The sequence below is a fragment of the Esox lucius genome, chromosome 13 (assembly GCF_011004845.1).
Source record: "Esox lucius isolate fEsoLuc1 chromosome 13, fEsoLuc1.pri, whole genome shotgun sequence".
Taxonomy (NCBI): domain Eukaryota; kingdom Metazoa; phylum Chordata; class Actinopteri; order Esociformes; family Esocidae; genus Esox; species Esox lucius.
The window spans coordinates 36,464,172-36,594,834 of NC_047581.1; the positions used below are offsets into that span (position 1 = coordinate 36,464,172).

The following is a 130,663-nucleotide window of genomic DNA, read 5'->3' on the forward strand; positions in this document are numbered from 1 at the left end:
TGTAATTTTGATCATATGTACTCTTCACCTGTGAGTGACGGAATCTAAAACAAAAATCCAGAAAATCACATTGTATGATTTTTAAGTAATTAATTTGCATTTTGTTGCATGATACATATCAGAAAAGCAGAACATAATATTTGGTACAGAAACCTCTGTTTGCAATTACAGAGATCATACGTTTCCTGTAGTTCTTGACCAGGTTTGCACACACTGCAGCAGGGATTTTGGCCCACTCCTCCATACAGACCTTCTCCAGATCCTTCAGGTTTAGGGGCTGTCGCTGGGCAATACGGACTTTCAACTCCCTCCAAAGATTTTCTATTGGGTTCAGGTCTGGAGACTGGCTAGGCCACTCCAGGACCTTGAGATGCTTCTTACGGAGCCACTCCTTAGTTGCCCTGGCTGTGTGTTTCTGGTCATTGTCATGCTGGAAGACCCAGCCACGACCCATCTTCAATGCTCTTACTGAGGGAAGGAGGTTGTTGGCCAAGATCCATCCTCCCCTCAATACGGTGCCGTCGTCCTGTCCCCTTTGCAGAAAAGCATCCCCAAAGAATGATGTTTCCACCTCCATGCTTCACGGATGGGATGGTGTTCTTGGGGTTGTACTCATCCTTCTTCTTCCTCCAAACACGGCGAGTGGAGTTTAGACCAAAAGCTCTATTTTTGTCTCATCAGACTACATGACCTTCTCCCATTCCTCCTCTGGATCATCCAGGTAGTCACTGGCAAACTTCAGACGGGCCTGGACATGCGCTGGCTTGAGCAGGTGGACCTTGCGTGCGCTGCAGGATTTTAATCCATGACGGCGTAATGTGTTACTAATGGTTTTCTTTGAGACTGTGGTCCCAGCTCTCTTCAGGTCATTGACCAGGTCCTGCCATGTAGTTCTGGGCTGATCCCTCACCTTCCTCATGATCATTGATGCCCCACAAGGTGAGATCTTGCATGGAGCCCCAGACCGAGGGAGATTGACCATCATCTTGAACTTCTTCCATTTTCTAATAATTGGGCCAACAGTTGTTGCCTTCTCACCAAGCTGCTTGCCTATTGTCCTGTAGCCCATCCCAGCCTTGTGCAGGTCTTGGTCATTGTGGAAAGGTTGGAGTCTGTTTGATTGAGTGTGTGGACAGGTGTCTTTTATAAAAGTAACAAGTTCATACAGGGGCAGTTAATACAGGTAATGAGTGGAGAACAGGAAGGCTTCTTAAAGAAAAACTAACAGGTCAGTGAGAGCCGGAATTCTTACTGGTTGGTAGGTGATCAAATACTTATGTCATGCAATGAAATGCAAATTAATTATTTAAAAATCATACAATGTGATTTTCTGGATTTTTGTTTTAGATTCCGTCTCTCATAGTTGAATTGTACCTATGATAAAAATTACAGACTTCTACATGCTTTGTAAGTAGGAAAACCTGCAAAATCAGCAGTGTATCAAAAACTTGTTCTCCCCACTGTATAACATAGTTCTTCATGAAACCAGTTGTTATTTTGACTGACAAAATAAATTATTGATATATTTCACCTCTCCACCTTTATAATAAAAATACCATAATGTCAGGCACTATGCCCATGAAAATGTAATCATGGGAATTGCCTTGCTCCACAAACAAGTCAGAAAGCACTCAATGGTTGGCATTCCCTCACATGTGGAAAACGGCACTCAGTTTAGCCATTTTGTCACATGTTGCTTTCTATTATGAGTTTGCTGTATTGGCTTTCATTCAGTGTAGGATTCGGTGACGTGACCTTAAGTATAAAGTGCAAGCTCTGGTGTGTGAAGAGTTTGAATATATAACCAATGTAAGTGTTTTGAAACATAGAATGTGAATGTCAATACACATGAAGTTCATCACCATCAGAACCCACTGTCTTTTGCAGACTTATTATGTTAATAATTTCCAGTGACACATTTTATCAATGTATAATCAATTATTGTATCCCATTGTATCCCACTTTGAATAAATACATTTTTATTTTGTTGCATTTATAAACTATTCATTCATTCATTCATTCATATGGATTTGTCATAATGCTAATAATGTTTTATTACTATTTCAATATATTTTTTAAATATTACAACAGGTAATACCACATTTAAAATTGTTATCTTATTTCTCAGTGTCCTGGGTAACATCTGCTTCTCTAAAGGTCTGGAACACCAGGTGTGGGCCATCAGCCCCACCCTCCTGAGCTCACCTGGAGAGGTGTGAAACTCTGGAGTGTAACTAAATGCATGATATTGTGGACATTTATCTCTACTGTTTGGATTTCCCCTGTTCCCCATAATGGTAGAAAAGGCTGTTATTCTGATTCTCAGAAACGCCCCGTCCATTCAATAATTTTGCATCGATCAAGTGGGACAGTTCCTGTCCTTTGTGTTCATTGTGTTTGCCAAGGTAAAGTAATGTTAATGACTATTTGGGGGAGTATTTTAGACATGTCTGATTTTAGGATAAATTGCCATGTCTCCAAAAAGTTATTTGAGTTTGTCCTCCCAACACATCGTGTTGTAGTCATTTTTAGAAGTTTGTCATTGTTAAAGAGACCTCCTGACATGTTGTATTGTAGTCATATTCAGGAGTTTATCTTTAACAGAAGTTCCTAGCACACCTCCGTGCTAAAGTGTCTTAATAATTATGGTATAATTTGTAGACTGTTAGGCTAATAAGGGAGACGTTGGATGGTGCTGGTATGTAACTATGTTTTGTATTGTAACTTTATTACTTGATTAGTATAAATTGTGTTACTTTGGAATATAGATTACTACGGCATTCCTCATTCATCTCCATACTCAACTCATAGGGCTGCTGGTAATTACACACACATTAGTAAGTCTAAGCGACCAGACTTGGAGTCCCTGAGTCCAGAAATTCTCGAAGCAGTTTGGTTAGGCCCAGGAACCTATGACATTCTAGTTATCCCTGAGCCGTTGGGCATATTAACTTTCTGTTAGACCCAGGAACACAGGCCATTTTACTATATGGTTTGTGTTAAACGACCTACAGCTTATGGGCACTTATGATAACTGATATAGGCACATACACATATGAACATCGAAGTCACCAGACTGATCGTCTCTGAGTTCCAGGTTGTTACATGATCCCCTGTTTTCTGCACTTGACTGATCAGGAGCATTGAGGATAACGTAGGCCGTGAAACATTCTTTTAAATGTTTGGTTTGGTTTGAAAGTTTAGCTACCTTTTCTAAGAATTTCCAGCATATCATGATCATTTTTGATTGCGTATGTATACACACAATATGGAGTCAGATTATTTAAACATTTATATTTTTATTTATCACTAAGGTTACGTTTCCTTGCACTCATTTCCCTAGCCGACCCCCGGTGACCTTCTAGTGGTAACCCTTTTAAAACTTTTTATTTGATCATTTTTCGTAATGGGCCCAGTTTCCCTAAAGCATTTTATGGTTTTAAGTTGATCGCTGGGACCGAGTGAAATCAATATGGTTAATCAAGACAAAATGTTGGAGCAAGGAACATAAAACGAGACGAACACAATATGGAAACTCCAGAAGAAAGGATCTTGTCTGGTACAAGACACATTTCAACACTGAACTAGTTAACATTCAAAACACTGTTGTAGTCTTATAAGATCTTAAAGAAAACAAGACCTGAAAAATAAGGGATTTTATACAGTACTATACATGATTCGAAACACCATAATTGTGTTTTCAACCTTTTCCAGTAGTTCTCCGTGTTTCTAACAAGGTGTTACACAGCTTTTGATTAAGGGGTGTTAGAACAAACCATGTCATGTTTGGAAATACCTCAGACTGACTTGATGTGTTTCAATACTTTAACAATGTTAAGGTTTTATCTTCTTTACGTTAGTGGCAGCTTAGTTTGCACTAGTTTTAGTGTTTCAAAGCACTTCATTTCAACAGTGTGTTGGAGCTTTGACAAATTATGGGCTTTGGTATTATTTTGTGTCTATTTGTCTGATTCTGCTCCTGAAAGCATGACCCTTTTCTGACAGCCCCCCTGAGCATTGGGAGAGGTATAGGCAGCCTGGGAATCCATTAAGGTAGCGTCTATGTTTTTTTTCAATTACAAAACCTTTCACATTATTGTGAGCTGCTGTTTAGACAGTTGGGATATTCTCTGATTCTCTCTCGCTTGGAGTCACCAGGTAGAAAAGCCAGAAATCAGACCCTCCTACTGCATGTCCAATCAGTCAAGATTACACTGGCTGCATCCACTCGTCTTTCCAAGGCTCCGTCCACTTCATTTGATCGCTATCTGAGAGCTCCACCCAGGCGCCTTCAACCAACAAACAGGATGTTTGTCCCTATCAGTTTTTGACAAGGATTACAAGTGCTAACATGTTTATTAACATATGTATATTTGGGAAAAAATAAGATTAGCTTACTCCAAGATTGTTCTTCGGTCACGTGATGTAAATGACACTGTGGAGATCTTTTGCAGGTGTATGTAATATCTGTGCTTTTGGAACACTGACACTCATTGGCACCAGTCTACTAAGACAAGTAGCCAAATGTAATACATTTTATCAATGTTCTGCCTCTCCAAATACACTTCAAACAGGTCCAATGGATCTGTCAGGCCTTGTTTGCTCTTTGTTTTATTATAAATGTTTGTACCATTTGGGTCAATGTTGAAAGGCCCTCTGAGGTTATGATTAGTTTCATTCATCGTTATGCATTTTATACATTCCTTATTGCATAATGAGGCTTTGGGGATGCATTCAAAAGTAATGGCTTCCCACCTGACTGAGCATCGACAGTCTTGAGCCTTCCTCATTTTCATGTATCAACACACTGAGTGCAGTAGGTACATGTTTGTGTTTATGGGCCCCCTGCAAACAAATGTAAACAATATCAAGACACCAAAGCAATCAAAAGAAAATCGAAAGCACAACGATTCTACTATTAATCCTCTCTCAATATTCACTGTCTCTGAGGTGGCCCTTTCAGCAAGCTTTCTAGTCTTGAACTTCTTCATCTAATTTTCACACTTCCTTTGCTTGTAAGACCTTTTTCTTAATTTCCATCTGCCAAAGATGAATCACGTGTTAACCCCATCTGTATGTAAATAAGAAACAAATACTCATCTTCCTTCCAGTAGCTTGAATGCATCACCAAGGGACTGCTACAGTATGTCTCAGAAACAAACACAGTGCTTATTTCACAAACCTGTCAATTTAAATATTTACAATAGCTCCGGGGCCCCTGAATGACGCAACAACTGCAGCCAGGTGTTCGAATCCTGGTCAAGGCAGGATGATAACGCCCAGGGATCCTACGAATGGTGGCTAGAATTGGCTCAGTGCTGCCCGGCATGGACAGGTGAGTGTCGAACAGGGCAGCGTTGTGTCATGGCACTTCAGCCACTCCTGGTAAATCGGATGCCTGTGATCTGGGTGGGGATTGTTTGTCAGGCACTGCGTTCTCCTAAGCACGAGTGTACTGACAGAACACTTGTGCACACAGCCTGATACAAAGCAGAACGGTTTGGTGAGATGTTCTTTGAAGGAAAGGTTCTGTGACGCCTCTGCTCATGTTGTAGATTTCTTGCGATGAGGCAAGGCCATAATCAAATTTGGCATCACGAACTCTGTAGGAGAGAAAAACAAGGACAAAAAGAGGAAAATATATATATTTGGCGGCACATGGTGGACCAAGAGCATATTAGGCAGGTGGTCAAAAACATAATGACCACCTGCCTAATATGCTGTTGATCCAACAGGTGCCACCAAATCTGCACCCACTGCGGCATGGACTTTTTGGAGGCCAGGGCAGCACCTTGAACTCTTCATAATGTTCCTCAAACAATTCACGAACAATGTGTGCAGTGTGGAAGGGCATTATCCTGCTGAAAGAGGCCATTGCCATCAGGGAATGCCATTGTCATGAAGAGGTGTACCTGGTCGGCAACAATGTTTAGTTATGTGGCACGTATCAAATTGAAGTCCACATGAATGCCTGGACCCAGGGATTCCCAGCAGATGCCCGCATGCTCATTGTAGGTGGTTTCGACCATGGTCAGGAGTCATCATGGGCCCTCGGACAGATCTGCTGCTACACAGCCCCACACACAGCAGGGTGTGATCCTAGGGGTGGAGCCGAACCCAAATACGGTGTTCGGAAAGGCACAAATAACGTGGTTTTTACAAATACTTATTTCAAACAAATACTTTAAAAAATATTTGTATTCGGGAACAAGAAAACCGTTATATCAAAAAGCTGCGTTTTCTCATGAGACCGCAGTACATGCCCGGATGAGTGAGTGAGTGACGTTCAGTCGGGGGAGGGGAAAATAATAAAAGCGGTAACTGACACAGGCTGCTCCACACATCTCCATTCTCCACACAGCAACAGATAGCGCTCGGCTGAGCGAAAAAACTTAACTGCGTCACAATTTTGTTTAATAGATTTTTGAACCTTAACTGGGATCCAAAGGCAATTTATAACTTTCAGGAAGCGGAGTTTGATCGGGATATTATTTCATTACGCTGCAATCGGGTGAACACGCCTATTTAGAATTTTACTCGAATACAAATACTTTTTCCCCCTTAACAAATACAAATAGAGATTTTAAACTTCATTAAAATTGACTGTGACTTGTGCCCCAGTAGACCTTCTGTCGGTTCCGACCAAACGGGATAGCCTTTATTGCCCTTGAACATTGATAAGCCTTGGCCGCCCAACAAAATGTTGCTGATTTATGGGTTGTCCCTCCAAGGACCACTGTTGGTGGGTACTCACCACTGCTGACCGGGAGCACCCCACAAGCCTTGTCGTTTCAGAGATGGTCTGACTCAGTCATTTGGCCATAACAATCTGGCCAATCAGGTCTTTACTCCTGCCCATTTCTCCTGCATCCAACATGTTGACTATGAGGACTGATTGTTCACTTACCATCTAATCTACCCAGACCTGAACGTGTGCCCTTGTTAGGAGATGATCAATGTTATTCGATTCACCTGTGAGTGGTCATTGCTCAGCATTTGCCATGGTCATCCCCTCTAGGCTGGTCAACAAACTCCATGACCTGGGTATCAGCCCCTCTTTCTCCAACTGGACTCTGGACTTCCTAACCAGCAAATCCCAGTCTGTCAGGTTAGACAACTTCACCTCCTCCACCCTGATCCTGAACACTGGTGTTCCACAAGGCTGTGTGCTGAGCCCCCTCCACCCTGATCCTGAACACTGGTGTTCCACAAGGCTGTGTGCTGAGCCCCCTCCACCCTGATCCTGAACACTGGTGTTCCACAAGGCTGTGTGTTGAGCCCTCCTGTACTTCCTCTGCACCAACGACTGCGTTCCTGTCCCCAGTTCCAACTCCATCGTCAAGTTTGCAGACGACACCAAGTGGTAGGCCTGATTAGTGACAATGACGAGTCAGACTACAGGGAGGAGGTCAAGTGCCTGGCGGCATGGTGTGCTGACAACAACCTGGCCCTCAACGCAAAGAAAACCAAGGAGCTCATTGTGGATTACAGGAAGTCTAAAGGCTGCAGTCACGCCCCGTTTTCATCGATGGCACTGAGGTGGAATGTGTGTCCAGCTTCAAATTCCTGGGTGTCCACATCTCCAAGGACCTCTCCTAGACCCTCAACACCTTAGTCATGGACAAAAAGGTGCAGCAGCGCCTGTACTTCATGAGGAGGCTGAAGAAAGCCTGTCTGTCCTCCAAGACCGTTGTGAACTTTTACCGCTGCACAACTGAGAGCATACTGACTAACTGCGCCACAATGTGGTTTAGCAGTTGCTCTGTAGCCGATCGGAAGGCCCTGCAACAGATGGTGAAAACCGCCCAACACATCCCTGGTGCCCAGCTTCCTGCCATCATAGACCTCCAGCGCAAGTGGTGTCTGCACAGGGCGGGCGGGATCTCAGGCACCCTTCGCATCCAGGCCACAAACTGTTTGTCCTCTTATCATCAGGTAGGCACTACAGGTCTCTTCATTCCTGCACCAGCAGGCTCAGTAACATTTTCTTTCCATTTACTGTAACCCTGCTTAACTCTGTGACCCAAAGAACTCTGTGAACTCTTTGATCCATCACTAAACCCACCCCCCCTCGCCTCTCAGGGACCTTGTTGCACTACTCCCTTTGTACTACTCTAACTCTGCCTGGCAAAGTCTGATAATGGAGGTTTTCAGTTGTTACAGATAAGTGTCTACCTTGGTAACCTCACTTTTGCTATCCCTGCATTTTAGTTGCACGTGCACCTTGCACATTCAATTTGCCTCTTGGCACATTTAGAACTACCATTGTGCTTGCATTTATACAGTTGTTACATACTTATGTCTACCTTGGGGACCACATTGCTGCTATCACTGCATCCCGGTTTCACGTGCTAACTTACTCATTCAATTTGCCTTGATTGCACATCTAGAATGTCTTTTAGAATTGCCATTTGTACCCGAACAACTATTATCCCATGTGTAACATACACTATAATTAATACTTGTCAATGTTCTGCTCTCCTCTATTTGCCTTAATTGCACATTTGCCATTTGTACTGCATTTGCTTTCATTGCACATCTATACATTCCTCTTGTAATATACATATACTTATTACTTGTATATTTTCTGCCCTCTTCTATTTGCACTTCTGGTTAGATGCTAACTGAATTTTGTTGTTTTGTACTGTTCAATGACAATAAAGTTGAATCTAATCTAATGTTTTAGCTCATCAGTGTATATATCCATTAAATAATTAAGGTGTAATGGATATTAAAGGGCCTAATTTACCATATAATTTGTGTGGTATGAGTTCAGAAAATAATGTAAAGCTGAGATTTTAGTTGCCATTCAAATGGAAATAAAACATAACGTCACAAATTAAATTAAATATTAAAGGAAAAATGTATAGGTTCCTCCCTCTATTGTCTACAAGGGGAATAGCCTATCCTGTCTCTGATAAGCAAATATTAGTTTTTCGTCTAGCTAGGATCCGAAGGTCAGGAAGAGCTTCATACGTTTAGCTTAGGAGATAACAAGATCACAGCAAACTACTTTGGCATTTTAGTTAACCTTGTACAATGTATAGTTCAGAAATTAAAATTTTATAGCCAGAGAGAGACATATTGTAGGTTGCTTACTATTAGTATTAAGTAGCTAGCTTGCTACTAATTGGGAGCTCACCTGGAGGAAGGTTATGTCAAAGAACTTGATTCAGGTCCACATCAGCCAGTGTATTCCATTGCTTGAAAGTGACACATGTATTTGAGTGGAATCCAGTACTTTATTCAAATTCCTTTGAGACTGGCCATGCAAAAAGACATATGAAAATAAACAAGACGAAATTCTCAGGATGACCATCTGTAGCACCTACTCCATTTCTCCACGCCAGGAGTGTCAAACCGGTTCCACAGAGGGACGAGTGTCTGCAGGTTTTTGGTTTTTCTTTGAAATTGTTTCCCAGTTCACACCTGAACAACCAGGTGAGGATAGAACCTAAACAATTAGTGCCCTAATTAATCAGTCAAGTGCAAGGTGAGAACGAAAACCTGCAGACAGCTCTACGTGGCTGGTCTACTAACCACCGGTAAAGTAAACTGACCATACCTGGCAACAGTCCACACCTGGCAACCATCATGAGGCACACCTGGATCCCATCACTCCCCTAATCAGGTCCCATTAATCTACCCGTCTGTTTTCCTAGTTCTCTAGGCTGTATTGTTTGTAGTTTCCCATGCCCACTGGTTCCTGACCACACACTATTGACTGTTTCTGTTTCGTATTGTCATTGAACATGGGTTTCGCACCAGCTTCCTGACTCCAGCATCTCCGCTGCTCTCTGTTACAGAGTGAGAACATCTACAATAACAAACTGTTTCTGAGATATTCCATTTATAATAACAGCTTTTTTTAATACCCATTAACCAGTATAACCTATTAAAACTAGCATGTGTTTGTATGGCGGAAATCCTACAAATAGCACCTTTAAGTGGACTGCAAGAGAATGCATCTCCTGGATTGCCTTTGGTTATACTGTAGTCACCTGTTAGCCTTGTTTGTTATGATGAAAGATGTAGGTGGTTCAAACTAATTATTTCCAATCCAAAAGTGCTGAACATTGTTCCCATTCCACATATAGCAGTGTACACTGCACATATTAGGTAACTATTGAGACCAACATTATGCATGGGCTATACACCTTGCAACATTATTCAAAATGAGAAATGCTCCTATAAAATGCTAGCCTCGCAAAGCTCCCACAAGCTTAAAGGAATGCAGTGGCAGGCCTAGTTATCGACAAAAATGCTGAGAGGAACATGTTTCATCCCGGAAAGTGTTCAACTTCAGGCCCTTCTTGATCATGCACACCAATAGTAATGTAGCGTAGTAGTACAGTACCTTTGCAGTGGCTTTGGAATGCACAGTATTCAGACCCCTTCACTTTCTCCAAAGGATGTTGTGTTATAGACTTAAAATATATATTTAAGCAAGTAAAAGTTTTTATATCAATCTCGCACAATACCCCATAACGGTGAAGCAAATATGTCAATGTTCATATGTATTCAGAACTTCTGACATGACGCTCCAAATTAAGTTTAGTTACATCTTGTGTCCTTTTAACATCCTGGAGATGTCTGCACAATGTGATTGGAATTCATTTATGGTTATTTGAGATGACTTGTGGACATTCTAAGAGGATGCTTCTCATTGGCCAGGTCTGGAAGACTGGTCAGGATTGAGGAAAGAATGAAGTGTGCAAACATTTTTGAGTTCCTTGCAGAAAAACAGATTCATAGCACAAAAATCCATACCACAGAAGCTCAAAGCCAAGACCGCTGGAGTGGTTTTAGGACAAGTGTGTGAATATCATTGTGTGGCCCGGACCTGAATCATATTCAAAATCTGTGGGGAGAGCTGAAGATCAATTCACTATTGCTCCTCATCTAGTCTAACATAGCTTGAGAGGATGTTCAATGAAGAATGGGAGAAATTCCCCAAATCCAGCTGTGCAAAGCAATTAAAAGCGCACCTAAGAAAACCTGATGCTGTGATTTCTGCCAAAGGCACTTCTGCAACATATTGAATAAAGGGCCTAAACACACACTGGCTTAAATCAGTATGCAGTATGTGCTTGTGCTTAAATCAGTATGCAGTATGTGCTTGTGCTTAAATTAGGATACAGTATGTTTTTCTACACTTTTCTTTCTGTGTTTATTAGATGGTGGTGCGTGGTGATGGATTCATGGGAAATGAATGCGTAACTGCCTTTTTCTTCTCAGTGTCTTTTGAGTGTCTTATTAAAACCCCAGACAGAAGCCTGGGCTGGGGGGGGGGGGTGGTCATGAGTCTTGGGTCATTCTAATTTATCAAATTATCCCACTGATTGTTGAGACGGACGCTATTTCATTATTAGTGTGCTGGCTAAACGCACTGCAGCTGTCAATGCAAATCCTTGACATTATGCTTCTGAAATAATTGCCTATTTACGGAGCCACTGAGGTGTTTCAGCACTACCATAAAATGTGTTCCAGTGAGGCTGTATCGGTTCAGTCAGAGCCCCAGTGTGCTTTCCAGCGTTCCCCTTGCCTATCAACCTGCGATGGAGTGTGTACTGTATATTAACAAATCCACATACCCATTCTACACTATTCAGTGTTGTCTGTTATCACTCAGGGTGTCATTTTAACATGGCATGTTTTAATGCCTAGTTTGCATATTTCCCAGGTTGCTTTTAATTTTATACCAGTTACCACACATGACTGTCTTTGTTGGTGACGGAGACAGTGGTTTCACATTAAAAGGCCAATGGCTTTAAATGCTGTCATTAAAATTAAACTATATGTAAGTACATTGCACATCATCAGTCTTGTTTGAATCAACGGCTTAATCTACCTTAATACAGAGGTATATATAGGAGTTCATGGTTATGACAATGATATGCTCAAAACTGGTGCGGCAAAAGCCTTACAAGTCAATAAGTACGAGTATACAGTATCTTATTAATAGATTGAGAATCACACCTCAAGAGGTTTTGGGCTAGTACAGCTATTTTAGAATGCTGTGTAAAGGTATACAGCTATCTAGAGATATTTGTAATAATGTGTCCTTGTCTTCTACTGTCCCAGAGTAATATTGACACAATAGATGGAGTATAAGGGCTAACTTTTGTTTTCACACGTTTTTAACGGCAATATCAAACAAAACCAAGAAGCATGCACCTCACATTTGGGCCAGTAACAGGAGAATGGTCCCCTGAGCCAAGGTGAAAATCTTTTGTACAATCTAATTTTTATCATATCTCACAAACCCCTTAAAAGTACCTTATTGCTATTATAAGATTGTTATACCAATGTAATTAGAACAGGAAAAACTTTTTGTCACATCCTTGATATAGGCCTACCATGGCTTTCAGCCAATCAGCATTCAGGGATCACCGGGTACAAGGTACTTTTGCCTAAACCCAATATTGAAATCTTTGCCTAACCCAATATAGGTGAATTGTATAATAATTCACCGATGAAACAGTCAATTGGAAAAAAAGGATCGCAGAGAAAATGTTCCAAACAGACTGAACTTATGATGAAGCACTCAAAAAAATGCATACATTTTTGTAGGTTTACACAAAGCACACACGCACGCACGCGCGTACACACACACACACACACACAAAGAAACAAGCACACACACGGCTGCGCGCCCGCGTATTTCACAGAAGAGATCGATTACTAGGCACACGCGCAGAGGCTTCGATTTCACGTCGAGCCGCTCGTGCCCAGTGCTGCTTCTGAAACACTGCGCGTTGAATCCTATCAGAGAGCGGCTCCATGCTTATTATGGTCAACCGGGGAGCTCTCTCACTTTCTACCTTGAACGTATCCCACGCTTAGAAGCTATACTGGAGTGCACTGTTCATAACGCGGTGGACGTGTAATTTTGAGTCTGCGGACGAAGGAAATAGGCCTAGAAGCAGGTTTTCCTTTAGGTTCTGGATAACGACGGATGAAGTTTCGTTTCTTTCGGAATCGAAGATCTGCTACGCGTCGAGAGCACACTGTTAAAGTGCAAGTGCATTTTGTACAAGGTATTCTTTGCAAGGGGTCCCACAAGTATGTATGATTTAAACATGTTTGTAGTGCTAGATTCCCATCTTCTCCTGTAGAATTCTAGAGATCTGTGCGGTGATTGAAGTAGTTTTTTGTGTGGAAACCTTTTTCCCCCTTATTGGAATATTTCAAACAACACAGATCCTGCGGTTGACACTCTTCCGTTACCAATTATGTCACATCTCGGATATTAAGATTTTCAGAGAATGGTAAATGATCGATGGACAATCATGAACAGTGTTTCAGAACTCGAAGATGGACAACAGCATAAATCTCAGGTAGGCATTGCACAGACTCATTCATTGCTCTGCACTGCTCAAAAACAAAACTTAAATCAGGTGTAAGACTGCAGGTAGCATAGTATTTAATATACTAGCATGCCTATGACAGTATAGAGGGTGGCTTGCAATAATGCAGAACTGTTTCAAAGAGAGACCTAATTAATATTTAAAAAAAAACTAAATGTGCCTTTTAAAGAAAGCCACATAGCTTGCCTTTTACTGTAAATATTAATTGTTCTCACTTTAAATTATGTAGAATCTAATAATAATAATAAATCCCAATATTCTATCCTTTTCTGTTACATCTAGTATATGGCAGATTTCTATTGTTCATAGGCTATCAATAAAATGTAATGGAATCACTTTCATGGTGATTTCTAATTTAAAAAATCCTAATGATCATAGGGAAATTGAAGTAAAACACACATGTACCAATGAGAAGCAGAGGATGCCATTTGATGTGATTCATATCTCACTAATTAGCTCTACTAAAGTGTCTGCAAACTAGTGAGGCACTTCTATGCTTGTTACTGTCTCAGTGAAGGGTTTGGCATTGTGAAATGTCACGCATAGAAGTCTATGGCTAGAATAATGTTCTGTAAGTGTAGTTTAGTGTTCTGAGTGTCTGGTGTATTCTGGAAGTGGCAGTGTTTTAGCCCTGGCTTAATGTAACTGATGATGGATTTTCATCTGTTAGTTCAGGTGAAACATATAAACTGTGTCTGCTCACAGGCGAAACGGGATCAGAACGTTAGCAGCTGCTTGTCACAGGTGGACACCCACCATGTATTTTTTTTCTCTCCTCAGGAGTGTGAAGTTGACTAAGTGCATGAATGCCTACACACACACACACACACACACACACAGCTGTCTTCATGTAAGCCCAATGAGGGTGCAACATTCCCAGATAAGCATGGAATAATCGCTTCATTGCTTCCATATGGACCATCCTGGAATATGTTGTTGTATCAATGCTTTTTAATGACTGTCTTTGCTTCATTGAATATTCCAACAGACCAAACCACAACCTTCCCTCATGCAACACAATACAAATGTGATTTATGAATGACCCTTTCATAGAAACTAGTTAGAGATTTATCAGTGCTTTTGGGAACAATTCGTGGGGCGAATCCACGGTAACAGAATTACACTTTGACTCATTTTTTACCTCCTTAAAATTATTCCAAACAAAAATCTGTGTAGAGGGACTAATATTTCCATAAAAATATAATTACAAAACAAATTAGATTGAGAAACTGTCCATATGAAAACATTGGTAATGGATTACCGAAAAAATATTCAGGTTTTCATGCAGTTTTTTTCTCCAACCTCTTTTTTCTATTCAAAGTTGACTGCAGTTAGAATGGGTTGTCTTCTATGATAGAACCATTTAGTTTGGTTTCCGGGTTTCAAGTGTCATTGTCACTTGTCTACACAGCAAATTACGCAACACAAATCCTACCTGCGGGTTCTTGCCAGACAGTGCTTAGAAATATCGATGAAGGTGATATATTTTAAAATGAATAATAATACGCAAACCAACAGAAGTATCAGCGCTAATATTGTGGAGTATTTATACATGTCTGTTGGAATGGCAGAGTGCCTCTCAGTGTGTTTCCATACAGTCCCTATCTGACCGATGGTAAACAAATGTGGAGTGTGTGGCTAGTATGAGAAGGGTCCTTGGTAGTGACTTTGGTCAGGCATCGTTTCGGGCAGATGTCCTGGGTGGGTGATGGGTAAGACCACAGCCCCAGCGATGCCTTGTACTGTCGTGTCTTCACCACCTGCTGGAGGGCCTTGTGGTCAGGTGTGGAGCAGTTCCCATACCTGGCCGTGATGCGGCCAAACAGGACGCTCTTGATGGTGCAGCGATAGGATTTGGAGGGGACCCAGGGTGGCGAGCCAAATTTCTTTACTTGCTATAGGGAGTCCTGTCACTGTTGTGTCCTCCTGACAACATTAGACTACATTATGTGAAGTGGATTCACTCCTCGTAATGGAATTACATCACAGGTCCCTGATTGATATTACACAGAAATGCATACTTATAGATGTACACTCACCTAAAGCATTATTAGGAACACCATACTAATACTGTGTTTGACCCCCTTTCGCCTTCAGAACTGCCTTCATTCTACGTGGCATTGATTCAACAAGGTGCTGAAAGCATTCTTTAGAAATGTTGGCCCATATTGATAGGATAGCATCTTGCAGTTGATGGAGATTTGTGGGATGCACATCCAGGGCACGAAGCTCCCGTTCCACCACATCCCAAAGATGCTCTATTGGTTTGAGATCTGGTGACTGTGGGGGCCATTTCAGTACAGTGACCTCATTGTCATGTTCAAGAAATCAATTTGAAATGATTCGAGCTTTGTGACATGGTGCATTATCCTGCTGGAAGTAGCCATCAGAGGATGGGTACATGGTGGTCATAAAGGGTTGGACATGGTCAGAAACAATGCTCAGGTAGGCCGTGGCATTTAAACGATGCCCAATTGGCACCAAGGGGCCTAAAGTGTGCCAAGAAAACATCCCCCACACCATTACACCACCACCACCACCAGCCTGCACAGTGGTAACAAGGCATGATGGATCCATGTTCTCATTCTGTTTACGCCAAATTCTGACTCTACCATCTGAATGTCTCAACAGAAATCGAGACTCATCAGACCAGGCAATATTCTTCCAGGCTTCAACTGTCCAATTTTGGTGAGCTCGTGCAAATTGTAGCCTCTTTTTCCTATTTGTAGTGGGGATGAGTGGTACCCAGTGGGGTCTTCTGCTGTTGTAGCCCATCCGCCTCAAAGTTGTGCGTGTTGTGACTTCACAAATGCTTTGCTGCATACCTCGGTTGTAACGAGTGGTTATTTCAGTCAGTTGCTCTTCTATCAGCTTGAATCAGTCGGCCCATTCTCCTCTGACCTCTAGCATCAACAAGGCATTTTCGCCCACAGGACTGCCGCATACTGGATGTTTTTCCCTTTTCACACCATTCTTTGTAAACCCTAGAAATGGTTGTGCGTGAAAATCCCAGTGACTGAGCAGATTGTGAAATACTCAGACCGGCCCGTCTGGCACCAACAACAATGCCACGCTCAAAATAGCTTAAATCACCTTTCTTTCCCATTCTGACATTCAGTTTGGAGTTCAGGAGATTGTCTTGACCAGTCCCACACCCCTAAATGCATTGAAGCAACTGCCATGTGATTGGTTGATTAGATAAGTGCACTAATGAGAAATTGAACAGGTGTTCCTAATAATCCTTTAGGTGAATGTAAAGGTAATTTTCCTCATAGTTCATAGGTTTGGACATCACAGCACACCAATGTAAAGTACAATAGGGTATAGTTCAGGCTTGCTTTCAAGATCAATTTTGTCAGGTGGTCGGTTCTCTGTGGCTAAGGATTCTGGTTAGAATAAATAATGTTAGTAAATAGATTAAAAATGCTTGATCAATGTATCTATGCCATTCAGTTCAACAATATATAAACCCTAAATTTCAATTCAAGCCAACACAAGTTTTTCTCAGTCTGTGCTACCATTTCTGTATTGCCCCTATAGTATGCTTGATTGCTACGTAGAACTGATATCCATGCAGAGTGCTTGTAGAAAAATCTGGAAAATCTCTGGCTTTGGCTGAGGTAAAGCAGATGAGTTTCATAGACATTCTGTTTCGTAGACTGGTGTCGGCCTTCATGGCTGTTTGGCCTGTCTTCATTAGGATCCCTTTCTTGAAATGCTGCAGTAGTATTGTTACCAGCATGTTATTAACTCTTTCAAGTTTTTGTCATAGTTGTGTGCACAGGAAACATGAGGCAAACCACACAATACTTACAGGTCCCTGCTTGGCAACGCTAGAAAAAGCCTAAATATTTGATTACAGAAAGAACAGGTGTGAGTGCATTTCTATCTTTCCATAGGGGTGAGTGGGTGCATGAGTGTCAAGCTGATCATAGTCAGTGTAGATAATCATGTCAAGTGTTCAACGGTCTGAAGGCCTGCAAACAGATCACAGTCTCCAAGCCTGTTGGTATGAGACCCTATGTGTCGTCCCGGGCTGAGCAACAGTAGGCCGATGAACGTCACAGGGCTGGAGGGGCTGAGTCCTTGGAAATGGTTTAGGCTTTTTCTCAGTTGGTTCGTAGTGGATAGGTCCTCATCAAGACCTTCATGTCTCCCCCCCGAGTTAATCAGGCAATGAATCAGAAAACATATTGACCATGCATTTCAGGCATGCTGAGTTGACAAGGAGGTTAGGAAAGCTTTTGGATTTATGGTCGTGGGTAGTTCCACCTGCACTCTGTACATTAAACTGAATCAATAGCAATCAATGGTCAGATTTGACACTCTTAGATGGAAGATGTCTGCTTCGCAATGCTAGGTAAGCCAGATTTTTACTGAAAAACTTGCCTGCCTTCATTTATATACATTTTGTTAGGTTTGTTCTAGTTATTTTCTGGAAGGTGAACAGTGAACTTGGTAACCAGCAGAAAATGTCAATTCGCACAACTGTACCTTTCTAACAAGAATGGGAAACACATTGTCATTTTCATTAATGCAATATACAGTGAATAGATCAATTTAGGATTTACAGAGGATATTAGGGTTAAGTTCTTTTATCAAGGGCACAACAACAGACTTCTAAACACTAGGCCTTCTAAACACAAGGCCTTCTAAACACAAGGCCTTCTTAACACTAGGCCTTCTTAACACTAGGCCTTCTTAACACTAGGCCTGTATTTTTTTGCATCCCCTTGTCAGTGCCTCATGGGCTTGTTGGCATCTGACTGATTCCTCACCCTAATCCCAGCCAAACTCTGTATTTGATTACACAGACTGCCGACCAGGGAGTACACTCACACCCACATTTTCTTGCTCTCTCTCTCTCTCTCCCACTCTCTCTCTCTTTCTCTCTCTCCCACTCTCTCTCTCTCTCTCTCTCTCACTGGCGCATGTTCAGAGTTGGGTGTGCTAGGGTACTGTGGGTGGTGTGGTGCACAGTGAGGTGGTGAGTCGGAAAAGGCTTTGGTGCTGTTTAAGTGGGTGGCATCAGGAAAGGTCAACGGTGAGACGAGTGAAGGGTCAATTATGCAGAAACAGACAAGACTAGGACCTCCCGATCTTTCCGGGGGAGGGGGAGCTGAAATGGGGCAGAGACGCCATTAGACCCCAGAGAATCAAGAGAGGAATTGTGAGGTTTTGATGAACAACGTCGTGGCTACGTTTTCCATGGGGTGGGGGTTGTTGACACTGACGTCTTTCCGGGGGAGGACCCTGGCCCTTTCATGCGGGAGGACCCTGGCCCTTTCATGGGGGAGGACCCTGGCCCTTTCATGGGGGAGGACCCTGGCCCTTTCATGGGGGAGGACCCTGGCCCTTTCATGGGGGAGGACCCTGGCCCTTTCATGGGGGAGGACCCTGGCCCTTTCATGGGGGAGGACCCTGGCCCTTTCATGGGGGAGGACCCTGGCCAGTAACACACACTTAGTCGTTCACTAACATGTTAGTTTCGTGTCACTATGTGCAGCTACTTATCTCTCAGGACTGTGCTTCAGTATGCATGTCTAGGGAAAGCAGTACTCCTGCTTAGAATGTCTCCTAAGGGGAGCAGTACTGTATTAAACGCTGTTGTATCATATGTAGCATACATCATGTTTTCAACCGCTTTTTGAATTGTCAGTCAATACTAAGAAAGGCAAAAATTTAGAAAACTGGTAGAATTTAGATATGACCTTACAGCAATGCTTGCCACTGTGGTTCAACTAATAATAATAATAAATACACATCATATCAGCACTATTATTTTTGTAAAATAATTTTCTTGTTGGAGCTGGAATTGTGTTCATGTATACTGGACTCAGTAAGTGTCAGTTCTAAGATAGCTATGTCAGCTTGTTTCTTAATTATTTTGTTAAATTAATGTTTTTACTGTACCACAAGCATAAAATACCATTATAAATTAACAGAACCATCCACTGAAACCATCTCGCTGGTCGGTCTATCAGTTTGCAGTGACTTGTAGTCTCCTCATACTGGCTTTGATGGGCTAATACTATCCTGGTAAGGAAAGAGGAGGAGTCGAGTCATGTTACTGTAAGATTCTACACAGTGCCCCTTTAAAGCATGAGTTTTGGCTGTTATAAACATTACTCAGCGCTTGAGCAGCATTTGATATTGCCCTGTTGTTTTGTCGTTTAGCCAAGAAATCACCTACAAAAAGGCAAATGTCAAAGGTTAAAAATTGAGAAAGAAAAGGCATTCTCAGCCTTTTAAAGTCAAAAGCGCTGATTATTTTTATTTTTGAATTATGAATTAGTATTTGCAATTTAAGATTTAAAATCCTAAATCATTGGGACTGTTGTTGACTGTTTTTGAAAAATCTGATGAAAAACATAATTACACTTTCATATAATAAGACAGCTCAAGGTTAACGAGTAATAACAGTACAGTAGGCCTACATGGAAGTTGGAGCTTTTATTTCCATCTCAAAGGGCTTATTGTTCTGCATCAATAAGACACTCTTTGGCATGTGTGTTTATATGTGTGTGAGTGTGTGTTTCAACTGGGGACTGAAATGTGGAAGCTGACGCTGAGGAAGGCTGCCGACAGAGAAACATGAAGCAGAGATATTTATGTCCCCCCTTCCTTATTTGTCTTAGAATGTTATCTCATAGAGATGGCTCATTAACGCATCCTCTTCTGCCACTGGCCCATACACTGACTGGCCCACAATCTGCCAGCTCACATTTGCTGCACAGTCCGACCCAATAACATTTCCCAGTACCCCCACGTACCTATTGTCAACCTGAACATTACTGCATGGAAATGCTTGTTATGAGTTAAAAGTGTTTAGATAATAAACAGAACATCCGTTTGTATCCAAACGTACAGGATGTCACGTTCACAGAAATTCACCATTCTGTGTTGAGTTCTTGGTAGCCATGTCTCCTGTATAAATTGGGGTGGAACCAGAAGTATGGTTGAGACTGAGAATGATAACTGACTACACGATAATGCGATAATTTCAATACGAGTTGAATTCTTTCCCTTGACTCTTGGCGGGTACGTGATTAACAATAGTGATCACAATACGAAAAGGCTGAATTCTTACAGTTACAGTTTACCATTGAATACTAGATTTAGATGCACGATCAATTGGTCAGGTGTGGATATAGGATCAACCATGCACCATTCGCTATGAAGCTGACATTATTTTTAATTATTTAATTTTGGCATACCCCCTTTTGCCTGCATTATCTCCGTTCCCCAGTTTCTTCATATCCAATTATGGCCTGGTCTCATTAAAAAAGCTCCCAATGGATTCCAGAGAGTTCAAGATTTCAGCAAGCAATCCTTCTCAGCACCCATACCAAGTGATGTTCTTTCCCCATGCTGTTCGTCCAAACAAAACATTTTGTGTCAACTATTAGGGTATCTACCCCCATTGATAACCAGTTAGTATTTTTGCACCACAATGGTTTTATTTAGGTGAACTAGAGTTGATGACAAATTTGGGTCAAAGATACACGGGTGTAAACCTTCCCGAGGTAAAGTGGGACACTATTCCGACAGATTGCGGATTTATTTGTTTTGGAGCCGGAATTAATGGAAATGTTGGAAGTCTGGTTCTCTAAGTCCTTCCAGCTCCATGAACAGAAAAATGTCTCACACAGGCACCAAAACAATTCTACTATCACCAGGAACGTCACTTGTTCCACAAATAGTGCCGTGTTAGTCACCAGGTAAATAATGTTGTGTCGTCCAGGTCTATGGTCTTGCCAATATGTGGTGCATTCATGTGTTGCACCTTGCGGACCAGCAAGAGTTTCTCGTTGTTAGTGGGAATCGAAATCTGTATTTACATATTAGGTTAATTTTATTAGAGTTTTCACAACAATTGATGTAGTCCAAATAGTCTGTAAGCTTTTCAGGCACGCCAAGTGGCTGAGTAGTCCCCGGAGTGTGATGATTCCTAGTGAGGACGCTTTCACACTCCACCTGGCTACTCATCAACTAGCGGCACATTCAAGGCTCAAACCACATTTGGAAGGAAGGGGGGCCCATTAATATCTCTGCTTCATGTTTCCCTGTTGCCAGCCTTGCTCAGCGTCACCTTCACCAGTCCAGTCCCCAGTTAAAAACACACACATGCCAAAGTTTATCATTTTAAAAGTCTAATTGATCATTACATAATTTGAAGTTATGTTGGCACAGCTGAAAACTGTTGCGCTGATTAAAGTAGCAATAAAACTGGCCTTCTTTAGACTAGTTGAGTGTCTGGAGCGTCAGCAATTCTGGGTTTGATTACAGGCTCAAAATGGCCAGGAACAAAGAACTTTCTTCTCAAACCCGTCAGTGTATTCTTGTTCTGAGGAGTGGCTTATTCAAAGGTTATTCCATGCGTGAAATTGTCAAGAAACTGAAGATCTCGTACAATGTTGTGTTCAACCTCCTTCGCAGGACAGCACCAATTGGTTCTAACCAGAATAGAAAGAGGAGTGGGAGGCCCCATTGCACAACTGAGCAAGAGAACAAATTAATTTCATGTATGTTTTCATGGAAAACAAGGACATTTCTAAGTGAACCCAAACTTTAGTACACTAGTTGACCTATAGATTTAGCTGGGATTCTAGATTTTACTCTGTTGGTATGGCCAGTGTCATATACATTTATGAACATTCCTCTTTCCGTGTTCCCTAGCTTATCCATTGTCCTCTGAGTAATGCTGACCTGTAGAAATGCCATGATTCAGTAACTGAAAGGACTGGATTATTGTGATTAGCACCAGTTACCCAATCTGCACGCTTGTCCTTCATTCCAATGATAAAACATTCCCATTTGTTTTCCACTTACTGTAAATTTAACATCTCAGTTTCTGTGAGGGACTGGGTCAAGGCAAGGGATCAGAAGATGTATCTTTTTTGCAAGTGGTTGGGATTCATTTGATCATAAACACCATGGCCTTTAATGTATAGACCTCCACGGAGATGACTGCTTTTCACCACACATTTGAGTGTGGCCCCCGAACTACAATAAAACTATTACATGCTGGAAATATTGTCATAAAAAAATTATTTAAGCAGGACAGGGGAGGCTGTATAACTAGTGCCAAATTCAGTATCACCCAGGGTGGATTTAATTTCTTTAGAGGAGTGCAAAGTGTGGTGTGGGCTGTTTGATGTCAGATTACAGAAGAACAAGGCAGGGTAAGCAACAAACCCTAACCCCTGTAAGAGCCCTATAGCATAGTGAGGATATTATCAGGCCTGTCAAAGTGGTCTCTGGAGCCCGGCTCTAGCCTGCGAGACAATTTGCTGTCTCCCCAATTTGGCTGCCTGTCATTGGGGTCCAATCACAGAGGAACCTGCCCTGCATGGGCTACTGTCACTACAGCTGGAGACCAGGTCCGTGTTCATGGAAAATGGCTTGAGGCTTTAGGCTAAGAGGGACCCAGTAAAAGTAAACACACAAAACACACCTCCATCCAGGCACACTGCAGAGCAGGGACATTTCCATGGAAGAGGACCGTGTGCATTCTATTACTGATGATTGTGCATCGATACTCCATTTGGAGCCTGGAAACCAAGATGTAAGATTGGCACAGTCGTCAACATGGTGCATTATCAGCTCAATCCTCCCGTGTCACAGCCCACAGTTCCACATGTCATTGCCCACATTCATTTATAAAGGTTACTTTATATTTCGCGTGATTAGTCATATGTCTGTGTGTGTGCCTCATTGATTTTTTTATATGAACTGAACTTTTAATATGGCAGCTCTATTCCTTAAGACATTTGTAAAGTTTATATGTTGCTGCTGCATGCCCATTGTTATAAAAGTCCACTCTCTCCTTTGTATTTTGCATTCTCCTTCAATGGTGCATAAAATATCCCCCAAAAAAACACAATCAACTCCAGATGTTTTGACACCCTTCATGAAATTAGGCAAAACTCAAACTGTGAGTGATATTTTGGTCTTTGTATACTTTCATTACAACACAATAACTTCTCAAATACAAAACATTTTATTCAAGTAGTAATTTTTTTTTTTTTTTGCTTAACATAACTTTAAGGAGTATTGGCACCCACACAATCAATATTTTGTGGAGTGGATCAAAGCACCGAGCCCCTTCCTGTATCAAGATTCTTGATAGTCTACGGTTTGCATTTGCGAACTGCCCTCTTCAATTTAGATCACAGGTTTTCAATTGGATTTAGTTGTGGAGACTGAGATGGCCATTGTAAAAGATTGATCTGGTGGTGCCGAAACCATTTCTGTGTTGATTTTAATGTATGTTTGGGTCCATCCATGGTCCATCCATGGCCAGCTCTCAATATCTAGGCAGAGGCAAGCAGGTTTTGGCTGTTACATCCTGGTACTTAGTGGAATTCCCCAAAGCATTTTATTTATTTCTTTATTTAACTTTTATTTCAGCAGGGAGGTCATGTTGAGACCATGCTGAGTCTCATTTGCGGATGAGCCCTGCATTGACACAATTATTAAACAATAGAAAGTATGGGGAGCACCCCCAAAAATAAAAATATGAACGCATAATTCATAAGATAGAAACAACATTTTCTTTGAAATATTCCTCTTTCATCCATTTGAATTGCTCTACAGGCACCAAATCATTCAATTTAAAATGATCTTGGAATTTATTCTAAATGTGAGGTGCAGAAAAACTCAACGCTTGTCTGCCTCACTCTGTGGAGATTGCAGACCATGTTTGATAGTTTGTATTTCAGTGTGTCAGCAGAGAAGTAATGTATGGTGCTAATTTTAATATCTTGAAAAATAAAAATATTAAAATGCATAGAACTACGTGACTTTAAACAGGGCCAGCCTACTTTCTTGTACAGAGAACAATGATGTGTGCTGAAACAATCACCTGTAATAAAGCATAATGCACTATGATAAACTGTATTAAGATGTTTTCAAACCAAGTTAGAAACATTCATATAAATAATATCAACATAATCAATAACCGGCATGAAAGCCAACTGAACAATATTTTACTCTGGGTATCAAATGCTTTTCCCCTTTTGTCACCAAACATGCCAATGGTGTGCATAGCCAAACATTTCAAATTATGTCTCATCTGACCATAACTCACAATTCCAACTGCAGTTCCCATAATGCTTGATAAAGATCGGGCCCTCCAGTTTGGGTTGATCTCAGTAATGGTGCATGCACACTGTCTGCTTACTAGAGCTACAAACCAGACCTTCTCCAGATCCTTCAGGTTTCAGGGCTGTCGCTGGGCAATACAGACTTTCAGCTCCCTCCAAAGATTTTCTATTGGTTTCAGGTCTGGAGACTGGCTAGGCCACTCCAGGACCTTGAGATGCTTCTTACGGAGCCATTCCTTAGTTGCCCTGGCTGTGTGTTTTGGGTCATTGTCATGCTGGAAGACCCAGCCACGACCCATCTTCAATGCTCTTATTGAGGGCAGGAGGCTGTTGGCCAAGATCTTGCGATACATGGCCCCATCCATCCTCCCCTCAATACGGTGCAGTTGTCCTGTCCCCTTTGCAGAAAATTTTTGGCAAAATTCAGACGGGCCTGGACATGCGCTGTCTTGAGCAGGGGGATCTTGTGTTCGCTGCAGGATTTTAATCCATGGCCGCGTAATGTGTTACTAATGGTTTTCTTTGAGACTGTGGTCCTAGCTCTCTTCAGGTCATTGACCAGGTCCTGCCGTGTAGTTCTGGGCTGATCCCTCACCTTCCTCATGATTATTGATGCCCCACGAGGTGAGATCTTGCATGGAGTCCCAGACCGAGGGAGATTGACCGTCACCTTGAACTTCTTCCATTTTCTAATTATTGCGCCAACAGTTGTTGCCTTCTCACCAAGCTGCTTGCTTGTTGTCCTGTAGCCCATCCCAGCCTTGTGCAGGTCTACAATTTTATCCCTGATGTCCTTACACAGCTCTCTGGTCTTGGTCATTGTGGAGAGGTTGGAGTCTGTTTGATTGAGTGTGTGGACAGGTGTCTTTTATAGAGGTAACGAGTTCAAACAGGGGCAGTTAATACAGGTAATGAGTGGAGAACAGGAGGGCTTCTTAAAGAAAAACTAACAGGTCTGTGACAGCCGGAATTCTTTCTTGTTGGTAAGTGATCAAATACTTATTTTACAATAAAATGCAAATTAATTATTTAAAAATCGTACAATGTGATTTTTGAAGCTGTACCTCTGATAAAAATGACAGACCTCTACATGCTTTGTAAGTAGGAAAACCTGCAAAATCGGCAGGGTATCAAATACTTGTTCTCCCCACTATATTTCCAGCTAAAGCCAGCGAATCACGGCGGCAGGGGGCGGAGCTACTCTCTGAGACAAAATCACCCAGCGACAGTTGAGCCTTGAGAAATATTCAACATTATGCTAATTTCCTGCGAGCGGGCAATGACGGAGTTCGGCGACTACCAGTGGCAGGGTAGATGTTCTCTGCATCTTGAAATCCCTTCTCTTTTCTACTCGCTAGCTAAAAACTCACTCTCTAGCTAAAATAAATTGACGAGAGAGAAACTCATAATTGCTGTGTCAGGTTCCTCCATTATTAATGATGCTTCTCTGGCTTCATGCAGAGATATAATTATAAAAAATGGATGCATGGAAGTTTTTGGAGATCGTTGGGATCACGGGTGAGTGATACATGCATAACTTAAAATGAAGTAAATTGCTATTTGAACCTTGACAAATCCTTGACTTGGCATCATCGTAATACATTTTTTGTAGTGGAGTCACACAAATACTAAATACTTATTAATATTTACAGAGACAGATGTTTCCCCTATACTGGTTGACTGGTTCTTGCTGGCATAAATAAGGAAGATACGCCCTGCCACGCTATTTTCGGCTCAGTGAAAGCTCGCCAGAGATTGAGCGATATGCGAGTTGAGCAGTGGACTATGTGCACATAAGATAAGGGCTTTCATGCAACCCTTCCAAAGAACATGTTGCCATTGAGGGTTTCATTTTGAGATTTGGTTACCCTAAGATTTAACTTGACTGTGAAGACACTTCTTTGCTTCCCTCACCATCTCTCTCACCAGGCATGGGGGCAATATGCACCTGCATCCTATTGGCAAATTTGCAACTGTTCCGAACTTCTGATTTTCTTTTTTCTTTTCTATGTGTGGTGGTGTTGTCAACTTTTTATGTATTGTTTATGTCCTGTACCTGGTCAGTGTAGGTCAACAACCATGTCTCCTGTCAGCTCTTTGGTCACATTTATAAACGTGACCATTACTAAAATCTAAAATTAAGACTATGCAAATACATTTACAACGCCTTTTAGTCCCAGAAGCCTTAGTCTTCAGGAATGAAACATTAGCAAACCGCAGATGACATTTTCAAGGCAGTTTATTAGAAACAGAAGCCTTGCCACTCATTGCACACAAATCTATATATTTGATGTAGACTTATGCATATATGCATAATCCATAGAAACATAAAATCATTTTTCTACCATTCTGACATATAGTGCAAATTGAACCTACCCATCCCAGATTGGCATAGAAACGAATGTCCTGTCAAGAGAGAAAATGATGAACACAACATAATTAAACAATAGTCATCCAGAATTTTAGGAAATGTATCGTAAATGAATCATTCTTCAGGTAGAATGGAAGAGGCCAGCCCATTCCTACATGTTGTGATGTGTCTATTTCAGTGAAAAGGCTGCCTAACTAAAATGTGGTCGTTTGTGAGCAGGGTCAGACATATTCTATATAGGATTACACTTCCTTAAACTGATATTAAAACATTTAGAAACACAATTATAATCTTAGAATGCACTTTTATCAAATGAAATGCCGCTAAATGTACTTAAGTGCTTTTAATATAATTCAGTGCATCATGACTAATTGAGTGCATCTATTTAAAACAAATTATAATGGGCCACATTTGTAATAATCACCATCCAATTAATACTTTTTTACTAACTTTCCTGTCTGTTTTATATAGTTTAATCACAAAGTTTCTTGTCCTTGGCTCAGCTCAGTGGGCCTTTATCATTTTATTTTTCTATTTTCTATCTCTTTTAATTTTATTATTTTTTTCTGTCATCTTTTCTGATTTATACAACATAAATCTACTTTTATGGATGGCATATCTCAGTTGACCAGCATCACGTTGTAGTTTTTTATTTATTCATAATTTGGTTTTCTCTGCCTTCTTTCTAACCTTTCAGACATGGCGTCATTCCTGTCTTAACAGAATGGCTCATTAACATTCAAATCCTCATCTTCTTTAAAAAATAGCTTTCAGTTCTCAAATCTCTGATAATGATGTGCTATGCAGGCAAATCAAGCCTTTAATAAAGAATAATGTTTTTGAATCATGTCTATTACTATTTTATATCTCTCCTGTAGTGACAAATTTAGTTAGGGGGCTGGGAGATATTGGCCAAAACTAAATGATTAATGATTTATACCTTGATTTTTCTTGTTTTCCGCTCAACCGGCTAAAAAACTAAATACATATATGTATTTTCTTCATTAGAGTGAATAAAATAAACAATACCACTATCTTTGTGAAATAGGCATGCACACAGGCTACTGTTTTGGAAAGTTTTACCATTGTAGCTGTTATTTATTAATTTATTTGAATCTTAAATGTACAGTACTTACATTTGCTAAAGTATGAAGCATTTGCAATCATACTGATGACTTCATCACGTATAGCAACATAGTTACGGCACTGCTTATTTTGCAAAACGTTTGTGGTTTGGTAACTTAATGCCTGCGGTCAGTTGTATTAATCAGGTTTTTAAACTGACTTTTTCCTTGTACAGAGAGTAAACTAAAATCATTACAATGCCCCGCCCCCACACACCCAAATTGCTGCTCTTTAAACTATAACTGGAGGCTCCCATAGTTCTCTATAAATTCTAACATGGGGGGCCTTTCGGTGGATGTGCTCTCTGCACTTCATTAATGCAGACTGTTCCGCCTGCTCTTTTCCCCTTATCTTTTTTTAAACTAATCTGTCAGCTAAATTGTAGTCAAATTTAACATGGTGACTTTGGCTTTCTTTTTGTCAGTTTATTCCCCCTGTCCCAATTTAGTGATGCGGAATTCTTAATTATGGCTTAGACTTGTCTTGTCAACTCCATAGCTGAATCGATGATGTCCAATGCACATCAAAAGCAAGTGTTCACCAGCACACACCCTGGATGAGGATGCATTCCCTGGGCATCAACCATGGGCCTGACCTAGCACAAGGAGTTGCAAGGTGAGCAATGAAACAATGCAGTCTTCACTAACATCCTGCACTGAACCAGTTGATATCAACCTCTGTCTTTAATTGGAAACATTTACTATGTAATTTGCCTGTTTAGATTGGCGTGCGACTTCCTCTGCTCCTCTCCTGCTCCATTTTAAACTCTGAGGTCACTTGGGCACCGAGGGTTGTATGACGCATATTCAAAGTTGGGTGCGAGTTGGGTGCGAGTTGGGTGCGAGTTGGGTGTGAGTTGAGTGTGCTTCACACTGTAAAATGATTAATTGCATTTAATAAAGCATACGGCTTAAATTACTGGATCAAAAAAAGCATTATTCCAGACATTATCGGAGAGGTAGTGGAAAGGAAAGTGTTGTTCACCAATATTGTTCCTATAAAGGTAGCTTCAAATCAGATATCAGACCTACCCAGGACATGACCACAATAACTCCTCTGCCTCCCAGACGTGTGAGATGGGGGTTGTTAAGAACAGCGTAGATTGCTGAGACAAAATAATCCTTGTGTACACTTGATTAATTAGGTCAGGTGTTAGGTCTCCACTATACACTCATTGTCAGCTTCTCAATTAGACACAGCCTCCCTAGCACTAAATGGATGTGTCTCTTAGTATTTCCAGGGCTCTGAGAGATTTTCCTGAGATTTTCTTGTGTGAGGTTGCTACATCTATGGTGAAAACATACATTGCAGCTCTGTTGGCATTTCGTTTGTGGACAGTTTTGACTCCTTTCTGGGAACAGCCCAGGAATTTCAATTTCAATGAGATGCATTCTAATGACTATGGAGCCAGAATGCTACCCTAAGAAACTGACTCAACCCAAAGAGCAAAGATGCTGTTGGTCCCTAGCCCATTTTAGATAAAGGACACTATTGCTTTATTGGTTACTACAACAATGTCTTAAGTACCACATGCTACAGACTTAGGCATAGAGCTGTAAATTATTATTGGTAGATTAATGTATATTGCTACTAATTGTTTTTATAATAAACAGATAATTATCAAGCTGATCAACTGTCAAAAAAGGTTTTGGGTTCATGTGTGTGAATTTGACTACTACTAAACTGAATATTTTCCAGATTTGGGCTGCTCAGGCAATTACTGGTATTTTTATAATGTCAGAATCTCAGATGAATGAAAGCACCATTGACTCTTATATTAATCTTGATGGTGATGTGTTTTTAGAACTGGCAGACAAGGGACAAGGTTGTGTAGCAACTATCTTTGTCAAAATTAATCTCTTTGTTAATATGTTGAAATCTGTCTCCATTCCCGTACTCTTAGGAGGCTTTTCAGCTCTAACAATGAAAGGAGTCCACCTTCTGCAAACCTTTTGTATTTTCACTAGAAGAGCTAAAGTTAGTGTCATCATTTTCCTTAGAAGTGTTAATAATGGGTGACTTCAACCTGTATTAGTTAACAGGGCCATGAGCAGAATTTTGTATTATAATGTAAAAATAAAATTCCCATAATATATCCTCAGTATTTTCGGTGCCTACCAAACCGTATCTTCCATGTCGAATGTTTATTTGCCCGGGATATTTATCCAAAAGAGTCATCGTGCAGGCATGATTGAATTCGGTCATGTCATTATGTGTCCCTTGATTCGGTCATATTCATGCTAGCTACACAATTTTTATTTTATTGTGTTCAGCAGAATTTTGCACACCAGGCAATATTAGCCATTACGGTAAATGCGTTACCAGAATGCATCATTTGCGGCCTTTTTTGTGGCAGTGGGTTGCCCTAACGAGACAGACATCACAAAGACATCTGAGTAAACAGCCCTTGTCTGTCTGTCTGCGCCACTCTCTAGCAGACTAGACTCTTACCGTCCTGTTGTAATGGCTTGAAATAATTATTATATTATTAAAGATTATAGTCATAATAACCATTAAACCGTGCAGCAAAAAGGGGAACAATTTCTCTTTCAGTTCTTACTCCATCCATTTCTTCCATGGGAATTTTTTAGATTCACTTTAAATAAGGCCTGTATTTCATGAAGGCTTACACCAATGTACCATTATCCCAATAAAGTAAATATCTATAGACCAGAGGTCTCAAACTGGTTCCACGGAGGGCTGAGTTTCTGCAGGTTTTCGCTCTCACCTTGTACTTAACTGACTGATTAGGTCACTCATTGGTTCGTTTCTACCCCCACCTGGTTGTTTAGGTCTGAACTGGGAACCAATTTAAATGAAAACCCAAAAACCTGCAGACACATGGCCCTCCGTGGAACCGGTTTGAGACCTCTGCTATAGGACAAGTTGACTTGTCAATATTGCCCAAAATGCAAGCATATTTGTTTTGTAGAGCTTTTCGGATTAAAATTATCTTGCGCTGGAAATAATGAATAACGATCAGCTCCGGTACTGCACACATTTTTGCTGTGCGCTCTCTCACTCCTTATCCTCTACTAATGACCGCACACACTCGGAAGGTGCTCACACGGCTGGCCTGCATACAGTGTGCTGGATTCATTGTTTGGCTCCAACAACGAGGACAGTGTGCTCTATTTTTCAAGTTGCACATAAATAGCACCAGGAGTTCAACATCTTTAAGAAGTGTTGGAACTCAACAGATTATCTACATACCAAGATAATGCAATTCTTGTGGCTAACAAATTTTTTTTCTTGCTATGGCATCTCTAGTTCCGCAAGCGCCACGGTAGAATGAGCACAGCGGAACTGCTGGGAAGCACAGTCATTCAGAAAGTCAGGATGATTCAAATTATTACATTTTTGCCTATAATCATCCAATACGGATGACGGGACAGTATATCTGTTCATCCGTAGTCTCAGCAGATGCTCCTACAGTGTGGAAAGCTTTTTATGTGCATGGTCACCGTAAGTGGGGATGCTGCTATCTTTGTCAACTATATCACCACATTTCTAAACTGTCTTGTCTAGCGTTTATAGAAGCAGTTGAAAATGTTTAGCTACCGTTCCTTTCTGTCTGAGTGCTGGGTTTTAAATGGACATCAATCAGGGTTTGGGCCACGCCACAGTAATATTACGCCACTATCACTGGTTGTAAATGACAGTGCATTGTCGAGCTGAATTTTGTGTCCATTTGTTTAAACACACCTTTTATGCCCTCTTATCATCATCTGCTTTGCCAGCGTTTCTTTATGCATTTTGCCATTTATTTCAGGAAGCATTGTACCGCACACTGTCTCACGAGGCCATGCCTCCTCGTATAGACTCTTTTAGCTCTTGGGACTTTTGTACTTCAAATGCGATTTGAAGGGAATGACCGTTCCGCTCACTAAGATTTCTATTTGATGTTACATTTCAAGGAACCTCTGACCTCACATGGAAGTGTTGTTTGCTGATTCTTTCTACGTAATATAAGCTTTCATGTTTAAGTAAAAGACTGCTACATGCGCTACATGCTGCTTTATCAATCAATAGTTCCATGTTAAATCCAGTCACACTAGTGATGTTATACCTTTGCAAAATGATGTGTCTTTTCTCAACAGAAATGTATGATTCACCACAAACATGGAATACTGTTTTAATCGCAGATTTTCCGGTTATTTGTATTAAATGTCAGGCAATTTCAGGCAATCGAGTAAGCACCTTTTGGAGCTTTGCCCAAGTAAAGTCTTTGATTGGGTTGACGTGTTGTGAGGCATCATTAATTTCCACTGGATTTCCACCGCTTTAAAAAAAAAATATCAACGTTAGTTCGACATTCCTACAGTTGCATGGCCTGGTTTTGAAGACTATATACTGCCCATTATTCTTCTGCTACTTTGTTAGCAGGAAACTACAGTTTATAGTACATGCTGAACTACAGTTTATAGTCCATGCTGAACTACAGTTTATAGTCCATGCCGAATGCGTATGTATATTTAACTATTTTCGTGAAATCTGTTCCTGTCATTATTGTTGTTAAATTTACCATTGTCTCTAGCCTACTGTACTCGAGTAGTTTGGTGCACATAATTATTGTAACATTCACAAGCTAGAAGCTATGTTTAATTAATTCTGTTCATGCTTTTGCGTTACTATCTGTCTATTTGGGTTGTTCATTTGGAGGGTGAACGCCTTTGCGTGTTGCTATGTGTTACGTGGCTGTCAATTGTTTTTGGTTCTATTCATGTAACCTTTTGTGAGTGTTCAATGTTTGCCCGAAGTGTGCAGTGATAAAGTGTACCTGGAAGGGGTCACATCTATTTAAGAGTCGGTATACAGCTAATTAAATGTGTCTTTGCCAGATTCTGGTGTTATGTTGCTATGAATATTGGCATGTTTTAGGAAGTGTTATTCATTGTATTTATATTCAAGGGCCATTATGTAGAGGTTTTGCATTGTAATATCATAAAATGTCATTCATTTATATTTAGTAATAGTGAAATGATTGTGTTTACAAACATTTATTTACCAGAAATAATTTTCAGTGCATACAAAGCTAATCCTAAAATGCTGAATTTCTAATGGTCATTTCCTCAAACCCCTCTTAAAAATGTCTGTAATCTATGAATCGTTTTAGCAAGCACCATATAACAGCACTTACCATAGCATGAAGTATCATGCAAATTGGAGTGTCCATAATTACATGTGCAAAAAATTATCGTCATAAGCTGCAAAATGATCTCATGCATTGTGCCTTTAAGACAATGTAAGGCACTGCTGTATGTTTTGCTTGAGGACAAATATGCCTGTGTTTTATTATGTTTGTGTGCTTGCTTGTGTTAGCTCATGCAATCTTTGCAACATATTTATTCTTTCAACAAGGCACACTTCCAGAATGTAATTTGTTCGCAGTGTTTTTCCCCTGATTAAATAAAGGTAAATAATTAAAAAAAAAAGAATTGCCCTAAATAATCACTTGCTGTGGCGTTGAGGACAAAGTGTAAATATCAGGAAATCCAATGAACCTCAACATGTAGCGGCCCGGTGGCCTGTGTGTCATACCCTGTTGGCCAGAATATCAGACTAACACACTCACAAGAGGGAGACTTAATCACCCAGCTGCAGAGGAGTAAATGGACTAGTGAGCCCAGAGCACAAGGATTCCCCCGTGGCCACTTCTTTACATGTGCTATTCTAGACCGTTTAAAAAGCCAGCAGAGACCATGTCACAGTGCCATGACACGTTGGGCCTATTTTCCCCCGATAACTTAATTGGGTTTGGGAGTTTGTTCGGGCACTGGTGAAAGTAGTCAACATGAGATAGTAGCGAGCTCTTGGTAGTGAGCTATCAATATACAGTATAACCCAGCTTTGCACTGAAGCTGTGCAGCTTTGTCACTTCAAAGTAAGCCCAGTAGGACATGTGCCTAAAGCCATTTTAAAGATCAAGTGTAAGCCTCAGCATCTGGGTTTACTAATATTACAGACCTATTTGTAGGGATTGGTCTTCTCCAAAAGAATTATATGATACAGTGTGGTGTGAGACCCCCCCCCCTCGATGATTCAGGCTAACTCTCAGCTTTCCCCTGGATTACTGTCCCATAGCTCTTGTGTCAAATGGCCGCGCAAATAGAGTATGGCTTTAATGTATCAATATGCTGCCCACGACAGTGCGATGCATCCATCGGGATCAGGACTGTGTGTCAGGCAATCGCGTCCACGGGCGTCCAAATCAAGTCGGATAAATTAGGCGCTTGGTGTGTGTGTCCATCCTCTATGCAGTGCTCATCCCAGGCCTTGTTTGCATGTACTGTATTGAAATGAAATTGCTGCGGTGTCAGACTCTTTACTCTCAGCCAACGGCAGGGTCAATGTTTTTGATCTGGCGCCAATATGTTAACGTGAGACAGCTATGGCCTCCCTGTATCTAGAGCATGGGTACAATGGAAAGGCCAGCACCACAGCTTGGGTCACGCATGAGGGTCAGACTCATGTAAGCAGCTCGTGATGTCCATTATCCTAGCCGCTCTTAAAGGTACAGAGCTGTTCGCTAACTTTCCCTCTGCTTCCCTTTTCATAATGTGGGCCTTGGTTAAACTGCCACTGCATTAACTATATGGTGCATTAGCTTTAATGGGGTTTTCACAGATGCTCCCTGCTTTACATCTGCTTCCCCCCAAATGCAGCGCTAATCGTCGTGTGGCAAAAGGAGATCCTGAGGACAAGCTTCCTCTGTTTAAGTGAGGGCTATGTCTCAAAACGGCTCAGATCCAAGGTTATCTGCTCAAGAGGATTATTGTGTGTAGTGTTTCAGGCTGAGCCGTGATCTGGGAGCTATGAAACCACCGCCTGACAGTGAACGGCGTAGGTGACACCACGTCCGCCGTTCTGACCCTCAAAAAGGGGGTCCCCTCAGAGTGTACGGCCTGTCACCTCCTGTCAGCCACGACGGTGAGGCGACGGACAACTGCGACAGTATGATCAAGTTTGGCACCAACACGACAGTGGCAGGCGTCCACATCATTGAGAAATCCACACAAACACACGTATATACGCATGTGAAGGTGGCTACTCAGTGCCCGTTCAGGAAGCTAAACAGATGTGGCAGATCCTCAGAAATATATGCAGGTGCACCACTGAAAATATCTTGATTGGCTGCAGCAACGCTTGGTATGGCAACGGCACTGTCCTTGATCAGAAGGAGTGTTTCGAGAAATACATTTGTAGATCAAGCCTCCCTCTGCGATTAGTACACTATCCTTGGCTTAGCTGAGCTCAACGGCAGCTGGACTTGAGAGGGAACTAATGGTAACAACTTGAGACTTGCAGCAGAATGGGTAACACAGCTGCTTCTATAAAACAGACAGAAACTCAATAATATTAGCTAGCTAGCTTTTAGTTTCAGGATTCAGCGTCGTTTATAGCCTAATGTATCTGGTATGCTGGTAGCATCCCGCTCTAAATGAAGAATGACTGAGTAAGCTAGTCAGCTAATAATGTTTAAATTTAACCTAGTTTCCGTGAACATTGTCAATCTTCAAAAATATAATTTGTTGAATCACAAAACTCCCACATATGCAGCCAGTCATTAGCGCCAGGAATTTGTAGAATATACATTGGGCATAACACTAGCTGCACATTAAAGGCAATCTAAAGCTAACTGTCAATTAAAGACATTCTAAGTAATCATGGACAATTGTTTAGATTTTTGTTAGTTATTTAGTTGTATAGCATGTAATGGTAAAACGTAAGTAATGGTGACACTAAGGTAATGGTAATACTTAGGTAATGGTTATACTTAGGTAATGGTAACACTAAGGTAATGGTAACACTTTGGTAATGGTAACACTTTGGTAATGGTAACACTTTGGTAATGGTAACACTTAGGTTAATGGTAACACTTAGGTAACAGTAACACTTAGGTAATGGTTAAACTTTGGAAAACCTTCCTCCATCTGTGGAGAATTCACCGTTAGATAGGGTTGTTTTTCAGGGAGACTGTTATGCAGAATGGCTTTCCAGGAGGCATTGAATATGGTCCAATATCTGTCCTGACGTCACATGAAAAGCTGAGATTTCAAATATTGCTGTCAATCAGTGTTTTCTAACTACATTACTGAGTGTTGCTAAGAATAGTTCAAGGTTGTTAGAATATTAATCAAAAGGATTCAGAGTAAAATCTGCCAAAGGTGGCGTCACAATGTATTTAGGGAAAATTGTCACACAAGGTTTAGAATATTTTTGCAGATGCAAGTGCACTTTTGATAAATGAGGCCCCATAGTCCTGAGGTATTCCTTTTCACTGGCTGTCTGGCCCATGTCTGGCTGCCCCCAGGTGAAACAGGAGATAGAAGGAAAGGAAGGGGAGAGGAGGGAAATGAGTGGGGGAGGGAAGGGGAGGTAGAGGAGAGGGGAGGTAGAGGAGAGGGAGAAGAGCGATGAGGCAGAGGTGGGAGCGGCGGAGAGAGAGAGAGAGAGACGGGGGCGAGTGAAAGGGGCTCATTGTGTTCCACAGTTTCCTGCCGCCGACACAGCCCAGGCCTTAACCCTCAATCAGCTTTCCTCTCGCCGCTGGATGGACAGACAGAAGTCAGTCTCACATATTGTCTGTGCTCAGCCGTGTGCTATTTCAATCCCAAGCCCGGTGGCAAGCAGGCCCGGGGCGGCCGAGATGACACGTGCGCCCACATTGCCGCTGCGCACGCCCCGGCTTCGGCGGCCCTCCCTCGGGAATGCCGGGTAGACTTTGTCTCCCTTTGAGGACGCAACGGAAATATTGACTAGAGATGAGAGGTGTCCGCTTGCCCTTGTTTTCAGACAGCTGTGGAGAAAGTGTGCCCCACTGGGAGACTGATGTGGCACGGCTCCTGTGTGGCTGCTCGGCCAGTGTGTCACGCAGGGTAAGCGCTGAGGGTTTATGGGCACGCTAGAGGCATGAAGCCGGAGTTATCCCTGCTCAGCGCTTCCTCGCCTGGACGTATTAAGAGAGTCGACGGGTCTTTTCTCTCTAATAAAGGCTGATCATTCTTGCAGACAGGCAGCATTGTTGTTTTGGTTGTAACAAATTGTTTGGGGACTCTTTCCTCTTGTGCAGCAGTAGGCTGATGTCCTTTGTGCACATTAATTATCTTAAAAATAAATATGACAATGCCCTCAGAGGACCCTGTGGGGGGTAGGGAGTAGCTCCGTACTCTGTGGACGGGCCAGGCCTCGTTTTAACAGGCTGAATGCTTCACTGCAGCCGTGGCTCTCATTTTAGGACTGGCTGCATTACTCATTTCCGCTGTGATACTGTGAGCCATGGGTATTAGTAGACGCAAGTAAATCAAGCTCTGTTTGTATGTTACTGGTCAGGCTGTGTGTATACTGATGAAAGGACCGCAACACATCAAGATGTTTCTTTTCGAGAATTCTCTGCGTTGTTGGACAGGAAAGTGGAAAGACAGAGGGGGGTTTTTCCTGAAAGAGCAGTAAGCCCAGTTTGAACCCACACTTCAGCAGTACACATGTGCTCCTCGGAAAACGACTTAGACTGCTGGACAGCTCTGGTACGAGGACAGACCAAGAAAAAGATCATTCCCAGATGGTCTGAATTCTCTATGTCATTATGATTCAAAGGCAACGGCTCTAGAAAGCTGTTGGCCATTAGATGGCAATGACCTCAATTTTATCAATGGACTCAATTTTATCAACGGACTCAATGGTTTTCCTAATGTTCCTAATGGAATTATCATCCACAAAACGACTGGGGCTAGTCATGGAAATGTTTAACTCTTGACGAATATAGTTTAACATGTAAAGAAAATGATTTTAAAAAGTTACTGGGCCCAACGTTTATGTACCGTATACAGTATGTATGTAGGTCTGTGTGTGTCTGTGTGTGTGTCTGTGTGTGTGCGTGTCTACAGTATGTGTATCTGCAGGTAAGTGTACATACTAGTACAGGGAAAGGTGGGTATGATTCACAGGGCCCAATGCTTCTGTGATGTCCAAGCACTGGGGTTGCTGTCTGTGTCTCGCTAGAATTTCTCCTGTGGTGTGAAACCAACGTTGAATCCTAAATCACTCCCAATCCCTTCAAGTCAAATAAATGTTTAATGCCAAATGAACACCTAACTACCCCTGGAAAACTTTGTTAGCAACACACATCAGAGGGCACTTCAATGAAGTGTTCAGGGCCAGGGTGCTTGTACGGGATTCTCGTGCGACATCAGCAGGCCCTTTGGTCTAGTGGGGATCCTCCTGACCTAGACTTGTGTTGTCTTCATGACAACACCCATGTTCACTTCCACACTCAGTTTTATTCACTCTGTCATTTTATAACTGTCAAAATAAACCCAAGAATTTAAATACATACATGCTGGGTGTATAAGGGTGGCAGATATCATTTGGCATCGCTGGAGGATTCTCATAAATACCATTTAGTTTAAATTATTGCTTTGTCAAACTGTGATTTATGATGGAAATTGATTAATGTTGATGAACTGAATATTAACAGGTGAATCTACATCCAAAAATATTAATATGTGACAGAAAAATTTGTTTTTGTTTTTAAGGTTTCAATAATGTTGCACTCGGTTAGCTTTGGTCTATAAAAACAACTAATTATATGTTCTGTTCAACCCTCCAACTCAAGAATTACGTTCATATACGACTATAATGTAAAACATCATTACGTTTGATGTCAACATATGAGAAGGGCTGTTGGGCCAATAACAGAAATGTCTTGCCTTTCGATGTTATCGTATTCAAAACCACCAGAGTGAAAGTCTGTTGCATTACCTGCCCCCCTGCAATCCCCCACCACCACGCCCTAGCCAACAGTTACTCTATTTAAGTACAATGCTCAAAATAATTAAGGGAACACTTAATCATCACAGTGTAACACCAAGTCAGTTCAACTTCAGGGATATCAGTCTGTCCAGTTAGGAAGCATAAGCGATTGTGAATCGATGTCACCTGTTTTGGTGCAAATGAAAGTGACAACAGGTGCACTGGAGAGGCAACAGCAAGACAATGGTTTTGCAGGTGGCGGCCACAGACAATTGCTCTCCTCTTATCCTTCCTGACTGATTCTTCTCCAGTTTTGCTAGTGTCTTTGTCACTACTGGTAGCATGAGGCGGTACCTGCAGCCCATTCAGGTTGCACAGGTCGTCCAGCTCCTCCAGGATGACACATCCATATCCACCGTTGCCAGAATGTTTGCTGTGTCTCCCAGTAGCAGGTTCACACTGAACACGTGACAGATGTGAAAGAGGCTGGAGATGTCGTGGTGAACGTTTTGCTGCCTGCAACATCATCCAGCATGACTGGTTTGGCGGTGGGTCAGTGATGGTCTGTGGACTGCTATTAGTCATCAGACCTTACACTAGTGCAGTGGGCCCTGGGTTCCTCCTGGTACCGGACAATGCCCAACCTCATGTGGCCAGAGTGTGTAGGCAGTACCTGGATGACGAAGGCATTGATGCCAATGACTGACCTGAATCCAGTTGAGAACTTTTGGGACGTTCTGTATCGGTGCATCCAATGCCACCGAGTAACGCCACAGACTGTCACTGATGCCCTGATCCAGACCTGGGAGGGGATCCCCCAGGACACCATCCCTTGTCTCATCAGGAACATGCCCAGACATTGTTGGGGAGTGCATACAGGCACGTGGGGGCCACACACACTACTGAGTCACACTATGAGTCGTCGTGGTATAATTCACGCAAGTCGGAAACAGCCTGTGATTTCAATTGTTCACTTAGATTTTCAGTGTGAGTTTGAATCCAGTCCTCAATCGGTTGGTGATTTTGGTGTCCATTGACCGTAGTTATGTCATATTGTTCTCAATGAATTACACAATGTACAGTAATGTACAGATATATTTCCTTCATCGACACCCAATGTGTGATTTAAGTGTTCACTTCGTAACTGCCCCTACCATTCGAGTTCGTTCGCTCTCTAAATGAGAATTTTCTCAATCACATTAAAAAGGTTTGAATGTAGCAAAATTGCCCAATTGCTGAATGGAGCTCCCTTCATAGGAACATGCTACGTGCTTCAAGACAACCGAGTGTGACTCATTTGAGTAATAATCATTTTTAATAGTGTATTTAATTGTGAATAAGATGCCTGTAACCCGCAAATAAGAAAGAGTAAATAGAAACTGTCGTTCTTACATCCCATGATAGGTTTTGCAAGCTGGGTAACTTTATAGACCACATGCATTACAGTGATTGTAACCATGTTCTAGGTGATACGATACGAGCCTGTGAGCCCCATTCAGAAGTACAATACTGAATGTATACATACTGCAGTAGTGCTGTAGCTGTCAATATATGCAGTTTGTAAGAAAAGTGAACGGAAATGTAAGAAAACATGCTCTGGGATTACACAAGGGAGCAGTCTCTCCTATCAACTAGAAACAAATTGAAATGGCATTTGAAAAACTGGAGGAGGGGGAAAAACAAACTCTGAGCGCCTTCCCTTGAAAAATAAGCTACAAAGTAAGGCCTTCAATGTGCCAGGGACAGGGGTCCCTGTGCCATAGTTTCACCCCTCGCATGTCAATCAATTTGTCACTATAGCTAACAGGAAGTGACATGGCCTAGTTCACGCACGCACACACCCAGATACACACACTCACACGCGCACACATTCTAGTTCTCCCAGATTTAAGAGAGCTGTAATGTGGATACGCTAAAGCACCAAACCACATGAGTTGTAAGCCAAGGCCCCGTTTATTTCCTGCTCCACTGTCTCTCTCTGCCCTACAGGGATGCTTGCCTCAGCATCATGATGTAAAAGAGGAGAAACACAAGATAAAGATTCAGAGGAGAGGAGTTGGTTTTCCAAATCCCTCGTCAGCCCAAAGCAATCGGAAGGGAAATAATGCAAAGCATACTGTGGTTCCCACTTATGTGATAATCTATGGCTATGGAGGTCTGTGATATAGATGGCGTAAAGTGGTCAATGCAACTCGATCAAAACAACGGAAATGTCACGGCAATGTCATTCATTCCTGTGGAGGAGAGATTCAGAATCTCATAATTGCCCTCCATTTAAATCATCTATTTAAGCTATTGTTTATTTTTATTTTTTTCATACTGTGCTGGATTAGAAATATTAATATATTTTCGAGGACAATTCTACCAGCTTATACAGGCGGGAGTCAGTATTTACCTGAATTATTTTCTAACCCCAAAAATGACTATTTAAGTAAACAGACAAAAACTGTATCTCTGTTTTAGTAACCATATTGTGCCTGTCAGAACACAAATGTCATGGAGGATTTGACGAATATCGACTTTGTTAGATTGGCCTGTGTTCCATTGATCTTTTCATCTTTATATTTCCCAGGTGTCTTTCATTCTGTGCTCACTGATAAATGCTTCCTACAACTTGCGTATGAAATCAGTTATAAGCAAACTAATTCAAAACAGCACCACATTCACATATAGGTCCGCTTTATATTGTGCGTTATGTAATATGACAGATCTGTAAATGACCTGTAAAAGTTTAAGTTGTGTGAATTGGGTCCTAATATAAGTCTATTCTCTTCGTGTCTCTCTGTTCTCTCTCCAGAGGATGGGTTGTAGCTACTTTCTGTGCACCATCCTGCTTTTTGTGGCTGTACTCCTGGCCGTCACGGCGACTGGTACCATCCTCTTCATGAACCATTACCAAGCCCCGCCCCCCGGAAGTAATGACGGCCCACCCCTCATCACCACCAATCAAGATGAGGGCAACGCCCTGGTGACAGTTGAGAGGGGCGACGGATCGCGTATCAACATCTTCATCGACCCCAACTGCCCGGACTACAACAACAACTTCCTGCGGCTGGAGGGTGTGCAGACGTCGCTGCTCCACTCGCTGACCCACCATGACACGGACCTGAAGTCAGTGAAGGGCCAGGACCGTGCCCTGCTGGTGAAGCTGGCCGAGGAGGTGGCCAAGCTCTCTGCCCACACCGGTCAGCTCAAGTTGGAGTACGAGTCTCTAAGGAGGGGCCAGGGAAACCTGGGACAGGAGCTCAACACCTTGCAGACAGAGCAAGGCCGACTGATCCAGGTGAGAGCCTCTAATTCATAGCCCTGAGGTCCCATCTGCCTAATAGCCCCAAAGCCCAAATTCAAAGGTGACCCAGAGAAGTGGGACTTCAATGGATTCTTTGTTTAGGAGTGTCTTTCAGCCCAAGTGTCATTGACACTCCCATTTCGAAGTGTTTTCTAGCTGAGTTAGTTCTTCAGAGGAGTAATTCAGGCGCTGTGGTCAAGGACATAACTGCATTATTCTCTCCCTGAAATTCAGGCCACCTTCTGGTCAACCTTTTGGTGTCTATGTGTGCATGCTGCAGTGGCTGATGAAACCTGCATTTATTCACAGATTGACATTTATGTTAAGGCTTCTGTCTGACTAGTTACGAAGTCTTTAAGGACCTCTAGGTTTGATTTCTCTGCCTCTTCAGACAGCTTAGCCGATGTTAGGGGCATGCCATTTATCCTCATTAATGTGGTCAACGCTTCGATGTCACACATAAAAATAAACATAGCAACTGTCAGTTAACATCACAGGGAATCCATCCACAGTGCAAAACATGGCACAACATTAGGTAGCCTTTTCCCAAGATCAGAGCTTAACTAGCAAACACTACACATTGCTAGTTTGCAGACAAAGAAATATGCTTCACTCTCATTTAGGGTAGCAAAAACTACTTCCGTGTGTAATCAGGTTCTGTTGATCCTCCGTCCCAAACCACTTGGGTCAATCTGGCAAATCCAATGGCTGTATCTGATGGAAATATCTAAAACTGTCAAGAGATAAAGTGTCGCTGCGCACTCGACTATTTGCTGTAATATTTATTCCGTGTTTGCCCTGACTGTCTACAAACCTAATCCATGTGATTCCCTGGAGTGACAGAGCAACAGGTTTGCCCTTTAAATTCAGAACAAACTTAACCACAAATACAAAGTTGCCAAGCCAATGAAGGATAAAGTCAAGCTGTAACTGTTAACTCATGAGGCAGTATTAAAGTGGGAATCCGCAGTTGAAACAAAGTTGTGCTGCCTGATCCCAGAGAGGTGTGGCTCTCCTTGTGATCCCATCAGTATCGACACATAGCAAATCATTGGATTGTTATAACGCTGCAGCTTGTACAGTCATTGTAATGCTTCAGTATCATCATAACTGAGAAACGTGTCCCTGCTCTTTTGATAATAACAGTTCAGTTATTTTTCCTGTTAGTTCAGGCTCATACATTAGACCAATCCAAAACGTGGTAGGAAAGAGATTGGTTATTTTAAACAGTCTGTGATACCACACTCGCAGTGTGACAGCCAGGGAGTATTATTCTCAAGTATGTGTGTTAACATTTATCCATTGTACACACACACACACAAACACACAAACCTCAATCAATTTGAGTTTCTCGCTGAGACAAAATACACCATTGTAATCCAATTAGTCCTGGTTCAGGGAGTACCGCTGTCTGTTCACGTTTACCCTAATATACTGTATAACCCCAACCCTCTCTTGGGGGAAGATTTGTCAACTACGTGGATGCAGGTGTGGAGGTGTGGTGACGACAAACATTTTAAACTCTGCTTCAATACGAATGTGTTCATTATTGCATTCAGGTGAAATGCTTTCAAAACTCTTCACAACACAAAGCCACACTGCGGATATTTCAAACAGATTCCTCCTTGTTTTTGCCTATTAACCTTCGCTTGGTACAAACTGACCTCCACCTATGAGCAGATAAACTGTATTACAGGAAAATCAGCAGTTCTCATCACAGAGGTAAAACCTGGCTAGAAACCTAGCAACATAAGAGGGTTGTTATGAGATTAGAATGGGAAAATAGTGTAAAATAGCATCTCTTTAATGTGTTAGTTTGGTGACACCTTTGGATAAATACAGTAAAATAATCATGTTTTAATGCTTCGTCTTGGTAGTTCAATTTCAAATAGAGCTCCGAGTAGCTGCAAATGAGGCTTCCTTTCTTGGGTATTGTGTTGCATCTGACTGCTCTGTTCCTGTTCTGGAAGGAAGATATTCCCATTCAAGAGGCCTCAGTCTGAAGCAGGCTTTAATTCTAAAGGTAACATACATACAGTTCATTCACTGTATACCGTGTTAATATATATTTGCAGAAAGCTCAAGGTTATGTAAATGTATCTTCTCATAAAAGTGTGTCATAGTCAACTGATTCTTTTTAAGGGGAAGTGAATAAACCCTGTACATTGTGTTCATAGCGCACAGCATTTTAACAGAAGTAGCTTTCTCATTGGTTGAGTGAGTCTCACACACACAGACCGCATATTTAGTCTTTGTCAGTACAGTACATACTGTATCGATTCAGTAGTGATTTAGAAAGATCTATACCGGGGGGGACAGCACATGCAAAACAGGATATCAGTGGTTCATCACTCAGCTACCAGAAAAGGATTATTCGCGGTGAGTGAGTAAAGGGTTAGTTGCTGCTGCATTGGCGTTTATCCGGCATTTTCAACACTGTTGTTCCCCTTTCTAATCAATAGAGGCGCTTTCATCTGGTACTGAATGGTAATGTTGATATGCTAAGTGTGCGTGTGTCCTCTGACTGTCTTTCAAACCCTGGGATCCTGAATCTGCACAGGAGCTCTGTCATTAAAGGGGTAATCCACCACCAGAAATGAATAATGAATCTCATTTTCTATCAATGGCTAAAATAACTTTGTTTTTGGACATGCAACTTTACTTTCTTAAAAATCATGAAATTGTGTGATAACAAGTAGGAACTTGTCATAGCTGTTCCTGATGTAAGGACAGTTTTTTAAATATATATTTTTTATGACGCTGAGCATTCTTTGGTGCTCCACTGTGGATGTACTCCTTGGTCTAGCTTGTCATGTACCATTGCTGAGTACAACAGTGGTTTCTTTCTTCTCCTTAATGCTACAAACAGTTGGAAAGCCTCGCAATGGAAATGTAATTGGACTGTAAATGGACATCTCTCATGTGCACAAATCAACATGCCAGCTTAATAAGAAACAGCTGTGAAGCCAATTGTCCAAATACATTTGGTACTTTAAAATGGGGGGACTATGTACAAAATGTGCTGTTATTCCTAATAGTTCATCTGACATGGAGGAATATACCCTCAAATTAAAGCTGCACACACACCCACACACACAGGCACGCACACCAACTTGTTTGTATACTGTAGGCTACATACTGTAGGATAATTTACATAGGATAGGAGCAGATGAAGAACTGCTGAATGCAAAGCAACACAACTTTAAGATCATGACAAGAGTAATTACAGTTAAGCCTCAGTTGCACCAGAAAGTTGGATGTTGGGAGGCAGACGATTAACATCTCCCATAGCCCAGTTTTTAAAGGTCTACAACAGAAAACACAATTTGTTTTAGTATTTGTCTTCTCTCATAGCTCAACTTTAATTGCTCATGTAAGTATTGGATTCAACTGCAAAATGGAAAGACATGTCTACTTTACTAACATACCATCATTTAATTGACAACACCTGCATAGTTCATGAGGAGAACGTGAGATGTATGGGCTGTAAAACGTCTTTTCAATATTATTTTTAAACACTTGTGGTACAGTATAAGTGGAAAGTCTGATGGTTGGGTTTCTGACTTCATGTCCTATCATACAGTACCATACCATATCAATCGATCAAGTCCATTTTATAAAGAGGTCTTTATTTTTTTTTTACATCAACAGTTTTCACCAAGTGCTTAGACAGATACCCAGGCAAAAATCCCAAAAAGCAACAGCAGGATGAAGCAAAATGGATAAAATGTCCCCAGAAAGATAGGAAGCTGGAATGAAACAGAGAGGGGGAAAAAGTCTTATGGCTATGCTGGATGGAGATTATAAAAGTACTTGACATTTTTTAAGGCCAAATCGTTCATCAAGATATTCAAACATTCTGATGACCAGCGGGGGAATAAATGCCTACTCCTCAGCAGGAAATGTAAATGTCAGTTGGCTTTTATGAATATTTTCACGGCCAGTTGTTAACACGTTAGGACAAAATGTAATCTACAACAGGCGTGTCGTGGACTGAGACCCCCCAGTGTTGTAAAACTCATTGATCTTCTTTTCGTCTCTCTATCACACATAGTTTATGCTTTGTTGTGAAGCAAAGTGGAGAAAGATAGTGGAGAGGTTTTTGTGGAATTCTAGCTCCTTTTTGCCCCTAACAGTTAAACTCGTCTGTTGATCTTTGTGTAGATGCACATCGCTAAGGTGACACTATTGTCATCTCAGAGAGGGGTTGAGGCTACAGCAGGAGAGTGGCGCTGTTGCTCCTCTTTCTCCTGGCACAGTGAGCACTTAACCACGTACCATGTAACATTTTACCTGCCCAAAATAAATGCATATTTATGGCTGGGAAAATGCTGAAATTGGGTTGAGATTTACCCTTTAAGTAGATCTGTATTAAGTACTTGATTCTCGGTGTTTAGTCCTGAACACCCACTGCTGTCTACTGTCATTTTATTATCAAATAAACCTCATCCGAATGGTTACCATCAAGCAGCAGAGAGCCAAGTGGTAAACATTTCAGACAGGTAATCAAAAGGTTGCTAGATGAAATCACTGAAGCAGCGAAGTTAAAGTGTAAAATGTTCTTCTATCCTTGAGCAAGACAGCCTCGAATTACCCCTCCTGTAAGTTGCTCTGCATAAGCGCGTCTTACTTAGAAGCAAAAAAGCAAGAACAAATTGAAATCGCCACGGGCAATATTATGGATGCCATGTCTACCACCAGTGCTACATCCCATCAGGATGGGGTGATGGTTGTCTCTGTCACAGTGGCATCCGTCCCTTCATTCTGCCCTCTCAGAGTCATGGGAATCAAGACGGATGCTTGGCTCATCTCGACTCGTCTGTCACGCAAGCCGTTAAATGATTACCGTTTGGCACACCTCCCCAGTTCCTCCCCAGTTCCTCCCCAGTTCCTCCCCAGTTCCTCCCCAGTTCCTCCCGTGTCTCCAAGTCGTACGCTCGTTGACAGCTGGACACACACAGTCTTAACTGTTCCTACGTTTAGTGACGGTCTGGTGCTGGAGGGCCATAACACATCAGAGTTTTATCCTCTACTGAACTAAGTTCAGACCTGGAACAACAGGTGAAGGCAAATGACTACCAGGCAGTTTCCTTCCTCAAAGATCAGTGTGGAAGGGTCTTGGTTCAGAGATTAGAGCCTTCTAGGTGCAAGTTAAAATCAGAAACAATTGTCATGCGTGGCATTGCTTTCTGGGGAGCCATTTGATTGTGTTGAAAAGAGTGGCTTGAAGGAGATGAAAAGAAAAATATCTTGATGAGTTTCAATGGAATTATTTCTGGATGTGTTTTCAAAAAGCCTATTCATTTTTGGACTTCTAATGGGGCTGTTTGTGTTTTTTGATTTCCAGCTGCTGTCTGAGAATGAGCTCAACATGGTGAAAGTGGTGAATTCAGTGAACTCCATGCAGAAGGAAACCGGCAGCCTGAAGAGCAAGCTGAAGGCAGACCTCCAGAGAGCACCTGTCCGGAGCCCTCGGCCCAAAGGCTGCTCCAATGGTAGGCCTGCAGGTCGCCATCGGGAGCGACTCCTGGAACGGGAAAAGGGCAGCGAGCACATGGACATTTATTTTCTTTTCAAGTGGGCCATTGGCCAGGATGTATTCTCTGTATTTCTCTCAACTGCACCAGAGGGGAGAATGCAGTTTATATTGGATTAGAGTCTGTTTGCATGTTGTCTTTGTCTCCCTCATGTCCCACACGCAGGCCCTCCAGTAGCCAGTAGGGAGTTTTTACCAGCTGACTGTTGTTCAGAACCTGTTAAAACATAGTTTGTAAGATGTGCAGTAAGAATATCCAATCCAATGGCACCTTCACTAACCATGGGTTCCCTTGCCATTGGGGTAAGCATGGTGGGGGGGGCAAGGGGGCGGGGGGGTCTAGTCTCGATTTTTGGTACAATAACAGAATATTATGGGAATGGTTTTGTTAATATCTAGGGTCCGAAGGTGAATGGGGTGTCTGTCTGATCCTGCTAGGTTCCAGACCTCGAGACTGTAGTGATATCTACGCCAGTGGCCAACGAGAGGATGGGATTTACTCTGTGTTCCCCACACACTTCCCTGCCGGCTTCCAGGTGTTCTGTGACATGACCACAGACGGAGGAGGGTGGACGGTGAGTCTCTGGTGCCTTTGTCCAGCAGGCAGACTCCCAGACCCACAGAGGCGAGCGTGCGTGCTCGCAACAAATCAACATATTTTTTTTCAATCACAGATGTTTCAAGGGTGGCCTTTTCTGAAAGTGTTACTCACTAATTCATCAAACACATGGAAGCTGTAATCGTGGTCCTTGTCACGGTCGTGGGGTGGAAAGGACAGAGGCGCAGACTGAAGGTCACAAGGGTAATCCATGTTTTAATGAAAAGGAAAGAAGGACTCCAACAAAACAAAAAGGCAGCAACCAGTGACGTGGGTATTCCTTACACAGGACAAACAAAACCAAAATGAACCACGCCTTGGGGCCTACAAACTAAACTTAAATAGGGTCCCCAATTGGAGGCAATGACTAACACCTGCCTCCAATTGGGGAAACCAAAAAAAGGAGTAGAGGTGGCTAAAGGCCACCTCCTGTCCTGTCCTGGCTATGCCCCGAGCCCAGCGCAGAGATGGCTAGGGGCACAGCCAGGACGTGACAGTACCCCCCCCCAAAGGTGCGGGCCCCCGACCGCAAGACCGGGACGACCACACCCGGACCGGCGGAGGCTCAGCGCCCGGAGCCGCCGGCACAGGCCGGGGAGGCGGAGCTGCAGGGACAGGCCAGGGAGGCAGAGGGTCAGGAGACGGGAGAGCCGGCGGAGGGACCGGAGCCGGCAGGAGAGCCGGCGGCGGGTCGACAGCCGGCGGAGGAGCAGGAGCCGGGGGAGCCGGCAGAGGGTCGACAGCCGGCGGAGGAGCAGGAGCCGGGGGAGCTGGTGGAGGAATAGGAGACGGGGAAACCGGCGGAGGGTCAGGAGCCGGCGGAAGAGCCGGCGGAGGAGCAGGAGACGGGGGAGCCGGCGGGGGAATAGGAGCCGGCGGAGGAGCAGGAGCCGGGGGAGGCGGCGGAGGGTCCGGTGCCGGCGGAAGAGCCGGCGGAGGAGCAGGAGATGGGGAAACCGGCGGAGGGTCAGGAGCCGGCGGAAGAGCCGGCGGAGGAGTAGGAGCCGGCGGAGGAGCAGGAGCCGGGGAAGCCGGCGGAGGGTCCGGAGCCGGCGGAAGAGCCGGCGGAGGAGTAGGAGCCGGGGGAGCCGGCGGGGGAATAGGAGCCGGTGGAGGAGCAGGAGCCGGGGGAGCCGGCGGAGGGTCCGGAGCCGGCGGGAGAGCCGGCGGAGGAGTAGGAGCCGGGGGAACCGGCGGAGGAATAGGAGACAGGGGAGCCGGTGGAGGAACAGGAGCCGGCGGCAGGTCGGCAGCCGGCAGAGGAGCAGGAGCCGGGGGAGCCGGCGGAGGGTTGACGGCCGGCAGGGGGGCAGGAGCCGGCGGAGGAGCAGGAGACGGGGTAGCCGGCGGGGGAATAGGAGCCGGTGGAGGAGCAGGAGCCGGGGGAGCCGGCGGAGGGTCAGAACCCTGTGGGAGAGCCGGCGAAGGAGCCGGAGACGGGGAAGCCGGCGGAGGGTCAGGGAGAGCCGGCGGAGGGACAGGGAGAGCCGGGACAGGCGAGGGCACCGCTGAGGCCGGGACAGGCGAGGGCGCCGCTGAGGCCGGGACAGGCGAGGGCGCCGCTGAGGCCGGGACAGGCGAGGGCGCCGTGGGACGATGCGGGGGCTCCTGGGCAGGTGAAGGCGCTGCGGGACAGGGCGGCCAGTCAACCGCTGGCTCGGGCGGCGGCGGCCAGTCATCCACGGCCCCGGGCGGCGGCGGCCAGTCATCCGCTGGCTCGGGCGGCGGCGGCCAGTCATCCGCTGGCTCGGGCGGCGGCGGCCAGTCATCCGCGGGCCCGGGCGGCGGCGGCCAGTCATCCGCGGGCCCGGGCGGCGGCGGCCAGTCATCCGCGGGCCCGGGCGGCGGCGGCCAGTCATCCGCGGTCCCGGGCGGCGGCGGCCAGTCATCCGCGGGCCCGGGCGGCGGCGGCCAGTCATCCGCGGGCCCGGGCGGCGGCCAGTCCACGGCGGGTCCTGGCGGCGGCGAAAACAGGGCAGCGGGAGGAGCTGGCGGCTGAGGCCACTGGGCAGCGGGTGGAGCTGGCGGCTGAGGCCACTGGGCAGCGGGTGGAGCTGGCGGCTGAGGCCACTGGGCAGCGGGAGGATCTGGCGGCTGAGGCCACTGGGCAGCGGGAGGAGCTGGCGGCTGAGGCCACTGGGCAGCGGGTGGAGCTGGCGGCTGAGGCCACTGGGCAGCGGGTGGAGCTGGCGGCTGAGGCCACTGGGCAGCGGGAGGAGCTGGCGGCTGAGGCCACTGGGCAGCGGGAGGAGCTGGCGGCTGCGGCCACTGGGCAGCGGGAGGAGCTGGCGGCTGCGGCCACTGGGCAGCGGGAGGAGCTGGCGGCTGCGGCCACTGGGCAGCGGGAGGAGCTGGCGGCTGAGGCCACTGGGCAGCGGGAGGAGCTGGCGGCTGCGGCCACTGGGCAGCGGGAGGAGCTGGCGGCTGCGGCCACTGGGCAGCGGGAGGAGCTGGCGGCTGCGGCCACTGGGCAGTGGGAGGAGCTGGCGGCTGCGGCCACTGGGCAGCGGGGGGCGCTGGCTGCGGCTCCCAGGCAGTGGGGGGCGCTGGCTGCGGCTCCCAGGCAGCGGGGGGCGCTGGCTGCGGCTCCCAGGCAGCGGGGGGCGCTGGCTGCGGCTCCCAGGCAGCGGGGGACGCTGGCTGCGGCTCCCAAGCAGCGGGGGGCGCTGGCTGCGGCTCCCAAGCAGCGGGGGGCGCTGGCTGCGGCTCCCAAGCAGCAGGGGGCGCTGGCTGCGGCTCCCAGGCAGCGGGGAGCGCTGGCTGCGGCTCCCAGGCAGCGGGGGGTGCTGGCGGCGCTGGCTGCGGCTCCCAGGCAGCGGGGGGCGCTGGCAGCGCTTGCTGCGGCTCCCGGGCAGCAGGGGAAGCAGGGCGCCGCGGGGTAGGCCGCGGGGTAGGCCGCGGGGTGGTAGTAGGCTGCGGAGTAGGGAGTGGGACACGCCGACTGGACAGGGGACCACTCGTACCATCCAACCCGTGGCTGGTAGGAGGCACGGGCTGCTGCTTCCTCCTCTGGCCTCCTCTCCTACGGCCCGTCCTCTCCGTCCTCTGCATCTCCTGTAGGAGCTCCTTGACGACCCCCTCCTCCTGCCGGCTGAGGGGCTTGACATCACCCCACTGGTCCACGCCCCATAGCACCCCCCCAAAAAAGTCTTGGGGCGACCTCCGGGTTTGCGCCTCCGGGGGGTCTTCCTCCACTCTCCCATACACATCCTCGTCGTCCGGGGAGAGGGAGTCAGCCCCCCAATCGCCTCTCCAGGCATACTCCCCTCTCAACGGGTGTACCGGAGGGGCGTAGCCGGAATAAGCGCAGAGACGCCGAGCTTCCTCCTCCGGCGTCTCTGGCTTCTCCCACAACCACAGGGAGTTGTCCCTGTGGCCATGGCGGGTCTTCCTCGTGCGTCTGCGGTTCCTTTTTTGGTGGTTCATTCTGTCACGGTCGTGGGGTGGAAAGGACAGAGGCGCAGACTGAAGGTCACAAGGGTAATCCATGTTTTAATGAAAAGGAAAGAAGGACTCCAACAAAACAAAAAGGCAGCAACCAGTGACGTGGGTATTCCTTACACAGGACAAACAAAACCAAAATGAACCACGCCTTGGGGCCTACAAACTAAACTTAAATAGGGTCCCCAATTGGAGGCAATGACTAACACCTGCCTCCAATTGGGGAAACCAAAAAAAGGAGTAGAGGTGGCTAAAGGCCACCTCCTGTCCTGTCCTGGCTATGCCCCGAGCCCAGCGCAGAGATGGCTAGGGGCACAGCCAGGACGTGACAGTCCTCACGTAATCAGTAAAGGGCTAAATAAAAAGTTTAATTTTCAGGGTATTTTGGGCAAATTAATTTATAGGTCTTTTCTCTGGTAGATTAAACTCCATTACTTTATTGCTCAAAAAGCTAATTATTCTGAATTCTGGTTCTGTGTGAAATCACTTTAGTGTCTCTTTCAAGTGTTTTCAGTGAAACACAGTGTGTTTCAAACAAAGCCCTAAACATTTAATGTGTTTAAAAGGTGATGCTCAGCTGTTTTTTTACCAGCATTTCATTTTTTTTTCTGTCCAGAGGTTTAAGATGGCATACAAGATAACTGCTGTTTGAGTTCCCATCAAATCTGAGTTTTTACTGCTTTTATATTTACTAGTACTCTATACCAGCTAACTGCATAAAATGGTACAACATGTTTATGTTAGGTCCCCTACATATTGAATCCTGTCAAACCAATATTAATCTTCTTGCAGGGCTTGATGTGGGTAGGTTTTTATCACTGAAGAATTATTATGTCCTTCATTGGAAGGTATACGACCGAAGCATATTTGCTGTATGGTCACAGCAAATATGAGATTATATTTTACTTGCAAAGAAATGTCATCTGTTTAACACCACCACACTGCCAATGTAGACAGAACAATGTCTTTCTGATAGCCTTGATTTGATAGAAGGATAGGCAGAGTGAGAGAACAATATGGATGCCAGCACATTTAGGATGTGAATCATTGTTGTTGGGGCCATGTTTTTATCTGTTGATCATTAGACCAAATTCCATTACAGAGCATCAGTAGTTTCATATGACAACATCACATCTTGTAAACAAAATCCTTCTTTGGGTTACTTTTTTCATCAGCCACTGGTATTCCACTTTGCCACACAAGGCCTTCGGAAAGTATTCAGACCCTTTTCTTTCTCCAAATGTTGTTATAGAATTCATATGTAAGTCATTAATTATATTTATTTGCTGTTGTTGCCAATTTGTTTAAAACTAAAATATATTATGTACGTATTCAATATTTGCATACATCGATTTGAGCTTTGAGTTTTTTTCCATTCTTACTTGCAAATCCTCTCAAGTTCTATCAAATTGGATGGGAAGCGTCGGTGAACTGTATTTTGTTCTGTTCATCTGAGCTCAATTTGTCAGCCAGTCAGGATTCAGGAAAGGATGAACGGGTTAAAATACAAAGACGTCTTTGAAGAAAATCCAATCTAGATTCATAGGACGTCAGGCCTAGATTCATAGGACGTCAGGCCTAGATTCATAGGACGTCAGGCCTACATTCATAGGACGTCAGGCCTACATTCATAGGACGTCAGGCCTAGATTCATAGGACGTCAGGCCTACATTCATAGGACGTCAGGCCTAGATTCATAGGACGTCAGCCCTACATTCATAGGACGTCAGGCTCATATAAATTTTTCAGCGCAACAGCAACCCAAGGCACACAGCTAATACCACTGCATTGGCTTCTGAACAAGTTCTGTGAATGTCCTGGAGTGGCCCAGTTGAAGTCCTGACTGGAACCCCATTGAACGTCTGTGGGGAGACCTGAGAATTGCAGTTCACTTTCGCTCTCCATCTAATCTGACAGAGCTTGAACATATCTACAAGGAAGTATGGGAGAAACTGCCCAAATCCCAGTGTGTAAAGCTGGTAGAGGAATACCCAAGAAGACACACAGCTGTGATTGCTGCCAAAGGCACTTCGACAAAGTACTCAATTAAGGATCTAAATACAAATGTAAATTAAATATTTCAGTTTACCATTTTCCCGGCACATTTCAAAAAATGACATTTTGCTTTGCCTGTATGGGGCATTGTGTGTAGATTGATGGCATGTTTTATTTACTTAATCAATTATCAGTTAAGTCCTTAACATAAGAAAATGTTAGAAAAGGTGAAGGTGGCTTAAGGCACTTAATGTCGGTAGAGGCCCTATGCGATAATAAAGTTCCATTTATCTCCTGGCCATAGTCGCGCTAAACATCTGCAGACGCTACCAGATTGCCTTTGTTGAGAGGAAGTGTGGTGAAATGGCCTTTTAAATTGAAATCAGTGTGGTATTCGTACATTCAATCGTTAGGGATAGTGATAGTTGAGTGACAGTGCAGCATTGCCTCTGTGACTGGTTGAGGTCTACAGGGTTTTAGAGTCGTCTCCTATTAGCTTAGTGATAAGAGACTTGCTCTGTTTGGGTTAACTGAGGAGCACCAAGAGACACATTCCCAGGCCAAAACATCTGATGAATCATTCATTGACTATCCTTTGTTAGCACCCCATTAAACCAGCAGTGAGCAACCTCTGTTGATAAGTACCAGTGGCATGGATATGCTATTCACACAATTGGGCAATTAACAAGGAGAATATATTTACAATAATTTGCATTTGCTAGCATTATTTTCTCAACGCCTATAGATACCAAAAGATAACAACATTTTACATCTTGATTACAGATCAAACTGCTTCCCACCAATGAGTGTTTGTTTCCAGACCGTGGGTCTTTTCAAGTCATTTCTTTTCAAGAATTTACATTTCATCCATCCTGTCTGTGGTATAATTAAACAAGCAAACAAACACTTTTTTATGCATTTCCTAGGCAAGTGATTCCTGACAGTGAATTAATGATGAGTAGCACTTATAAGTATTAAAGTTTTTCAAAATTAAAGTAGCTCATGCTACTTGGAAGTGTAGCTAATTTGTAGATGAGAAATATAGCCAACAGCTAGCCGGTCCAATTCAGTCCATGTATTCCTACATTACTAAAAACAGACCATCAACGTGTGCACCTCCCAAGTGTTTAATAGAGACACACAGCGCTTAGTGAACCCAGACATTATCATTTAGGAATGATAATGTCTCTAACTCCCTGGTGACATCACCACACTGCAAAGAATGCCTAGTCAATAGGATGTTCAAAAAGTTGAAAAGAAATGATTGAGTCAAGGAAAATATCTGCAGTGAGGAAATGTTGCTTGTAACAATATAGAACATTTAGGAAACAAGGTGCATATATTTATGCTTAATTCAAACATTTCCTGCAGTGCAGTCAGTCGATGAAGTCCCACACTAGCAAATGTTAGCGAACACTAGCCAGCAAAAATGACCATATCACAGGAAATGTGTCTTTCAAAATGACCACAGCGCAGACAAGTAGCACATGTTAGCTACCGCTAATGCTTGTCCGAACAGCCCAGAAATGTACAGTTAATTGGTAGTAAGATTTCATCTTTAGTGTTTTTACAATTGGCAGTCAGACCCAATGTCTTTTTAAGAGTATCAATTCTCCATTTTGTCATGTGCCTCTAAGAGACTTACCACCATCTCAAATGCTGGTGGTGGTATAGTTAACCTACAGGCTTGTTTCATTTCCAAAACTCACGCTACTTCTCAGATCTATCTACAAGATCATTAGCAGATCATAGTCATTTAATATCCTCTTACTGCCTCTCTACACTGATCCTTTCCATTTGTGGAGGATGCCTGCATTCGCTTTGTCCCTATTGGTCCATTGTTAATACAGCCTGAATAAATAACCCAGCATCAATAACCCACATCTATAATCCAACATCTGTAACTCAACATCTGTAACCCAACCTCTGTAACCCAACCCTTTGTAACCCAACCTCTGTAACTCAACCTCTGTAACTCAACATCTGTAACCCAACCTCTGTAACTCAACCTCTGTAACCCAACCTCTGTAACCCAACATCTGTAACCTAACCTTGCACTAAGTATGTTTATAGATAACAACCAATTGACCAAATGCTTTCAACCCAGCAATTCGTTCCACCAAACAATTCCACACACTTTTCTCAGCATGTTGGTTGCCCTTTTTAAATCACTCTATTTATAGAATTGGACATAAACATTTGCCTTTAATCTTTTGAGTATTTCAAATGTATTTGGTGGTAAGAAATTTGGAAAGGGTTGACAATAATGTTCCAGAAAGTTATTTGAAAACACTCTCACATACAGTTTGGTAGTCCATCATTCTTTGTTGTCTTTTTACAACAAACCGTTAAAATTATCTCTCCACCTGACATTCCTTAATTACACAGAATATAAAAGTGTATCTATTTATATACTGTATACTCAAAATGATTTGAACCCAGGTCTGTATAGTTTCCCATATTTCATAGATATTTTCTACCTTCTGAGCACATCTCAGCAGTGGGAGACGGAAGGCAAAGAATGGAGCTTTTATAGGGAATTAATAGTCACAGCAGCCCTATTCATCATCGCTGGCCTCCAGCAGTTTTCTGATGTGGATGCAGACTTCTCTCATCTCTCTCTGCACCGCTGAAGAGCTAGGAGCTCTGCTTTACTGGGATACAGGAGGACTGCTGCTACACACTCAGCCACATACTGTCTTCCCTTTACTCCGTCTCTCTTTCTGTCCTTCTCTGTCCCTGTAAATATTTCATTTGTTTGTCATATACACATTAATTTAATAAGGAGGACACATTTCTGGTACAAGCCTCCTTCAAGTGGTTCCAGCTGTGTCAGGTTTTGAATCCAGATTGACAGTAGCGTCGGCAGCCTTGTGAAATCCAGATTAATGTTATCATAATGGGATGCAGGTAAAGTCATATTCCTGGGGCAGCCGTGATGTTTACGTGGCAAAGTACACAGGACTAGTTTGCAGATGTCGTGTTGACACTTTGCGTCAGTTGTGGGGTTGAAGGACAGGTTTCCTGGCCCAGAGGAAGGTTAGTGGAAGCCCCATGAACATGCCTTCATGAAGATGCTGCCTCAAAATACTGGACATCTAACCTGATTGGGATGGGCTTGTGAACACGGTTTCTCTTTGCCGTTGCATTTTGTATGTTCCATACACACTCACCTAAACGATTATCAGGGACACCTGTTAAATTTTTCATTAATGCAATTATCTAATCAACCAATCACATGGCAGTTGCTTTAATGCATTTAGGGGTGTGGTCCTGGTCAAGACAATCTCCTAAACAGATTGAGAACATGGATCCATCATGCCTTGTTACCACTGTGCAGGCTGGTGGTGGTGGTGTAATGGTGTGGGGGTTGTTTTCTTGGCACACTTTAGGCCCCTTAGTGCCAATTGGGCATCGTTTAAATGCCACGGCCTCCCTGAGCATTGTTTCTGACCATGTCCATCCCTTTATGACCACCATGTACCCATCCTCTGATGGCTACTTCCAGCAGGATAATGCACCATGTCACAAAGCTTGAATCATTTCAAATTGGTTTCTTGAACATGACAATGAGTTCACTGTACTGAAATGGCCCCCACAGTCACCAGATCTCAACCCAATGGAGCATCTTTGGGATGTGGTGGAATGGGAGCTTCGTGCCCTGGATGTGCATCCCACAAATCTCCATCAACTGCAAGATGCTATTCTATCAATATGGGCCAACATTTCTAAAGAATGCTTTCAGGACCTTGTTGAATCAATGCCACGTAGAATTAAGGCAGTTCTGAAGGCGAAAGGGGGTCAAACACAGTATTAGTATGGTGTTCCTAATAATCCTTTAGGTGAGTGTATACAGTCATCATTTGTGTAATCATTTTCCAATGACACATTGAATAATTTTGCAGTTTTTGTGGCTGACCACCTGCAATTCAGGTACTGACTATTCTGCCTCTGTGGTACTCAGTTAGTTGCCTCATGTTGCTTTGAAAACTTAAGAAAAAACCTTCAGGGACAAAGGTTAAGAAACAAGATCCCAGGCAAGCCTAGTTCAGCCGGCCTGCAATAGAAAATATGCCACCTCGAGATTCAAACCCAGGTCACCCATATGAAAGGCTGTGTCGTTAACCACTACACCACAGAGCTGTACATTTGTTGGGTGTCAGTAAAGCCTCTTGTCTCTATCCTGAACAAATCGTTTTAATAGTTAATTGGCCATTTGTGTATCACATTGATATAGTTAAACTGACTAACGTTTCTTAGTAAGTTTACCTCAACCACAAATATCTTCTATGAACTGTATAGCTTTTGTCACTGGCCGTTTTAACAGCATATTAGCCAGTAATAAGCTTTACCAAGATCTACTAACTTACTGAAATAAGGAGTGAGCAATTGCTGGGGAGTCTGCCAAAGCTATTTCATTTCATGGCATAAGAACATATTTGTTTCATTCATGGCAAAACAACATACTGTTTTCTTTCATTCGTGAATTACATTTATACAATAACTATCAATAAAGGCGGAGATAACTAACTTTTTCATCAATTCCAATGACGAGAGAGTCATGGAATCTACCAGAAATAATTAATAAATGTCATTGTTCTCAATAGATTCGAACTTAGGTCTTCCATATGAGAGGCACTGTCTTTAACCACTACTCCACGGCATTACGCGTTTCAGCAGTCGCTAGACACCATTGAGGATTGTATTAAACTGACTAACGTTTCTTATTTAGGTTACCTCAACCACAAATATCTTCTATGAACTGTATTGCTTTTGCCACTGGCCATTTTAACAGCTTATTAGCCAGTAATAGGCTTACTAGTATCTACTAACTTACTGGAATAATCATAAGAATTGAGTAATTGCTAGCGAGACTGAAGATGAACTATTCCATGCCAGAAACAGTCGCAGTATAAGTCAGTCAGTCAGTCACATTCTCTCTTCTTAGCCGGCTCCGCTTACACGGTCCGGCAAAAACATGCAATAAACAGTGGATGGGTAATGGTGTATTCACTGCTGGAAAAAAACCTGGTTTTGAATTAAGCATAATGTTCTTCTAATTCACCCATGGAGATGGCATCAATGGTACAGTCTTTGCTTGAACAGAAGTTTTAATGGCACGGATAAGTATGAGATCTCAAATTTCTATGTTTGGCTGTACATTTAAAACTAGCAGCGATCCTTCTCAGGACCTTTGATATACCCATATAGTCCATTGTTTCTTGTATTAAACTGCGCAAGAGCAACAAAGGCTATCCCATCTGGTCCAAACCCACAGAAGATATACTGTCGCACAAGTCACAGAAAATGCTAATGATGGTTACAGGAGGAATGTGTCACAACACAGTGCATCTCACCCTGCTGCGTGAGGGGCTGCGTAGCCACAGACCGGTCAGAGTGCCCAAAATGACCCCTATCCACTGTCAAAAGTGTCTATAATGAGATGAGAGTCGTTGCACTGCCTGACACACCACAGCATCCTGTTCAACTCAGCTTTGAGTGAAAAAACACAAACCCTATCCAATACAACACCTCTACTGAAAAATGGAAACACAGCTACAGAGGTCACCTTAGGCCTGCCAATTAGCAGTATGTATGTATGACAATCACCACTTAGGGGTTTGAGTTTTCACAGCAACAAGAGTCAACTAGCAAACATCCAAAGAGTGGTCGCAGGCTGATTGGCAGGGATGCACCAGAACTCCTTCCATGGCCTCCTCAATCACCAGATTGAACCTTTATGGGAAGTTCTGGAGAGCAGAGTGGGGAGTAGATATCCACCTATTTCATTCCCCAAGGAACTGGACACTTTTCTTCTTGTATGGTGGAGTATCCCAGAACACACCATTCAGGACTTGTTTGACAACACTCCAAGGATTGGATCTTTTCTGTGAGCGAAGGGTGGCCCTACTCAGTATTAATCCCTGATATTAATATATTGTTTGGTGTTTCCGTTATTTTACCCACCCACTGTTTATCCTCTGTGTATTATCATCTAGCCTACTTTAACATCAAGTTGTTTTGCTAAACAAGGGTAATGCTCTCTTGAGAGTATCCCATGCGTAAGATACTGACAGATGCTTTTAATGCTAACACAATAAAGACATCTTAATGGGGACGTTTTACCAGAGGTTTGTTTTTGCGGTGGCATTTTCAATCACTTAAATTAAATTAATTTGGCACTACAAGGGAGGGATAAAACTGTTATTGACATGATTAAAAACAGGCTGCTCTTTATGATTTGAGCCAAAACATGAAATGCAAATTTTTCCATCACTGCTGAAATAAATGCAGTCATCATCAGGACAGATCACTCCTGGGATGTCAGAGTTTTTAGATGAACTGAAAGCTATTTTAGAAACAAGATTGATGAGTTTAATCTCCTCAAGAGGTGATCCAATTTGTAAGGACCCCCACCCCTTCTCATGACAGGGGTAAATGTCCCTGCAAAAGCAAGTCAACTGACATATGCCATGAGTGAAAGGAGGAGAAGAATGCTGAGAAAACAACACAATTATGAAGAAATAGAAAATGGACAAGAAAGTCATGCTGGTCAGCTGACATGTGTGATGTATACAGAAGTTTATCTGTGTTGCCGTTAGGAAACAGAAGTATTCCCAATTACTAAAAGAGGGCAAACACCACTGAAAAATAATACAATTATGAACACATAGTAAATCAAAGGACATGATGATGCTACTCTGCTGAGATATGCCATGCATAAGATGTGTATAGAAGAAACAGAAAATCTGTATAATACTGGCAGGGAAGAAGAAATGAATGTATTTGCAGGAGATTAACTGTGTTATAGGTACTTACGAATAACTGTCATCAGCATTTGATTTCATAGAAGTGTTTGATAAGATTTTTATTGCAGTAGTGGATTTAGTTTTATAATAGTCAGAAGAACAGAAAGCACTCGCAGTCCCTCTTGTAATTAACTGAGCCTATCCTACAGAACAGCATTAATAGCTAAATAGTTGCGCGTTACAGCTCTACTCACAAACTCTTCCCATCCACCTGCATCTGAACAGAAGCCTGTCTGGATATACCACCTGTTTGTTCTGCCAGGTGTTAAATGGTAGGTTGTGCACCATGAAGCAGGCCTACAGTAGGCTGGTGGTAGGGTATGTTTTTAAAAAGTAGGCTGGTGGGTATGTTTTTAATAATCTACTACCTGACAGAGAGAATTGCAGTTTGCCCTCTGCCTTTTTTCAGTTAAAAAAATGCCTAGATGGAGCTGTAGTAATGCTAGTGTTTTTGAGACAAATGTGCTATTGATATGTTCAATATTTTTTTTGTTTGTTTGAAATGGAATGCATAAGAAACCAGTAGGCAAACCAGTAGGCCTTTCATTGTGATGGTGTGACTGGGAACCAGTCACCTGGGAAACATTATCGGTCAGTAAGTTGCCTGGGCCGTCAGACCAGGATGCAGGTCTTCACGGACTTTGAAACAGCAGTTTAAATGTGAGCCTGTGAACTTAGACACATCGTCTCAGTTACAGTCCCTGAAGTTCAGCAGTCCTCATCTCTCATTCTGGTTTCTCAGTAATTGCTGTGTTTTTCTACCTCTCCGAATGTGGGAAACTGTTATGGAGTGAATGTGTTTTTTTTTTTTTTTAAGATGAAAGATAAAAGTTACATTAATACAGGAGGGGCAACTCCCCTTTTTCCACGGAAGTGGTTTCAATTTTATATGATCACTAAAGGTCTACAGGAGCAAAAAATATTACTTTTTTATATTCTGAAAGCCGATGCTGTGCTAAGCAACACAAGAACTGATCCCTGCATACTTAAATGAAGTGGCTTGACCATTGAGCCTGCTACGAGTCTTGTATAGCTCACTTTGTAAGAGCGTGACCCTTGCAATACTTGAGTTGTGCATTCAATTCCCATGGTGGACCAATATGTTTTGTTCACCCACAATGCAATCCCTCTGGATCAACGTGTCTGCTAAATTACTTGTCTGTTAAATTATTGATCATGATGCATATGAGGAGAAACACAGAACTAGACAAATAATCAGAATGAGTGTTTTTTTTTTTTATATTTTATTTGCTAAAAGAGAGTTAAAATGAATGTTTTATTCATTATTGACTATGTGCAAGAAGGTTTGCTGAAATATTTATCTTTGGTGTACGGTACAGTCAGTTGGATGTCCAGTTGGAGTTGGATCTAGTACTGCAGGCTTTTAGTTTTATTTTTCAAAGTTGGATGTATTTCTTATGCTCATAACACTTTTTCTGGGCCCTTGAATTATTTTGCTCCTGAAGTGTCCTTGTATTTAAAAAGAAATGTATTACATGCAGTATGTTGCTTTTCTCTGCTGGGTATGGTTAGGCCAACGCATCTCTATAAGACTTGAAGACCTACTAGCCTACTTTCTGATTTTATGGCGATAATTCCATTGTGAAGAGGCAGGTCATTGTAATGTAGCGCGTTTTGATTTTCTAACTTATGTTCTCTATGGATTTAGCAGCAATGGAAGAGTTGAAGAGAATTTCTTGTTCACTCCTCTGAATGAATCCTGTAGATTTTCCTATGGGTTTAAAACATAAAACATGAACGATTCCTTCTATATATATATATATATATATATATATATATATATATATATATATATATATATATATAAATTCTTAATGGGTTTGATGCCTGGAATTGGAAATCCAATATTATAATCATCCACAGTATTTCAGCGGTGTGTTTTCAAAACGTCCTCTCTGATTTGGTTAAATATGATTGGCAGGTGATGCAATTTTCATTGCTGATGTAAGAATAAGGGAAGAGCAGCTGTGGGGAAAGTGCAGGACCCGTGAATTTACACAAACAACATTTGTGAGTGTCACAAGTAAATTCTTTAAAGTGTGATATTAATCAAAGTGTATATACTGTAGTTGTTATCTGTGGATTACTTCAGGATTACTCCAGATATACTGAGATAAGAGCAGTGTTGGGGGCTTGAAACAAGGGATATGCATGTGAACAATATTTAGCTTGGATTAGCTACACAAACCCCAGTGCTTACAGTAGTGCTTGCACCAGTGCTTACACCAGTGCTTACAGTACTTCAGGTAGTCCCTCCCTGTTTCTGCTTCTTTCACTTTCACTCATTCAGCATAATTCCTGTAAATAGCCCAAATGGATGTTGGTAAGTCACATTATTTGGCTTAATTTTTAAAGCTCTTGAGTGTTAACGCAAATCAGATTTGACAGAGAGTACAGTGTTTATTACCGTGTTACTCACATTACTCACATTACTCACATTGGCTCTTGGCAAAAGAAAGGTAACCCCACATGGTTTATTTGAGCGGTAGTTGTACTAGTAGTTTTAGATTTTTATGGTGTCAGCTAATGGGTATGATACTTAAACTAAACTAAACTGTTCCAGAGGACTTCTTCTGCAGACATAAATGAGTGTCACAGGGACAACAGTATTTTGTTAGCATTCTGGTGTTTATCAATGGACACTGTACACTGTACAGTTGCTTTTAGTTATCCAGGTATTAAAACTGTTATCTACCTCTGCAGAGTCAGATGAAGTCGTAGATAGCATTTTTTTAATCCAGAATTGATCTACCTCATTCATCTTAGACGCAGATACATATATATGATATCCACTAGGAGGGGCATAGTCCCATTATAAAAGGTACGGGGCTGGAGTATTATTTGCGGGAATAATATAATTCCTCAATCAAGTTGGTTTGACTGCTGACAGAGTGGGGGTGCCTGGTAGGGGTGCTGCTGAATGGCCTGTCGGTTAGTCGTTGCCTTGCAGTTCAGCTACATCGAATGCAGCCAGGAGTTCAAGCCCATTGAATATCATTATAGAATTTGCATAAAATGCATCCGCCAATTGTTCTGTCTGCCTAAGCCCACAGATAATATCTCAAGAAAATGGTCTGTATTAAATACCCTGAAATGGCAAGTTAGACATAATTTATTCCAAAATGTTCTATATTAAAAATAAATGGTCTGAAAGTATCTTGTGACGTATAGATTTTCAGCTTTTATTTACGTTTACATATTGTGTACATAAACATTACATTGACCCTGTATTTCAGGTTAACAAAAGCAATGAGACAGTTGGCTTGACAAGTGTTTCTAGTTAGTCAGGTGTGGTTTTCCCATCATTGGTGCAGTCTTAATGTCTAACCTTTATTCTAGGCTTGGTGTTTGCCTATGGAATGTTTTGCTTCCAGGACCAAAAACGTGTCAATGAAAGACAAGCATGGCTTTATGAGGCTGTGAAGTCTGAAAAACCCCTTATTGTCATAGCTAAAACCATAGGCATACCAAAAGCAACTGTTTGGAACATCATTAGAAAGAAGGAATGCACTAGTGAGCTCAGCAATCGGAAAAACTCAACAGAGAATAACAGAAGAATGCTCATCGTAATGAGGAAAAATCCCCAACTGTCTGAAAGATCAGCAGCACTCTCCAGGAGGTAGGGGTGGATTTGTGTGAGCCACAACCATCCATAGAAGGCACCAGCGGAACAACAGAAGATATACTTTAAGTTGCAAATACTCCAAACAGGATGACCTAAAAAGTACCTAAAAGAGCCTGCAGAGCTCTGGGTAAAGTTTTTTTTGTACAGATGAAACAAAGATTGACATTTGCCAGAGTAACGGTACGTTGGAAAATCTGGAGTTAGAAAATGAACTAGCGTACCACCTCATGAAGTACTGTATGATGGAGGGGCTGTTAAGGTCTCGGCTGCTATGGCTACCACTGGAACTGGCTAATTTCGTCACTGATGGTGACCTATGCAGTGATGTGTGACCTCTGCACTGATGGTGACCTCTGCCGTGATGGGTGACCTGTTTGGGAGGGATCAGCCATGCACCCATCCTTACCCTGGAGGCACGTAGGACTTCCAAGGAGTTCAGGAAGCAGCCGGTGTCCCTTTCCATGGACCATACAACGAGGTGAGGATGGACTCTATGATGGATGCATAAAGCAGGATCAGGTTTGATGAGGAGCTTTTTACAGTAAGTGCATGTGTTACAGCCGATGGTGGTTGCTTTGATGCTGTCATCAAAGTTCAGGTTGTGGGAGATTATGGGCCCTAGGATTCTGAGTGATTCTGCCTAACTAGCTGAGCCCCCTCAATCTCAATGGGTGGAAATGGTGGGGAAGAACTCAGTGTTTAGTTACAGTTCCACGGTACAGTTTTTCAATCCTGTATGCTAATATCCCTTAGTCTGTAATGTGAATAAAGTACTTCAATTTATTGGCAGCTGCCCTTAAATATCCTTTTAGATGAACATAACCCTGAGTCTGTTGCAGTAAGATCCTGCTAACTGATATGAGGCACTGTGATTTGCATGAGGTATTATGTTTGTTCAAAATCAACGAGCAGTATACTGGAGTGTTTCTTGTGTGTGCAGGCAAGACCCTGAGGCATTTGTGTACATAATATTACAATAATTCAACAAAAGCAAATAAAAAGGGCTTTTTAGCTTGAAATGAAACCCAGCTTAAAGTTAAGCTTTTTAGTGTGTTGTTGAATGTAATCGGCTTGAAACTGATGAGAATGCCATTTGTTTTTTCAGTATTTGTGACCAATTTGAGTTGAAAGATGTTATGTTGGGCAACTTGCAATTTGAAAATAAGTCCAATTAAATCCCATTGATCCATTATCATGTCGGTTCTGGAAAAATATTACATAATCAGGGAGGAATCCATAACTTCTTTTCAAGTCGATTAATAAATTAGTGAAGCCAACTTAGTTTAGTACCTCAGATGGTTTACTCTGATGTCCTTGGGTAGGTGAAGTCAGGGTTCTCTAGAAATCTTTGGTTTGTCAGAGAAACTTATTGTGGCTTTTCAAAGTTTTTGGTTGGGGTCTAATTGAATAGGTTGTGACTGTAAACCTATAATGGTTACACAACCATATAGTCCAGGATTATGAGGACAAACATTTAGAACCATTATATCTACACAACAGGCTAAAACTGAACTGAATGTTGGACCAAACCCTCTGTGTCAAGAACCTTTTGCAGTGTGAAGTCACAAAAGAAAATGTAATTATGTGACATGACTATGAGGTCTTAAAGGAATTCGCATCTCTAAGGAACACTGTGTTCATCCCAGGAGGCCTGTAAACTGGAGCTATAAAAAGTAATTGAGGAGGCTGAACCTCAAAAGGCAAAAACAGTCTGACAGGACAGTAACAAACATCAGCCTTAAGCCAGTTTTCACTCAGGCCAAATCACCTAACGTTTTTGTTAAGTTATTCATGGCTTTGGAAGTAATGGATCTAACGTAGCATAAAGGGTTTTGAAAAGTAAGGTTTGACCAAGGGTGTAGGCGGGGTTTCATATTGGGGGGAGATATTTTCTATTTTTTTCAAATGGCTCCTGTGCCGTTGGGTCGTAGAATCGGGAAGGCCTATAATCTAGTGAGATTGTCATGGTGACCACAAGTGGGGTGATGGAGGCACAGTCACAATCTCACTGGGAATGTCTGAGCTGTGTTACACTGACCATCCTAGAGACAGACCGCACCAAGCTGACCAGACCGCACCAAGCTGACCAGACCGCACCAAGCTGATCAGACCCCACCAAGCTGACCAGACCGCACCAAGCTGACCAGACCTCACCAAGCTGACCAGACCCCACCAAGCTGACCAGACCGCACCAAGCTGACCAGACTGCACCAAGCTGACGAGTCCGCACCAAGCTGACCAGATCCCACCAAGCTGACCAGACCGCACCAAGCTGACCAGACCCCACCAAGCTGACCAGACCCCACCAAGCTGACCAGACCACACCAAGCTGACCGGACCAAGCTGACCAGACCCCACCAAGCTGACCAGACCCCACCAAGCTGACCAGACCGCACCAAGCTGACCAGACCCCACCAAGCTGACCAGACCGCACCAAGCTGACCAGACCCCACCAAGCTGACCAGACCGCACCAAGCTGACCAGACCCCACCAAGCTGACCAGACCGCACCAAGCTGACCAGACCGCACCAAGCTGACCAGACCCCACCAAGCTGACCAGACTGCACCAAGGTGACGAGACCGCACCAAGCTGACCAGACCCCACCAAGCTGACCAGACCCCACCAAGCTGACCAGACCGCACCAAGCTGACGAGACCGCACCAAGCTGACCAGACCCCACCAAGCTGACCAGACCGCACCAAGCTGACGAGACCGCACCAAGCTGACCAGAGCCCACCAAGCTGACCAGACCGCACCAAGCTGACCAGACCCCACCAAGCTGACCAGACCGCACCAAGCTGACGAGACCGCACCAAGCTTACCGGACCAAGCTGACCAGACCCCACCAAGCTGACCAGACCGCACCAAGCTGACCAGACCCCACCAAGCTGACGAGACCCCACCAAGCTGACCAGACCGCACCAAGCTGACCAGACTGCACCAAGCTGACCAGACCCCACCAAGCTGACGAGACCGGACCAAGCTGACCAGACCCCACCAAGCTGACCAGACCGGACCAAGCTGACCAGACCCCACCAAGCTGACCAGACCTCACCAAGCTTTTTTTATGCTTGACACCCAGATGGACGATTTGTATCTTCTGGGAGGGGCAGTAAGTTTTCAGAGATGTGAGTCTGCTGTAGATCTCCACTGGCCCTTGGGTCCTACATGGGGAACAGTGTCCTTGGCAGAACATTGTTGTCATAAATGTTCTGTGCATGTGGCATTGTAGATCTGATTGGTTTGATAGTAAGGTTAATGAGGGTAAACATGTGCCTGTTCTCTAATTAAAACTGGAGCCTGTTCTCCTGTTTTATTATACCATTTTTAAATCAATCTGAATCTGGTGAAATAGATTAAGCGCCTCTTTGCCAAAATCCCAAATCATCCCTTTAATTACCCAATATATTTTTAACACGTATTTACAGTAAACGTGGTTTATACCATCCGATGTAGAGTACCATATCATTATACTGATTCAGAAAGTAGCCTTAGCTGTGTGATCTGTTTGAGAAAATGTACTTTACAGGTTAAAGAAAAAGCCATCGGTTTTGTTGTGGAGTGATGCACTTTGTATTCTGTAGCACCAAAAACTAGTGTTGGTCAGCCACAGAAAAAGCAAAGGTCAAGACTCACGGGGGCTGCAGCAGTCTTCTACAGCGGACTGACGTCAGTGGGAATGGCTTTGGGCAAGAATGGTGCTGTGCAATTGGAAAGTGGTTTACGGACACACTCCGCAGCCCATCTGTCTTTTGGGCTCGTTAGCAGCCCTGTGTAGAGGCCGGTGATGGAACTGGGTAATTTTACTTGAGCAGAGGACTTAAAGGAAGAGCAATGTTCACCATCAGTGTGCTGTAAAGACCACAGGACGTCTGAGGAGATGCCATTCCCCCACCTCACCCTGTATGTGCCAGTGGACGACAAAGTTGACAGCATTACTGTCTTTTGTGTAGGACTGTTCCTCGGATTGGCATTAACCAGCATTATTGTCTTTCAGGTTCTATTTAAACTTTCTTTAATTGACCAGAAGTTAATGGTACATTCTAAATGTACGGTATACCTGTTATCTTTGTACTTTGAGAAATATTTTTTACTTTCAGTTGCATTTTGGAACCTTTGCACAAAGCTTACCATAGTGTGCGCACTGATGTGATTATAATGTAAAGAGATAGTAGGTAAATTGCATTTTAAGCCAAACTCAAAATAGATAATGTATTTAAACCTGCTAAATGACAAATTAAACAAGGAAGATAAAACACACTACCTTCCCACATCTGTGTCAAACAACGAACAAACACAACCCTCCCAAAGGTATTAGTATCTACCCAGGTCTGTTAGGTCAAAGTAGAGCTTCACGAATACATCGGAGTTTACCATGTTAGTTGATGTACAAGTCTATTACACAGATCTATTCTCCGTGGCTCGTTTAGTGTCTAACGTTCCATACCAGACTGACCAGAAGAGGGAATGATTTTGGCATTGGAAATACCTTTTTTTTTTTTAACCAGCAAATTGGTGTACTATTCTGCTCTGCCATTTCTTTGATGCTCTAAGAGTCTTTTGGGGAATATTCAGTTGACATTATTTCCTTTCTGTGTCTTTTCACTGCATTATTTTGTTTGAGAAGTAAGATTTTATCCTTTTAGCAGTGGAGCCGGGCTGAGCACTCCATCACACAATGCACACACGGCAGAAACACAATCCACAAACCATCTAATGTCTTGTACTGTTGCGTTAGGGGTCCTACAAAAACACTTTTTAAAGTTCCTTCTTACTCCAGAGATAAAACTTGCGCCACAGAGAAAAAGTATGTTCTCAGACATAATTAAGTGATGAAGGAACACTGTTTTTTTGTTTTGTTGGTTTTTTAATCTGTTCATTACTATAGTATGGGTAGTAGCTTGAAACCAGATTGGAACCTCGTTGAGATGTTGCATAGCAGTGTTGGAACGTTCCCTGTTTGCTGGGATGATGGGACTACTAGGCCATAGGAAATGTGTTTCCAGGTTCATTTGTCATCCACAAGAGTTTGTCCACCCCTCCCTTCTGTCCTTGGCAGCTGCACCATCCCATCTTGCAGTCAATGAAGAACTAAGCAATGGAGTCTGAAATTGTCCAAACATCTTGAGGAATTTGAGTAACACAAAGACATCAAACCTTGCCCTGACACATTAACTGAATGACCGGTACAGACCCTACTCTCCAGGCGTAGTTATAGTTATATCTCCCACTGAAGTCTAAGGAGGCTGCTTCTCCTTTTGTACCAACATCTGTCCAGCTACTTAACTCTTGAAGGATTTCTTTGTATTTAAGTAAATACAATATATATTGTATTCATTGCTCGCAGAATTTTGTTCTCCACATTTTTGTTTTGTTATACACATATGGTTGATTTAAAATAAGAAATGAAAACATCTCATGTACAGTGGATATAAAAAGTCTACACACCCCTGTTAAAATGTCAGGTTTTTGTGATGTGAAAGAATGAGACAAAGATAAATAATTGATCAAAGATAAATCACTTAAAAAAAGGTTCTGACATCATTTATCTTTGTCTCATTCTTTTACATCACAAAAATCTGTCATTTTAACATGGGTATGTAGATTTTTTATATCCACTGAACATATGTATTCCAACCTTTTATTTATTATTACTTTGTAGAAGCACCTTGGGCGCTGATCACAGCTTAGTGTCTCTTTGGGTATGCCTTTACCAGCTTTACAAACCTGAATTTGTTTCAGTTTCTTCCATTCTTCCTTGTAGATCTTCTAAAGCTCTTTCAGTCTGGATGTGGAGCATCAGTGAGCTGTGATATTCAGGTCTCCCCACAGATGTTCAACGGGGTTCAGGTGCAGTCTTTGGCTGTGCCACTCCAGGATGACTCAGCTGTGAGAGCTTTGGAGAATTCCGTGGACTTAATGGCTTGGTTTTTCTTCTGACACACAATATGAAGTGTGACATTTGCTTGCCTTTCTAAATCATGTCCAATCAATTTAATTTGCTACAGGTGGACTCAAATCAAGTTGTAGAGACTGCTTCCAGTAAATATGATCAAAGGACACGGGGTGCTTCTGCTCTCAGTTTGGAGAGTGTCAACTGAGGAGTGCTTAAGCGCACAGTATATTTTAGTTTTTCATTTTCAATAGATTGGAACAGATTTCTAATTGTGTTTTTGCTTGGTCGTTATGGGGTATGGTGTGTAGACTGATGGCAAAAAATAACTTTCAGCAATTCTAAACTCAGTCAATGACATAATGTGGCGAAAGTGAGGGGGTCTGAATACTTTTAGAAGGGACGGGACCTGAATGCTACTTGAGACTTTAGCCTTCTTGTAGTGTTTTTTCTGTCGCACACATTGTCATGTCTCGTCACTACTCTTGAAGTTCCCTCTCTGGAAATAAGTTATTTTTAATTGAAAAATTAGATGGGGACCAGCAGCACTGGAAACATTAAGCTCTTCACACACACACACAGACACACAGACACACAGACACACAGACACACACAGACACACAGGACATATTATTCAAGTGATTATGTGGATTAATAACACGTTGTGGAAAGTTTAACAAGATCATTCTTCTTTTGATGCCATGCACATCGAACAAAGTGTCTCCTGGCTTTTTCTGTTCGGATGCTATGATCCAGCATAGAGCTTGACCGTGAATGACTGAATGACTGCTCTGTATTAGGGGGCTGGCAAAGAGATTCATTGGATCAGGTGAAATTGCTTTCGGGACTCACTCTGTACAGAAAAGCACAACAGAACAGACAGATAGAGCAGAGATAGGGGGTGGGGGGGTTGGGGGGGGGCAGTATCTCCGCCTTTTTGAATTTTATGCCACAATAAAAATATAAATAAATGTGTCTGTACCCAGACTAAGGGCCTCTCGAGTCAGCGCTTTCCACTGCAACGTTATTACAAGCACCTCGTAGCCATACCCATCAATCATCCCCAAGTTCTCATCTCACTATCTCTCCCGATGCCCAGGACTGCCTTCCTGAATTGTGAATTTCTTCACGCCATCTAAACACCCTCTGTTGAAGCCAGCATCAGGCCCACTGATGAGAATATTTATAGCCCAGCTCATCAAATATTTATTGAAACATGATCATTTTGCTTTATTTTAATCACCTGGTTCATACACACAGTGCTGTGGTGATTGGGATAGATTAACTGTCGAGAGGTGTCTCGATGAGTATTTTCACAGATTAAAGTGAATAATTAAAATGTCCTTGGTTGAATTGTGAGTTGGTGCTGGATTTGAGAAGTGAACAGGTTTCTTAGTAAAGAATAGCCCCTCAATATTTATTTTGAATGTAGCCCACCTGCTATGACAGTTGGCAATGTCTAATTAAGAGAATTACAGTGTTTTCCCCCGATACCGTTTCACAACCAAGGTCAGCAATCTTCAAAAGCATGTATGCCATCATATGACTAAGAAGAACAAAATATACTGACTTAAAGTTACAGGTAAAGATGTTCTGTCAGTCATTAGGCTTCACATGCTTTGAAAGAGTCCCACCTTTACTAACACTAAGTACTTAAGCTTCTCCAATGGATAACTGATGACTGGCCTAGAAAACACTTGGAGGAAAAACGCCTCGATTGAATCAATATTATAATTCAATTTAGCCAATCTCACAGAGACAGTCCCTCTGTCACAAAGTATTTGTTTTTCGGTCTGTTTATTTGCCGATGTGTGTGGTCTCTGCTGGCAGCAACTTGTTGGTGGTTTGGGAAGTCAGAGAGAGGGACACTGGCCTTGGCTCATTTACATTAATGGTGGCTCTTGCCTTTGCTGGCAGTTTCATCTGCCATTGATCCAGTGCATGGCTGATTAATCTTCTATAAAGGGATCAGGAGTCAATTAATGTCTGAAGCTCTGTTGTAATTCCAGCAATGCGTCAGAGTTCTCCCGGGGATGGGAGGAATGAAGTTCACACAGACTTTCTGGAGCTACTGAAGTCATTCAACCTGATATTAACCTCACAGGCTAATATTATTACAGCCCCGTGTAATGGGGCATTTGGGCACCCGTGCTCAGCCAACAGTGTACCACAATGTTGCCACGGTAATAATTTTGGCTGTTTCTATGGTTGTTTTCTTTCTCCCAGGTCATTCAGCGCAGAGAGGACGGCGCGGTAAACTTCTTCCGAGCGTGGGATGCCTATCGCGACGGCTTCGGAAAGATCACCGGGGAACACTGGCTTGGTGAGCACTCGGAATCATTAGCGACACCGTGCATGGCTCAGCAGTGGTCCAATAGCGCTTCACGTTCTTGTCACGCTGCCGATATAAATAAACTGAAAAAGGAGATCAATAGTTGTTTTCCTCATAGCATATTCCACTGGGTGTTGTTACCTCATCAAAAACAAGAGGTCGGTGTATAGGGTTTATGGGCTGGTTTTGCAGACACAGATTAAGCCAACTCCTGGCCATGGCTAAATTCATCAATACCGGCCATATACAGGTGCATCAAAAAAATAATTAATATCATGGAAAAATTCAGTTTTTTCCATAATTCCAATAGCAAAATGACACATTCATATATTATAGATTCATTACACATAAAGTGAAACATTTCAAGCCTTTTTTTTTTTCAGTCTTGATGATTACAGCTGACAGCTCATGGAAATCAAAAATCCAGTATCTAAAAATGTTTGAATACAAAATGTATAATACAGAAATGTCGACCTGAGAAAAGCTCTAATCAGCTAAATGACTCAAACACCTGCAAAGGTTTCCTATGTTAATTTATGCTCTCAATACTTGGTCGGAGCTCCTTTTGCCCAAATTATTGCATCAGTGTGGCATGGCATGGAGTCGATCTGAGGTGTTTTGGAAGCCCAGGTAGCTTTGATAGCGGCCTTCCGCTAGACTGCTGCATTGACTCTGGACTTGATAAAACACAGTGGACAAACACCAGCAGATGACATGGCACCCCAAGTCATCACTGACTATGGAAACTTCAAATTGGACTTCAAGCAACCTGGATTCTGTGCCTCTCCACTCTTCCTCCAGACTCTGGGACCTTGATTTACAAAGGAAATGCAAAATGTCACTTTCATCTGAGAAGAGGTCTTTGGACCAGTTCTTTTTCTCCTTCACCCAGGTAAGACGCTTCTGGTGTTTCTCAGGTTCAGGAGTGGCTTGACACTAGGAATGTGACACTTGTAGGCCATTTCCTGGACACGTCTGTGCATGGCGGCTCTTGATGCACTGACTCCAGCCTGAGTCCACTCCTTGTGAAGTTCCCCCAAGTTCTTGAACCGGCTTTGCTTGACAATCCTCTTAAGGCTGTGGTCATCCTTGTTGCTTGTGCACCTTTTCCTACCACACGTTCCATTAATATGCTTTGATACAGCACTCTGTGAACAGACAGCCCTTTCAGCAATGACCTTCTGTGGCTTACCCTCCTTGTGGAGGGTGTCAATGAGAGTGTTCCAGACAACTGTCAAGTCAGCAGTCTTCCCCATGATTGTGGTTGTGTTTACTGAACCAGACTGAGAGACTGAAGACTCAGGTAGTTAATTAGGTGATTAGATCTCTTCTAAGGTTGACATTTCTGTATTGTACGTTTTTTGATCTAATATTTAGAAATGTTTCAATGAATCTAGAATATATGAAGGTGTCACTTTTTGATTTGAATGATGAAAAAAACTTTTCCACAATATTCTTTTTTTTTTTTTTTTTTTAGATGAACCTGTATGTTTTATTTCTCAAGTTGCCTTTTTGGAGCACTCATACTACAGAGATGTAATCATCATGTCCCTGCAGGACATACCACCTGCCAGGCTCTGCTCAAATTGGGGCACATTCCAGACCTGCTCCTGTCCGCGCCCACTGTCTTTCCCCTTCGTGACCCAAAGTGGGTGAACACATCAGTTTACTGTTGGTGTGGGCTTGCATGAGTTTCCAGCTTGTGTTGTATTTGCCCTTAGTCAGTGAACCGTGGCCATAACTCTGGGCTGTATGATTTAAAATGACAGACCTGCCACAGAGCATCAGCATGTCAGGATTGACACAATCTAAGTTGTCCAAAGGAGGAGCAGAAAAGAGGAAATCTGTTGCTCACCACAGCAGGCAGTGTGTGTTTTAACTACAGGCCAAGCAGAAACATTTCCTTTCGTTCCATGGGACTCAAAGAGGAGGAATGTATTATGACAGACGTGACAAATGTCAAACGTTATCAGTATTGTACATTTTGGGGAGAATGTTCTTTTTACGGGCTCCGTTTAATTTGATCTCAGGGTTCTGTGTGGGTCTGTCAGTAATATGCACCTATAGCTGCTACCCCCCCCACCCCCCCCCCCACTGGATTCCAGACGGAACCTTGGAAAACATCCCTGTTGTTCTGTTTAAACATCAAATCTGTGACACGCTGATGCAGGTTCATGCTTTACAACTATTAGAGTGCAACCTTAAAACACACAGGAGGTTGCCTGATTCCTAATCCAGGCACTCGGTTATTTATAGTCTCGGCTACTGCAGCTCACTGCTGGTAGGGCTCCAATCCCATGCAGCTTGTTCAGAGCACCGCATGAATCAGGTGCGGAAGGAGTGATATGGCCCATTATGAATCATATGGCCTGATGAGCTGGTCCCCTGTTTTCTGAGGCTGTCTGCCTCTGTTATCCTGGTTCATTATGCCTGCCTGTTGAACCTGTCATTAGAAACATCAGTAATTGGAAACATCAGCACTGGACTGTGAAGCCGCCGTCACCACTCATCTTTTCCAAGGGGACGAGAAGATAGACTCTGACTGTACTCCTAACTCCAGCTTGCCCCGCTCCAGCTTGCCCAGTTTTTAAATGCCTGGTCAATAAAAAGAGTTCCACAGTGTTCTCTCTGCGGTGCTGTGAGACCATAGGTGACCAGCTCTCAGCATGTCTGAAGCTACCAAATTACATCATAGACAGTCTTCTTTAGACAACAAACAGTTTTGAGGGGCTTTTTTAAATCAGTTTCATTAAACCTTTGACTCCACCCACCATTGCACCCTAATTAATAGACACAACGACCCAAGGTTCTCAGAGGACAGTCCAGACAGATTTCAGAACTGCAGCTCTGGAAAAAATTAAGAGACCACTCCTGATTTTTCTTAAATCAGCATCTCTGCATGTATGGCAGCCATTTCATTCCAGTGTCTGTTAAATTCCAACACTGGCACATCTCGTTTTTACTTAAAGAGGTACTGAGTAGGTGATTACCTGAACCGAATCAAATTTTATGAGGAAAAGTATAAAAACCACTGCTGTAGTCATCACTATCCTCTTACAATAGGACCAGCTGTTTGGCAAAAACAGTGCAAGTAATACCTCAAAGGTAATTTGAATAAAAAAATAACTATTCAGCATGACAAAAGAGTTGAAAAGAAAAGCTTTGAGTGAGGAAAAGAAGGGTTCAATTCTGGCTTTACTGGCAGAGGGATACAGTGAGTTGCTTCCATCCTGAAAATTTCAAACACGCCGGTTCATAAGAACAAGGTCAAGCAACAGATATTGGGGACAACAAAGCTGCAGACTGGCAGAGGGCGAAAACCACCATCAACTCATTCAAATGTCACCTAACAACCATAGGATGCCATCAAGTGACCTACAAAAAGAATAGAAAACAGCAGCAGGGGTGAAGTGCACGGCGAGGACGGTTCGAAACAGGCTCCAAAGGGCAGGGCTGAAGTCGGGCAAAGCTAGAAAAAAGCCCTTCATCAATGAGAAGCTAAGAAGAGCCAGGCTGAAGTTTGCAAAAGACCACAAGGATTGGACCATAGAGGAATGGAGTATCTTCTCCATGGTCATCTTCTCTGACGAGTCAAATGTTCAGCTTTGCCCAACAACTCGTCGTTTAATGGTTAGGCAGAGACCTGGAGAAGCCTACAAGCCACAGTGTCTCACACCCAATGTGAAATTTGGTGGAGGATCGGTGATGATCTGGGGATGCTTCAGCAAGGCTGGAATCGGGCAGATTTGTCTTTGTGAAGGACGTATGAATCAAGCCAAGTACAAGGTTATCCTGGAAGCACACCTGCTTCCTTCTGCTCTGACAATGTTCCCCAACTCTGAGAATTGTTTATTCCAGCAGGACAATGCTCCATGCCACACAGCCAGGTCAATCAAGGTGTGGATGGAGGACCACCAGATCAAGTCCCTGTCATGGCCAGCCCAATCACAGTTGTTGATTTCTACAAAAGACTACTCTAAATGACAATGTTTTTATTTGGAATTTGGGAGTAATGTTGTCAGTAGTTTATAGAATAAAACAAAACTGACCACGGGAGTCTCTTACTAACTGGCTGACTGACTGAGTGGCTGACTGAGTGGCTGACTACCCATTGTTAAATAGCATGGTGGTTAGAGATGCAGACTATGAACCCAGAGGTCCTGTGTTTGAGCCTAGTCACTGTCAAAAGAAATTATGCATTAGGATTTTTTCGGGCTTGACAGAAACGTTGCTGTAGCTACGTTATAATTTTCTTAAAATAAAACAGTTTATGTTTATTTTGGGAATATTTCGGGTGGATTTTCGAAGTACGTATCCGTGCATTCTTTTTGGGGTCATATAGGCTAGATCACAATCCTTTGGCCAGTAAAAGAGAAGGGGTTTCCATGATTCTCTCATTTTTTCACTTTTTCACGAAAAAGTCAGTTTTCTTCACCTATATTGATAGTTATTGTATCAATGTCATTCACGAATGAAAGATAAACGAACATTGTTGTTCCATTAAATGAAATAGCTTTGGCAGTGCAAAGTTCATCTTCAGTCTCGCTAGAAATTGCTCAATTCTTGACTATTGACTATGACTATTCCAAGTAGTAAGTTAGTAGATACTAGTAAGCCTATTACTGGCTAAGAAGCTGTTAGACGGCCAGTGGCCAAAAGCCATACAGTTCATAGATGCTATTTGTGGTGGAATTAGAAATGTTAGTCAGTTTAACACAATGCTCAATGGTGAAAGCCAACCCTGCCAATGTGTAGCTCCGTGGCGTAGTGGCCGAAGACACAGCCTCTCATCTGAGAAACCCAGGTTTGAATCCTGAGGGCAACTGGGCAACGTTACTTCTAATTGCGGGCTGGCTGAACCAGGCATGCCTGATTCCTTTTCTGGTCATAACATCCAAAATGTCTTCTTTGACCTCCATCTACTCCTTAGTGGCCCCCTAAAGCAAACGTGTGTTCTTCAATCACCTGCAAACCCCCTTAAACACTCTTCAACTACAATAAGTGGATCAGAGTTATAGGATGTCAACACTTACAGGTACCTACATATGGCTAGTTGGCTCATTCAATACCCCTAAAACACCTCAGACTCCAACTCCTGTAAGCAGTCACACTTTAGTCCGAATTTGTATTTGGCTGTCATTTCTTCGCCCCCACAATATACTGTTTATTACTGTTACACACACACACACAAAAAACAGCAAACAAAACCACAAACACGTGCCTTTCTTGAACTAATGTTTGCTAGTTCTAATTGACATTTTGTCAGTTTGACTTGATATTACCAGGTTGGGTGTTTGGTAATATCAGGTCCAACTAGCTGTCCTAAAATGGATGCCCTTACTGAGAGTCACTTAGGATATGTGAAATATGTGAAATGTAAATGTACATTCTGATAGGTCTGTGTCACCTCCGCTTAGAAGATGACCCCACTGATTACACATGCACGCACGCACATGCTGAACACCGCAGTCAAAGATGTATTATATATTTAAGATTGTTGATCTATTTCCAATAATTAACTCAATAACTCTTTGTGGTTACAGTGTAGTGTCCTGCAGATTGATTTCATGCATTAGCCTGAAATATTAATGTGTTCTTTTTAAATGGTTGGACATATTAATATCAATATGAGTATTTTTAAGTATCAAAGGGAGAGGTTGAAATTGTCACCCCATATTATTCTTTTGTAAAGAATTAGCATAGTCATTTAAAACTCGCTTGAGATGATTTCAGATAATAACTATTTTTTTTTATACAGGTAATTTTCAAATAATTAATGGGAATTGGTGATACTTTTTTTGAACTCTGACCCTTTACACATGCCAGTAAGCTGCATGGACATGTGCCTAAGAAGCCCCTTGCAAATCCTTTCCCAAGCACACCTCACACAGACACACGTGTGAGAAGACACACGCATATACATCTCAGATACTTAGATCCAACTAGCAAATGTATGTTTCATGGAGGGTCCAGATATATTAATGGTTCCCAAAGGTGTGAGCACTCTGGGGAATAGACAGCTGCTTCATTTTCCAAATTGCTGGTCTACCCTCTACAGCTGAACCAGAGCAGTATGTAGGCAACTGTGTTGCCCTAGTCTGTGGTGGCCCTACAAGTTGTAGGCCACATACTGCAAACCTGTTTGTGTCCAAGACTGAAACACTGTATTAGTGATGCCAGCAAGCACCCGCTGTATTTATATGGCTTTCCAATGTTGGTATCGTGGGTTGATATTTGAGAAGCTTGTCCCCAAAAGCTTGTCTACATGGAGTAAATGATATAGCAGCCTTTTTCCAAAATGAACACATCTCTCAACATTAGATCCTGCACCACCCCCATGCACTAACATAGAAACATACACACAAAAACACACGCTTTGTGCTCCAGCTCCAATGGTCTTTAGGGGTGGGAGGGATTATAAAAGCCTTGTGTTTGTGTCTGTACACAGATGGAATTCCGTCAAAGAAGCTTCACTGCTATGTTTTCTATTATAAAAACACAGAAAAATACAGAGTCCTATCTCTCATTCCTACAAGAGCAAGGAAGGTTTTTAGTAATTTAGCAAACGCTAACACTCCCATATTCTGAACTATTCAATATGTGCTGGGTCATCAAGCGCCACCAGCAAGAGTCAAGACAGTTACACACACATCAGCAGAAGGAGCGCCCTTTAATCTATGATCACATTGATTCTCTGCCTTTCTCTGTCACAAGTTCCTAGTCAAACCAGCTGAAAGGTCAACGGAGCTGACCAATCAGAAGTTCTTCCTAATTTGATACACAGGGAGGGAATCTCATTTCTTTATGAATGTGTGTGTGTGTATGGGGGGGGGGGGGGGGTGCTAACAGGGACTAACACACCTGCGCTGATGTGATTATCCGTGTTATAACATAATAGCTCCTCCTCGAGCAGCAGTGAGTATACCTGCCAGGCCAGTCAGCAGAACACAGGGCATTTTTCTCTCCAGGTAATTCATTGGTGACATGGGCCAAGCTTGGCGCTGCCTCCCAGCGTATTGATCGTAGTTGGCCTAGTAATGCCGTTCCGCTCATTATGTACTGCAGAATGACAATGAGCGCCGGAGAGTGCGCTGCTAGCCATACATTCTCGTCACTCGTTTAAAAGATTACACACACGCGCGCGCACACACACACACACATGCACACACTTCTTAGGGATCATGGCAGAACCATAAGAATTAGCCTATTTCATCACCCTGAACATTGAAGTTCATTAGAATGTGTTTTAACATAGTTATTATATGAGGTGTCATGTTTTCTTTTTAAACTGGGTAGGCTACTGCTGTTGACTCAGATTTCTTTTGGGAGTATATGGCACAATTACACACACTCTATTTGATCTTCAGCAACTTAAAATGAGGAACCATGAGGTTAGTTTTTGGTCACCTAGAGTATAAATATTAACTCCCCTTTAAGGAACTAAGAGCCAGTCTCAAATCAATGCTAATTAGCAAGTGCACTGACTGGAAATCTGTTTGAACAGCTCTTCCCAAAGACTTTAAGACATTGTGCTAATGCTAGTTTGAAATTGTGCAAACTTTAGAGCACAACTTTCTTCAAACTAGTTCACTTTTGCGTGCACTAGTTCACCTGAATCCGGGGTATTCTCCTTTTAGAGGTGAATTTATGAAAAAGCATCAACCTGAGGTTTTCTTCTACAGTTTTGATTTGATGTTTTTAAGTGTGTAACCACAATCTTTCAGTAATAAAGTCAAATGATCACCCATATGGTTATCTTGTATGTAAATACATAACTTTTTTTATGCTTTTTGACAGTAAAGCATAAAATATATACAGTACATTATATATTCTGAACTATAATAATCGGAAACATTAGGAGGATACTCAGCAGAGGAGGACGTGACAACAGGACGTGACAACAGGACGTGACAACAGGACCCCTGGAAATAGTGAACAACATCACTAACTTACACTTGAAAAAAAAGGTCATTAAGTTCATGCAGAAGGCAGTGCCAAGTTACTACAGAGTTTGGAGTTCCTTCTGCATGAACTTAATGACCTTTTTTTTCAAGTGTAAGTTAGTGATGTTGTTCACTATTTCCAGGGGTCCTGTTGTCACGTCCTCCTTTGCTGAGGATCCTCCTAATGTTTCCGATCAGACCGGCCTTCCAGCTAGTACCGCCCTAGTCTTTCATTATCCAATCCCGGACTGCCTTTCTGCAAGCAGTGATCACCTGGTTATTGTTTCCAGCACTGGCTGTGTCTATATATGTCCATCTGTTCTCCCGTGACCTTGTGGGTTATTGTGTATGGTATGTTGGTGTCTGCATGCTCTGCGCTACACTTTGCAAGTTGCCTTAGAGTGCTATAGTTCTTGTTTTACATCCTATGTACGGGCTAGATTTACTTTGGGTTACGTCCCAACTCTCTTTTGTTTGCGAGTTTCCTTTGGGTTCAACCCATACATGTAGACAGTGGCTCCCCATCCATTCCTCAAACGTGACATTTGTCTTAAGTTAGACATAATATATTTGGTGACTTGTCATTTTAAATCACCTCACCGCACAGGCACAGTGTTGATTCTTCTAACAGTAACTGGAGGTAGATCTGTAAGCGTTATAGGACTTTGCATTTGCCTCTATGGTACAAATGACCTGGCTGAATGTGGGAAAGTCTATTTATAGAATGTCTGTTTTTTGGTATCTGTTCATCATCATCATTTACACCTCATATTCCCACAAACTGCTTAATATTAATTAACAAATAAACTTTTAGTTATTTAAACTAGGCACAAAACATGCATAAAATATTGTGTATAAGCATACCAATGTTGAATCCTCCACAGTCCACAAAAAATATGTTCAGAAATGAATTACTTAGAACTTTAACAAAAGCACTCATTAACTGAGCTCTCAATAACCTAATAGTTCTCTAAAACATGAACAAACCTGATAGATGTTTTCATTTAATACCTCTTTTATTATTTTAATTCTACTGTTTTGTTTTGTTCTACTGAAATGTTTTGCCACTACTCAATATATTTTTTTCTACGGTAAATTAGGCAAATTCAAAAGGTAGCAACCATAGTTCCTAGAACTGACTAAGCAGAAGCCATAGTTGAAAAGACAATGTGGAAAGAAAGTGTGTAAGTTTACTGTGCAATTGTGAATGTGTATGTGTGTGCAGTTTATGTGTCAGAAACAGTGGCTTGATAACCTTAGGAGCCTTCGTCCAATAAGACACTGACACACTAATTTTTGTTTGGTTTGAAAGGCTTTTAAATGTCTTCCATTGCGTGCCGTAATGAACAGCACCCAGGGATGGAAAGTGAGGCTACTGAGAGAGTGGAGCCCCACTTTTCCCTGACTGAAATGCTGACTCTGTAACTGCCTAATCCTTCTGACCCCCCCCCCCCCCCCCCCCGTTTCTCTCTCAATCTCGCCCTCGCCCACTTGTACACTTCGTTTTCATATTTAAATTTCAAGTTCCATTGATTTCAATAAGCTTAGATAAGCAATTTCACCCTTGGTGCATGATTCAGTCACCTTGCATTTCTGCCCATTAGAATTTTAACAACTGCCTAGAGAGTAGGCTATGGACTCTTTGTAAAATAGCTTTTCCCATGCTTCACTTCGTAGGCCACTTTTTTCACTAATTGGAAGATGGTCCATAAAAAAAACTCAATGATCTCTGATGGAACGATGTGGTATCTACTGCTTATGGTCATTGGCTCACATTAGTCCTTTTTGTTATACTTCTTCTGTGGCCACTTCTCTGTTTTTGCTAGGTGTTGTACTGTATGATTTAAATAGTCTGATCTTTGTTGCCAATTTAAATATAGGCATTTTTGTGCCAACACACATTTTTTAATTAGAAATTCTTCCATTTTATTGGAGGAAATAGCTTTAGGATGTTATCTAACCTATGAGAAACAGTCAGCTTTTATCAACAGATTTATTATACACTGAACTCTGTATGGTTAAATGAAATGTAAGAAACTAGTATATAAATATTTGTGTTGTGATTGTTCATATGTTGAGCCACAGATGTGTCTATGTTGTTGTTTCCAGTCTCACTGGATATAGTAAGACCATCTAGAAATTGCAAGGAGTGCTGGGCAAATTAATTTACAGCACAAATTGAGTTGCACTTCACAGAGTATATATACATGCTAGAATGTGCATATAGGAAGTTGTTGGTTCATTTTTGGCTGTTCTAACCTTGTTCCTGGTTTCTGCCCGTGCACCTTCACTTGTGTCACAGTGGAAACAATCGTGTGCGGTCTGTCTTGGGTTAGTTATAAACGTCCATGCTGTAAGCCTGACCCACTCCAGGACCCACAGTGGTCATTATGCAGTGCCATTTTTCCATAAGCTGCTGGCAATATGTGTTCCTCTTTCACAGCTCTGCTCTGCTAGCTCTTTCTGTGTTTAAGCACATTTACCCTTACACACACACACACACACACACACAACACTGTCTTGAGAGTCTCACCATTCAGAGTTGTTAATTGAAATACTGCTGTAGGACAAACGTTACGCTATATCCATTATTTCTTCTGTGTTCTTTGTGTGCACACTGAGTGTTATGCATCATGGGTGCAGTTAGAACACCATTGTGTACTTAAAGGACAACTCCAGACCACAAAACACCTCAGTCATTGTGAAGATCATGTGAAAACAGCTCATCTGTGAAAACAGACTGTGAAAAGAGCTTATCAATGGACTCCTTTTACCATCAGTGATGTATTCAGAGGTAATCACATGTTTGTTTAAGCTGAAGGATGGAGTGAGTTTGACTTCCTGATCACATAGCTAATGTTGTTTTTGACTTGAATATTATATAGCTGTTCGGTACAGTTTCGTAACATGTCTCATCGGAGACATAAAAAATATTATCTTAGCTAGTTAATATTTTTAAAATTGGGACATATTTTACATAAGCTAGTCTGCCTAAAATCCTTGCCATAACAATATTTCTCCCGTGGTTGCAGGCTGAAGATTTTAAAGTCAAAACAATTTTAGATCCCGGTTTGACAATTGGCTGTTTTTCTTGCCACGTTGGTCAACGATAAAAGATAAAAAACTGATTTGGATAACAGTACTTTTTGAATCCCATAATATTTCATCAAATTACCATCCGTTGTAATCCTTTTTTGTATATTATCTCTCTCCAGACATGGCAAATGCCCTGAACCCCTAAAATGCATATAGGATTATGAAACTGGTAGTCGTTTTGGATCAGCCATATTGTGAGGGGTCCTCTCCTGCATTAGCCTCAGGGCAACGCCGTCAGGGCGACGCCCCTGTGATAACCACTATCTCACCACTTGGCAGCTTTGCCTTTAACACCTGCTCCTAATCAGAATTCATTCAGCCTTGAGAAGCAGCATTGTGCCTCTGGCAGAGGGAGAGCCAGAAGCAAACAGAAGAAGCAATGCGACCCTCAATGCTGTACTTCCCAAGCGACAAGGGAGACTTGGAAGGAGGAATACAGCCATCAGACAAGGGATGTAGAGGCAGTACTTTCTCCACCCAGACATATACATTATATATACAGAATGCGTATTGTATTCTCTCCTTGAGTCAATTATTGGTATATAGTCATGACAGTAAATTAATGTGATTTTGCTGTAAATGACTTTTAATTGCAAAGATAAAAATAAAAGTGAATGTAACACATTCTATTTTATTTATCTATTAGGATTTCTCACAATACATACATTTTCAGCAGATGTCACCAATAGTGACTGAATATGTTGCTGTTAGTGTTCAGTTATGTTGACAATAGCTCATGGAGCTCTGGTTTCCCCTGGGAGCTTTGGAATGGGTCGTGGGAATTTAATGCATACTTCATCCAGTCACAGTATTTACAATAAAATGCTACAGGTTTTTTGTTAATCAAGAATGTGAGCAATATTAAATTACTGACAATGTGGGAACACAAGATGGGAACATATACACTGATGAGCCAAAACATTCTGACCACCTGCCTACAGTAACATGCTGTTGATCCTCCACATGCCACCAAAACAGCCTCTACCAGACCCCTGAAGGTGTCCTGTGGTATCTGTCACCAAGACATTAGCAGCAGATCCTTCAAGTCCTGTAACTTGCGAGGTGGAGTCACCGTGGATCAGACTTGGTGGTCCAGCACTTCCCACAGATGCTCAATCAGATTGAGATCTGGGGAATTTGGAGGCACGGGCAACACCTTGAACTCTTCAACATGTTCCTCAAACCATTCCCCAACAATGTGTGCAGTGTGGCAGGGCGCATTATCCTGCTGAATGAGGCCACTGCCACCAGGGAATGCCATCTCCATGAAGGGGTGAACCTGGTCTGCAACCATGTTAATGTAGGTGGCGCATGTCAAATTGACATCCACATGAAGGCCTGGACTCAGGGTTTCCCAGAAGAACTTTGCCCAGAGCATCACACTCCCACCACCGGCTTGTCGTCTTCCCATAAAGCATCCTGGTGCCATCACTGCCCCAGGTAAACACCACACATTTACATGGTCGTACATGTGATGCAAAAGAAAACGGGACTCATCAGACCAGGCAACCTTCTTCTACTGCTCCAAGGTCCAGATCTAATTCCGTGTGTCCATTGTAGGGACTTTCGACAGTGTACAGGGGTACTCTGACCGATCTGCGGCTACGCAGCCCCTTACGCAGCAGAGTGCAATGCACTGTGTTGTCGCACATTCCACCCACAAGCATCATTACAATTTTCTGCGTCTTGTACCACAGTAGACCTTTTGTCGGTTCAGAGCGAATGGGATAGTCTTTGTTACCCTTACGCATCTATGAGCATTGGGCGCCCAACACCCTGTCGCTGGTTTGTGGTTTGTCCATCTTCAGACCAATGTCAGTACAGTAGGTACTCACCACTGCTGACTGGGAGCACCCCACAAACCTTGCTGTTTCAAAGATGCTTCATCTGGCCATAACAATATGGCCCTTGTCAAAGTCCCTCAGGTCTTTACTCCGGCCCATTTCTCCTGCATTCAACCCGTTGCCAACAAGAACTGATTGTTCACTTACCATCTAATCTACTCAGACCTGAACATGTGCCCTTGTTAGGAGATGATCAATGTTATTCGCTTCACCTGTGAGTGGTCATAATGTTTTGGCTCGTCAGTGTAATTGGTACGTTGTCCATTTTGAATGTAGCATAACTTTTTTTCCAGATAGAATTTTGGCAAAATTCATTTGGGATGGAAAACATGGTTCAGTTTGAGTCCCAAGGGAAAATTCAGTTGAGGACAACCATGCTAGACTATTCTAATTGTAGCTCTCTCTAAAGGAATATCTCAGATAGTGATCCCTTTTCTTTGACTCAAATAACACCATGAAGAGATGCAGTATTGTTTAATGAATGGGCCCTAATCCGGTTCCAATCATCATTTTTCTCCCTACAATGCAGCGGTTTTTACTCCCAGTGTCTCCTAGCAGCCCTATTTTACAGAAATTCATAGAGAGGAGCTACCATGATATCAGCTAGTTTATGTCGTGTGGCCCATCTTCCCGCTGTTTTCAATAAAACATTGTTTTGCTCAACATTTATAATAATGGATTTCACTAATGGCTTTTGTCTTAATCTAACTACTTTTCTTGAACTCTCAATCTTTGCTTGTTCCACTGTCCAGAAATGGGCTGAAATAAATTAGAACCCCACGGCTCTTTTGTGCCAACTCCTTTTGCAATGGAATTGAGATTTTATCAGAGCAACTGGCTAGTTTCGGCCACAGTATATCTCATTAAGCCTTTTTATCAATCCAATCCTTACTTCTTCCAATCTGCAGCCAACTTGTGTTCAACTGAGATGACTTTCCGAGGCAGGGAAATGGGATTAGCAGTGCTACAAGTAGATTAAGTTCTTTCCTTTGACTAATGAAACATCTTGGTCGCATACCACAAAATATTTCCTTGTTATCTCATCTTGAATACTCATTGTTTGGACAGGCTTGTTTCGAATTGAATGCAGTTCATACTTATAAAGGTATTCTTTTTGTCGGTCTGTATGTATGTGACCTTGTTGATGCAGTTAAGATCTCACCATCACTCTTTTTTCCCTTAAATTTGTCCGAGAGGCATAATGACTAATCTTGTGTATTTTACGCTCAGAGGGAGATTAAGCCTGACTTGCCATGGAGGCAAAATCAGGTCAGTGCCCTGGAAGATAAGACGCTGACACCCCCAAGAGTGAGTTTTGCCCGATTTTATCTGAGCGTCTCTCCTGATGCTATCATACAACCATTACATAATTTCAAGATTTCATTGCTGATAGACGTTTCGATACTGCAGAAGAGCCTGTGGCTGTGTTTTAATGCCAACTGATTTTAGCATCCAATCATGTTAACCTGGAGAGGCACTAAAATATACTGATGGAAAGATATTATCTTTGAATTAATCTTCCCTCTTATGGAGTCTCTCCCCTATCCTAATTGTACAAGCTTCATTAGCTCAGCCTTCGCAAGGAAAAACTCTTGATGATTTTTAATTGAATTATTGCTTATTTCTTAAGCCTCCAGGTTAAACAATGACAGAGGTTAGTGGTAGTGGGCGTGTTCCCGTTAGAATTGCTGACACCAGGAGGATTCCTTTTAAAAAGAAGGATGTGAAATACTAAACAAGACTAATTAAATGTTCACCCTCATGGGACTTCGCTGAAGAAGTGCCAAAACCCTGAACAGGGACGGGAGTGTCCTCACTACAGACAGGCACTAGGAGTGAGTGAGATCGATATGGATCTGATGGCGTGTCGGGCTACGGTGGCGGAGACAGATATGTGAAAGTTGTGAGGCGTAAGGATGGCCCCAGGTGTGTCATGGCCTGATGATTAATTTAGGGCAGAACTATGGGACTCCATGTCACCCTTACTGACAGGTGTTCAAAGACCCCCCTAACCTGGACCTGCCACTCTCAGGTGCCAATGTCTGAGTGGTGTACTTTATGAAGCTGGCTCAGGGATCTTCTTCCTCCTCGTATTTCCCTGCATCCTCTGTTTCTCACCTCTCTCTTTGCCGTTATCTGACAAGGGAAAGAGAACAGCAGAGCTAGATGTGTTAATAAGAACAAGCTTTACTCAATGGTAGAGACCTGCCGCTGAACAAATGGAAGGGAATCTTTTCTTAATAATTGATGGCTAGAAATGTTGCACCTGGGGACAAGGGAGTCCAGTTGTTATCAGAACCAGGTGGAGGGATCAATGTTTATTCCTGGCAGAATAGAAAATTACTGTTGGCTAACAAATGCATCAAATGTAGCAAAACTCCAAACATTTAGGAGCATATCTGAGAATTAGAACAGGCAATTCTGTTGTGCATACCATCTGCAAACACTGTGTAGCCTCAGTGCTGTAGTTTAAAACGATTATAGCATGGATTTTCGATCTTTGCATTCACAGCTCTATCTTGCAATGTGGGAGTGATTGGGTTTCTTGATTCCTTAGTGCTTCAGTGAAACAGAGGCAGAATAAATGCCAATTGGAACCATGAAAAGTCAGAGTATCACAGATCCAGCATTAATTTATCAGTGCATGCTAAAATCACCCGCACAGCTGAACTTAATTGCAACTAGCATTGGCCACCCATTTACCTCTTCCTGCCGCTTGTTGAGGTTTTCTTTAAGTCTTTATTGCAAACATCAATGTTTCAAGGCTATATAACCTTCTGCTTGGTATTGACTTCGGAATGACTTAGTCATACTTAAATCACCATTAGTCTGCCCATTATCTATTTTCTGTACATCTGATAAAGTATTTCCTTGTTTACTACCCCAAATCCATTGTGGCTATTTACCCAATATGAACAAATCTTGATGGTTTAATCAGAATTTGTTTACATTTCCAATTTAATTAAACAAATTTACATTTTCTTTCCAATTAATGTGATATATTAAATTGCCTTTAACAGGGAATTTCACAATAGCTTCCACAATAGCTATTTAATATACTAATTACCTATGTTAGCTAGGATATGTTTTTGTCATAAAAACACATTTCCAAAATCTAGAATGACCAAATGTAATTTGTGCTTGAATCCAGTACTATCAACTTCATCTTGATTTATAGTCTGTTTATAAAATACCCCAAGTACCAGCACTCAGCAACTGTAGATACCACACCCCAAACAAAAGGGTGGTTGGAAAATACAACAGAAATATTACAAGGCATACTTTTTAAAACAATACTTTCTTTTTAAACGTCAACACTGATCATGGCCATGAGGTGTTCAGTGCCTCACTGTGCTAATTACACAAAAGCACAAAAAAGGGCTCTTCTGCATTTCATTTGCTTGGTGAAGATTCATCCTTAGTGCATAAGGAACAGACCTCACTGGTAAGTCCATGGTTTGAATGTTAGAGACTTGTTTATCCGGCTTATACCAATGCATACAAACAATAACTTAAGCAATCCTTTGCCAGTAAACATTTTCTTTCCAAATATAATTTCACTTTGACAAGAAAATGTATGCTTTCCCAAATTTCTACTAAATCAGGTGATAGTTCTGTGAAGGATTGTTCTTTAAAGACTGATAAAAGTAGTAGACAGTTGACATCAAGGATGATTAGCAAACAAATGTTGCAGTCAACTTGCTGTTTTAACGATGGTAGCCATATCTAAAATCATAGCTGGCCACAGGTCTCAATAGTCAATTCCCAGATATACTGTTTTCAATAATCAAGGCTGAAATCAATTGCAAGTTCAGTGGAAGTTAGCCTATTTGAAAACAGTATATATTATAAATTAAATATTGTTATCTACAGATCTCAACAGTGAAGTTTTTAGCCTAGCCAAAAGTAAGTTAATTTCCATAGCCACTGTTTGTTTAACACCATGCACGGGACAAATCAATAGAATGACATTACTCATTTGCTTTTTTAGTCCTGATAAGACTTGTGGTCCAACTGTGAATAATGTCAATATTTTTCTGCATTTGTTTTATCCACCATAGCTGGATATCCAAAATAAAATAATTGAATAATCCAAAGTATGATATTTTACCAAATCCATATTTACACCAATTAAGAACATTCAGTATTTGAATATTCAAAAATATCAAACAGCCCACCCAATCAAACTTAGTTTTTTTTCCCTAACAAAATGAACAATTTCTGAAAAACTACATTCAACATCTTACAGTTGCAAAGAAATCATACATTTGTGAGTTAAACTGATTAACAGAACATTTTAAGGCATTACCATTTGCCGATAAACGCCTGCGTGTTTAGATTTAATATGAATTAAATCAAGTTTTAATGGTGTAATTAAAACCTAACTATTATGGAAATTCGCAGGAAAATCCATTTACAAAGTGAAATGCTTACCTTTTAAATTGCGAATGGTAAAATGTTTGCCTTGATATAAGTGTCATTTTAATAGCCAAAAGGAGCAGGAATGAAAACCCATGTCCATTATGGGTGCCTCTGGTAAACTACAAAGTCAAGCCACAGGGAGGTGAAGTTAAGACAACACTGAGACACAAAGGCTTGACAGTTGAGACATCGACCAATTTGTATTGATACAGACGACCATATCTGCCAGAGTGCACAGCTGAGATGATTAGGAGAAAGACAGACAGAATAGGTTGAAATGTTCTGCCAAGGAAATGCTGTCTTCTTTGTGTACAGAATACTTATGTGTCAACATTCAGTAAGTATTTTGTCTAAGTAAGTCTGAGGCTCTGTGTAAACCAATTAATGTCTAGGACATTTTGCAAAAAAATCTGATCTACTTGTGCTGATACTTGTGGCTCTAGTTTAGACGTTGATAAGAAGTGTAACTGAGATATATTTTTAATACAGCGTCACAGCACTGGGTATGATGGAGCTTCAGGCACATGTATTATTTCCTCAAACGCCACATTTCCACAACACCCCCTGAAAGGGAAGGTGAATCCAGAAATTGGAATTGTCACCCATTCTTACAATACTTACCCGTTCCTGTGATTTATGGATTTTAGGTACATTTCCCATTCCATAAATGACCATTCAATAAACATGCTAACCATGCTTTTGACGAAGTAAACTGTAAATACAGAACAAGTTGAAGACACAAAAGGGTTATCCAGTATCATAGAAAGACAACGTATTCCAATGTGTTGTTTTCCTGCCCTGTTCCCTGTGAACTGCAGGCTGGGTAGAATGTCAGGCTGTCTCTGGAGACTGCTCCATGCAGAGGGATTAGCCAGCAGACACTGCAATCAATGCCCAAAAAGGCATGATTATCAAAGAGTAGTTGTGTTGACAACATTGACATCCGCTCAAGTTCACCCTGAGAAGACATCAAAGGCTGTGCAAGTTCATTTACTACAGTTTCTGAGTTGATTTGGGAAATGTGCTTATTTAGGGGCAAAAAGAATGTATGGATGGATGCTGATGGATGCTCTCACTTGCATTGCTCACACTCCTTAGTAGTGAGTCATGTGAAAAAACAAGGACACCCCCTGCAAAGTTGTATTGTTTTTAACACATATGAACACAGGATATCATTGATATAGGTAACCTGATAAAAAAATAACACAAAAACCTGCGACAAGATTCAAACACAGGACCAATTGTTTGCAAGTCTGCGTCTCTAACCACTATGCTATTTAACAAGGGGTTGTCAGTCAATCACTTACTCACTCAGTAAGAGAGATTCACTCTTCTTGGCCGGCTCCGCTTACGCGGTCCAGTAAAAATATATGCCCACTTTGAATTTGATGCCAGCAACACATTTCAAAAAAGTTGTGACAGAGGCAACAAAAGACTGGAAAGGTTGTGTAATGCTAAAAAACTAAACCTGGTGCAATATCACACAACTAATTAGGTCAACTGGCAACAGGTCAGTAACATGACTGGGAATTTAAAGATCATTCCAGAGAGGATGTGTCTGTCAGAAGTGAGAATGGAGAGGGGTTCACCACACTCTGAACAACAATTTAAGAATAAGAGTTTGGGGATCTCATCATCTACGGTACATAATATCATAAAAGATTCTGAGACTACGGTGAAATCTCTGTATACAAGGGACAAGGCCGAAAACCAATACTGGATGGCCATGGTCTTCGGGCCCTCAGGCTGCACTGCATTAAAAACAGATACGATTCTGTAGTGGACATCACTGCATGGGCTCAGGAACACTTAGGAAAACCATTTTTCCTACTGTACTATGCAAAGAAAAAAATATATTAACAACATCCAAAACTGCTGCTGCCTTCTCTGGGTCCAAACTAATTTAAGATGGAATGGAGAGTAGTGAAAAACGGTCCTTTGGTCTGAGGGATCAAAATTATTTTTGGAATCATGGACGTCACGTCCTCCAGATAATCACAAATAAAGTTCAGCTGTTCTAGTAGGATGTTCATGACATTTTCTTAGTTGCATCTCAGAGCTAAAGTCATGGTCCGCAGAGAGCTTCCAAAGCATCAGAGGGATCTCATTGTTGAAATATATAAGTCAGGTACAAAATAATTTCCATCCATCTTCTTCCGCTTATCCGGGGCCGGGTCGCGGGGGCAGCAGTCTAAGCAGAGATGCCCAGACTTCCCTCTCCCTAGACACTTCCTCTAGCTCTTCCGGGGGGACACCGAGGTGTTCCCAGGCCAGCCGGGAGACATAGTCCCTCCAGCGTGTCCTAGGTCTTCCCCGGGTTCTCCTCCCGGTGGGACGGGCCCGGAACACCTTCCCAGGAAGGCGTTCAGGAGGCATCCGAAACAGATGCCCAAGCCACCTCAGCTGACCCCTCTCGATGTGGAGGAGCAGCGGCTCTTCTCTGAGCTCCTCCCGGGTGACCGAGCTACTCACCCTATCTCTAAGGGATCGCTCAGCCACCCTGCGGAGAAACTTCATTTCGGCCGCCTGTATCCGGGATCTTGTCCTTTCGGTCATGACCCAAAGCTCATGACCATAGGTGAGAGTAGGAACGTAGATTGACTGGTAAATCGAGAGCTTCGCCTTGCGGCTCAGCTTTCTTCACCACGACAGACCGATACATCGACCGCATTACTGCAGAAGCTGCACCGATCCGTCTGTCAATCTCCCGTTCCATCCTTCCCTCACTTGTGAACAAGACCCCTAGTTACTTAAACTCCTCCACTTGAGGCAAGAACTCTCCACCAACCTGAAGTGGGCAAGCCACCCTTGTCCGACTGAGGACCATGGCCTCGGATTTGGCGGTACTGATTTTCATCCCAACCGCTTCACACTCGGCAGCAAACTGTCCCAGTGCATGCTGAAGGTCCTGGTTTGAAGGGGCCAACATGACAACATCATCCGCAAAGAGCAGAGACGGAATCGTGTGGTCCCAAAACCTGAAACCCTCCGGCCCCTGGCTGCGCCTAGAAATTCTGTCCATAAAAATTACGAACAGAACCGGCGACAAAGGGCAGCCCTGCCGGAGTCTGACTTACTGCCGGCTATGCGAACCAAGCTCCTGCTTCGGTCGTACAGGGACCTGACAGCCCTTAACAAAGGACCCAGGACCCCATACACCCGAAGCACCCTCCACAGGATGCCGCGAGGGACACAGTTGAATGCCTTCTCCAAATCCACAAAACACATGTGGATTGGTTGGGCAAACTCCCATGAACCCTCCATCACCCTGTAGAGGGTATAGAGCTGGTCCAGTGTACCACAGCCCGGACGAAGAAAACACTGTTCCTCCTGAATCCGAGGTTTCTACTATCAGCCGAAAGTCTATGGCATAGACTTTCCCGGGGAGGCTGAGAAGTGTGATCCCCCTGTAGTTGGAACACACCCTCCGGTCAAAGCATTAAATATACCATGGAATACAGTGAAGACAGTCATCATCAAGTGGAGAAAATGTGGCACAACAGAGACATTACCAAGAACTGGACGTCCCTCCAAAATGTATGAAAAGACCAGGAAAACTGGTCAGGGAGGCTTTCAAGAGGCCTACAGCAACATTAAAGGAACTGCAGGAATTTCTGGCAAGTACTGGCTGTGTTCTACATGTGACAACATTCTCCCGTATTCTTCATATGAATGGGCTATGGGCTGGGGTGGCAAGACGGAAGCCTTTTCTTACACCTAAAACCATGTGGGGAAAATGGTTTATGGTCAGAAGAAACCAAGCTTGAACTTTTTGGCCATAATTCCAAAAGGTATGTTTGGCACAAAAACAACACTGCACATCACTCAAAGAACATCATACCCACAGTGAAGCATGGTGGTGGCAGCATCATGCTTTGGGGCTCTTTTTCTTCAGCTGGACTAAGGCCCCAGGTCCAGCTGAAGAAACAGAGCCCCAAAGCATGTGGAGGGAACTATGAACAGTTCCAAATACCAGGCAATTTTGGCAAAAAACATTCAGGCGTCCGTTAGAAAGCTGAAGATGAAGAGGATGTTCAGCACAACAACGACCCAAAGCACACATCCAAATCCACAAAAGCATGGCTTCACCAGAAGAACATTAACATTTTGGAATGGCCCAGCCAGAATCCAATTGAACATCTGTGGGGTGATCTGAAGAGGGCTGTGCACAAGAGATCTGACAGATTTGGAGCGCTTTTGCAAAGAAGAGTGGGCAAATATTGCCATGCTAATAGACTCCTACCCAAAAAGACTGAGTGCTGTAATAAGGTCAAAAGGTGCTTCAACAAAGTATTAGTTTAAGGGTGTGCACACTTATGCAACCAGGTTATTGTGAGTTTTTATTTTCCCCCTCAAAGATTTCAGTTTGTTTTTCAATTGAATTGTTCACGTTATTGGTCACGTTATAGGTGTGTAGACTTTTTATATCCACTGGACATATATTGGAGCAACATATGCTGCCATCAAGACAACATCTTCTTTAGGGAAGGCCTTGCATATTTCAGCAAGACAATGCCAAACCACATTCTGCATGTATTGCAACAGCATGGCTCCGTAATAAAAGAGTCTAAGTGTTAAACATTTGGCGCATTATGAAACAGAAAATACAACCAAGGAGACCCCGAACTGTTATCCAGTTGAAATTGTATATCACTCAAGAATGGGAATACACTATTGCGATTGGTGTCCTCAGTTCTCAAACACTTACAGAGTATTGTTAAAAGAAGAGTTGATAAAACACAGTGGTAAACATGCCCCTGTCCCAACTTTTTTTTAAATGTGTTGCTGGCATCAAATTCAAAAAAGTATTTTTCCAAAAACAATAACATTTCTCAGTTTCAACATTGACGTTCTGTTTTTATTTGCATTTTACCCAGCGTCCAAACTTTTTTGGAAATGGGGTTGTATAAGAACGCAGTGGGTATGGTGGTATGAAGCCTCATCTCACTTTTCTGCCTAGTATACAGTGGGTATGGTGGTATGAAGCCTCATCTCACTTTTCTGCCTAGTATACAGTGGGTATGGTGGTATGAAGCCTCATCTCACTTTTCTGCCTAGTATACAGTGGGTATGGTGGTATGAAGCCTCATCTCACTTTTCTGCCTAGTATACAGTGCCCCTGGCGACATTGCCCTTCTACAGGACCTGACGGATGACTTGTCTTCCATTACATCTGCCCATGAAACTGGCCCTTATGGCTGGTTCTCACAGCACACTGCAGCATGTTAGATTGGGAAACCAGGGCCTCGCTACAGGCTGATAGCTAACCATTTACACTCACCTAAAGGATTATTAGGAACACCTGTTCAATTTCACATTAATGCAATTATCTAATCAACCAATCACATGGCAGTTGCTTCAATGCATTGAGGGGTGTGGTCCTGGTCAACACAATCTCCTGAACTCCAAACTGAATGTCAGAATGGGAAAGAAAGGTGATTTAAGCAATTTTGAGCGTGGCATGGTTGTTGGTGCCAGACGGGCCGATCTGAGTATTTCCCAATCTGCTCAGTTACTGGGATTTTCACGCACAACCATTTCTAGGGTTTACAAAGAATGGTGTGAAAAGGGAAAAACATCCAGTATGCGGCAGTCCTGTGGGCGAAAATGCCTTGTTTATGCTAGAGGTCAGAGGAGAATGGGCCGACTGATTCAAGCTGATAGAAGAGCAACTTTGACTGAAATAACCACTCGTTACAACTGAGGTATGCAGCAAAGCGTTTGTGAAGCCACAACACGCACAACCTTGAGGCGGATGGGCTACAACAGCAGAAGACCCCACCGGGTACCACTCATCTCCACTACAAATAGGCAAAAGAGGCTACAATTTGCACGAGCTCACCAAAATTGGACAGTTGAAGACTGGAAGAATGTTGCCTGGTCTGATGAGTCTCAATTTCTGTTGAGACATTCAGATGGTAGAGTCAGAATTTGGCGTAAACCGAATGAGAACATGGATCCATCATGCCTTGTTACCACTGTGCAGGCTGGTGGTGGTGGTGTAATGGTGTGGGGGATGTTTTCTTGGCACACTTTAGGCCCCTTAGTGCCAATTGGGCATCGTTTAAATGCCACGGCCTACCTGAGCATTGTTTCTGACCATGTCCATCCCTTTATGACCACCATGTACCCATCCTCTTATGGTTACTTCCAGCAGGATAATGCACCATGTCACAAAGCTCGAATCATTTCAAATTGGTTTCTTGAACATGACAATGAGTTCACTGTACTGAAATGGCCCCCACAGTCACCAGATCTCAACCCAATAGAGCATCTTTAGGATGTGGTGGAACGGGAGCTTCGTGCCCTGGATGTGCATCCCACAAATCTCCATCAACTGCAAGATGCTATCCTATCAATATGGGCCAACATTTCTAAAGAATGCTTTCAGCACCTTGTTGAATCAATGCCACGTAGAATGAAGGCAGTTCTGAAGGCGAAAGGGGGTCAACACTGTATTAGTATGGTGTTCCTAATAATCCTTTAGGTGAGTGTATAATGGAGTTCATATAGTGGCCACCTGTGCCTCTGACATTGTTTTGGCTCCTATCGGTTATGGAAAGTTATGAAAGTACTCAAACCAATCCCTAGATGTTGGGTCACCGCACGTTAGGGTCAGATCATGAAATGCCTTGCTCTTGTCTTCTGTCCCAGGTTTAAAGAGGATGCATGCTCTGACTATTCAAGCCAACTACGAGCTGCGCATTGACCTGGAGGACTTCGAGAACAGCACAGCCTTCGCCCAGTATGGAGCCTTCGGAGTGGGACTGTTTTCTGTCGACCCAGATGAAGACGGATACCCACTGACGATTGCTGACTACTCAGGCACTGCAGGTACCAAGTCCAGCCAAGTCCAGCTATCCTGTAGCTTTTAATTACAGCTCAGACCTGTTTGTGTTGTACACTTTAGAAGCAATAGCAAAGTATTCTCACCTCCCCTCTGTCTGTAAAATACAGAGGGTTGTGGTTAAATAAAGGCAATCATTCTCAGATTCCTAGACAGGGCTATAGATGCAATTACCAACTATCAATTATATATATACATGCAGTATCTCACAAACGTGAGTACACCCCTCACATTTTTGTCAATATTTAATTATATATTTTCATGTGACAACACTGAAGAAATGACACTTTGGTACAATGTAAAGTAGTGAGTGTACAGCTTGTATAACAGTGTACATTTGCAGTCCCCTCAAAATAACTCAACACACAGCCATTCATTTCTAAACCGCTGGCAACAAAAGTATGTAGACCCCTAAAATGTCTAAATTGGGTAGTCAGTCAGTCAGACAGTCAGTCAGACACTCAGTCAGTCAGTCAGAGACATTCACTCTTCTTAGAAAACACATGACACATGAAATCACATGAAATCACTCATCAACTTTATAATTAATCACAATCAATATAAGTTATGTTGTTGTTGCTGTCCCTGAGTGTCTTCACTTTCATATATTTATATTCTTAGTTCCTTAAATATGTTCATTGTATATTTTTTACACTGTTTAAATTATGGTTTTGGGAACAGTACCTCTTCTGATCCTCTTCTGATCCTCTTCTGATCGTATTTTCACCAGTCATCTTAGTTGGTGTCACAAACTCATTAAAAAAAAAGTCAGAAGTTCTACTAGAAGTCATCTGAAATGTTAAAACAATAAAGTGTGGATACGATGTAGTTTAGGCGTTATTACGTTTTATTTAAATTTTTTGACATGGTTGGGTGGTTACTCACCTCCACAATGCCTGGACAAGTCTAGTCCTGTATGCAGGGTTGCCAGATTTCATTGACAGTTAATAACATCCAAATGTAATTTTTCCATATAACCCTATCTGTAAATAAAAAGCCCCTTTTGTTGGGAAATCTCAAAATCTGGCAACACTGCCATTATGAAAAAAGTTTAATCCTACTGTCACTGTCACATTAGTTGCACAAAATCATGCCAACTCACAGAGGCGGTTTGAGATTTTGGGAAGGTGGTTGCATTTGAGATTTATATGTAGGAAAAACCCTGCGTTTGTTTACAAACTTTACAACTGTATTGTCTTCTCAAACACTGATTTGACAACCTTGAGGGTATGATAGTGAGACATATCTCATATCTCGTTTAAGTTATATTTCTCAAGAATCAGTAGGTGCTTGTCATTAATAAGCAACTTCACACTGCCCCTCACAATGCCCCTAAAAGGGAATAATGATTTTTAAATGTTAATTACCTCTCTCTGGGAATAAATATGATGACGAACCATATACATATGAGTACAGTGCAATTCAATTATCAGTAATAAAGATGTTCTCTGGCTGTTGATGGTTCTACATCCGGAGTAGATCATGAACAGCTGTAGTCAGTATGCGGCCATTTTGGATATTAACCGCGTCCCTCCCCTCAGCTCTTCATTGATGGTTTGATCCTACCGGAAAGACCTTTGACCTTCCGGAACTGTCGGAAAGGGCAGGTATAATGAAACTGCAGGAAGCCATTGTGGCCACGGGCAATAAAGCAGGCCAGTAGCACTGCCCAGAATAAACAAACTGTCTGATTATCTTGCATTTAATTAGTGAGGTGGTCTTTAAATGTCTGCCTAGGATTCATGGAACATTGATTTTCAATTTTATCATTTTAAGCTTTTTTTGTTTTTAAGTGAGACCTCCAGTAAAAAAATAAGCGGTTTGTTAAATGAAGATTGAGGTCCTAGCTGTGTTCTGGGTTTCAGGTACAGTGGATATAAAATGTCTACACACCCCTGTTAAAATGCCAGGTTCTTATGATGTAAAAGAATGAGACAAAGATAAATCATGCCAGGACTTTTTCCACTTTTAATGTGACCTATAATGTGAACAATTCAATTGAAAAACAAACTGAAATCTTCAAGGGGGAAAAATTAAAAATAAAATCCTTACAATAACCTGGTTGTTATAGGTCACATTAAAGGTGGAAAGCGTTCTGACATGATTTATCTTTGTCTCATTCTTTTACATCACAAGAACCTGGCATTTTAACAGACTTTTTATTTATTTTTACTTTATATATCCACTGTAGCTGTTCTTCACAGTTTGTTCACATTTAATATGAGTTACTTTTAGGAGGATCAGGTTGAGATTTTACTGCTGAAAACCAATGACAAATGTGCATTGCTCTTGTACATTATGTATTTGTTTGCGCTTCATCAATTGTAGTCAACAGTACTTGATAACAAAAAAGATGGTTTCATCCTGTAGAATTGTACATTAGACATTTACATGAAATGAGAGAAAAAGAGAAAGATAGACAATTAGAGGAAATGAGAGACAAAGAGGCAGAGGGAGAAAGAGAGAAACTGAAGGTGCAATTACATGTGGAGATGAGGCACGCTGGCTGTTCTCTGCCTGGGGTGTCCTAATCACGAAAAACACTGTGCTTACTCTGAACTTAAAAGTACAGTAACTCTTTAATTACAGTTTCTTACATATCTGAAGTGTTTTAAACATCATTAGGAGCACAAAATAGCAATACAATTGCTGTTGAATAATTTTTGTTCTACAATTCTTTTGGTGCAGTATTTCCCTCTGATGTTATTAATGTGTTCATTATGAATACGATCGTGAGTTCTGGTGCCCTTTAAATTACGACTGCTTCTCTGGTTGTAGATTTAAGAAATTTGATTCAAATGCATATACGTTGCGTATATGTTTATACTTGGAACAGTCTGACTTCTTTTTTTCACAGACATCTTTAAGAATTTAAGGTTTGCATTGTCAGTGTCACTTGTCATTATCATACCATGCCAGCATCAATGATATAATACAACCTTATTTCCAAAAAAGTTGATATGCTGCATTAAATGCAAATAAAATGTATGTTTTTGGAAATGCCCATTTAGAATTTGATGCCAGCAACGTTTCAAAAAGTTGGGACAGGGGCATGTTTATTTTTGTGTTGCATCAGCTCTTCTTTTAACAATACTGTAAGCATTTAGGAACTTAGGAGACCAATTGGTGCAGTTTTGAAAGTGAAATGTATTCCCATTCTTGCTTGATATATGATTGCAGCTGCTCAACAATTCAGTGCCCCCTTTGTTGTATTTTTCGTTTCATAATGCCCAAAATGTTTTCACTGGGTGACAGGTCTGGACTGCAGGCAGACCAGTTTAACACTTACTTTGAAACCATGCTGTTGTAATACGTGCATAATGTGGTTTGGCATTGTCTTGCTGAAATATGCAAGGGCTTCCCTGAAAAAGATGTAATCTGGATGGCAGCATATGTTGCTCCACTAATGCACCCCCATACCATCACGGATGCTGGCTTTTAAACTGTGCGCTGATAACTAGCCGGATGGTCACTCTCCTCTTTAGTCCAGAGGACACATGTCCATGAATCCCAAAAATAACTCTATGCAATTTTACGTTGAGAAACGTTTTTAAATTGTTGCACTATTTGCCTGTGCAGTCTTTCACAGAGTGGTGAATCCCTCCCCATCCTCACTGACAGACCCTCTGGAATGATCTTTTAATACCCAATCATGTTACTGACCTGTTGCCACCTGACCTAATTAGATGTGTGATATTCCACCAAGTTTAGTTTTTTACCATTACACAACTTTTCCAGTCTTCTGTTTCCCCTATCGCAGCTTTTTTGAAACATGTTGTTGGCATCAAATTCAAAGTGGTCATATATTTTTCAAGAAACAATAACATTTCCCAGTTTCATCATTGGATATGTTGTCTTTGTACTATTTTCTAATGAATATAAAAAAATATAGGGTTTAAATGATTTGCTCATTGTTGCATCCTGTTTTTATTTACATTTTACACAGTGTCCCAAGTTTTTTGGAAACAGGTTGTATAATATCACACTATACATTTAAAAGGTTATCAACCTTTTAACAGCTGTCCACAAGTCATGGTTGTTTGTTCATTAGGCCTGCAGTACAAGTAATAGGAAGACTTTTCCCTTGGCACTTTCCTTTTTGCACTTTAATGGTTTTACCTTTGGGTCCATTCACGGTACCCTCTGATACAAAGGCAGGTTTGAGGCACACACTGTTGTGGGAAATTAAAATATACAATATAATCCATTTGCGGCTTGTAATCATCAGCCTAGCATTATGAGACATGATATATGGACCCAAAATATCTGAGAAGATGTAGTGAGAAGTGTGCAATAAGCATCTGACCATTCGCAGTGGAATCAGCTCCTCCAGAGTAGACCTTAGTGCAGCAGAAAAGGGGGAATCGAGCTGGGATTCATTCAAACCCAAGATTCATTTAACGCTGTGTCTGTCTCCCTCCCTCCCTTTTGCTGCACCTGTTCCCTGCCTCCTGTTCTGTCTGTTTGTCTTCGCAAAGGTGATTCAATGCTCAAACACAACGGGATGAAGTTCACCACCAAGGACCAGGACAACGATCACTCTGAGAACAACTGCGCCTCCTTCTACCACGGCGCCTGGTGGTACCGTAACTGCCACACCTCCAACCTGAACGGACAGTACCTCCGTGGGCAGCACACCTCCTACGCTGACGGCATCGAATGGTCCTCCTGGACGGGCTGGCAGTACTCTCTCAAATTTGTTGAGATGAAAATCAGAGCCACGAGAGAGGAGAACAAATGAGGGAGGAGGGGGGCCCTATGAGAACCCATAGACCTATAGACTTGGCGTTGTTGAGGACACTGCCTGCCGAGAATTAGAATAAGGACTCTGACCCCAGCTCCACCCGTACTGTAACCCTTGTCCAAAAACATTCTTATGCCCTTGAAAGGTTGACCATCCTGTGGTGTTGTGTTGAAGCCTCTGAGGTTCTGTGACATTTTGCAACCTCTTGCTGGTCTGATATCATATTTATAAGAACTCCATCACAAAGTAATACAGGCAGTGTCAGAACTACGGTGTTGTTGTGCATTTGGAAGAAAAGCTGTAGAATTTTTAAGTATGAAATGTTAGGATTTATGTATTTCCCTTGAACTAATTGAATTTAATTATTTATATTTCTTAGATTATTTTGGTTGTCCTTGTGGTACTGTTAACTTTGCATCTGACAGCATCCTGAGTTTTAAGTGTTACACAGGTAGTTTTGTGATAGTTCCCAGAGCGAATGCTTAAGCTTTACCTCAGTGGGCTAACACTGTCTTTTGGAACAAAGGAGACGCAGATTTGAACTCTCTGTCAGTTACTTGAGCTTCTGGTTGCACCCTAGCTCCTGATTGACCTGTAGACATATAGCATATTGTGATGATGTGTCATTTGTGTGCCCCAGTAAAACACATTCATGACAAAGGTTTTGGGAGATTGACATTTTTGTCTTAATCTTGTTCCCAGACAAGTGTGTTGCAGTGGTGCTCTCAAAGCTCTGAGAAAAATAATACTTTATCTGCCCACAAATCATTTACTACAATAACTTCCTCCCCATGTTTTTGGTACCTCTGTTGAGTTCCTGCATATTGACTGAACACGCAGGGGAAGTACAGACAGTTGCTGCTTGATTAAAATGTGTTGATTGTGATAAAGAAATGCGCAGTAGTTTAATATTGAAGGAACAGTTCATTTTACTGTTGCACTGGGTGTTGGCTTCTCTCTCATTTCGAAATGAAGTGGCAGACATAGAAATGTAATGGAAAGTTAATACACATTATCAAATCACAAATACCTCTCTTTAAGCACTGAACTCTGTAGTGAAAATTTTGCAACCAAGACCCGTGCAAAACTTCAACATTAATTACAGATATAAGTTACGTTGACCCATTTTGTAAAGTGTTGTTGTTTTTGCTAAGATGGAAACAAGACACTGAGTCGTGGGAAGAAGCTATCGGAAACAATCCACACTATGCTGTCTAACTAGTGGTCTTTTATAAAATACCAGAGAGAAAGTGGGAATGACACAGGCTGAAATGGACGTACGCCTGAATCAAACTCACGCTGCAGCAACAGGTCAGCGTGGAAAACACTGGAAAAACCTAAACCACTAAATTCAGTGAGGACAAATATTTGCTAAATAGGTCACCGATATAATTCTATGGTCACTACCGTTAAAGCCACACTTGAATATTTGATCTCCCATGCTTATATGACCTGTGCACAATGGCAGGAGACGAGGTTGCGGTTGGGCAGAAAACCTGTCCTCCTCCCTCCTTCATGATCCAGAAACAAATAAGTGGTGTTGTTAAGAAAGTGTCACCCTCCGCCGATGCTGTAGCTTATCAGTTAGAGCATCTGACCTGTAAACAAAAGGTTGTTAGATCAAATCCCTGAGCTGGCAAGGTGGATGCATTGATCATTCTGTCCCAGAGGAATGCAGGCAGTTTTAAATGCTCCTAGTTTGTTGCTGAAAATTACAATTCGGTCTTAGTCAACTTATCTGGTAAAATAACAAATATCAAAGGCACATTTACCTAGCATCTACTCCGCCCCTATGTTACCTTTGATCTTTTTCAAAAGGAGGTTTCGGAGAGGACATAGTGAAGACAACATTGGAAAAACCATAGGGAAAAGGCTATCACTGGGACAGGGGATTTAAGCCGAATCCTTCACAAACAGTAGCCTTCACTTGTGGCGTTTTCAGAAGACAATGATGCCCCCTTACTGTGGCTTTGAGTGACATTTTTCTGGGACCTGTTAACATGGAAGTAGAGAAAATGGATAGAATAGGTGAGAGGACTGAAACAGCTGGGTGCCAATTATAATCAGAGGCTTGGATCTGTGTAGACGTCCAGTTGGTGGTGGATTCATTTCACACAGGAGGTACTAGCTTATTTTATGTTCACCATGTTGTCTGTTGAGAAACTGTGAGTCACTGAGAAGTCAATTGACTGATGTGCTTTCTTGACTTCAAACTCAACATCAGTTGTTTTGATGTGTTGTTAGCTCATCTTCATTGATGTGCGTGTAGGGAAGACACCGTATTTTACTCCAAATATCAAATGAATACCAAATATTGATTTCCAAATGGGCGGCCAAAGTAAAATAAATAAAGTAAAATGCCCCAAAAAGGGGCCGAAATGTAGGAAGAAGCCCAGAGAGGAACTATGCCCTGAGGGGTGACCAGTCCTCTCCTGGCAGTGCCTGGTGAGCATAACATATTGTAGCAATTAAAAAAATGCATGCGGACTGTGTCCAGAGTCCATAAAACATAATCCAGGTCAGAAGCACGACCAGATGAAGGACGGGGACCGTCCGGGGGGGAGGAATGGTCAGCGGACTGGCAGCTGGAATCGTCAGGTATCGTCTTGATCTGCAACACAACACATTTGAGGCACCACAATAAAAGTCATAGGGACAAAGTGCGGTTAAAGTAGCTGAGGCACATTGATGCTCACCATGTGGGTCTGGAGACAGCACTGGATGGTAGTTATCTATTTCATGGGAATTCAGTGAGGTCCCCTATCCATCCTTAATTATGTTGCCGTCATTGTTCATTCACTGTAATTGTGTATTTATTTATTTCAGGAGCGTAGGCAGAAATTGTTATGTAGCTGGCCTAAGGGATAGTGAAGGGATAAACACAGCAGAAATACCCAGATATATTTATATAAAAATGTTTGCAATCACATTGTATCATTTACCACAAGATAAATGTGAACAAGATACCCTGTTATTATTCATATGGGGCTCTTTTTAGACCTTTTGTTAGACCTTTTGTTAGACCCACAGACCATTTGCATACAACAATTTTGACAAATGAGGACCGACTCTCCAAGTCCGGCGGTGAGTTTAATGTTTGAGCAGCTAAACGTCAACTAGCGGTAAAACATCTGGAGGATCTTGGTAAATTCATGCAATTCCACAAAAACTGACATGTCTATATGCATGATCAGAATCTTGATGAGGTCAATGCAAATGGCCTTGTCTGGAATATAACCATCCAGGCTATTAGAAAAGGAGACACATTGTATAATATCATGCCCAGCCAGACTGGAGGAGAACCTTTTTGTGCTTAAGTTTCCAGTGGCACTTACTCACTCAATGATGAGTAAAGTAAAAATGTGTGCACGCATCTGGCATATGCTGCCAAGAGATTAGTTCTGGTGAGTCTTGCTAGTGCAAATAGCTAATCGACATTTCCTGTTTAAATAATCAGAAAGGATCATTCAGAAAACATTTGTGTTTATCCCCTAATTGCATTTTTGGAAATACTGTGTGCTTTGTGTGTTATGTATTATAGTGTTACTATTTTAGATGCTTCTCACTGGGAGCCGCAAAGTAAGAATGCAATATAACACATTAGATACCAGATATCTCTCAGGAAACATTCCTGACAGATACTCCCTGCGGCTACTGTGGTCTAATGACGATGTCTCGCTCAGTGTGTATTGGAGTGGAATTACCAGTGACTTGGGAAGTCGGGGCCTGCTCCATGCATAAACAAAATCTGGAAAAAAATGTGTTGTTGGGAATCAACTGAAACATTTCTCATTGGCATTGAAAAAATTCGAAAATCACCAGCAAAAACATTAATTTGACAGAGAGCGTCATTTGAGCTACTAGGAAAACAACGTTGTCCGTGGGTTTGTCTGCCTTCCTGGTCAGAAGTCTGGCCAAAGCGATGCTTGTGCGTGTTTTTCGCCTAACAGCACAGTGACAGTTTTTAGTTGATAGAAAACTGTATTTACATTTTATGTTTATGTTATTTCAGTTTTGTGAAACCCATTGAAATGACGCTCGAAATATGGAATCTGCTGTACAGGAAAAGACGTCACGGCCCAACCCAGGAACCAAGGTATTGTTTTGATATCACTGACAGAGCTGGGGAGCATCCATGGCGGTGAAAACCAAATGATATTCTTGTGTTGAATACAACCATCCATTCCAGGCCATTATGGGCAAGCAGTGATATTTGTCGGCAGAACAATGTTTTGCTGTAATTTCTGTTTTATATCTCAAACGGACCTAGCAGGTCTCAAACATATTCAGGACGTTTATAAGTGAGTATTATTTTGCATCGTGCTTTCTTGCTTTCTTGCAATTGTAGCCACGTTACTCTAGACTACATTTTCTGAATTGGATGATTTCCCCCCACAGAGCCGGGGGCAGATGTTTTGATCAGGAAGTGCTGGTGGTCGCTGAGCACGGGAAGGGGCGGTAATCAGCAGTTTCAAACGGACGTGGCAGCAGATGAAAGCTAAAAGTGAGTTTCTGCATCTCAGGAGGAGGCTACATCCCATGGCTGTGCCCCCCCCCTGCACCTCTACATCCTGTGGCTGCCCCCCCCCCCTGCACCTCTACATCCCGTGGCTGTGCCCCCCCCCTGCACCTCTCCATCCCGTGGCTGTGCCCCCCCCCCTGCACCTTTACATCCCATGGCTGTGCCCCCCCCCTCCCTGCATCTCTACATCCCGTGGCTGTGCCCCCCCCCCCTGCACCTCTCCATCCCGTGGCTGTGCCCCCCCCCTGCACATCTCCATCCCGTGGCTGTGCCCCCCCCCCTGTACCTCTACATCCCGTGGCTGTGCCCCCCCCCCCTGCACCTCTACATACCATGGCTGTGCCCCCCCCCCCACAACCCTAGATCCTGTGGCTGTGTCCCCTCTACATCCCGTGGCTGTGCCCCCCCCCCCGCACCCCTACATCCCGTGGCTGTGCCCCCCCCCCTGCATCTCTACATCCCGTGGCTGTCCCCCCACCCCCCACAACCCTAGATCCTGTGGCTGTGCCCCCCCCGCACCCCTACATCCCGTGGCTGTGCCCCCCCCCCCTGCATCTCTACATCCCGTGGCTGTCCCCCCACCCCCCACAACCCTAGATCCTGTGGCTGTGCCCCCCACAACCCTAGATCCTGTGGCTGTGTCCCCCTATCATTTTTATACATACTGCCTACATTTGTGTCGGCATATGAGTGATGTTAATGTCTAATTTTGCCTTTGGAGTCATCTATTGGAGTCAGTTATGAGAACCAATGAGATGTTGTGTAATAGCTATACACCAAATACACCAAAGAGGTGTTAGCCATTATAACCAATAGCTAAGAACATGGGCAATCAAACATACCACACTTAAAATTAAGAAATGAAAGGTTGGAAGGCACAGGCCATCACATATGGCCTGTTAGGCCTAGAAATATAACGGATGAATGATCACAACAACGAAGAAAAAACCTGTCTGACAGATCACTCTCCAGGAAGTAGATGTGGATGTGATAACTAGCGACATGCACAAAATACTTTTCTAGAAGAATTACAGGGGCCATAAAGTAAGGTGTAAAGGGGCAGTTGTTTTTGGAAAAATTAATTGGAAACATAAGACAAAGATCAACACACCATGTCATCTCCACACACTTTGGACATTGCAACTGATGATGGCTGAAAAATGCGGGCATGGCAGATTAGTTTAATAGGACATTAAACCAATTAGGACATTATTTTGGTGTCCTTAAATAGAGCCATTGGGCATAAAAAAAAGTTTGGCATTTCTAAATGGTGAAACTAATATGTAATTCCCATTAAATAAACGCTGTGAATAAAAAAAAATTAATTCACTAACTACATTTACACAAGAACCCAGAATGTGCTGTAAAGGTGCTGTTATTGGAATAAGCAAAGTTGTAGACATATGGTGTGAAGGAATATCAGCGGTAAGAGTATATCCTATTCATGAATTGACAAGTTGGTTTGGCACCTTTAAAAATTTACAATTCAATCTGGATAATACATACATCAATCTAGATGTAGGGAGATGGAGAGTGTTTTGGGAGTTGGTCACTGAAGTTAAGTATTTTAAATAACATTTAACCGGAGGTGTCTTGATGGTACTGCTGGCGTTTGTTGACCATATTGCCAGTTACTAAGGGCCACAGCATGAGGGAGGATTCTGGAGGAGAATCAATTCAGTAAACTCATCTGACATTTCTGGATTATCCAAACATTTGGAGTAGTGAGGCCACAGAAAACATGCCTCATCCAACATGGGCTGTTATAACATGACAAAAAGTGTCCCCTGAAAACAGGTTTCTCCTCTAGAACCTCTAGGTGGGAGTTGCTAAGGCATGAAATTGTAGAAGTCCTTCAACGGGAACCGTCCAGTTAGGAAGACCAACTTCCGCTGTTGTCATTGTTTTCCCCAAAAAATGCACAATGTGCTTCCCCATTCCATTTCATTGCATTTTTATTTTGCTTTGACCCCAGAAGTGGGACATACTGTACATGGTTTGTTTAGTGAAAGGAAATTTGAGCGGGCAGGCATGCACAGTCATTATACTGTAATGACAATTACAGTGCTGTGCCTGTGGAGGTGTTCAGTCTAAACCAAATCTCCCGATCGTGCTGTTTCCATGGCTATGGTTGTTAAATCCTTAAATTGTGAACAACTTAAATTGTTGTTCACAACTTTAATTACATACATTTTCTTAATGAGTATCCCTGGGTGCGTCGAAGTGGTTTCTGTATCATTTATTTTTTTTTATAACTAATCGACCCATCTATGCCTTGTGTGATCTTTCCAAGTGCGGGAAGCCAGCCCAAGCTGGAGGAGGACCAGGTTGCATAATCTGGTAATTGAATTGATGCGCTTAAGGGATTGTGTGTCTTTATACTGTATGTCCCTGATAATAAAGAATAGTTAAAAATTAGAAGAGCATCAGCTGCCATGATGTTGTCTAGTTAGAAAATATTGTAAACATTTGCTATACATAAAAAACTGCATTTTCACCAGAAATACTGTATGTTTTTGGTAATAATAACTCACACAGTTTAAGGGACTCTTAAAGTTAAGGACTCTGACCTTGGCATGTTGACTAGTGTTTGAATATTTAATGCAGTGCAGATTTAGTTTTTTGCACCTAACTGTTTCTTATTAAATAATAAGGATTGCATGATGTGTACTAAGTTGACAGAATAAAAGCAATATCCTAAACCAAGAGGACGTATGAATGTCAGAGATCAAGGTCAAGGTGCCCTGAAGAAGAGCTCTCCCCACCTTTCTGAATCATTATTTGAATAACTCCCTTTCTGAATCTCCCCACCTCTCTGAATCATTGTTTGAATCACTCCGTTTCTGAATCATCTCCCTCCCTTTCTGAATCATTGTTACAAGCTTGTGTAACCATCAATGGTGTGCTTTCCAAGCAATACCAGAGACTACATTTTCCTGGCCCTCTAATTCAATAACTAAACATTAAACAACATTAAACAATTTGTAGAGTTTATTTTTCACTTTGACATAATGGACTTTTTTGTGTTGATCGGTAGAAAAAACACCTAATTAAATCCTTATTGTTTTCATGTTGTGGGGTGCATACATTTGAGAGCCACTATATATCTATCGTTCATCTATGTATATTAATGTGGTATGTTTCAAGTTTTTTTCCCAAAATGTTTATTGTTGCTTATTATTGTGGTTTCAATCAATAATGAATAGAATTAGTATTTTAAATATCTAGAGTGGTCTTGCAAAAGCAAACAAACTCATTTTGGTTCTTGTCGAGCCAAGCACTTTAAACCCATTCAGTGTGAATGGACTTACACGATTTCAGCCGTAACTGTCCTCCCAACACAACTTAACTGTACTGACTGTCAGTTAAAGCGTTGCATGTAGGCCAGTTAAGCTCCCCTCTTCCCTCCAAAAAACAAATAAAATATGACAAAACTTCAACACATTGAAAGAACATGATCATAACTCTGGTTTGGGTCTTGTTTTTGTTTTTCTGGGAACGGGGTGTATCCACTGTAAAATATGGGGCCCTGGTGAAACAAAACCCTGATCTTTTATTTTAATGATTCAGAGGAATACCCACAATAGCCCCAATTTATTATATAATAGGTAATGTGTAATCACAACATGGTAGATTTCTATGGAAGTGAGTCACACCAAAGATTTTAAGGCACCGCTGAAAAGGCAAGACTCTCAGCATTCAGGAGACACCCTGGTTACCCAGATAGGGCCTACCGTTTTTATATTAGATTGAATTGAATTAAGTAACTGAGGTACCCCAGATATGGGCTACTTACATTCCTTTATTATCCCACCATTATAGCAGCAAAGGACACATTTTGTAAAATACTTGACGGTTACATTTCAACTGCACAGAGCTATTGTGCAATTTGTACCTAGAGGAAATTGGGAGTATTCTGGATTAAAAAGCTAGCACTGTGTTGAGCCATAATCATCATTACCCAAGGAGGCAGTGTTGCTGTTCACCGTCTACAAGCTCAGATTTAACACAGATGACAGTATTGCAAAAGTACATTTTGTTACTATGGTTAAACTTATCATTACCAGAACAACAAGGATTGAATGCTTGCTGTGTGTGCAGTGAGGGAAAAAAGTATTTGATCCCCTGCTGATTTTGTACGTTTGCCCACTGACAAAGAAATTATCAGTCTATAATTTTAATGGTAGGTTTATTTGAACAGTGAGAGACGCATGTCAAAAATGTTATACATTGATTTGCATTTTAATGAGTGAAATAAGTATTTGAAGCACCTCTCAATCTGAAAGATTTCTGTCTCCGAGGTGCCTTTCATACAGGTAACGAGCTGAGATTAGGAGCACACTCTAATCTCAGTTTTTTACTTGTATGAAAGACCCCTTTCCACAGATGCAATCAATCAGTCAGAAACTCTCCACCATGGCCAAGACCAAAGAGCTGTCCAAGGATGTCAGGGATAAGATTGTAAACCTACACAAGGCTGGAATGGGCTACAAAACCATCGCCAAGCAGCTTGGTGAGAAGGTGACAACAGTTGCAATTATGTGCAATTATTCGCAAATGGTAGAAACACAAAAGAACTGTCAATCTACCTCGGTCTGGGGCTCCATGCAAGATCTCACCTCGTGGAGTTACAATGATCATGAGAACGGTGAGAAATCAGCCCAGAACTACATGGGAGGATCTTGTCAATGATCTCAATGCAGCTGGGACCATAGTCACCAAGAAAACAATTAGTAACACACTACTCAGTGAAGGACTGAAATCCTGCAGCGCCCGCAAGGTCCCCCTGCTCAAGAAAGCACATGTACAGGCCCGTCTGAAGTTTGCCAATGAACATCTGAATGATTCAGAGGAGAACTGGCTGAAAGTGTTGCTCATTGGCATCAACTCAACTCGCTGTGCTTGGAGGAGGAGAAATGCTGCCTATGACACCAACAACACCATCCCCATCCCCAACATGGAGGTGGAAACATTATGCTTTGGGGGTATTTTTCTGCTAAGGGGACAGGACAACTTCATCGCATCAAAGGGACGATGGACGGGGCCATGTACCGTCAAATCTTGGGTGAGAACCTCCTTCCCTCAGCCAGGGCATTGAAAATAGGTCGTGGATGGGTATTCCAGCATGACAATGACCCAAAACACACAGCCAAAGGCAACAAAGGAGTGGCTCAAGAAGAAGCACATTAAGGTCCTGGAGTGGCCTAGCCAGTCTCCATACATTAATCCCATAGAAAATGTGTGGAGGGAGCTGAAGGTTCGAGTTGCCAAACACCAGTCTCAAAACCTTAATGACTTGGAGAAGATCTGCCTGTCTCTCACTGTTCAAATAAACTTACCATTACAATTATAGACTGATCATTTCTTTGTCAGTGGGAAAACGTACAAAATCAGCAGGGGATCAAATAAAATGTTTTCCCTCACTGTATGTAAGTGTATTTCATCACACTTCAGAAATCCTTAGTTTCAGGTAGGATCATATCATATATTTGGGGAAGATGTGACCCTTTGCCACTTCAGTTACATGCTTTATAACACCAAGACTAGTGGCAACTGAGCTTTGAGGTTTTAAAAGGTTTTGTAACACCTTAATCAAGGTGTGAAAACTATTATTGGAAAAGGTTCAAAACATTGTCTTGTACAATGTAGACGTAGACACTTTCCCTTTTGGTGTAATTTCCTCTAGTTAAAGCCTCAATTACAATGTTTCTAATGTTTCTAGAAACATACCAAATGAAGAGCTACACTCTTCCTTTCTATCAGTGGCATCACTAAAAGAGATGATCTTCTGAAGCAGCAATAGCAAGTAAATCAGATTGAATTTCAACAAATTGAATTTCTATAATTGCTAATACTCTACATTGTTAAAAGAACTGAACAGTGTAGGGAATCGTGCAAATCACTATGTTTTTATAGCTGGTCAACTAAAAGTGAAAGTAGCATGAATAGGAACCTGGTGATAGTGTGGGTTGGGTTGAATGTAACATTTTGTTGCGGTGATTCACCTTCTACATCCAAATGAAGAATACATTCTACACATTCAGCTACTTTAAATATTACTGAAGTAAGTTTTATGATTATTTAAAAATTATCATTCAATTGCGTTTAATTTGGCTAATAATAGGCAGTGTCTATAATTATTTGCCATAACACTATACACTATATTTCACCTGTTCCATTATTTAACATAAACATAAAAAATAAAAAAAATGGAACATCTGTTCCTTTTTTTAACAAGAAGACTGTATGTCTAATTTATCATAGATCTGTGTGTTTAGAACCGTGTCCTCAATATGAATCCAATGAGAACTCTCTCATTTTGATCTGACATACTCTCAGCCTCCCAGCAAGCCTTCTAATCACAGCCTGCTGGCAGTTTAACTGTGATTTCACTCTACAGACTGCAGTGATGTAGTTGTCCAGGGGAGGGTGACAAAACTAAGCTCAGATGAAGAGTAGGAAATTTGAGACAGGGCTAGAGTCTCAACCCTATTCATAAACCTAATGCAGTTAAGATTTAAGAATTTTCCTCTCCCTTGCCACGCGGCTGAAAGGCAGGCCTCATTGAACCCTTCTCTTGCAATAAGTGATAAAATAAAATAAATAAATATAAGTAATTAAGAGGACATCAAGCACATTATTTCAGATTGAGTTAATATTCCCTATTTGTACATAAGCCTGGCTATTATCCACCAGTCTGTCTGCATGTTGCCTAAACTGAAATGTATTGACCAAAATGTAATAAAATGTAATGTAATAAATGTAATTTTTATTGATTCCAAAATGGTCCTGGGAGGACGTTTTGATGGGGATAGTAGGCTGTGAGGCATTGTGAGATTCGAGTCAACCTAGTCTCACACAAACCCCTGTTTGTCTGTGTTGCCTACAAGCAAAAAACATGCATATGGTTTTTCTCGTCTGGGATATTTCGGATGTGTTCATATTCTGGATGTTTACTGCACTTCCCCAGACGTTTTGCTGTTACCATGACACTGTTGCTCATCTCATTTCATGAGTTGTGCGTTTTTAACAATCCTGAAAAAGGCATTCAAGTTCACATGCTTCAGGAGTGGCCTACTGTAATACTTTTTGAGTGCTGTACTTCTGTATCCTGTGACAAAAGAAATAGTGATAGAAAAAGCAACAGCGGTTCCACCTGTCATGTGAACCGGAGCTGTTGCCATTAGGTTTATGCACAGTGACAGATAACAGGCAGGGCAGGAAGTGTGGAAATGATGGCACGGGGACTTTCCTATATGGCGGATGTGACGGTAGGGGAGTCGAACGAACACCTCACAAGTTCTGAGGGGATGTTCGTGTGTGTGTGTGTGTGTGTGCGTGTGTGTGTGTCTGAGTGCGTGTGCGTGTGTGTTTGAGAGAGAGAATGAGAAAGAGAAAGTTCTAAGTACCATAGCGGCTTCTGGAAATATTTGCACCCTATACTTAAAGTTGACTGCTTACTCACCGTAAAGTACATTTTATATTTCTCACCACCACACACGGGATTTTAAAATGTTTCCGAGTTCCCCCACAAGGGGGAAACCCATAGTGTTTTTCAAGAAATACACATGGGTGGACGATATTTAATGGACGGACAGATCATGTAGCCGGACAGAACAGTGGCACATCATTCCTAAGCACAACTTGGAGAATTGTAAATGGAGTCTTGCTTAAAGCCCGCGGACCACGGAGATTCGTCTGCACCCGGGGAAAATGAGTATCCTTCTGGATTTCCTCAAAGTATTTGTGATGATGTGCCCCAGCAAAAGTATCTGTGCAGTAACTGTAATAACGTCCTAAATGAAGCACGTCAGACATTGTGTGGCCATCGCTACTGCCTTGCTTGTGTCAATTGGTTAGTGAGGTAAGGCTTATTATTAATAGTACTATTATTATTGTTTTTATTATTATTATTATTATTGGCATTTTCAGAAATAACCAAATATAGCAATTGCCTCATATACCCTCCACAATCTTGAAAGTTGTTGTATGTAATACAACCCTAAATGTATGGTTTTTTGTTCACCTTCCCAGTATATTTTTTTAAAGGCTAAGGAATTAAAAGTATATGTCAATCTATATTTATGATGTGTACCATGAACCTAATCCACTGCCCATGTGTTCACTGTTTTTGTTTAGGAACAACAATAAACTTGTTTGCAAGAAGTGCAAAGAGGAGGATCCCAGCTCAGAGAGTGAAACAAGCATACTGACATCAGACAATGTATGTATAGTATTTATGCACATTGTATACAGTATTTGATGGCACAAGTGGGTAGGGTGGAATGATATGGCAGGCCTGGATGACCTTGAAAAAACAGATTTAAAAAACACACATTTTTATTACGCAGTTGGAACATGATCTTTGAATACTGACATGTTACCTTCGAACCCTGACACAATCCTTTCATAATTCTGGTCAAACGTACCAGTGTGTTACAGTCACCTTTTCAATCTAATTGTAAATGACAGCCTTATTAACAAATGGAATTTCTTGTGCAAGACACAGCGTGGGATGAGTTGAATAAAAAGTTTAACATATATTTGAAAATTCCCCATGTCTCTGAATCTTTACAGAGAAATGTGATGCTTATTTTCCCTTTTCTTTTATGGACCATTATGCATGATACAGACACCAAGGTGCTATGTAAATGGAACGAAATTTGGTAGGATATTGCTCCTACATAAGAAGGAAAAACTACATATATATATATATATATATATATATATATATATATATATATATATATATATATATATATATATATTCAATGTACAGCCTCAGAATTCACCTGGTTTTTTGAGCATTCTTAAACGACATGGGCATTTTAGGCTGAGTGTGACTCATTTCCATGTGCTGCATTCAACCACCTGTTCAACAGAGTGGTTGAGCCAAGCACAACATTTCAGCACAGCATCACTGATAAAGATGTGTCTCTGTAGCAAGTATGTCTTCCTCCACTATCAGACAATGGTGTCAAAAGTGTGCCGCACCAAAGCCAGCAGATGAGTGGAGACATTTTGGAAACTAAAGGCTTAGAAGTACAGTTCACATCTTCAAAATGTTCTGATATTAAAATACAATCTTTTACCTTTAAGAAAGAATATCTTATGAGAATACATTGCTGGAGTAGTGGAATGGAATGATTTAATAAGAATGGCAGTGGAGTTCACAAAGATGTAAAATGTTATGTCCACCGGTAACTAAACAAGGGAATGGTTTTGCAGGTGGTGGCCACAGACAATTGCTCTCTCCTTATCGTTCCTGACTGATTGTTCTATAGTGTAGCGTTTTGCTAGTGTCTTTGTCACTACTGGTAGCATGAGGCGGTACCTGCAGCCCTTTCAGGTTTCACAGGTCGTCCAGCTCCTCCAGGATGGCACATCCATATGTGCCATCGCAAGCAAGAATGCTTGCTGTGTCTCCCAGTACACTATCAAGAGCTAGACACGGGCCGTTACACGAGGAGAGCTGGACTGGGCCGTAGAAGGGCATCAACCCAGCAGCAGGACTAGTATCTGATCCTTGGTGTGAGGAGGAACAGGAGGAGCACTGCCAGAGTCCAACACAATGACCAAAGTGTCAGAAACAGGGTCCATGAGGGGGGCACGAGGGCCTGACGTCCTCTAGTGGGACCTGTGCTCACAGCCCAGCAAAATAACAAAACCTGTGTCTGAATTATTTCCGGACCTAACTGTACCTGTGATGGTTAATTCTCACTACATTGTTACTGCCAGATTACTTATCTAGCCCGAAAAGACTGTGGTTGGTCCCCATAGGCCCCCTAGGGGTACACTCTCTGATAACAATACTATGGGACATTTTGAAAAGTATATTTTCATGACGAATGGCTTCTATTTTTTTTATCAGGCAACTGAGTCCCATTTACTACTTAGCAAGCACAATAATTACAGTAGCTTTACTTTTTAACCATATATTTAGCACTCATCATAATTTGTCTAGACTTTAAAAGCAAATGCTGGATTGTCTTCGTCTCTTCCTTTGTAGGTGCATTGTTGATTGTCAGTTTTAAGCAGCTTTTGTTGCTTTTAATTTTTATTATGATGATAATTAAAGTCGTAGAAATGCTTTGGGTCTTTACTGCTTTTGAAACTCAGCTGTTGAGATTCAGACAGCAGCACTTAGAAGTTCGTCTTCACACTGTTTCAACAACATCAATAACAGTTAGTGAACTTTGTCATTCAAACCAGTTTGCACAGAAGAATCCTTCAGTGTGCAATGTAGAAGTACTGCCAATCTTTATTATGCAAAAATGTTTTTCTCTGTGGGCTGAAGGGATTTTAACAAATAATTAATGAATTAGCAATTGAAGTTCAGAAAGTTGATAAATTCTCCTGTCTTACTTCAGTTATTCAATGATGCAGCCATCAATAAGGAGATTTTGGAGTTGAAAGTACATTGTGCTAACCAAGGTTGCTCCTGGAGGAGTATTCTCAAGGAATTTGAGGTACTAACACATTTATATCCCTTTTTTAGATTTATAAATTCATCCCTAGTTTTGAAAGCAGTTCCCACTTGCCAATTGATTTGTGTGGGTACTTTGCATAATATGTAATGGCCTTAATATGTAATGTACTGCAAATAAAATATCCATATAATATCAAGCAGATCTAATTCATAAAATATGTTAGAAATTTGCAAGCTTAACATTATGGAAGTTATTTTGATCCTGATGCAATTACAGTAAGGACAGTACTTTATTAGACATTTTAGATGTACATTTATACATTTGTTTCTTGTATTTAATTGCATAGCCTTTTGTTCAATTGTTGACTTTGAAACATTCTTTGAAAAAATACATTGTTTCTAATCATAAAAACCGCAGTCCTATTTTGTATGATCTGGTTCACTTTCATGAAAAGCCCCTGATGGCTCATATTGATTTTATTGCGGTCGAGGGTGTTCATCTTCCAAATGTTGATTTCCTGAGATGCTGAGCTTTCATCGGGTTGATTATTGATTGCTTTGTTGTGATTTTTTAATTGTCTCAACTCCTCTTTCAGGAGCACCAGGGACAGTGTGAGTACGCCCTGATTCCCTGCAACATTGGCTGCGGCCAGATGGTGCTGCGAAAGGCCTTGGCGTGTCACCTGGAGAACGCCTGTCCAAACAACATGTCAGCATGCCCTGCATGCAGCCGCTTAATGAGTCTGTCAGAGCAACAGGTGAGACAAAATAATTCCCTTACAGCCTTGCATTCAGTTACTGTCAAACTGACCACCTTTTCTGAGTTGTGTGTCTGGCTACTGGCAGGTCTCGCTGACATTCGCAAATGCTCAGCCAAGCAGTGAAGTGTTTTGTTGTCCTGCAAAATTGTTAAATAAACTGGTAAAGAGCTCCATAGTTTTTGGATGTACTCAATAACAATGCAGTGCATTCTAAGGCCTGGACTTATGCAAATAAATAGCTGAGGCTCCGTTTCTGACAAACGTATTCAGTACAGTGTGAATCCTTGGTTGGGGGTGGGGTCAATGTGACTTTGGAGGGGTTCCCGCAGAGCAGTGGAAGCCACATGTGGTCTGTAGTGTTTATTGCTGCCCCATATTCCATTTCACCACTGTTTTGGGGAGAATCTGGAGCTGTGAGAACATCGGAAGGCAGGGAAAAGCAGTGGAAAGCCACATTTAAGCAAAAATTAAAATATGAGAAGGACATCTCTAATGTCGGTGGAGGGAACATCTGGGGCCACACATATGTAACAATGTCGCACTCACGACTGTACTCTGGTAAAAAGCGTGCGAATTGACATACATACATGTTTATATGTATATGTGTATTAACTACAGATATTACACTACAATTGTTAAATTGTAATACTGTGCTTCATACTTAATAAACGGTATTAGCTGAACAGGGTTGGTCCTGGTCAGGCCCTCGATGGCAGACCAAATGCTGCTGGAAGTTGTGTAGAAAGGCCAGTAGGAGGACTTTCTTTACTCAGGTCTAAATATCAAAGCCCATTTCCCCAGGGCAGTGAAGGGGACATTGCCCTGTGTAGGGTGACGTCTCCCAAGGCACTGATCTTTAGTGAGGCTGGTTAACCCAGGTGTCATGGCCACTGTCCAATCTGGCCTTTCCTTTCTCTTCACCCATTAACTTTTCCTCAGGTTGCTTGTGTAAATGAGAATGTGTTAGCAGTAAACATGATAAACTTGATCAAATAAAAATACTTTAGTCATCAGTTGCACACAATGTCTTCTGGTTTTAAGACAAACCCTCCTAAAGCAGCTAGTCTACCTGTCACTGTTGTTGGTTCTAGGACAACAATAATCTTCTGCCTTTATGGTTCTGTTTTGCAGAAACACTCATGTCAGAGTCTTCAAGAGAAAAAGGTGACAAAATCTGATAAGAAACAAAAGGTATGTTTGTTGTTAATGTAGTAGTTTTCAAATCCAATTGTATTTGTTGTATAGCTGATGGTTGTTACTGCAATGCAGGTAATAGAATTACAGTAATTGTCTTGATTCAACAGAAGTATCAGCTTCCAGGTTCCAAAAGGAAAGAGTCTTGTGTTTTCTCTGAAGTTGGTTGCACATTTAAGGTAATCAATTAATACAATTCAAATTCAAAGACTGTAACATATTATTCGGCATTTCTGGTACAGTTATTTATGTTTCTGCGTTTGAACCCCACGTCTCTTAGGGGATCATGGAAAAGGTCAGAGTGCATGAGAACAGCAGCCATGTCAGCCACCTTCAGCTGCTGCTACAGGCCGCCAGAACTGGCAGCAGTGACCTGCCGGCGCCTGCCTCGTGTAAGGAGAACATGGCCACGGATGAGCAGCTGCCCCAGGTCAGGGAGACTCTGTCTGGCCTCAGACTCCACGGGGACATGGGGCTGTCAGAGGGGGAGCGGGGCTTGCTGGAGACAGACGGAGGGGAGTGCTCGGCAGCCCACAGCCTGCTGTGCGAAGACCAGCAGACCATCCTCCTGGACCTGGAGCGGCAGATAGACACACTGCAGCAGAGGGTCCAGATATCGGAAAACATAATTTCCGTCTTGAACAGGGAAGTGGAGAAGACCCAGCTGGGTGTTGAGGCTTTAGAGAGGGAGAACCAAAGCAGTCAATACTTGATTCATCACTTAGAAATAAAGGTACAGTATATTGTCATTGAAAAAACAGTGATATGATGACCTAATGCTGATTCATTTCAGGGCAGGCTTTGAATCCAAAGTGAATTTGAATAGTTCTTCTTAAAAATAGAAAACAAATATTTCTGGAAAAGGAGTGGAGGCATCAACTATCCTATTAAGAAATAAGCTAAATACATAGAAGTATCAACCATTACTCTTGAAGACACAGACCAAAACAAAATGCTGGTGTGGCTGAACATTAACTTTGAACATTAACTTTAAGTACAAGTTTATTGATCGCATACAGATGTAGTTGTAATGGCAGGGTTTAGTAAAATGGGTTTCTAGAAATGCATTTCTAGTTCCTAACAGTACTGCTGTAAAAGTTCCATAATATAAGAGATATATAAAGTGAACTAGATACTGAACAGGAAAACAGAAAACTAGAGAATAAGAAATAATTGGTTAGAGACACAGTATGTACATTGTAGAAACTGGATGCATGTGTTGTTACAAGACATACAGCAGTCTGAGGTTGATACAGAAGATTATAAAATTTTTCATGAATTCTTGCACCGGATGTCAAACTGATTTGGTGTGAGGTTGAGTGAGTTCATGAGTGTGCAGTGTGTGTAGGTGTGTGCGTGTGCGTATGCGTGTGTGAGTACATGTCTGTGTGTGTTTGTTAGAGTCACTGAGGTGTGTGTATGAGCTTTGTGGATGTGATTGTGTGGGTAGAACTCCTAGATAGACACAAAGAGAACAGCCTGTGCTGCACGTTGCTACAGTCCGTGATGATTTATGGCACTGTTTGTAGTAACCCTTTAGGATTGTTATTGAGTTTTTATATTGAATTTCTTTAATATACAGTAGGAACCAAACCTGTAGTATTCTTTCTGGGCTTTTCTTATATGATTTTGATTGGAACAAATTCTATAAGATTTTGAACAGACTTCCCTTACAGTTTAGTATAGTTTCATAGGAATGTCCTCCAAAATGAAACTGAAGAATCCTAAAGGACGGTTCATGATAGACAATCCTTTGGCCTGTGTAGTGTTCTGTAGGTTGGGCATCTTACACACAATGGTGCATTTGGCTTATCTAAAAACCCTCTGAAGACCCAGATGGTTGCTCACACTGTGGTTACTTCATCACCAAATGGTGATACGCCTGACAGGATGCTCTTATTGTGGGCACTCTAAAAACATGTGAGGGACTTCTAAGATCCAAGATAAATGTCTTAACTGAGCACACACCCATTGGGGCCCTGTGTTGAGGCTCACCACTGTGAATGTGTTCTTGCATACCTTTACCTTCTGGTGGTTCGTCTTGTATGAATGAAGTGGCATTTAATCTAATGTATTGTTGAGCTCTAGGTGGCAGAGCAAGAGGAAAGACTGACCAGGAAAGATACAGTCATCAACTCCCTCAAACAAAGCCTGACTGCACACCTGGAGGTCTCTTATGACGGCACCTTTATCTGGAGGCTCTCGGACCTCAACTCCAAAATGAAAGAGGCCATCTCAGGCCATGGGAACAGACCAAATCTGTACTCACCAGGTACAGTACTTTGTTCAGCACCAACAAAAACAAAGGAGTCTGTGGCGAACAACGGTGTAGCCTGATCTGTGCATAAACATTTGAACAAACTTGTTTTTAGGGAGTTGATTTGTTGCAACATTCTAGGCATAGGACAGAGATTTTCCTAAGATATTATTTCGGTCTATGGAATCATGGGCACAGGTTTATGGGCTTGTTTGTTTCTTTTGCTTTTTCGTAGCATTCTACACATCCAGGTATGGATTCAAGGTGTGCATGAGGCTGTACCTGAATGGTGATGGTTTGGGAAAAGGCACTCATATTTCTCTTTTCTTTGTGATCATGAAGGGAGAGTATGATTCCCTTCTCTCATGGCCATTTAAGCACAAGGTAAGGTTCTCTCTGTAACATACAGCATACATAGATTTTTGCATGGTGTGATGTTTTTAATTTAAAATGTTAGTTGACTAAATAATGTCCCTAGAATAAAAGCCTGTGAGTCACTGTTGATCTGATTGTCATCTCATTCCCTTTTATTTATGAAGTTGAAGTCAGCCATCTTGTAAATTCACTGTTAGATGTGGTAATGTCTAATTAGCCTAATTACCTCTGCAGGTCACCTTCTTCCTACTTGATCAGAATCACAGAGAACATGTGATTGACGCCTTCAGACCTGACCTAACGTCTTCATCCTTCCAACGGCCTGTTTCAGATATGAATGTGGCCAGTGGTTGTCCGCTTTTCTTTCCCCTTAGTAAACTTAATTCGCCCAAGCATGCATACTGTAAAGACAACACCATTTTCATCAAGTGTGTTGTTGACACTTCATCCTGAGCCATGCCTTAATAATATCACATAGATGAGTGAGACCAAAAAATAAGAGCAATTATGCTAACCTGCCAAATGTTGGTTATTAGATTATGTTAAAATCACTTCCAAGGTTAATAGTTCTCGATAGTCTTTTGAAATGTTATTTCATAGATTATTTTCAGTAATCATTTCAGAAACCCAAAATGGTTTTGATATGATATAATACTGTTAAAATGATTGAATTTCTGAGTGAAATTAATATAAATGATAATACAACGGACCAATGATTGTTTTGCTACAAAGTGCAATGTTGTTATGGTAAGTCAGGGCCCCAAGCATTTTCAGGTAATAATTTGAAAAAACCTGTTTCTATACGCTACTTATTTACTATTCTCATGTACAGTGGATATAAAAAGTCTGCACACCCTGTTAAAATGCCAGGTTCTTGTGATGTAAAAGAATGTGACAAAGATAAATCATGTCAGAATGTTTTCCACCTTTAATGTGACCTATAACGTGAACAATTCAATTGAAAAACAAACTGAAAAAATCAAAAAACAAAAAAACTCACAATAACCTGGTTGCATAAATGTGCACACCCTTAAACTAATACTTTGTTGAAGCACCTTTTGATTTTATTACAGCACTCAGTCTTTTTGGGTAGGAGTCTAATAGCATGGCACATCTTGACGTAGCAATATTTGCCCACTCTTCTTTGCAAAAGCGCTCCAAATCCATCAGATTGCAAGGACATCTGTGCACAGCCCTCTTCAGATCACCCCATAGATGTTCAATTGGATTCAGGTCTGGGCTCTGGCTGGGCCATTCCAAAACGTTAATGTTCTTCTGGTGAAGCAATGCTTTTGTGGATTTGGATGTGTGCTTTGGGTCGTTGTCATGCTGAAAGGTGAACTTCATCTTCAGCTTTCTAACCGACGCCTGAAGGTTCTGTGCCAAAATTGTCTGATATTTGGAACTGTTCATAATCCCCTCCACCCTGACTAAGGCCCCGGTTCCAGCTGAAGAAAAACAGTCCCAAATCATGATGCTGCCACCACCATGCTTCACTGTGGGTATGGTGTTTTTTGGGTGATGTGCAGTGTTGTTTTAGTGCCAAACATACCTTTTGGAATTATGGCTTTATCTTTGGTTTTATCAGACCATAACACATTTTCCCACGTACTTTTGGGGGACTTGATGTCTGTTTTCGCAAACTTCAGCCGGGCTTGGATGTTTTCTTTGTAAGAAATTATTTTGTACCCTTCTTCTGACTGATATCTTTCAACAATGAGATCCCTCTGATGCTTTGGAAGCTCTCTGCGGAGCATGGCTTTTGCTCTGAGATGCAACTAAGTAAATGTCAGGATAATCCTACAAGAACAGCTGAACTTTATTTGCGATTAATCAGAGTCACTTTTAATGATGGCAGGTGTGTAATTACTTCTATTTAACATGAGTTTGAATGTGATTGGTTAATTCTGAGCAAAGCCACATCCCCAGTTATAAGAGGCGGTGCACACTTATGCAACCAGGTTATTGTAAGGTTTTTATTTTTCATTTTCCCCCTTCGAAGATTTCAGATTGTTTTCCAATTGAATTGTTCACATTATAGGTCACTTTAAGAGTGGAAAAGGTTCTGACATTATTTATCTTTGTCTCATTCTTTTACATAACAAAAACCTGGCATTTTAACAGCGGTGTGTAGACTTTTTATATCCACTGTAAATTAAACCACATCAAAGTATTTTGGTAAGACTGAAAGGAGTTAGAAGAGTATAGCAGTATGTAAAAGTATTACTGTATTCTGGGATGGTCTCAGTCAATGGGTTGTGATACATAGTTTACTGTGTTTGCAGAGCATATGAGGTTAGGATATGCAGGTCTGCTTGTGGAAGCCTAGGGAGAGATTTGTTTAGCATGTTCACTGGGAGTTTCACACAGTTACATTTTGTAATTAAACCTGTTGGTTCAAGGTTGAGTCTAATGCTAGACTTGAATATTATGAAAAAGTCTACTATCTGTGTTCTTTATTTAATACTATAATTGTTCCTTGTAGAATGTTATGTCTTTGTAATAAACATTCTTTGTTAATATTTTATATTGTGTAATGTCTTTTGTTTTGTGTAAACCCCAGAAGAAGAATTTTTGGGCAGAGGATAATGGCTATCCTAATAAAATCCTAAAATCCTGATTCTAATATAGCAGTGATATTACAGCACAACTGGTGTAGGAAACATAGAATAAAATCCTGATTCTAATGTAGCAGTGATATTACAGCACAACTTGTGTAGGAAACATAAAATAAAATCCTGATTCTCATGTAGCAGTGATATTACAGCACAACTTGCGTAGGAAACATAGAATAAAATCCTAATTCTAATGTAGCAGTGATATTACAGCACAGCTGGTGTAGGAAACATAGAATAAAATCCTGATTCTAGTGTTGCAGTGATATTACAGCACAGCTGGTGTAGGAAACATAGAATAAAATCCTGATTCTAATATTGCAGTGATATTGCAGCACAACTGGTGTAGGAAACATAGAATAAAATCCTGATTCTAATATTACAGTGATATTGCAGCACAACTGGTGTAGGAAACATAGAATAAAATCCTGATTCTAATATTGCAGTGATATTGCAGCACAGCTGGTGTAGGAAACATAGAATAAAATCCTGATTCTAATATTGCAGTGATATTGCAGCACAACTGGTGTAGGAAACATAGAAAAAAATCCTGATTCTAATATTGCAGTGATATTGCAGCACAACTGGTGTAAGAAATACAGAAGTATCCTATTGTAGAGCAGTGATTCAATTGTCTCAGCCACAGTTTTTGATACACATGTTTTGCTTCATCGTGGGTTCAAGGGAGACATACTGTTCCTTTTGCCCAAATAAAAATGCACACGCGCGCACACACACACACACACACACACACACATATAAATTAACAAGATGAATAAGATATATGGGTAATCTGTCAATGTGTCTTTGTTATAGTAAATCCTATACCAACAATTAAAACCACTCAAATGAATGCGACATACGTCCTGAGATTTATTTACAAACTATAGGTCATTGAATACAAAAATCGAATACAAAAACATTAATGTAATATATTGTCATGTAATGTATAGTTAATTAAGTACAGAAACATGAATGCATTCAATCATGCAACAGTAGCCTAAAGTTAGATATGTTGCAGGCATTTCAGAATCCAAGCTCTTTACAAAAAACTATGAATATGACATATGAGGATAATGACAATGATGAAGATGACAGATGATAAATAGGGCAGCCCAACATCAATCATAATCAATACCGGATTATATGATAAGGTTATAATAACATATGCCATTTAAGATGCTATATCCAGTTTTGGAGAGATTAAGAAAAACCTTTAGGTTCACAAGAAGAAAAATTAAAGTTGTTCCCCTGCTGCAAGGGAAATGTTGAACTTCCTGTGTAATGATGATGATGATGTGGTTATGTTAAAAACGTAAATGATTCGCGGGAAAAAGTGAAAAATGGCGACTTGCATAGTTTGAACTTTAGCGCCTGTACACATATTTGCAAGAAGAGACAACTCCTCGCGAATGGAACGTTACCCTACAGCAGCAACGTTATTTCGAGTTCCATCGAGCCTGGACTGGAAGTCTAAGACGGTAAGAAAAGTCCAGATACATTATTACAGCTAACGGTAAATTAAAACTCATTTTGATGTCTTTTTCGCATCTCGTCTTACTTTTTATGTCGCAAACTATTGTTATTACCATGTCAAACAATATTATTGATAGATAACATTTAGCTAGTGCTATACTGTGTTAAATATGTTCGGTGACTAAATGCATAGCATGCGAAACACACACTAGGCAAGCAACAGATTATTGTCTTTGCATTGTGTCTTGACAGTTTAGCAGGCTAGCTAGCTAGTTAGCAGCTACTGTACTAGCTCTCAAGCCCTTCCTATGTTATAAATTGCAAGTTTACTGCTAATTCGAATATTTTGGCAAACTGTCGATTTGAGTGAGAAGACGTGCAATGGAGGAGATGCGAAAGTGTCCGATCATATTTCATGAAAAATATATACTTTTAACTTTGAGCTGGCGTAATGCCCATCGTATTGATTGTACTTAAATTAGTAAAGCTCCTGTACTAGTTTGTTACCAGTTTGATAAGTTACATTCAAGAGTTGCTACTGCACAGTTTAGTATCTTCCAGTTTGGATGTCACATTTTTTGGCTCGCACAAGTGCTGCAGTCTGCGACTGCGTTGACAAGTCAAATTCAAACGTCAAGGCTGGCTGTAAATTAGCTGGTTTGTGAGTAAGACCAACACAGGAGTAGAAGATTCGTTTTGAGTCATCAACCTACATCCGAACATGGGTGGGGTGTTTACAAATTGTTGAAAGTGCTGAATGTCAAGATGTGCATACATGTGCATATCACATGTCTGTGAAATATGTTATTGTACCTGCATTTTAGGAATTTCCTTAATGAAACCTACCAGTCAGCCTGTATGTACATGTAACTAATACATATTACAGCGTTGTGATTATGAGGGCACAGAGTGGCTTCCTTTTTGACCACCTGAACCTCTGATTGTCCCAGGGAGTGTTGTAGTGTTTAAGCATCCCAGACGCATCATGTTGGAGTCCTACAGAGATGGCTTCTGCACTGGGGAGCCAGAGGAGGTGCTGGAGACCAAGCATTTACCCCAGAAGATGGAGATGGAGCGGAGCCTCACCGACCTGGAAAGCAGCCTGACCGTGGGACAGTATGTGCTGTGCCGCTGGTCCGATGGCCTGTACTACCTGGGGAAGATCCAAAGAGTAAGAGCCCAACACAGCAGATTATCTTTCTTGAACCGGTCAAATAGTGTATTCTGCAGCTACGCAATGGTTTGGACTCGTTATGTCTTCATAGCAATAAGAACTGCCAGATTACTGCTCTTATGTATTGACTTGACGGGTTGGCTCCTCTTTATATTGATGGGCCACAACGGTTACCTGTGTCTTATGACTAATGGAATACATAATTTTTGGAAAGACACTTGTACTTGTCGCATACAGTTTGCCCCCCTCCCCATGCTGTCTGGTTTCTATTTCCTTTTAAAGGTGAGTACCTCCAAGCAGAGCTGCTTTGTCACTTTTGAAGATAATTCTAAATTCTGGGTTCTCTGGAAGGATGTGCAGCATGGTGAGTGAGGCCACTTAATGATTTACTGACATTCTTCCCTAGTGGACTAAGGAGATGTGTTCTTCTATAAATGCAATTCTTTGTCGATTTCTTGTTATGTTTGTTTCTTGTAGAGGATATTGAAGTTAGTGTGCACTAATGCTAGGATTCTCTGCCAACACTTGTAGCTGGAGTTCCGGGGGAGAAGCCAAAATGCTCTGTCTGTTTTGAAATGGTGCTGGGGTCCGACAATCAGATCCTGATATGTGGGAAATGTGGAATAGGTGAGTCACTGTAGTCTGACTACCCTCAAAGAGACACAGAAATAAGGATTATTCCCTAGAAATGTGACTACAGACTTTGGTAAAGTGGGAGGTTTAATCACTAACAGTACACAGGGCTGAATATATTTCACTATAACCCAGGTGGTTTTAACTGTGAGACCTGTTTGGCTGAAAGCTGTGACATACAGTAGGAGACCTTGGGTTTGACAACAAAAAACATTTTACTGTTCTAATTGGGTTGACTACTGGCAAATTAAAGTCTTTCATGATTTGACACACTAAAACTATGAACAGTTTTTTTTACTTGCAAAATGTACTGGAACAAAATAGTGTGCAGAAGAAGGGTACATCTGTCTAACTCCATGAAATGTTGACTAACTACATCATATCTGCTAAAGGTCACTGAGTGTGAAATTGAAACAAGACAAATGTTCAGTTGGACAAAGGAAGAGCACGGCAATTCTCTGACTCATAACATAATTTCAACCCTTTGTACGTTAAACCAAGTACTTTCCATGCATGTCTGTCTTAAAGAGACACAGTCCTTCTGCTGTTTACCGTGTTATCCATGAGGGCGAGGACATGGTAGTGGTGGGGCCAGATCCTGTCCTTAGGGTGTAGTGGTGTGGTAGGTTTAGTTTTGCTTTGGCACCTAAAGTAATTGATTGCTTCAGCAGTCCATGTCCTCTGACTTTCCTAAATGTGTTGTAAAAAAAAACGGGGGAGGATTAAAAGCTTCTAAAGACTTGGTTGGGTGCCCCCTTCAGGAAAACACATAGGCAGTGGAGCTGTTTAATTACTCCATTCTTTCACTGACTCATGTACTTGGATGCAAGCATTATGTTTCCATGGTCTTCCTTGTTTTTTTTCTCCAGGTTACCACCAGCAGTGTCACCTTCCCCAAGTGGAAACCTCAAAGGAATTGTCACCTTGGTTTTGCAGGAGGTGCATCTTTGCTTTAGCTGTGCGGGTGGGTAATATTGATAGAACAACTTGCTCTACGACAGAGCAAAGGGAGCAAAAGTCACAGTAATGTCATTTGTATTATGGCTGCCTGCAGGGTTAAGTAGTGGTTTGGGTTAGGGATTTGTGTTTATCTGTTCTTGTGGTTTTTTTGTTGTTAAGAAAAATATTGAATGATCACAAATAAGATTATAAGCCCTCTTATAGTCTTTGACAAAGGAGAAGGTAGCTCAAACTTGAATATTCCTTCTTGACTAGGATTCAGACTGTTGCAAGAGTGCATTTCTTACTAGCTGCCCAGTGTGCAATGGAAACCCAAAATGATTATTGATAGGCAAAAAAAGAGTTGATAGCCCGATGCCACATGCATGTCAGAGTGAGGGCTTCATTAACTAAACATAGTTATATTACGTGTTCAGCCAGCCAGCTGCGTATTCACTAAAATCTCCAGACCGGGCTTGATTTGCTAAACGAAAGTACATATATTTACATTTGACCTTAAACAGTTATCACGCCCCTAAGCAAAATAGATGAACAACCTCATAGTTTCATTGAAAACGTTGTGTGTGTAGCCAAAAGTCACTCACAATCCCAGGAACTAGTTCATTTGGATACATCTACTTTATTCAGATCAGGTTTGCCAGTTTTGATTGACAATAGACTACAAAATCACAGCCTAAATCCTGCCGTCTGCATTAGGTATGCCAGGCAATATTTTAATTTGGCTAAAATAGGCATGTTTATAAATAATCCCGCTTAAGACCATTATTTCACGCACAGTGTCATTATAAATAGCCCAATTAGGACCATCAGGTAATTGAACAAAATTAGTCTGGGTATTCCAGTTATCTACATAATTACTTCAGAGAACCTATTATGGATCATGTGTGCCTGTCAACTCACAAACGCGTCTCATTCACCTTTTCTTGGAGTTGATGGGGTCAGTATCGTAATTTCGAATATAATTTGGTTAATTGTGCAGCCCTAGTGGCTAATCAAGACCTATATGACAAGGTTAAGGCTGTTAATGACTAACCAGTGACCTTGCTTGATAATTTTGCACTCCTTTTATTTCATTAGGATGTGTTTTACTAAGCATCATCCTGTTGCCCAACCACGTTGATATGGCTGTGTTTTTTTTTTTTTTGTACAGAAAGGGGGAGCTCTTAAAAAGGGCCCCATAGCAAAAGCTCTGCAGGCCATGAAGCAAGTGCTCACCTACACCCCAGATGAGCTGGAGTGGGACTCTCAGCACCGCACGAATCACCAACAGTGTTATTGCTACTGTGGAGGACCTGGAGAGTGAGTGTGGTGGCAATACGCTGCGTGTACACTTCCATACTTTTATGATCCATTTGCCCACTTTGCAGCTAAATGAGGGGGCAGCTTTATTTTCTTTTGCTGCTTGTCTCTTCCCTTCAGTCATTCAGGAGCGTGTTCTTCTCTTCCCCCAGGTGGTACCTGAAGATGCTGCAGTGCTTCCGGTGCCAACAGTGGTTCCATGAGGCCTGTATCCAGTGTCTACAGGAGTCCATGATGTTTGGAGATAGGCATGTGGAATTGCTATCAAAACAGAAGCTATTCTTTTCTTGGGGGAGTGGGGGTGGGGGGGGGGGGGTCCTATGTTCGGGGCAAATCCTGGGACGATGGGGGAAATACTTCTAGTCTGGAAAGTCCCCCACATGTCATGGAAGGTGTGGGCGTAGCAAGATGACCGAGGGTATATTGATTTTGATCTCCCCTGTGTGTGTGGTGTTCTCTGTTTCTGATCTCTCTCACTCTTCCTTTCAGGTTTTATTTGTTCATCTGTTCCGTGTGTAATAAAGGAGTGGAGTATGTCAAACGTTTGGCACTGCGATGGTAACTGGCCAGTATCTCTTCCTACTTACAGTTGCATGCAAACGTTTGGGCCGCTGGGGCCAAATTACATGTTTTGTTGATTTTCATTGTGAAAAGCAGTTAACAACATCTGCCTATAGGGGCCCATGGTTGTTGAGTGTGGCCCTGAGAGGTTCCAAGACTCTCAGGGCCAGAATGTATTAAGCTCTGGAATCACATGACTTGGATTAAGTCCTAGTCAATACATTTCTGACACCTCACAGGACAATAACACTAGTGGATATACTGGAAGGCTGCGTAAACTTAAGCACATTTACTGTATTTTTTTTCTTCATCTGGTAAATCTAGCAAATAAATAGAAACTGTGCAAACAAGTTTGAATTTGTTCACTGCACAGATTGTGTTAACTTATTTTCAATTAGAAAATCAACAAAACCACTATGTTGCTTCTATTTCAGTAGACCTCCAGTAATTGTGCAAAGGGAACTATATTCAGTGATCTTAAAACTGTACACAGTGATATTAAAAGTGTTTTTATGACTGTTACTGGAGAAATAGAAATCCAAATTCTCATAGCATCTCTTTAATAATATTAAGAATGTGTGAAAAGGATGTGCTGTGCTAAAGTGATACCTAAAGTCTTACTGAATTTGTGTATAAATGTGAAGTCTATTTATGAAGCCAACAGAGTGAAACTTATTTTCTGATATGCACTGTATACATTTAAATCGCAAAGGTGAGCATAACCTGTTCCAGGGTTAAATTCACTCTAATATAAAATTTGATTTGTTCTCTTTATTTTTTAACATATTGTACATACCTTTTGGTTGCTGTCATTTCATCTCAGTATGAGTTCAGCTCACTGAGTGTCCTGGTTTTCTTATCCAGGGTGGATGTAGTGCATCTGGCTCTCTACAACCTGGGTGTCCAGAGTAAGAAGAAATACTTTGAGCTTGAAGAGATCCTCAACTTTGTCAGCAACAACTGGGAGCATTTTCAGTTAGGCAAGGTCAGAAGCACAACTAAATGCTGATCTAAATACTAATCTGGAAAGGAATTTTTTTTGTTGCAGTCTGTTGAAAAATGCATATCTTTTTCAGGGATGTTAATATATTTTTTTCAGACAGATATTTTGATATTTCCCATAGCTCTCCAACACTCCTCCAACAGAAAGAGGCCAACATCTCCTTGATGCTCTGAACAACTACAAGAGCAAGTAAGACCTCTCACTACAACATCTCTAAATAATGAAGTGTAAAGCTGCTGCTG

At 42.0% G+C, this 130,663-nt stretch overlaps 3 protein-coding genes across 8 annotated transcripts in view; all 3 read left to right on the forward strand.

Annotated features, from left to right (window-relative positions):
• Nucleotides 1–12,709: 12,709 nt before the first annotated feature.
• On the forward strand, nucleotides 12,710–101,823 carry LOC105014656 (fibrinogen C domain containing 1). Of its 3 annotated transcripts, XM_010877143.3 has the most exons (8): nucleotides 12,710–13,065; nucleotides 13,258–13,340; nucleotides 41,524–42,009; nucleotides 47,363–47,510; nucleotides 47,990–48,126; nucleotides 72,161–72,257; nucleotides 96,226–96,405; nucleotides 100,897–101,823. In XM_010877143.3, exons 2-8 carry the CDS (start codon nucleotides 13,269–13,271, stop codon nucleotides 101,157–101,159), a joined length of 1,383 nt encoding a protein of 460 aa, XP_010875445.2. In that variant the 5' UTR covers nucleotides 12,710–13,065; nucleotides 13,258–13,268; the 3' UTR covers nucleotides 101,160–101,823. The 3 variants fall into 3 exon arrangements, with proteins under 3 accessions (XP_010875445.2, XP_012992398.1, XP_010875446.1); XM_013136944.3 differs by having other exon boundaries at nucleotides 12,710–13,340; XM_010877144.3 differs by lacking the exon at nucleotides 13,258–13,340.
• Nucleotides 101,824–112,771: 10,948 nt separating this feature from the next.
• On the forward strand, nucleotides 112,772–121,588 carry traf1 (TNF receptor-associated factor 1). 4 transcript variants are annotated; one of them, XM_020052252.3, is made up of 11 exons: nucleotides 112,772–113,548; nucleotides 113,824–113,908; nucleotides 116,055–116,153; nucleotides 116,710–116,871; nucleotides 118,006–118,065; nucleotides 118,179–118,247; nucleotides 118,349–118,801; nucleotides 120,157–120,340; nucleotides 120,561–120,576; nucleotides 120,668–120,709; nucleotides 120,935–121,061. In XM_020052252.3, exons 1-11 carry the CDS (start codon nucleotides 113,343–113,345, stop codon nucleotides 120,975–120,977), a joined length of 1,419 nt encoding a protein of 472 aa, XP_019907811.1. In that variant the 5' UTR covers nucleotides 112,772–113,342; the 3' UTR covers nucleotides 120,978–121,061. The 4 variants fall into 4 exon arrangements, with proteins under 4 accessions (XP_019907811.1, XP_010875448.1, XP_010875449.1 ...); XM_010877146.4 differs by having other exon boundaries at nucleotides 112,779–113,539; nucleotides 120,561–120,709; nucleotides 120,935–121,588; XM_010877145.4 differs by having other exon boundaries at nucleotides 112,780–113,548; nucleotides 120,561–120,709; nucleotides 120,935–121,588.
• Nucleotides 121,589–124,636: 3,048 nt separating this feature from the next.
• Nucleotides 124,637–130,663, forward strand: part of phf19 (PHD finger protein 19) — a 14,683-nt gene continuing 8,656 nt past the window's right edge. Inside the window, exons 1-10 of the mRNA XM_010877149.3 lie at nucleotides 124,637–124,796; nucleotides 125,742–125,962; nucleotides 126,248–126,329; nucleotides 126,497–126,592; nucleotides 127,468–127,562; nucleotides 128,709–128,857; nucleotides 129,010–129,105; nucleotides 129,347–129,415; nucleotides 130,283–130,403; nucleotides 130,543–130,610. Coding sequence (XP_010875451.1) covers nucleotides 125,777–125,962; nucleotides 126,248–126,329; nucleotides 126,497–126,592; nucleotides 127,468–127,562; nucleotides 128,709–128,857; nucleotides 129,010–129,105; nucleotides 129,347–129,415; nucleotides 130,283–130,403; nucleotides 130,543–130,610 — 962 coding nt within the window. The 5' untranslated portion in view covers nucleotides 124,637–124,796; nucleotides 125,742–125,776. The remainder of the gene's footprint in view (nucleotides 124,797–125,741; nucleotides 125,963–126,247; nucleotides 126,330–126,496; nucleotides 126,593–127,467; nucleotides 127,563–128,708; nucleotides 128,858–129,009; nucleotides 129,106–129,346; nucleotides 129,416–130,282; nucleotides 130,404–130,542; nucleotides 130,611–130,663) is intronic.

What these genes read in the sequence shown, in the direction of transcription:
- LOC105014656 (XM_013136944.3), top strand. Translation starts at nt 13,269, where the DNA reads ATGGTAAATGATCGATGGACAATCATGAACAGTGTTTCAGAACTCGAA. An exon ending in CAGACGGAGGAGGGTGGACG is followed by an intron (nt 48,127 to 72,160) that starts GTGAGTCTCTGG and finishes TCTTTCTCCCAG; the next exon opens with GTCATTCAGCGCAGAGAGGA. An exon ending in TGACTACTCAGGCACTGCAG is followed by an intron (nt 96,406 to 100,896) that starts GTACCAAGTCCA and finishes GTCTTCGCAAAG; the next exon opens with GTGATTCAATGCTCAAACAC.
- traf1 (XM_010877145.4), top strand. Translation starts at nt 113,343, where the DNA reads ATGGAGTCTTGCTTAAAGCCCGCGGACCACGGAGATTCGTCTGCACCC. An exon ending in TGAGTCTGTCAGAGCAACAG is followed by an intron (nt 116,872 to 118,005) that starts GTGAGACAAAAT and finishes TCTGTTTTGCAG; the next exon opens with AAACACTCATGTCAGAGTCT. An exon ending in ACCAAATCTGTACTCACCAG is followed by an intron (nt 120,341 to 120,560) that starts GTACAGTACTTT and finishes GCTTTTTCGTAG; the next exon opens with CATTCTACACATCCAGGTAT.